Genomic DNA, 144,179 nt, shown 5'->3' on the forward strand with positions numbered 1-144,179 from the left:
TGACCGTTAGATAGTGTGAAACAGCTTCCCACCTTTTACCTTGTGAACTTCCCCAGGGGAGTAATTGAACAAGACGGGACACCTGTCCATGGGCCACTCGCAGGTTGCATCATGAATTCTCATTGCCCCCCATAAAAAGGGAATAAAATGTTACTGGGGCGGGGGGGCGTCTGTGGGGAGGGTGGGGTGGTCTCTGTGACCGGGGGTGGGGGTTGTTCTGTCTGATCCTTTATTTGTGGACTGAAGCCACATGATGGTAATGCTAATGCCACTTGAGGCTTATTTTTTTCTGCTGTAGCCGTCTGTTGTCACCGCGGACACCGTCTGGCGGCCCTCCTTTGCTGCAGTTGCTGTGCTCTAGTCTGCTTTAACCTGACTATGATGCTGCTTTAATGCAGAATAGGAGCAGCTGACCCTTTCAGTGTGTGGGGTGGGCGTGCAGCATGCTGTGCAGTGCAACATGCAAACAGTAACAGCCTCGCCTTTCAAACTAATCAAAAAGCATCTCTGACGGGTGTATTTAAGCATCACAGATTTCCTGGTGAGGTGTTGGGGTGTAAACAGTGTGTCGGGTTGTGTTAGAAACTGGTTACTGTCAGATTGTTTCATTCCTATTGGGAATATCCATCTCGTGCACTGGGGAATATTGTGGGCTGCTGTCTGTGATTGAGGGACAACACACGGCACTGCCAGGATCCACAAACAGCAGGTAATCATCACATCACATAGCGGTCTCTGCAGAGTTTTAGTCTTAAGGACTGCATTCACCCAGTGGAATGTATAGGTAGTTCCTCGTACCATGCGAGCACATTGAGCCTCTTCACTAACTATGTAAACACTGGACATTTGACTCCCAACGGAATTAGCAAGCATGAGGCATGCATTGGTAATTAGTTGGGAGGTTGGAGACAAAGTAGAGATAAAGGGAACGTACTCTGATTGGCGGGATATGGCAAGCGGTGTCCCCCAGGGATCTGTACTGGGGCCTCAGCTTTTCGCTGTATTTATCAATAACTTAGATGAAGGAACAGAGAGCTGTATATCGAAGAAGGATGGGAGTAAGAAGGTACAAAGGGACATTGATAGATAAAGTGACTGGGCAAAACTGCAGCAAATGGAGTTCAATGTGAAGTGTGAGGTCATCCACTTGGATCCAAGAAAGACAAATTAGATTTTTTCTCAATGGTGAGAAAATAGGAACTCTGGAGAAGCAGAGAGATTTAAGTGTCCGAGTGCACAAATCATTAAAAGCTCGTGGACAAGTACAAAAAGTAATCAAAAAGGCTAATGGATGTTGACCTTCATCTCAAGGGGGCTGGAATACAAAGAGGAGAAAGTGATGCCTGAGATGTACAAAGCTCTGGTCCGACCCCACCTGGCGCCCTGGGTTCAGTTCTGGGCGCGGCTGCACTTTTACAGGATGCCACCTCCATGAATTCTGCCGCACCAATATTTGGGGCATGTATTTTAACCGGGATAGAATATAGAATTATAGAATTGAAAAGCAGGGAAGTTATGTTAAACTTGTATAGAACCTTGGTTTCTATAGGTATGTAAATAGGAAGCGATCAGTGAAAGTAAACGTGGGCCCATTAGAGGCAGAGACAGGAGAAATTATAATGGGCAATAAGGAAATGGCAGAGACATTAAACAAATACTTCCTATCTGTCTTTACAGTAGAGGACACAAAAAACATTCCGGAAATAATGGGGAACCAAGGGTCTAGAGAGAATGAGGAACTTAAAGAAATCAGTATAAGTAAAGACATAGTGCTGGAGAAATTAATGGGACTAAGTGGCGACAAATCCCCTGGACCTGACGACCTGCATTCCAGGGTTTTAAAAGAGGTAGCTGCAGAGATAATGGATGCACTGGTATTAATCTTCCAGAATTCCCTAGATTCTAGAACATTCCCCAAGGATTGCAAGGTAGCAAACATAACCTCGCTATTTAAGAAAGGAGGAAGAGAAAAAACGGGGAACTATAGGCCAGTTAGCCTGACATCAGTAGTAGGCAAAATGCTAGAATCTATTATTAGGGACGTGGTAACAGGGCACTTAGAAAATCGTAATATGATTAAGCAAAGTCGACATGGTTTTATGAAAGGGAAATCGTGTTTGACAAATCTGTTAGAATTTTTTGAAGTTGTAACTAGTAGGATGGATATGGGGGAACCAGTGGATGTAGTGTATGGATTTTCAAAAAGCATTCGATAAGGTGCCACACAAGAGGTTATTACACAAATTTAGGACTCATGGTATTGGGGGTAATATAGTAGCATGGATTGAGGATTGGTTAATGGACAGAAAACAGAGAGTAGGAATAAACGGGACTTTTTCGGGTTGGCAGGCTATAACTAGTGGGGTACCGCAAGGATCAGTGCTTGGGCCTCAGCTATTTGTAATCTATATTAATGACTTGGATGAAGGGACTGAGTGTAATGTATCCAAGTTTGCTGATGATCCCATGTTACGTGGGAAAGTAAGCTGTGAGGAGGATGCAAAGAGGCTGCAGCGAGATATAGACAGGTTGACTGGGCAAGAACATGGCAAATGGAATACAATGTGGGGAAGTGTGAAGTTATCCACTTTGGCAGGAAAAACAAAGAATATTTTTTGAATACTGAGTGACTGGGAAATGTTTGCACTGACAGGGACCGGGGTGTCCTTGTACATGAATCACAGAAAGTTAACATGCAGGTAACAGCAAGCAATTAGGAAAGCAAATGGTATGTTAGCTTTTGTTACAAAGTGATTAGAGTATAAGAGTAAAGAAGTCTTGCTACAATTATACAGGGCATTGGTGAGGCCACACCTGGAGTACTGTGTACAGTTCTGGTCTCCTTACCTAAGGAAAGACATACTTGCCTTAGAGGGAGTGCAGCAAAGGTTCACCAGACTGGTTCCTGGGATGAGGGGATTAACCTATGAGGAGAGATTGAGTAGACTAGGCCTATATTCCCTAGAGTTTAGAAGAATGAGAGGTGATCTAATCGAAACATAAAATTCTTAAAGGGCTTGCCGGGGATAATGCTGTGAAAATGTTTCCCCTGGCTGGGGAATCTAGAACACGGGGTCACAGTCTCAGAATAAGGGGTCGGCCATTTAGGATTGCGATGAAGATAAATTTCTTCACTCAAAGGGTTGTGAATCTTTGGAATTCTCTACCCCCAGAGAGCTGTGGATGCTCAGTCGTTGAGTATATTCAAGACAGAGATCGATAGATTTTTGGGAATTAAGGGATATGGGGATAGTGCGGGAAGGTGGAGTTCAGGTAGAAGATCAGCCATGATCTTTTGAATTGCGGAGCAGGCTCGAAGGGCCAAATGGCCTACTCCTGCTCCTATTATGTTAGACCACACTTTGAGTACTGTGAGCAGTTCGGGTCTCCATATTATAAAAATATAGAGGCACTGGAGAATTTGCAAAAAATATTTACTGGAATGACACCAGAACTGAGAGGATATACCTATCTGGAAAGATTGAACCGGCTTGGGGCTATTTACTCTAGAAAAGACAAGACTGAGGGGTGGCCTGATAGAGGCCTTTAAGATTATGAAGGGTTTGATAGGGTAGGCGTAGAAAAGATGTTTCCACTTGTGGGCGAGAACAGAATTAAGGGCCATCAATATAAGATAGTCACTAATAAATCCAAAAGGGAATTCAGGGGAAACCCAGAGAGTGGTGAGAATGTGGAACTCGCTACCACAGGGAGTGGTTGAGGCGAACAGTATAGATGCATTTAGGGGACGCTAGATAAACACATGAGGGAGAAAGGAATAGAAGGATATGATGATGGGGTGAGATGAAGTAGGCTCGTGTGGACCTGTTGGGCCGAATGGCCTGTTTCTGTGCCGTACATTCTGTAATTCTGTGTAAGTGCAGGTTGTTGTGTTTCTGGTTGCATCGGAAGAGGTCTGGCATTTCATGGGAGGGATGAGGAGGTTTAATTATAGACATCCTTTGCCTAGTCTCTTCAGAAAATCTGTGATATTTAAGCCATTCTATTTATTTATTCCAAGTGTATATAAAATAGCTAACTACAAACAGCCTTTGACATCAGAACCACTGGGAATGGTCTGGACATGAAGCAGCAACTTCCTTTGCTGAATGCTTTAGCTTCATGGTTTTGCTTCTTAACCTGTATGAAGGAACTGAAGTCAATGCGTCCGTTCATTGCTGTTGCTTTGATGGTTGGTGCTCCATTGTCTTGTTTGCTGGTTGGAGCTTGCAGCTTGCAAAACAAATGCTGACTTTTGGTTTTCCCATTCTCTCTCTGCCTGCCTGTGCCTCTCTCTCCTCCCCCCACCCTCCAACCCCCAATCATTCTCCTTTCCCTTTACTGGTTCTCCTTCCCGCTACACCTCTCCCGATTATTTCCTCCCATCTCCCAGGCGGAGTCAGTTCTCGGAGTCATTCCTTTGCAGATCCGGCCAGTAACCTAGGCCTTGAGGATATTATCAGGAAAGCCTTAATGGGGAAATATGACGACAAAGGAGAAGATCACCAAGTGGTTCTACCCCATCCTGTGAGTGCAACGCAGAGCAACATGAGCACCACCATCCCCGTATCTGGTGATGCTCGGAGTGAGGAGGCCAATCCGTCACCTCCATCAGGTTAGTATGATTGGGTGAGGGAGCACCATGTAATGTGAGAAAAATAGGTCCTTGGTTGGACCTTTTCAGTCTTATTCAGTAATAGAGCTGGGAGCGTCTGCCCGGCGTTGGGGTGCTGAGTGGGATAAGCTCCTCTTGGATGTCTCACCACTGCCTTTGGGGGAGGTGGAAGGGTAGATATCAAGGTTGTCTGCAGATCGCCCTGTTAAAGGCTGAATTTGACCTTTTTTTCTGCACTGTTCATTTTTTGTTCCACGTTCCCTGGCCATTGGGTTTCTGATTAATCAACTGGGTGTCACTGTTCCGTTCTTCTCCATTGCCCAGCTCTATGGCACTGCTCTTGCCTGGTTCCTTCCTTACCTGTTCAGCTCATCTCCAGCAATAGTGCCTCCTCCTCTCCCTTACCTATATACTGCCATTTAGAAACAGGATCTGCTTCCACATGTGTGCTGATGACACCCAGCCATATTTCTCCTCCACGTATCTCAACCCTAGAGTTACAGTAAAGACCTAAAGCATATAACTAAATTTAATAAATTAAACAAGGTTATTACCTCGATTAAAAACTATTAATAGACGATTGAGTATTTCAAAACTTGAAAACCTAATTAGTTAAATAAAATACAATAGAGATGGCAGGGCAGCTGTAGCATGTGGGAGCTGGAGGACCCCAGTGTGATCCACATCAAACTTGGAGTGGATGGGGAAAGATCCAGTTGTTGTGGTCCACATAGGTACCAACGACATAGGTAGGATTAAGGAAGAGGTTCTGCTGAGGGAGTATGAGCAGCTCGGGGCTAAATTAAAAAGCAGAACCACATAGGTAATAAACTCTGGATTACTACCTGAGCCACGATCAAATTGGCATACAGTCAATAAGATCAGAGAGTTGAATGCATGGCTCAAGTATTGGTGTGGGAGAAATGGATTTCAATTCATGGGGCACTCCACCAGTACTGGGGAAGAAGAGAGCTGTTCCGTTGGGACGGGCTTCACTTGAACCGTGCTGGGACCAGTGTCCTGGCGAATCGAATAACTAGGGCTGTATATAGGGCTTTAAACTAAATAGTGGGGGGGAGGGTTCATGTGAGGGGAAACTTAGAAAGTTAGAGAAAGGACAAGGCAATAGTGCAGGGTAGCGATAGGGGTAATGATAACCAGAGTGTGACAGGAAGGGACAGAGCGTACAAGCATAAGAGTGCACCAGCAAATAGAGTTAGAGTAGAGAAAAATGGTAAAAAGACAAAATGAAAGGCTCTTTATCTGAATGCACACAGCATTCGTAACAAGATAGATGAATTGATGGCACAAATAGAAACAAATGGGTATGATCTGATAACCGTTACAGAGACGTGGCTGCAAGGTGACCAAAGCTGGGAACTGAATATTCAGGGATATTTGACATTTTGGAGGGATAGGCAGAAAGGAAAAGGAGGTGGTGTAGCTCTGTTAATAAAGGATGAGATCAGTACAGTAGTGAGAAATAATCTTGGCTCGGAAGATCAAGATGTAGAATCAGTTTGGGTGGAGTTAAGAAATAATAAGGGAAAGAAGTCACTGGTGGGACTAGTCTAAAGGCCCCTTAACAGTAGCTACACTGTGGGACAGAGTATAAATCAAGAAATAATGCGGGCTTGTAAGAAAGATACTGCAATAATCGTGGGCGATTTTAATCTTCATATAGATTGGACAAATCAAATTGACAACGGTAGCCTTGAGGACGAGCTCATAGAGTGTATTCAGGACAGTTTTTTAGAACAATACGTTATGGAACCAACCAGGGAATAGGCTATTTTAGATCTGGTAATGTGTAATGAGACAGGATTAATTAATGATCTTATAGTAAAGGATCCTCTAGGGAAGAATGATCATAACATGATAGAATTTCACATTCAGTTTGAGGGTGAGAAACTTGGGTCTGAAACTAGTGTCTTAAACTTAAATAAAGGCAATTACAAGAGTATGAAGACAGAGTTGGCTAAAGTGGACTGGGAACATAGATTAAAAGGTAAGACAGTAGCTAACCAGTGGCAGACCTTTAAGGAGATATTTCAGAACGCTCAACAAAGATATATTCCAATGAGAAAGAAAGACTCTACGAGAAGGATGAACCATCCGTGGCTAACTAAGGAAGTTAAGGAGGGTATCAAATTGAAAGAAAAGGCATATAACATTGCGAAGATTAGTGGTAGGCCAGAAGATTGGGAAATTTTTCGAAACTTGCAAGGGATAAAAAAAATAATAGAGGGAGAAAATAGATTGAAAGTAAACCAGCAAGAAATATAAAAACAGATAGCAAGAGCTACTACAAGTATATAAAAAGGAAGAGAGTAGCTAAAGTAAACGTTGGTCTCTTAGCGGATGAGACTGGGAAATTAATAATGGGAAACAAGGAAATGGCAGAGACTTTAAACAATATTTTCATAGCAGAAGACACTAAAAGCATCCCAATAATAGTGGAAAATCAAGGGGCAAAAGGGAGGGAGGAACTTAAAACAATCGCTATCACTAAAGAAAAAGTACTAGGCAAACGAATGGGACTAAAGGCTGACAAGTCCCCTGGACCTGATGGCCTGCATCCTAGGGTCTTAAAAGAAGTGGCTGCAGAGATTGTGGATACATTGGTTGTAATCTTCCAAAATTCCCTAGACTCTGGAAAGGTCCCAGTGGATTGGCAAACTGCAAATGTAACGCCTATATTCAAGAAAGGGGGGGAGACAGGAAGCAGGAAACTATAGGCCAGTTAGCCTAACATCTGTCATTGGGAAAATGCTGGAATCCATTATTAAGGAAGTAGTAGCAGGAAATTTAGAAAATCATAATACAATCAAGCAGACTCAACATGGTTTTATGAAAGGGAAATCGTGTTTGACAAATTTATTCGAGTTCTTTGAGGATGTATCGAGCAGGGTGGATAAAGGGGAACCAGTAGATGTAATGTATTTGGATTTCCAAAAGGCATTCAATAAGGTGCCACATAAAAGATTACTGCACAAGATAAGAGCTCATGGTGTTGGGGGTAATATATTAGCATGGATAGAGGATTGGCTAACTAACAGAAAACAAGAGATTGGGATAAATGGGTCATTTTTAGGTTAGCAAACTGTAACTAGTGGGGTGCCACAGGGATCAGTGCTGGGGCCTCAACTATTTACAATCTATATTAATGACTTGGATGAAGGGACCGAGTGTACTGTAGCCAAATTGCTGACAATACAAAGATAGGTGGGAAAGCAAGTTGTGAGGAGGGCACAAAGTGTCTGCAAAGGGATATAGATAGGTTAAGTGAGTGGGCAAAAAATTGGCAGATGGAGTATAATGTGGGAAAATGTGAGGTTATCCACTTTGGTAGGAAGAATAGAAAAACAAAATATTATTTAAATGGAGAGAGACTACAGAATGCTGTGGTACAAAGGGATCTGGGTGTCCATGTACATGCAACACAAAAGGTTGGCATGCAGGTACAGCAAGTAATTAGGAAGGCAAATGTTGGCCTTTATTGCAAGGGGGATGGAGTATAAAAGTAGGGAAGTCTTGCTACAACTGTACAGGGCGTTGGTGAGACCACACCTGGAGTACTGTGTACAGTTTTGGTCTCCTTATTTAAGGAGGGATACACTTGCATTGGAGGCAGTTCAGAGAAGGTTCACGAGGTTGATTCCTGGGATGAAGGGATTGTCTTATGAAGAAAGGTTGAGCAGGTTGGGCCTATACTCATTGGAGTTTAGAAGAATGAGAGGTGATCTTATTGAAACATAAGATTCTGAAGGGGCTTAACAGGGTAGATGCTGAGAGGAAGTTTCTCCTTGTGGGGGAATCTAGAACTAGAGGGCATAGTTTCAGAATAAGGGGTCAACCATTTAAGACAGAGATGAAAAGGAATTTCTTCTCTGAGGGTCGTGAATCTTTGGAATTCCCTACCCCAGAGAGCTCTGGAGGCGGAGTCACAATTCAAGGCTGAGATGAACAGATTTTTGAACTACAGGGGATTCGAGGGTTATGGGGAACAGGCAGAAAAGTGGAGTTGAGGCCAAGATCAGATCAGCCATGATCTTATTGAATGGCGGAGCAGACTCGAGGGGCCGAATGGCCGACTCCTGCTCCTATTTCTTATGTTGTTACTTTCGGGCCGGTCTGATATCAAGTCTTGTTTGAGTCACAGCTTCCTCCCGCTGGACGCTGGGTGACTGAAGCCATCGTTTTCAGTGCCCATCATAAACTCTACTTGTTTACCACTGATTCCAACCCCTTCCTTCAGGCTGAACAAAACCACGTGCACTCTCGCCCTGAGCGGAGCTTCGTACCCCAGGCCTGTCTGGCTCAGTGTGCATTCCTCTTGTTATTTCTCTGTGAATCACTTTGGGACATCTAGTACATTGAAGATGCTTTATAGGAGCAAGTAGTTGTTATTGTGTGGTGTACTCACCTTCTGTTGTCAGGTTATGAACAGCGCCACTTTAAAAATATCTTAGAAAGTAAAGAACGTGGATTAACTGCCTCATGTCTTGTTGCACAGGTTCGACTGCGTTCCCTTATAACCCGCTGACGATGCGCATGATGAGCGTAGCGCCAACATCCATCGCCTGTGCACCACCAACCATGGGCCAAGCCAGCTCACATCCACCAGCCAGGACGTGGGAGCGCGAGCCAGCTCCCTTACTCTCCTCCCAGTACGAGACACTATCGGACAGCGATGACTGAATGCAGTGCCCTGGCTGGGATTTTAGTAGTTGTATCAGGCCTGCAGACCACAGACAAGAGACTCTCCTCGAGAGCCCGGGTCACCGAATGATGAAGTAAAAGAGGGTTTGTTCACACAGGCAAATGCAAAGCAGTGTCCAGTCCGCGGATGAGCAGATACCGGTTGGAGAAGCAATGGCGATCACAGAGGCTTGTGTAGCGTTCACAATGAAAGACATTTTCTGCTCTCCATTTGTTTGTTTAAAAAAACAAAAAACTGTGTTTAAATCATTCTCGTGTAATATAGAGTACTTTCCCATTGTATCATGCTACCAATCTTACATTTTAAAAGATGCTGAAACGGTGAATTGACTGCTGCAAATGCAGGATTTCCTACCAGAGGTGAGCCCAAGGGACTGATGTTCCATATTCGTTGTAAATTAAGTTGCATTTTGTCTTTAATTACTTAGCAGCACTGCTAAGATATTAATGCATGGATGTATTATGATTCATTGTAAAACAAAAGAATTGAAGGGAGTGTGTAACCTGGTGTCTGGAGGCTCAGGAAGGGCCTGGCCCTGTTACTGTGCACAATACTCGCCCAAATGTAACATCTTTTACCTCCAGCTCGCGCTGTTTCCCTCAATTATTTCAACCACCTCAACCCCCAAACAAAATACTGTTTTAAAGTCTGAGAAATGTAAGCCGGTCTTAATGATGCTTCTGGAAGTTAACCATTTGTTTCTCTAGCGGGAAGAGGGAGAAGGGCTGTCAAATTCCTGAGGCGGTTTAATGGTTGGAATGAAGGTGGATATTCAATGTAAGTGGAAAATGACAGAGTTTTCAGTCACTGGTGTGCTGCTGTCATGCACAGTCTATGGGAGTCTCTGGACACTGGCGGTCTACGGGAGTCGCTGGACACTGGCGGTCTACGGGAGTCGCTGGACACTGGTGGTCTAATGGAGTCTCTGGACACTGATGGTCTAATGGAGTCTCTGGACACTGACTGTCTACGGGGCTCTCTGGACACTGACGGTCTAATGGAGTCTCTGGACACTGACAGTCTGATGGAGTCTCTGGACACTAGCGGCCTAATGGAGTCTCTGGACACTGACGGTCTAATGGAGTCTCTGGTCTGTGGGTTCCTGTTGCTGATGCTCACAGCTCTAGTGGAGTTTCCCGTTGGTGGGCGTGCAGCCTGCTTCTCCTGTAATCTCAGAACATTGCGGGATTTTTTTAACACACGATTGTTGATTCCCTCATTTTGGGAATGTGTTCCACAAAGCTGCAGAACTCCACGGGAATGTCACCACAGATGATCCAGTAAAATCTGAATTGAGGAGTTGTAAAGGATCCTAGACTTGCATAACCAGTTCCAGACATTACTGAGATCGCTGCCCTGCCCTGGCTGCAGACTCTGGTCCCAGTGGAGTAAACGCTCTAACTTCAGCTTTAACCCTTTGCGTGCCGGATGTGTTTTGCAGCTTTTGAAATGCATGTTTTTTTTCTCTCCCAGAAGATATCCTGTAAGTACTTTTAATGCTGAATGTTACACAGTAGAAGTTGAGGCAGCTCCACAAATGATTTCTTGGACTGGAATCACATTGTCACATTATTTTCCTGTGTTCAAGACGACAGCACTCAAAGCACGACACCTGACTTGGGTAGAATTCTTATTTTAAGGTTGCACTGTGTCTGTTGTAACTGCAGTCTCCCTTCCTGCCCATTAGCCACTCCAGGCTAACCTCTACCTTTTAAAATAGCTCGCCATTCCAGAACTAGACCACATTCATGTAAATGTTTATTGACCTAAAATAAAGATGGCATCTGATTTCAGTCTTTTAAATGGATTCCTTTTACTGTGTTCATTTCAGAATGAGTTTCCTGTATTTTGTAAATATATTACATTCATCTGCAAACAGGCAGCACAGAAACTAATAGTCACAGAGAGTAACCCAGCACCAATCACAGAGTGACCTGCACCCAGTCAACAGTTTCCTTTTGTGGAACCTTATCAAATGCCTTCCAGAAGTCCATATAAATAACATCCATAGATACTCTCTTATCTACCATGTTAGTTAACTTCTCAAAAAATTCAACTATGTTCATTAGATACGACTTACCCTTCACAAATCCACACTGGCTCTCTGATCAACTCACATTTATCCAAGTGCTCAGTCACTTTGTCCCTAATAACAGATTCTAGTAACTTCCCCACAACTGACATTAGACTAATAGGCCTATAATTTCCTAGATTATCTCTCCTACCATTTTTAAATAATGGACTGACATTGGCAATTTTCCAATCCAAGGGGACAAATATTGAATCAAGAGATAACAACAGAAAACGCTGGAAAAACTCAGCAGGCCAGGCAACATCCGTGGAGAGAAAAACAGAGTCAACGTTTCAGGTCGAAACCCTTCTTCAGAACTGAGAAAAAAAGGCAGGAAATGAAACAGATTAAAAGGCAGTTTGGGGGCTGGGAAATGGGGGAGGGGATGAAAGAAGAGACATTAAGAGATATTCAAGGTGAGACAAGATAGTAATAGGACAGGTAAAGAAACAGACAATGGCTCTAGATGAAGTGTGAAATGCGCTGGCAGAGTGAAAGACAGCTGTCATGTGGGAGAGAGAAAAAAAGGAAAAGGCACAAACCAAAAGTGTGGATAAAAAATATAATCAGGGCCGAGGTTATGGTCTGAAATTGTTGAACTCGATATTGAGTCCGGAAGGCTGTAAAGTGCCTAATCGGAAGATGAGGTGCTGTTCCTCAAGTTTACGCTGAGCTTCCGTGGAACAATGCAAGAGCCCGAGGACGGTGAGGTCTGAGTGGGAATGGGGCGGTGAATTGAAATGACAGGCGACCGGAAGCTCGGGGTCACCTTTACGAACTGAACGGAGGTGTTCCACAAAGCGGTCACCCAATCTGCGTTTGGTCTCCGCAATGTAGAGGAGACCGCATCGTGAGCAGCGAATACAGTATATTAGATTGCAAGAAGTACAAGTAAATCACTCTTTCACCTGGAAGGGGTGTTTGGGGCCCTGGACAGTGGGAAGGGGGGAGGTATATGGGCAGGTGTTGCATCTCCTGCGCTTGCACGGGAAGGTGCCAGGGGAAGGGGTGTTGGGGGTGATAGAGATTGAATCAAGAGAGTTTTGGAAGATCATGACAATATCATCTATAATTTCCTCACCTACTTTTACTACCCTCGAGTGGAAACCATCAGATACTGGAGATTTATCTATCTTTAGTCTCATAATTTTCTCCATTTTGTTACTTGTATTAATTCTAGTAAGTTCCTCCCCTTGTATCTCTGGTATTTTATCCTCATTCTCTGCTGTGATGACCAGTACAAAGTAAATATTTAGCAAATCTGCCATTTCCTGATTTTCAAATACAATATCACCTGCGTCTATCTTTAAGGGGCCCACATTACCCTTAGCCACTCTCTTTCTCTTAATATACTTGAAAAACCTTTAGTGTTGTCTTTGATATCCCGCGCAAGCTTTTTCTCGTATTCCTTTTTTGTAGCTCTCATTACTTTCTTTGTATCCCTTTGCTGTTCTTTATATCTCTCCCAGTCCGCGGGATCTCTACTGTTCTTTGCATTTGTATAAGCCCTTTCTTTTCGTTTTGTTACTCTCTCACCCTTGCCATTTCCCTGGTACAGCCCTCATCTTCCCTCCCTTAAGGCCAAGGGACACAGATTTGAATGGATATTCAATTTGAATGGACAACTGGTTTAGCCGTTCACCGCCAGATCTGGCTGGACCACATAAAGCATTATCGGGTCCTGCTCTCGTCTGCCAAAACTGCTCACTATTCCAGAATCATCCTGGAATGCAAAGATAACCCCCGGCTTCTTTTCTCTACTACTAGCCATCTTCTTAAACCGCTCTACCCTGTGTCCTCCACCCTCACCTCCGACAAGAAGTGTGAGGAGCTCATGAACTACTTTGTCTCTAAGATTGAGACCATCCGTTCAACTGCCTCTGCCACTTACCTTCCTTCCCCTAGCCTACCCGGCCAAACTTCCACTCAGGTTCACCCCTGCTCTAGCCCTGAACTCGCATCTTTCTCCAGTTTTTCTCCGATCTCCCCTCATGACCTCTCCGAGCTCATCTTGTCCATGAGACCCACTTCCTGCTCCCTCGACCCTATTCCCACCAGATTGCTGACCACCCACTTCCCTTCCTGGCTCCCATGTTAGCTGACATTGTTAACAGTTCTCTCTCCTCAGGTACTGTCCCCATCTCCATCAAATCTGCCGTCATCACCCCTCTCAAAAAACCAACCCTTGACCCCCTCCGTCCTTGCGAACTACCGCCCCATCTCTAACTTCCCTTTCCTCTCCAAAGTCCTTGAACGTGTTGTCGCCTCCCAAATCCGTGCCCATCTTTCCCACAACTCCATGTTTGAATCCCTCCAATCAGGTTTCCGCCCCTGCCACAGTACCGAAACGGCTCTCATCAAAGTCCCAAATTTCATCCTCTGTGACTGACGAAGGTAAACTATCCCTCCTCGTCCTTCTCGATTTGTCTGATCACGCCATCCCCCTCCAACACCTCTCCACCGTCATCCAGCTGGGTGGGACTGCACTCGCCTGTTTCATTCTAATCTATCTAATCTTAGCCAGAGAATCACCTGCAACGGTTTCTCTTCCTGCTCCCGCATCGTTATCTCTGGTGTTCCCCAAGGATCTATCCTTGTCCCCTCCTATTTCTCATCTACATGTTGCCTCTTGGCTACATCATCCGAAAACGCGATGTCAGTTTCCACATGTACACTGACGATACCCAGCTCCACCTCACCACCACTTCTCTCGACCCCTCCATGGTCTCTAAATTGTCAGACTGCTTGACCGACATCCAGTTCTGGAATAACAGGAATTTTCTCCAATTAAATATTGGGAAGACCGAAGCCATTGTTTTCGGTCCCCACTACAAACTCCGTTCCCTAGCCACTGACTCCATCCCTCTCCCTAACATCTGTCCGAGGTTGAACCTCACTGTTTGCAATCTTGGTGTCATACTTGACTATGAGATGAGCTTCCGACCACATAGCTGCGCCATAACTAAGACCGCCTCGGCCCCTGCCTCGGCTCATCTGCTGAAACCCTCATCCATGCCTTTGTTACCTCTAGACTTGACTATTCCAACGCACTCCTGGCTGGCCTCCTACATTGTACCCTCCGTAAACTTGAGGTCATCCAAAACTCTGCTGCCCGTGTCCAAACTCGCACCAAGTCCCGTTCACCCATCACCCCTGTGCTCGCTGACCTACATTGGCTCCTGGTTAAGCAATGCCTCAACTTTAAAATTCTCATCCTTGTTTTCAAATCTCTCCATGGCCTTGCCCCTCCCTATTTCTGTAATCTCCTTCAGCCCCACAACCCCCCCCCAACCCCACACCGAGATATCTGCGCTCCTCTCATTCTGGCCTCTTTACCATCCTTAATCTTAATCACTCAACCATTCGTGGCCGTGTCTTCAGCTGCCGAGGCCCTAATCTCCCTAAACCTCTCTACTTCGCCTTACTCCTTTAAGATGCTCCTTAAAACCAATTCTTTCAACAAGCTTTTGGTCTTCTGCCCTAATTTCTCCTTATGTGGCTCGGTGTCAAATTTTGTTTTATAACACGCCTTGGGACATTTTACTATGTTAAAGGTGCTATATAAATACAAGTTGCTATACTATCTCTCATTTTCCTTGTTGACCAGGGTTGTTTAATTACACAAGTAGAGCTCTTGCCCTATAGGGGTATGTACAGGTCTTGTACTCTACCAAATACTTCTTTGAACACCTCCCACTGCTCATCTGTAGTTTTTTCCATTCACAGTTCTGCCCAGTTCATTGTGGTCAATTTCAGCCTCATCCCTCCAAAGCCAGCCTTACCTAAATTTAAAATTTAAGTTTGTGACTCACCCTTCTTGTTCTCAACCTAATATCAAATTGAGTCATGTTATGGTCTCTGTTATCTCGGTGTTCCCATACCGTTAGATTATTGACTAATTCTGGCTCGTTTCTCATCACTACATCTAAGATGGCCTATGCTCTTGTTGGTTCAAGAACATATTGTTCCAGAAAACTGTCTCGAATACACTCAAGAAATTCGCTGCCTGTCTGTATGAAAATTAAAGTCTCCCATTATAACCACTGTTTTTGCTACAAGCTTCTCTCATCTCTGTGTTTATGCATCCCGCTACTTCATCATTGCTATCAGGAGGTCTGTAGACAACGCCCACCAAATTTGTGCATCCGTTTCTACTGCCTGCTCACCCTTACTGAAAACCCCTCTTTCTAATAGTTTCCCTGGTCAATATTGCTGCTCCTCCTTGACCAAGCTCCCTGTCTTTCCTAAAGACCTTATAACCTGGAATATATATCTCCCAGTCATGCTCAGCTTATAGCCGGGTCCCAATGATGGCCACAACATCAGACTCTTTAAGCTGAATTTGTGCCTTGAATTTACTTTGTTTTATTCCTGATGCTACTTGTGATATGATCGAAATGTTTAAAATGACCGAAGGATGGACAGAGTAGACAGAAGCCAATAGTTTCCGTAGTCAGGGGGACAGAGATAGAAGATTAAATGTAAGAGATTTAGGACAGCAGGCAGGAAAAACCTCTTCACACAGACAGTTGTGAGGTGGTGGGATTCACCCCCAGGGTCCGTGGTTGAGGCAGGGGAACAGAGCTGGGAGTGGCGAGTTTGGGGGGTGCAGGATTGGGGTGGCAATGGGGAGCGTGGAGTTTGGGGGTTCGTGCTCGGAGCAGGGTATCGGGGCAAAGCTGGAGGGGGGGGATATTCGCCGGGGGTGCTGTTTAGGGGCGGGGCCTGTTTATTTTATTCGTTCATGGGATGTGGGCGTCGCTGGCAAGGCCAGCATTTATTGCCCATCCCTAATTGCTCTCGAGAAGGTGGTGATGAGCCGCCACCTTGAACTGCTGCAGTCCGCGTGGTGAAGGTGCTCCCACAATGCTGTTTGGGAGGGAGTTCCAGGATTTTGACCCAGCGTCGATGAAGGAACGGCGATATACTTCCAAGTCAGGATGGTGTGTGACTTGGAGGTGGTGGCGTTCCCATGCGCCTGCTGCCCTTGTCCTAGGTGGTAGCGGTCACGGGTTTGGGAGGTACTGCCGAAGAAGCCTTGGCGAGTTGCTGCAGTGCATCTTGTAGATGGTACAGACTGCAGCCACAGTAAGCCGGTGGTGGAGGGAGTGAATGTTTAAGATGGTGGATGGGGTGCCAATCAAGCAAACTGCTTTGTCTTGGATGGTGTCGCGCTTCTTGAGTGTTGTTGCAGCTGCACTCATCCAGGCAAGTGGAGAGTATTCCATCACACTCCTTACTTGTGCCTTGTAGATGGTAGAAAGGCTTTGGGAAGTCAGGATGTGAGACACTCACTGCAGAATACCTAGCCTCTGACCTGATCTTGTTGCCACAGTATTTGTGTGGCTGGTCCAGTTAAGTTTCTGGTCAATGGTGACCCCCAGGATATTGATGGTGGGGGATTCGGCAATGGTAATGCTGTTGGAATGTCAAGGGGCGGTGGTTAGACGCTCGCTTGTTGGAGATAGTCATTGCCTGACACTTGTGTGGCGCGAATGTTACCTGTCACTTACCAGCCCAAGCCTGAGTGTCGTCCAGGTCTTGCTGCATGCGAGCATGGACTGCTTCATTATCTGAGGAGTTGTGAATGGAACTGAACACTGCAGTCATCAGCGAACATTCCCACTTCTGACCTTATGGTGGAGGGAAGGTCATTGATGAAGCAGCTGAAGATGGTTGGGCCTAGGACACTGCCTTGAGGAACTCCTGCAGCGACGTCCTGGGACTGTGATGATTGACCTCCAACCACCACAACCATCTTCCTTTGTGCTAGGTATGACTTCAGTCAGTGGAGAGTTTCCACCCGCGGCCCCCCCCCCCCTCCCGATTCCCATTGACTTCAGTTTTACCAGGGCTCCTTGATGCCACACTCAGTCACATGCTGCCTTGATGTCAAGGGCAGTCACTTTCACCTCACCTCTGGAATTCAGCTGTTTCGTCCATGTTGGACCAAGGCTGTAATGAGGTCGGGAGCCAAGTGTTCCTAGTGGAACCCAAACTGAGCATCAGTGAGCAGGTTATTGGTGAGTAAGTGCTGCTTGATGGCACTGTATACGACACCTTCTGTTATGTATTGTGTGTTTTCCTCCCACCTGTGGTGGCGCTGTCACAGGAGATAAATGGTTGGGTATTCTCTCGGTTAAGTTTAGCTCTCTTTGTTCGGAACTTGCCAGAACTTCCTTTCCTTCCAATAAAGCACTTCATGTTTGAAGTTCTGAGTCCTAAATTGTGTCTAGGTAGAAAGGTACCGACACAAGTGGCAACGAGGAGCGGATGAATCTGCGTACGTTACGGGTGCAGTGAGTAAACAGAAAATTTAATTTGAAACGTGAGATGGCTACTATATTAGGAAACATCGGTGATTTTGATGAAAATGTGGAGCAATGGAGCGCATATACGGAACGTTTTGACTATTTTGTATTGGCGAATGCGGTGGCAAATGAAAAGGTCGTGCCTACCTTTTTGAGTGTAATCGGGCCGAAGACTTTCAATTTACTTCGCAGCCTCGTGCAGCCAGATAAGCCAGGAACTAAAACATATAAGCAACGAGTGGAAATTCTTGGAGCACATTTTTCACCAAAACCTCTGGTTATTGCTGAGAGATTTAGATTTCACAAACGGAATCAGGAGGAGGGGGAATCAGTGACGATGTTTATTGCTGCTTTAAAAAGGTTGTCGGAACACTGCCAGTTCAAGGAGGTGCTGAATGACACCATTAGAGACAGACTTGTGTGTGATCTGCAAAATGCAGCCACACTGAAGCGCCTTCTTACTGAGGACAACCTTACTCTTGAAAAGGCCATTGAAGTTAGTGTCTCCATGGAGATGGCGGAAAAGGAGGCTCACCAGTTGAGTTCAACAGGGAGAGTTCACAAGGTGTCGTCTGAGCCTAAAGGTGCGCGGAACGGCACGTTACTGTTGTGGGAAAACGGGCCATCACGTTAATGACTGCTGGTGTATGGAGCTGGAATGCCGAAATTGTGGCAAAAAGGGTCACATTGAACGTGCCTGTAGAGGTAAAAAAAGAACAGACAGCTGGGAAGCATGGAAGCAAAATGTCTGTATTTGGACAAGAGAGGAAAAAGAGTGTTCATTCAGTGCAGTATGATGGAACAAGCAAAACAGAGGGGAGCGACACCTCTGAGGAGGAAGAGATGCATATACTGACGGTTGCAGGTGGTTCAAATGGCTACTGGGTGTCACCACTGGTGGAGGGACAATCAGTGCGGATGGAGGTGGACACAGGCGCGGCTGTGTCCCTTGTTTCAGACACTGTCTACAACAAAATGCTAAAGCATCTTGCCCTTCAGCCAACAAACATTGTGCTAAAGACGTATACCGGCGAACCTGTGGCCATGAGAGGCGTCATTGAGGTGACAGTTAAATTGAACGGACAGACTGCAAAACTGCCACTATATGTGGTAAAGGGAAATTACCCATCGCTACTGGGACGTGCGTGGCTAGAGAAAATCACGCTGGACTGGCCTGCAGTCCGCATGATGTCAAAAGGGGAGTCAGGTCTGACTGCAGTGTTAAACAAACATGCAGAACTCTTCAATGGGGAACTTGGGAGCATGAAAAAGATCAGCGTGAGACTGGACATTAAACCTGACAGCAAGCCGAAGTTTCACAAAGCCCGACCTGTACCCTATGCAATTAGGCCAAAAGTTGAGGCTAACTTGGAGGCCTTAGTCGAGAATGGAGTCCTGGAGCCTGTGAGCGTGAGCAAATGGGCCACACCCATTGTTCCTGTCCTTAAAAAGGATGGATCTGTTCGAATCTGCGGGGATTTTAAAGTGACTATTAACCCAGTGCTGTCTGTGGAACAGTACCCTCTTCCCCTCATTGATCTTTTTACAGGCCTGGCCGGAGGGCAAAAGTTCAGCAAAATAGACTTATGCCAGGCTTATCTACAAATGCATGTCGATGACAAATCAAAGGAGCTGCTGACAATTGTGACACACAAGAGGCTATACAGGTACTGCCGCCTTCCGTTTGGAATTACGTCGGCCCCTGCTCTATTCCAAAGGGCAATGGATCAGATTTTGAGTGGACTGCCAGGAGTCCAGTGCTACCTGGACGACATCCTTGTCACTGGGACAAATGAGGAGGATCATCTTCTGAACTTGGATGCGACACTACAATGACTGAAAGAGTACGGACTCAGAGTTCGTAAAGACAAATGTGAATTCTTTCAGTCTTCAGTTGAGTACCTGGGGCATGTGATTGACGCTACTGGCCTGCAAAAGGCGCCGCCAAAGGTCAAGGCGATCGTGGAGGCCCCAGAATGTGAGCCAGTTACGTTCATTTCTGGGGCTACTTAACTACTATGGGAAGTTTATTCCAGACTTAGCAACATTGCTGAAACCGTTACACCAGTTGCTATGTCAAGGCAAAACATGGAAATGGACTGAACTGTGCAACGAAGCTTTCGCCCAAGCAAAAGAAAGCATTGCTGAATTCGGAGGTCCTGACACACTTCGACCCAAAGCTACCCGTGCAGCTAGCATGTGATGCATCACCATATGGTGTGGGAGCAGTCATATCCCACATCATGCCTTCGGGTGAAGAGAAACCTATCGCCTTCGCATCACGCACCTTGAACAAGGCCGAGAGTAACTATGCGCAGATCGAGCACGAGGCCTTGGGAATCGTTTTTGGAATTCGAAAATTTCATCAGTACCTGTTTGGGAGAAGGTTCACACTCCTGACAGACCACCGTCCATTGACTTCAATCTTCGGGCCCCACACCGGAATTCCGTCTCTCGCTGAAAGCAGGATGCAAAGGTGGGCTTTACTGTTGTCAGGGGACACATACGACATCAAATATCGCAAATCAGACTTGCACGGCAACGCAGACGGTCTCTCGAGGCTACCCTTGCCTGTTACTCCCCCAGAGCCTCATCAGATAGACATCTTCTACTTTAGACAAGTGGAGGGAGCACCTGTCACTGCAGTTCAGGTGCGAAGGTACACCCGCAACGATCCAGTCCTGTCTGAGGTAATGGACGATGTCATTCGAGGGAGAGCGATAGGAGATTCTCCTAGTTTGAAACCTTACATTTCAAAAAGAAATGAGCTCTCCGTTCAGGCAGGTTGTCTTCTTTGGGGACTCCGTGTCATCATTCCGCCACCTCTGAGGGAACCTATACTGCAACAACTTCATACAGGCCACAGTGGGATGGTTCGGATGAAGGAAATGGCAAGAAGCTACTTCTGGTGGCCAGGTCTCGATGGGAATATTGAGGAGAAAGTCAAAACATGTTCCCCATGTCAAAGGGTCCGGAATGTTCCACAGCTGGCAACCCTACACCCCTGGGATTGGCCTGCAGAAGTGTGGCAGCGAGTACATGTGGACTTCGCCGGTCCTTTCGAAGGGAAGATGTTTATGGTGGTTGTGGACGCTCATAGCAAGTGGCCGGAGGTCGCTGTGATGAGGTCTACCACGGCAGAGAAAACAATTGAGAAACTTGGTGAGATGTTCAGCCGTTATGGCTCACCGGAACAACTCGTAAGTGACAATGGTCCACAATTTGTATCACAGGAGTTTGCAACCGTCCTGCATGTGAATGGTGTCCAACACATCAGGTCTGCGCCCTATCATCCCTCTATTAACGGCCAGGCAGAAAGGTTCGTGCAAACTTTGAAGCACGCCTTGAAGGCATCGCAAGGTCAGGGCTCAATCCACCAACGTCTGAACAGCTTCCTGTTGTCCTACAGGAACGAGCCGCATGCCACAACCAAAACTTCCCCCGTTTTGCTCATGATGAAGAGGCAGTTGCGGACAAGTTTTGACTTACTCAAACCTCCAAGGGCAGAGCAGGTTGTCCATCGTCAACAACAAGCTCAAGTTGAAAAAAGAGAGAAAAGAGCCAAGGAGAGACGGTTTCATCCGGGAGAGCATGTCCTAGCTCGAAACTACAACACTGGACCGAAATGGGTTCCTGCTACGGTGATCGCGCAGACAGGCCCTTTGTCTTACACGGTTGAGACTGCTGAGGACGTCGTCTGGAGAAGACACACAGATCAACTGTTGCTAGGAGCAGAGACAGCCACAGAGGCTCCAACGGCTGGTTGGCCTGAACTGTTTCCGAATGATACCGCAAACCAGCATCCTTTGCCACAGTGCTCTTCTCCAACACAGGAAGTCAAAGAGACTGTTCCACCTGTGCAAACTCCTGACTTTCAACTGACACAGGCACCTTCCCCATCCAGGCCTGTGTCAATGCCTACTGCTGTGGAAGCCAGCAATGACCACCGGTATCCTGTCAGAGAGCGGCGGCCTCCAAGACGCTTGGATCTGTAGGCTTAGTGACTTACCCACAAGACTGGGGCAGAATAAACCCCAGGGTAAAGACAGGGTTTGAGGCAGTCTACCTCTACCCTAGGTTAGTTGAGTGTATTGAAAGTAACTTACCTATTGAGGAATAATGTGGACCTTCCATTTAAGAGAGGAGGAAATGTTATGTATTGTGTGTTCTCCTCCCACCTGTGGTGGCGCTGTCACAGGAGATAAATGGTTGGGTATTCTCTCGGTTAAGTTTAGCTCTCTTTGTTCGGAACTTGCCAGAACTTCCTTTCCTTCCAATAAAGCACTTCATGTTTGAAGTTCTGAGTCCTAAATTGTGTCGAGGTAGAAAGGTACCGACACAACACCTTCCATCACTTACTGATGATTGAGAGTAGACTGATGGGGCATTAATTGGCCAGATTGGATTTGTCCTGCTTTTTGTGGACAGGAAATACCTGGGCAGTTTTCCACATTGTTGGATAGATGCCAGTGTTGTAGCTGTACTACAACAGCTTGCTAGAGGTGCAGATAGTTCTGGAGCACAAGTCTTCAGCTCGATAGCCAGGATGTTGTTGGGGCCCATAGCCTTTGCTGTATCCAATGCGCTCAGCCGTTTCTTGATATCACGTGGGGTGAATCGAATTGGCTGAAGATTGGCTTTGGTGGTGGTGGGGACCTCAGGAGGAGGCCAATATGGATCATCCACTCTGCACTGCTGCCTGAAGATGGTTGCAAACGCTTCAGCCTTGTCTTTTGCACTCGTGCTGGGATGCACCATCATTGAGGATGGGGATATTCACAGAGCCTCCTCCTCCCGTTAGTTGTTTAATGGTCTACCGCCATTCACGACTGGATATGGCAGGACTGCAGAGCTTTGATCTGATCCGTTGATTGTGGGATCGCTTAGCTCTGTCTATAGCATGCTGCTTCTGCTTTTTAGCATGCATGTAGTCATGTGTTGCAGCTTCCCCAGGTTGTCACCTCATTTTTAGGTACGCCTGGTGCTGCTCCTGGCATGCTCTTCTACACTCCTTATTGAACCAGGGTTGGTCCCCTGGCTTGATGGTAATGGTAGAGTGAGGGATATGCCGGGCCTTGGTTACAGATTGTGGTGGAATACAATTCTGCTGCTGCTAATGGCCCACAGCGCTTCATGGATGCCCAGTTTTGAGCTGCTAGATCTGTTCTGAATCTATCCCATTTAGCATGGTGGTAGTGCCACACAACACGATAGAGGGTGTCCTCAGTGTGAAGACGGGACTTCGTCATCCACAATGACTGTGCGGTGGTCACTGCTACCAGTGGTGTCATGAACAGATGCATCTGCGACAGGTAGATTGGTGAGGATGAGGTCAAGTAGGTTTTTCCCCTCGTGTTAGTTCTCTCACTATCTGTCGCAGGCCCAGACTGGCAGTTATGTCCTTCAGGACTCGGCCAGTAATTGTGCTACCGAGCCACTCTTGGTGATGGACATTGAAGTCCCTCACCCAGAGTACATTCTGTGCCCTTGCTACTCTCAATGCTTCTTCCAAGTGGTGTTCAACATGGAGGAGTACTGATTCAGAAGCTGAGGGAGGGTGGTAGGTGGTAATCAGCAGGAGGTTTCCTTGCCCATGCTTGACCTGAAGCCATGAGACTTCATGGGGTCCGGAGTCAATGTTGAGGACTCCCAGGGCCACTCCTGCCCGACTGTATATCACTGTGCCGCCACCCCTGGTGGGTCTGTCCTGCCGGTGGGGCAGGACATACCCAGGGATGGTGATGGAGGAGTTTGGGACATTGGCTGAAAGCTATGATTCTGAGAGTATGACTATGTCGGTTGTTGCTTGACTAGTCTGTGGGACAGCTCTCCCAATTTTGGCACAAGTCCCTAGATGTTGGTGAGGAGGACTTTGCAGGGTTGACTGGGCTGGGTGTGCCATTGCCGTGTCCGTAGCCGAGGTCGATGCCGGGTGGTCCATCCGGTTTTATTCTTATTGTTTCTCGTAACATTTTTTTACAACTGAGTGGCTTGCTCGGCCATTTCAGAGGGCAGTTAAGAGTCAACCACATTGCTGTGGGTCTGGAGTCACATATAGGCCAGACCGGGTAAGGACAGCAGATTTCCTTCCCTAAAGGACATTAGTGAACTAGATGGGTTTTTACGACAATCCGATAGTTTCATGGTTACCATTACTGATACTAGCTGTTTATTCCAGATTTAGAGTCGTAACATAATGGCACAGAAGAAGGCCATTCGGCCCATCGAGTCTCTGTACAGCAATTCAGTCAGTCCCATTCCCCCGCTCTATCCCCATAGCCCTGCAAGTTTATTCCCCTCATGTGCCTATCCAGTCTCCCCTTGAAAACATTAAGTGTCTCCGCTTCCACCACTTCCGTCGGCAGCAAGTTTCAGGTCCTCACCAGTTGCTGCGTAAAAAAAGTTTTTCCTCACCTCCCCCCTGTATCTCTTGCCCAAAACCTTAAATCTGTGACACCTAGTCCTTGTACCATCAACTAATGGGAACAGCCTTTCCCCGTCTAGCCTATCCAAACCCGTCATAATCTTGTACACCTTCATCAAATCACCCCGCAGCCTCCTTTGCTCTAATGAAAACAAATCCAGCTTCTCCAATCTGTCCTTGTAGCTAAAATCCCCCATCCCCAGAACCATTCTGGTAAATCTCCTCTGCACACTCTCAAGTGCATTCACATCCTTCCTAAAGTGTGACCAGAACTGGATGCAATACTCTAGTTGTGGCCTAACCAGCGCTCTATAAAGATTCAGCATAACTTCTCTACTTTAGTACTCAATACCTCTATTTATGAAGCCCAAGATCCCATATGCTTTTCTAACCACTCTCTCAATATGCCCTGCCACCTTCAGGGACCTATGCACATTAATTCCCAGGTCCCTCTGTCCCTGCACACTCTTTAAAACTGTGCCATTAAGTGTATATTGCCTCTTCCTGTTCCTTCTGCCAAAATGCACCACTTCACACTTCTCTGTATTAAATTCCATCTGCCACTTGTCTGCCCATTCTGCTAGCCTTTCTATGTCCTGTTGCAGTCGATTGGTATCGTCCTCACTGTTTGCCCCACCAAGTTTGGTGTCATCGGCAAATTTAGAAATTCTACTCTGTATTCCAATATCCAGGTCATTCATATATATCACAAGGGTAATAATCTCTATTACCTGAGCCACAAGCGAATTTGGCTAGGACAAATAAAATTAGAGAGTTAAATGCGTGGCTCAAAGACTGGTGTGGGAGAAATGGGTTTTGCTTCCTGGGACACTGGCACCAGTACTGGGGCAGGAGGGAGCTGTTCCGTTGGGACGGGCTTCACTTGGCCAGTGCTGGGACTAGAGTCCTGGCGGATCATATAACTAGGGCTGTAGAGAGGGCTTTAAACTAACTAGTGGGGGGGAGGTTCCTAGAGAGCAAATAATAAAAATGACAACAGAGAAGGTCATAGACTTAGGTAGCAGTGGGGAAATTAAAAACCAGAACGTGTCAGGAAGGGGCAGAAGGTATGGAGTAAAAGGGTAAAGTAATAAAAAGGGCAAAAGCAGGAACTAAGTGTCACAAAACATCTTTGAAAGTTCTCTATCTGAATGCACGTAGCATTCGTAACAAAATAGACGAGTTGATGGCACAAATAACTACATATGGGTATGATCTTGTGGCCATTACAGAAACATGGCTGCAGGGTGACAATGCCTGGGAATTAAACATACCAGGTTATTTAACGATCAGGAAGGACAGGCAGGAAGGAAGGGGAGGTGGGGTGGCTATGTTAATAAAGGAAGGAATCACTAATACAGAAAAATGATATTGGGTCAAAAGATCAGGATAATGAAACAGTTTGGGTGGAGGTAAGGAATAATAAGGGGAAAAAAACACTAGTGGGCGTAGTCTATAGGCCTCCGAACAGTGGCAACTCTGTTGGACGGAGTATCAATCAGGAAATAGTTGAGGCTTGTAATAAGGGAACATCTATAATTATGGGGGATTTTAACTATCATATTAATTGGACAAATCAAATTGGGCAGGGCTGCCTTGAGGATGAGTTCATTGAGTGTATTAGGGATGGGTTTCTTGAGCAGTATGTAACTGAACTGACCAGGGGGCAAGCAACCTTAGATCTGGTCCTGTGTAACGAGACAGGATTAATTAAAAATGTCCTAGTAAAGGATCCCCTTGGAATGAGTGACCATAACATGGTTGAATTCCATATTCAATTAGAGGGTGAGAAGGTCGGATCTCAAACAAGCATGCTAAGCTTGAATAAAGGAGACTATGAAGGTATGAGAGCGGAATTGAGTAGAGTGGATTGGGAAAATAGATTAAAGGGTAAGACGATACATGATCAGTGGTGTACATTTAAGGAGTTATTTTACAACTTCCAAAAAATATATATTCCACTGAGAAGAAAAGGGTGTAAAAGAAAAGACAGCCATCCGTGGCTAAGTAAAGAAATTAAGGATAGTATTCGACTAAAAACAAGGGCATATAAGGTAGCCAAATCTAGTGGGAGGATAGAGGATTGGGAAAACTTTAAAAGACAGCAAAAAATAACAAAAAGATTGATTAAGAAAGGGAAGATAGATTATGAAAGTAAATTAGCAAAAAATATAAAAACAGATAGTAAGAGTTTTTATAGTTATATAAAAAGAAAAAGGGTGGCTAAAGTAAATGTTGGTCCCTTAGAGGACGAGACCGGGAAATTAATGGTGGGAAATATGGAGATGGCAAAAACACTGAATGAATATTTTACATCAGTCTTTACAGTAGAAGACACTAAGAATATCCCAACACTGGACAAACAGGGGGCTAAAGGGGGGGAGGAGCTAAACACGATCAAAATCACTAAGGAAGTGGTACTCGGTAAAATAATGGGACTCGAGGCGGATAAATCACCTGGACCTGATGGCTTACATCCTAGGGTCTTGAGGGAAGTGGCGGTAGGGATTGTGGATGCATTGGTAATAATTTTCCAAAACTCCCTGGACTCGGCAAAGGTCCCGGCAGACTGGAAAACTGCTAATGTAACACCCTTATTTAAAAAGGGCAGTAGACAGAAGGCTGGAAACTATAGACCGGTTAGCCTAACATCTGTGGTAGGTAAAATTTTGGAGTCCATTATTAAGGAGACAGTAACAGGACATTTGGATAATCATAATTTAATAGGACAAAGTCAGCATGGTTTTATGAAGGGGAAGTCATCATGTTTGACAAATTTGCTGGAGTTCTTTGAGGAAGTAACGTATAGGGTGGATAAAGGGCAACCAGTGGACGTAGTGTATTTAGACTTCCAAAAGGCATTTGACAAGGTGCCACACAAAAGATTATTGCTTAAGATAAAAAAATCACAGGATTGGGGGTAATATTCTGGCATGGATAGAGGATTGGCTATCTAACAGAAGGCAGAGAGTTGGGATAAATGGTTCATTCTCAGACTGGCAATCAGTAACTAGTGGTGTTCTGCAGGGGTCAGTGCTGGGTCCCCAACTCTTTACAATCTATATTAACGATTTGGAGGAGGGGACCGAGTGTAACATATCAAAGTTTGCAGATGATACTAAGATGGGAGGGAAAGTAGTGAGTGAGGAGGACATAAAAAACCTGCAAGGGGACATCGACAGACTAAGTAAGTGGGCAGAGATTTGACAGATGGAATACAATACTGGAAAGTGTGAGGTTATGCACTTTGGCAGGAAAAATCGTAGAGCAAGTTATTATCTTAATGGCAAGAAACTGGAAAGTACTGAAGTACAAAGGGATCTGGGGGTCCTGGTGCACGAAACTCAAAAGGTTAGTATGCAGGTGCAGCAAGTGATTAAGAAGGCCAATGGAATGTTGGCTTTCATTGCTAGGGGGATAGAATATAAAAATAGGGAGTTATTGCTTCAGTTGTACAAGGTATTGGTGAGGCCGCACCTGGAATACTGCGTACAGTTTTGGTGTCCATACTTAAGAAAGGACATACTTGCTCTCGAGTCAGTACAAAGAAGGTTCACTCGGTTAATCCCGGGGATGAGGGGATGGACATATGAGGAGAGGTTGAGTAGATTGGGACTCTACTCATTGGAGTTCAGAAGAATGAGAGGCGATCTTATTGAAACATATAAGATTGTGAAGGGGTTGGATTGGGTGGATGCGGGGAAGATGTTCCCGATGATGAGTGAAACTAGAACTAGGGGGCACAGTCTTAGAATAAGGGGCTGCTCTTTCAAAACTGAGATGAGGAGGAACTACTTCACTCAGAGGGTGGTAGGTCCATGGAATATGCTGCCCCAAAAAGCTGTAGAAGCTACATCATTACATAAATTTAAAACAGAAATAGACAGTTTCCTAGAAGTAAAGGGAATTAAGGGTTACGGGGAGCGGGCAGGAATTTGGATATGAGTCTAGGTTTGGATCGGTCATGGCCCTGTGGGTAGCGGAGCGGGCCCAGGGGCCGTGTAGCCTGATCCTGCTCCTATTTCGTGTATCTAATTCTGTTAGATTCAGGAGATGGTTCTGTGATAGTGGATTGGCGGTTAGGATCAGATCAGCCATGATCTTATTGAATGGCGGAGCAGGCTCGAGGGGCCGATTGGCCTACTCCTGCTCCTATTTCTTATGTTCTTATATCAAAAAAGCAGTGGGCCTAGCACTGACCCTTGGGGAACACCACTCCAGTCTATAAAAAACAACCATTGACCACAATCGCTGTTTTCTGTCTTTAAGCCAATTCCTTATCCAAGCTCCCACTGACCCACCTATTCCATGAGCCTCAATTTTGTTAACCGGCCTTCTATGTGGTACTTTGTCAAACGCCTTCTGAAAATCCATTTAGACAACATCCATTGCATTCCCTTCATGAATCCTCCCTGTTACTTCATCAAAAAATTCAATTAGATTAGTCAAACACGATCTGCCTTTTACAAATCTGTGTTGGCTCTCCTTAATTAGCTTAAACTTCTCCAAGTGCCCGTTAAATTTTTCCTTGATTATTGTTTCTAAAACTTTACCCACCACTGACATTAAACTGACCGGCCTGTCGTTACTAGGATTGTCCTTACACCCTTTCTTGAACAATGGTGTCACATTTGCCACTTTCCAATCCTCAGGCAACTCCCCCGCACCTAGGGAAGATTGGAAAATTATGGCAAGCCCTTCTGCTATCTCCTCCCCCAATTCCCTTAGCAACCTGGGATGGAAGCCATCTGGACCAGGTGACTTGTCCACTCTAAGTATACCCAGCCTCTCTCGTACTGTCTATCAATTTTCACCCCTTCCATTGCTTCTAACGATTTTTTGTCAGTATCCACCTCCTTAGTAAACGCCAATACAAAGTACTCATTGAGTATTCTAGCCTTGCCCTGTGCCTCTAAGCATATATCACCTTCTTTGTCCCGAATAGGCCCCACCCTGCCTCCTACTACCCGCTTACTGTTTACATGCCGATGGAAGATTTTTGGGCTCCCTTTTATGTTAACCGCCATTCTACTCTCCTATTCTCTCTTTGCCAATCTTCTTATCATCTTCACTTCCCCTCTCAACTTATTGGGCTAAAAATTAAGCAGCACCCCGTTTGGGGTGCTAACTTTGCCGGGGCGCTACTTTTTGCGCCCCGGAAAAATTAGCGCCCCCATGACGGAAATTGAGTAAAAGCGCCCCAAGAGGGAAGCAGGGCACTACTGGAAGCGGCCCACCTCCCTCCTGGGGCGCAGCGAGGTAATATCGCGGCGTGGGGTATTGCAGGCCTTCCTCCCCCTTCTTAAAGGGGAGGGGCCTTGTGCAGAGCGACCCGGGGCCGAGCTGGGCCCCCGGGGATCGGGAGTGCCGGCAAAAGAGCCCGGCACTCGAGAGGTTCCGGGCTCATGGAGCGCAGCCAGCACTCCGCAGTGGGGCAGGAAAGGAGGCCGGGGACTGGAGCGGAGGCAGGTGCTGACAGGCAGCCAACAACAAAAGTAGCCGCCCCGCACCTTGCCTTTAAATAGCACCTCCCCGGCCGCAGGTAGGCCCCCACTGACCCCGTCGGACATAGCGCCCAGCGGTAAGTTAGCGGGCACTCCTGAAGATCGTGAGCGGGGCGCTGCCGGTTACCACCGCCACTAACCTCCCACTGAATTTCACGGGAGGTGTTGGCAGCACCGCGCCCAGGCGCTAGTTGCTTTGCGCCCCATTAGCGCCCTCTTAGGGTGCTCATGGGAGGCGCAAAACAACCGAATTTTTCCCTCGTTGTATTTGGTCTGGTTCTCCCTTGAAGAATTCACCTGACATGCATCATACACCCTCTTTTTTTGTTTCATCATCTTCTCTATCTCCCTCGTCATCCAAGGAGCCCTTGCTTTGGTTCCCTTACCCTTCCCTCTTGTTGGAATGTACCTAGCCTGTACTTGGAACATCTCCTCCTTAAAGATCACCCATTGTTCCATTACAGTTTTTCCTGTCAGTCTTTGGTTCCATTTTACCCTGGCTAGATCCTTTTGCATCCCATTGAAGTTAGCCCTATTCCAGTTTAGAAGTTCCACTCCAGATTGCTCCTTGCTCCTCTCCATTGCTAATCTAAATCTTATGATACGATGATCACTCGTACCAAAGTGTTCTCCCACAGACACTTGGTCGGCCTGGCCCACCTCATTCCCCAGCACCAGATCTAGCAATGCCTCCTTCCTAGTTGGGCCAAGAACATACTGGTCAAGGAAATTCTCCTGAACACATTTCAGAAATTCCTCCCCCTCCTTTCTCTTTACCCTAGCATTATCCCAATCGATATTTGGGGAATTAAAGTCCCCCAATATCACCACTCTATAGCTCTTGCATATCTCTGTGATTTCCCTGCAGATTTGCTCCTCTACCTCCTTCTCACTATTTGGAGGCCTGTAGAATACCCCCAATAGCGTGATCATACCCTTTTTGCTCTTCAACTCTAACCAAATGGATTCTGTCCTTGTCCCCTCAAGAACATCCTCCCTTTCCAACACTACAATGTCTTCCTTAATCAGCACTGCCACCCCACCTCCCCTTTTTCCTTCTCTATCTTTTCTGAACACCTTGTACCCTTGAATATTAAGCGCCCAGTCCTCACCGTTTTTAGGCCACGTTTCCGTTATTGCCACAACATCATATTGCCACACGGCTAATTGTGCTTGTAGCTCACCAACCTTATTCACTACACTTTGTACGTTTACATACATGCATTCTAAACCCATTTTTGAATTTTTCATAGTTTTTCTTGGTCTGCTCCTGTCTTATGGTACTACTTCCACCTCTAATACTACTTTCTTCTCTAGTACTATCCAACACACTCACTCTTTTATGCACCTTATTCCTCTTTTCTACTCCAAAATGCTGGTGACCCTCCCCAACAGCACTAACAAACCTCCCTGCGAGAATATTGGTCCTGGCTCTGGTGAGGTGTAACCCGTCTGGCTTGTACAGGCCCCACCTTCCTCAGAAATGGTCCCAATGCCTCAGGAATCTAAAGCCCTCCCTCCTGCACCATCTCTCCAGCCACGCATTCATCTGTTCTATCCTCCTATTCCTGTACTGATGCGCCATCAATTACTCAAAAGACTGAGGTTAAGCGAGTAACAACCAGGCTTTTATTAACTAAAGAATGAAGGTCTTGTCTCGAGTGGTCGACCCGTCCAGAATACTAAGGGACTGGGAGGTAGTCACTTATATACCTGGAATAGTGGGAGGAGTCAGCCGAGGCACGTCCAGACCTGTACCTAGTGGAATACACATTACACATACAGACAGGTATACAGTGGTTTACCACATGTACTCGCTAGCACGTGGCACCGGGAGTAATCTGGAGATTACTACCTTTGAGCTCCTGCTTTTTAATCTCTTTCCTAGCTCCCTGTCGTCTGCATGCAGGACCTCATCCCTCTTTCTGCCTATGTTGTTGACATCCTTGACCCTAGCAACAGGGAGGCAACATACCATCCTGGAGTCACGTCCACAGAAACACCTATCTGTTCCCCTAACTAATGAATCCCTATTACTATTGCTCTTCCACTCTTTCTCCCACCATCCCCCACCATCCCCCCACCCCAGTGTAGCTGAGCCTGCCGTGGCCTTGGCTTTGGCTGCTCTCCCCAGAGGAGCCATCACCCCCACCAGTTTCCAAAACTGTGAATCAGTTAGCGAGCAAGATGCACTCTAGGAATTCCTGCCCTATCTGCCTGGTCCTCCTCTCTCTGGCGGTCACCCATTCCCTCCCTGCCTGCACATTCTGAGGCTGCGGGGTGACCACTTCCAGAAACGTGCTTTCCAGGTATTTCTCAGCTTTGCGGATGCACCACAGTGACTCCAGCTGCCGCTCAGGCTCCAGTTACTTCGTTAACTGAATTTAAATTCCCAGCTGCCGTGGTGGGATTTGAACTCACGTCTCCTGATCAGTCCGGGTCTCTGGATTACTCGACCACTGACATTACCGCTGACATCAGGATGCGGTGTGGGGGAGGGGCCTTGTGCTCTGGGGGGTTCTGGGGGCGGGGCTGTGGTGTTGGGGCGGAGCCTGGGGTTCTCGGGGTGTGGCCTATGGTTCTGGGGGCGGGGCTGTGGAGTTGGGGCGGGGCCTGGGTTTTTGGGGGCGGGGCTGTGGACTGCGGGCAGGTCCTGGGGGTGGGGCTGTGGAGTTGGGGCGGGGCCTGGTGTTCTGGGGGCGGGGTCAGGGGGCGTGGCTGTGGAGTTGGGGCGGGGCCTGGGGTTCTGGGAGCGGGGCCTGAAATGATGCCGCGCAAAGCCCGCTGGGAAATGTAGTTCTACCGGAGCCAAACTGCAAGCCCCAGAATGCCTCGGGCCGCGCCTGGGACTGGAGTCACGGACCGGCCGGGCGGTGAGTGGAGCCTCGGCTCAAGGAAGAAATAAATAAATACTGAGGGAAGGTCATAGGGCTGCCCACACTGACCAGCGCACAAAGTGCGACTTTAGACTGGGACAGTGCAGCTTACCCTCAGTCCTGCCCCTGCGACAGCGCGGCGCTCCCTCAGTCCTGCCCCTCCGACAGTGCGGCCCTCCCTCAATCCTGCCCCTCCGACAGCGCGGCGCTCCCTCAGTCCTGCCCCTCCGACAGCGCGGCGCTCCCTCAGTCCTGCCCCTCCGACAGCGCGGCGCTCCCTCACTACTGCCCCTCCGACAGCGCGGCGCTCCCTCACTACTGCCCCTCCGACAGCGCGGCGCTCCCTCACTACTGCCCCTCCGACAGCGCGGCGCTCCCTCACTACTGCCCCTCCGACAGCGCGGCGCTCCCTCACGACTGCCCCTCCGACAGCGCGGCGCTCCCTCACTACTGCCCCTCCGACAGCGCGGCGCTCCCTCAGTACTGCCCCTCCGACAGCGCGGCGCTCCCTCAGTACTGCACTAGGAGTGTCAGCCTGGATTTCTGTGCTCAAGTCCATGGAGTGGGACCCGAACCCACAACCTTCTGATTCAGAAACGAGTAATTCCAAGGCTGACTGTGTCCACGGTTAATTAATCTGATGTTTGCTGAGGTATCGCCAGAGCCAATTTATTTATCGGCTGTGTGACTGTCGAGAGACAGTTTTAAGACGGGTCTTGTGTGATTAGCTAGGTTTAGTGGCAGTGTGTATCCTAGAAAGTTTGCAGACAGCTTTTCGAGGTCCTGTAGAGCACATCAAACACCAATTAATGCATTCCAGCTCGTGGCTTTTGCAGTTTCTGAGCTTGGCATCTGCCACTAAAGTCACCCTGGCAGATGGAGGACTGTTCAAGACAGACCCTTGTGGGATCTTGTTGCGCCTGGCCAGCTGAGTGATGCTGTGCTTCTCTGTCTCCGACATTGAAGCTTTACATTTGGATATTGTTGTCTTTGGCCATTTTGAGACGCTACGGTTTTCTCAGCAACTCTGAAATTGCTGCGGATTTCTAACCCAGATCACTTTCCCGTGTTCCTGCTGGGAGTGGATATCGGTGAGGACAGGAGCAAGCTGCTGAGACCTGAGCCCCGAGCTTGGCTCTCGGTGGTGGGAGGCTGTGTGAGCGGGGCTGAGACCGAGAGGAAACCCTGAGGCCATTCGCAGGGTGCGTCCAGGGGAAATTAGCTCCCGGGCCTGATCTACACCCTGTCAGTCTCCACCCAAACCCGAGGAGGGGTGGGTACGAGGGAGGAGTTGGGCTGGGGTGTGGAGTTGGGGGGGTCCATATCCCGGGGTTCCCGTTTCCCGCCAGGTTGGCCTGATGGGGAAACACGGATGGATTCTCTGCTCGGGCCTCGGGTTAACACCACGGTCAAGTCCCGCTGCCGCCACAGCCTGATCTGCATATATAAGGCAAGACCCATCTGCCTTCAAGCGTGTGGCCCGCTCAAAGGTTACAATTGCGGGAGGATGGGTGGGGTCAGTCGCTGTGGCCATTCTGACTGTCCAGCTGCCCTATTTCTGCTGGGCCGGCCGGGTTAAAATTGGCCTTTAATGTCTAGGAATTTATGGGGCACAAGTGAGGACGGTGTGTATAATAGGAGCTGCGCGCATCCAGTCATGGTTAATGCAATGGTTGTGTGGGGTAAATTCCACTCACTGAGATTAACAGGTGGTTTCTTCATTGCTTCAGAAATAGCCTCTCTCCGTTAGTTGTGTGGGTCCATTTAGCGCAGGCTTCCCTCAAACCAGCTGCCCTGCACTGGAGCCTGGGAGCAGCTGAAATACATCAACTTGTACAAGTTTACTGAAAACTCTTAACGAAAGTAAAAAATTGTTTTCAAACTGTTCTTGACTGAACATATTCACTTGCTTTAATTTATTTTCAAAATATAATTGATGATCAATGTATTTACTGATTTCATCATCAGAGACTGGGGGATTGGGATGACGCCGGCATTGTACACCTTGCCCGAGGTGGCGGAAGAGCTTCTGAAGAAAGTGAAGCAGGTTTACCAGGAATTGTCACAATGTGAGTGAGTGGAGCATGGCCGTTCATGAGACACTATGTGGGAAAGCAGAAAGCTAAGGGGTTTTGGTCACTATATTTCCTGTTGTTCAGGTCAGCATAGCCACTTGATAGATGTCCCCACCTGGGTATTGTAAGTGTAACGTGCCTGTTTCCACATTGTGTGATTTACATTTGTGTTGAGGTGGCTCCAGTTACAGGGTTTCCACATTGTGACCCTCCCTCAACGTGCTGGAAACCAATAGATACCAGAGGTAGGAGTGTCATATCGGCACATTTAAAATGCCCCTGGGTTCTAGTTTACAGTGTACATTTGGGACAGGAATCAGTAAAAACATATTCTCAACAACAATTTATATTTGTAGAGCACCTTTCACATTGTAAACATCCCGAGACTCATAACAGGAGGTGGGAGCAGTCGATGTACAGGATGACGCTGAGTGAGGGTGGAAGCACAGAGATTTGAGCAAAGGCTGTGAGGAAAATAGGAAGGAGATCTCGTAACTCAATAATGATTATCTTTGCTTTGTGTTTGTGTGTAACTCCTGTACAGAAAGGAGCAGACTGTGTCCAGATGTTCAGGGATTGATGGTAAATCTCCAGAAATAACAATGATGTTGATGGATTTGGTAGCAGACACTATACAATACAATACAATACAAATCGCTTTATTGACATGATAAGGTACATCTTATGTTGCCAAAGCATCAAAATACATTTATGGTTGAACACATAAACGCGGTTCCATTCATACAGTGTATAAACAGGTATATCCCTGAGTTTATAAATATACATTCGCCTTGTTTATATATACTCTTGTCTTAGTTTACTGGTTGTCCCTCTGTTCATGGCAAGCTGTAACATAGTGTGCCGCCAGTGTTACACAGCTTCTCTCCTCCCCCAGTAGGAATGGGAGTTTTTGGTTGTCAGTCAGATTTCTGAATTCAGGGCATATTTGTGAGAATTTTTGGTAGAAATTCTCTCTGATGCCCTGATATTTTCCACAGGCTGTGAGGAAGTGCATCTCTGTCTCAACTACTCCCTGACTGCAGTGAGAGCATATCCTGTCTTCTCTTGGCAGCCTGGTCTGCCTGTGTCTGCCTTTTTCGATCGCTAGGCTATGTTCGCTAAGTCTGTACCTTGTCAAGGTTCTTCTCAGTTTGTTATCCTTTACCATGGTCAGGTAATCAGCTATGTTGTATTGTCTGTTTAGGGCCAAGTAGCAATTGAGTTTGCTTTGGGTTTTTGTTGTTTCTGCCCAATATGACAGATATTTTTCCTTTTGCTTAGCGACGATTGTGTTGGGTCGAATTCTTTGTGTTACCCTATCACTGTCCTGGGACTGGTTATTGTTAGTATTGTTATTAGTTACTTTATTGAGTCCCAGGACTAGTTGACTGAGGGTATTCTTCTTTATGGTCAGCTCTTGGCATTTCAGGGCGTCGTAGTGATAGCATTGGGGGTTGCTCATTTGTAGGTGATTCCAAAATTTGGTGGCTCTTTTTTGGATAGTGATTATTAATGGGTATTGGCCTAGTTCCGCCCTGCATGCGTCGTTTACTGTTTTCCTTTGAGTCCGGAGGATACTTTTACAGAATTCCGCATGTAGGATCTCAATTGGGTGTTTGTCCCATTTTGCAAAATCTTGTTGTGTTAGTGGTCCCCAGACCTCACTGCCATAGAGTGCAATTGGTTCAATTACTGATTTGAAAATTTTGAGCCAAATGCTAATTGGGATTTCTATTTGGATTGATTTTTGATGGCATAGAAAGCCCTTCTTGCTTTCTCTTTCAGTTCATTCACAGCCAGTTTGAAGTTTCCCGTAGAACTGATTTTTAAGCCCAAGTATGTGTAGTGAGTGGTTTGTTCAATTTTGGTTGTTCCTACTGTGAAATTTATTGTGGGTCCATGTTGTTTGGATCTTTGCTGGAACACAAGGACTTTGGTTTTTTGGGGATTTATTGTCAGGGCCCAAGTCTGGCAGTACGACTCCAGCAGGTCCAGGTTCTGCTGTAGACCCTCCTTAGTTGGTGACAGCAGAACCAGGTCGTCGGCATAGAGGAGGAATTTAACCTTGGATTCATATAGGGTGAGGCCGGGTGCTGTAGATTGTTCAAGTAGTTTTGCCAATCCATTAATGTAAATATTAAAGAGTGTCGGTGAGATTGGCGAGTCCTGCGTCACCCCCCGCCCCTGTGGGAAGTATTTTGTTTGTTTGTCTCCAATTTTAACTGCACATTTATTGTTTGTATACATTGATTTAATTACATCATATGTTTTCCCTCCTACCCCGCTTTCGATAAGTTTCAGGAATAAACCGTCATGCCAGATGGAGTCGAAAGCCTTCTGGAAATCTACAAAGCATGCGTAGATTTTGCTTTTGTTATGGTGAACGTGTTTGTCAATTAGGGTCTGTAGGGTGAAGATATGATCGGATGTTCTATAGTTTGGCAGGAATCCAATTTGGCTTTTACTCAAGACATTGTGCTCTTCAAGGAAGTTTATAAGTCTTTTGTTTATGATGCTACAGAATACCTTCCCCAGGTTACTGTTTACACAGATGCCTCGATAGTTGTTTGGGTCGATTTTGTCCCCACTTTTGTATATGGGTGTTATGAGTCCTTTGTTCCAGATGTCAGGGAAATAACCGACACTCAGAACCAAGTTGAAGAGTTTTAGGATAGCCAGTTTCAGTTTGTCGTCTGCATGTTTAATCATCTCGTTTAGTATGCCGTCTGTCCCGCAAGCTTTTCCTGGTCGCAGGTCCTTGAGTTTTTCAAGAAGTTCTTTTTCTGTTATTATGGCGTCTAGCGGGTTTTGGTTATCTTTTATGGCCATTTCAAGCTTTTCCAGTTTTTTGCGTATTTGGTGTTGTTCTGGTCCTAGTGTGTTTTTCTGGTATAATTTTTCAAAGTGGTTTACCCATGTGTCCCTATTTTGAATGGACAAATCGTCGTGTTGTTTTTTGTGTAGTGTTTTCAAGTTGTCCCAGAAACAATTCGACTCAATGGATTCCTCCATGGAGCTGAGTGTATTCTTAATAAATTGCTCTTTTTTGGTCCTGAGTGTGTTTCTGTATTGTGTTAGCGTCTGACAATAAGTAAGGCGTAATTCCTCGTTTTCTGGATGTCTGTGTTTTTGGTTTGATAGTTTTCTAAGTTTTTTCCTCATGTTATGGCAATCATGGTCAAACCATTTTTCATAGTTTTTTGTTTTGGGTTTGTTCTTGCGAGCTTTCAAGTTTGCATTTGTTGCCAAATTATCAAAAATATTGTTTAGTTTACTAACTGCCCGGTTTACGCCTTCTTTTTTGTGAGTGTATATGTTATCCAGAAAGGTGTCTAAGAGAGCTTGAGTTGATGCATTGCTAATTGTTTTCTGGTATTTTTCCGTGTCATTTTTGGCCCATCTGTACGATTTTTTGGTGTTGTACAGTTTACTGGGTTGTGTTTCTATGTTGTTTGTTTCTGTCTTTTTGAGAAACATAGTAATTTGGCTGTGATCTGACAGTGTTGTTTGTGGTTTGACTGTGAATGCTCTGAAAGAGGATGGGTCCAAGTCTGTAATCATATAGTCTACTGTGCTGCAGCCAAGAGGTGAGCAGTAGGTCGATCTTCCTAGGAGGTCTCCTATGAACCTACCATTGACAATGTACAGACCCAGGTTTCGACAGAGCTGTAGTAGCTGTTTACCGTTGGTATTTGACTGCTTGTCGCAGTTATGCCTGTATGGAAGGGAAGGGATGTCAAAGTGGTTATTCCCAAATACGTAATTGTTTCCCTGATTATTGGTGAAGTCTGGTTCTTCGCCCGTTCTTGAATTGAGGTCCCCACAGATCAACACGTTCCCCTGGGCCTGGTATTGGATAATTTCCCCCTCCATGTTGGAGAAGGTGTCCTCTTTGAAGTACGGGGAATCGATTGGAGGGATATAAAGTGCGCAAATGTAAACATCTTGGGTGTTTGAGATAATCTCCCTCTCAAGTTTGAGCCACATATGGTTTTCGCCCTTTTTTATAAATTTGATGTAATTCTTAAGTTCTGTTTTAAACCAGATCAGTATGCCTCCGGAGTCTCTGCCTTGGGTTACACTTGGTAATTTATTGGAGGGGACCACTAGCTCAGTGTACCCTTGGGGACAGCCGGTGTGTCCTTTTCCTTTATACCAAGTTTCCTGTAAAATGATAATATCTAGATCTTTAGTTTCCTCTATGAACTCTGGGGTCCTACTCTTCACTTCTCGCAGTGAAGAGCGTAGACCTTGGATATTCCAGGTCGAAATATATAAGGATTTCATGTTAAGTTTTATCTTTTTCTATGATAGGTTAAAGAGTGGTACGTGTTTGTCGTGTCTAAGTGTGGGGAAAAAAAAGATCACCCCAGTTGTCTACAAAAGTTAATACAATTTGGTTACAGTTCTTTCTATTAATTAGTCCTTGATCCATAAGGCGGAAGTAGATGCTGCTGCACATCTGCTTATTGTCTCTTAATGGATTGTTTCTGTCTGAGGTATTGCGTACGTCCTGTGCATCTCTCCCTCTGTCTGGCTGGCAGCGGTCCTATTCCCCTGTGGGACAGGAGTGGTGCAGGTCTGATAATGTTGTTTTGCATGGGGATCCTCTCCGGTCTCGGTTGGTGTGGTGGTGGTCTTTGTAGTGTTCCTGATATGTACCCCGCTGATCTCTGGTGGTCGGGGGGGGGGGTCCTCTTGGAGTCTGGGTATGGACCCGGTTAAAAGCGACGTCCTTCAGGGCTTTAGCAAAGATCGATATTTTTTGCCTTTGGATGTGGATGTGGTCGTAAAGACATTCTTCATCGAGGGTGGGGTGTTGGGCCAGGTGTACGTTGTGGTTTGATTCGCATTCTCTTGCTATGCTGGCATTTATCTCATGAATTGTGTTGTTGTTGAAGTCTGTTCTCGGCAATATTGTGGAAACAGTGATTCTAGTGTTTGGAAATGTACTGCTTGCCTTCCTAATCATTGCTCTGAGCGATGTTGCTACCTCTTTCTGTTTGGCCTTTAGGTCATTTGTGCCCGTGTGTATTATTATGTGTTGGGGGGAGCCTAATCTGGCTTTGGTCAGCCATCCCATGGCTCTGTCTGTTGTTGGGCACCAAATCTTTTCTACTTTACTTCTAGGGAAGAGCTTTTTCTCCCATAGAAATTTCCCATTTGAGTCTGAGTATTACGACGTCAGCCTTGTTTGTGTTTACTGTCTGGTGGCTTTCGCCTGGACTCATAGTGTGTGTGCTGGGCTGGGGTGTCTGGTGTGTGCGTACCTCTTGTGAGCGGCTCGCTTGTGGTTCCATGGTGGTGGGGGAAGATTGCGAGTCAGTATGCTGGTCGGCCTGTGTGGCACCCCTTGTATTGTGTGTCTGTTGCTTTTGTTCCGTGTGGGAGTGCAGCCGTTCCGTCCGGCTCTGTCTTGTCTTATCTCTAGTCTCTGGTTGCTGGTCTAATGGTGTTTTCTCTCCTCTATGGCTCTCTTCTTTTTCCTGCAGCTCTTTCACCTGATTCTTAAGTAGATTCACCTGGTTATCAAGTCTATTCAGCTCTCTCTTGTGTCTCTCCCTCTCCTGCTTTTGTTCGTCATTCAATTTGAGGACCTCCTCTCTAAGTTTAACCATCTCTATCTCTAATTGATTAAATTTATCTTTTGGTTGTATCTGGCTGTGTGATCCCGGGGTATGTGTCTGGTCAGCCCTGGAAGGCTCACTCACTTCCTGGCTAAGCTGGTCGGCCCTGGAAGGCTCACTCACTTCCTGGCTATGCTGCTCTTCTCTTGGTGGGCTGGGAATAGTAGGGGGACTATGTGTGGCTTCCTCCGTGGTAGTTATGCTGGGGTTTGTCAGTTGTATCGTGTGGCTGTGGTTCCCCGGGGTTAGTGTCTGGTTTGAACTGTGTGGCTCGTTCATCCCTTGACCATGCAGGTTTTCTCCTGGTAAGTTGTCAATGTTGGGGGGAGTGCGGGCCACTCTGGGGCTGTTCATTCCCCTCGTAGTTGATCTTTTCAGTGTCCTGAAGGCCGTTGCAAATTTGTCGAGGTTGCCTTGCACTAATATTGTTCCGGTATTGTACGCGTTGACAGTCGTGATTGAACTGTCTCCTGGTGTGTTAATTTTCATTATGGACCCATTTGCGGTATTTTCTAGCTTAACACTGGTATAGTGTGATTTTATTGCTCTGATCCAAGCCGCTGGCTGATCTGAGTAGAATATGACCCCCCCCCCACACACTGACCCCCCCCCCCCCCCCACACACTGACCCCCCCCCCCACACACTGAACCCCCCCCCACACACTGAACCCCCCCACACACACTGACCCCCCCCACACACTGACCCCCCCCCACACACACTTCCCCCCACACGCACTGACCCCCCACACGCACTGACCCCCCCCCCTCCACCCCACACACTGTCTCCCCCCCCCCCTAAAGCACGGCAGTGAGGGCGAGACGGTGGTGGCGGTGCCACCAGACAGATTTCCCTGTGTGGCTAAACTGCTGTTCTCCTGAGACAGGAAGTACTATGTATGAATAAACGGTGCGTAAAATATGTATTTATAAATAAACGGCGTATGAAATGTGTGTATAATGTGTGTGCAGAGCATTAAGATGCAAGGGGTGCTCGATTGAGAATGTTGTTTTAAAAGCAGCCTTGGCTCGGGTGCCACGCTGATTGTGTTTATCTGAACCTTGTACTGGGGCGATTTTATCCCTGTGGTAATAACAACAGAAAACGCTGGAAAAACTCAGCAGACCAGGCAACATCTGTGGAGAGAGAAACAGAGTCCACGTTCGGGTCGAAACCCTTCTACAGAACTGAGAAAAAAAGGGCAGGAAATGAAAAGATTAAAAGGCAGTTTGGGGACTGGGAAATGGGGGAGGCGGTGAAAGAAGAGACATTAAGAGATATTCAAGGTGAGACGAGATAGTAATAGGACAGGTAAAGAAGCAAACAATGGCTCTAGATGAAGTGTGAAATGCGCTGGCAGTGTGAAAGACAGCTGTCATGTGGGAGAGAGTTTAAAAAAAAGGAAAAGGCACAAACCAAAAGTGTGGATTAAAAATATAATCAGGGCCGAGGTTATGGTCTGAAATTGTTGAACTCGATATTGAGTCCGGAAGGCTGTAAAGTGCCTAATCGGAAGATGAGGTGCTGTTCCTCGAGTTTACGCTGAGCTTCCGTGGAACAATGCAAGAGGCCGCGGACGGTGAGGTCCGAGTGGGAATGGAATGGTGAATTAAAGTGACAGGCGACTGGAAGCTCGGGGTCACCCTTTCAGACTGAACGGAGGTGTTCCACAAAGCGGTCACCCAATCTGTGTTTGGTCTCCCCAATGTACAGGAGACCACATCGTGAGCAGTGAATACAGTATATTAGATTGCAAGAAGTACAAGTAAATCGCTGTTTCACCTGGGAGGGGCGTTTGGGGCCCTGGACAGTGGGAAGGGGGGAGGTATAAGGGCAGGTGTTGCATCTCCTGCGCTTGCACGGGAAGGTGTCAGGCGAAGGGGAAGGGGTGCTGGGGTTGATAGAGGAGTGGACTAGGGTGTCTCGGAGGGAGCGGTCCCTACGGAGTGCCAAAATGTGAAGGGAAGATGCGTTTGGTGGTGGGATCACGTTGGAGGTGGCGGAAATGGCGGTGGAGGATCCGTTGAATGTGGAGGCTGGTGGGGTGAAAGGTGAGGACAAGGGGAACCCTATCGTGGTTCCGGGAGGGAGGGGCAGGGGTGAGGGCAGAGGTGCAGGAGATAGAATGGACCCGGTCGAGGGCCGTGTCAACCACGGTAGAGGGGAATCCTCGGTTGAGGAAAAAGGAAGACATGTCGGAAGCACTGGTGTGGAAGGTGGCATCGTCGGAGCAGATGCAGCGGAGACGGAGAAACTGGGAGAATGGAATAGAGTCCTTACAGGAAGTGGGGTGGGAGGAAGTGTAGTCCAGGTAGCTGTGGGAGTTAGTGGGCTTGTAGTGAATGTTGGTCAATAACCTACCCCCAGAGATAGGTGTGAGGTTTATCCCTGTGGTGTCGGGTGAGGTTGGCGTTTACAGATGGAATTCTTTCCAGTGGTATTGGTGATCCTTTATTTGATTTTCAGGTGGCATAACTTTATTCACTCTTTTCCCTCCAATTTTCTCCTTCACCTCTCCTACAGGATGACTCTTGCTGGGATACTGTCCCATGGCTGACCTCTGACTCCAGCTGGCCTATTTTCATACAATAACAAAATACTGCAGATGCTGGAAATCTGAAATAACACCCATCTGAAAAATGGGGGCAGGGGTTATAGTCTGAAAGATAAGGTGCTGTTCCTCGAGCTTACGTTGAGCATCTTTCGATTAGGCACTTTACAGCCTTCTGGACTCAACATTGAGTTCAACAATTTCAGACTATAACCCCTGCCCTCGTTTTTCAGGCAGCTGTTGATGATTCTGCCATCCCCATTTGCAACATTTAATCTCTCCTGCCTCCTACCCTAGCACAGATTGTCCATTCTGTTCCTTCCTCCCCTCCCCTCCCCCTTTCACGGCCTCTGCACCTGCTTAAAACCTGTTACATCTCAAACCTTTTCCAGTTCTGATGAAGGGTCACAGACCTGAAACCTTAACTCTGCTTCTCTCTCCACGGATGCTGCCTGGCCTGCTGAGTGCTTCCAGCATTTTCTTTGGCCTATTTTCATGCTTGACTCAGATCGTGAGTGTTGGCTATTCAGCCCCTCACCCAATATCCACACACACACTTCCCGGTACGAGCTACTGAATATTGATCGGGGGCAAGAACGGATTGTTTCTTCCCTGTAGTGTGGAGGGACCGAGCTCACTGTCGCACCTCTCATGTCGCCGGGCTAGCAACCAGCACAGCCTGGACTGTTACTTTCAAAGTTGCATTTGTGACCAGTTTCCTGCCTGTGATAATCTATATTTACTAAAACAATCCCAATGGTACTGAGAGACTGGAGGGTGTGTGGTTATTGAGTTCTGGGAAATGAAGTGGGGCAAATCAATTCAATTTTATTTGCCATATGTACTAGTACAATGGAATGCTTACTCCCCGTAGGGACACATCAGCTATTTTTACAGCGCCGTGTTCAGAAAGTCAATTCTTTGGCATCCAGTGGCAGTGGGAGCACGATGTCCCTCAGCCGCTCCATCCTCCTCATCACCGCGGCCTCCTCCTCACTGTTGCCGGCTCGGCTCCACGTGTGGTGGCCTGCTTCTCCCGCTCACCCTCTGGCCACCATTCCCAGCTCTCCTCCTCCCAGTCGGACTGCGAGTCGTCGTGGCTGCTGCTCGATGCGCTGCCTCCGCCCGACTCGCCGAACACATCCTCCGGTTGCCGCGGCCTCCACCTCACCGTCGCCGGCTCCACGGTCCGACGGCCCGGGGCCTGCTTCTCCCGCTTCCGGTCCAGCCTCTGGCTGCCATGCTCGACTCCCCTCCTCCCAGTCGGAATGCTTCCCCGCTATAAGTGATGTGTGAATAGAACTATTGGGAAATAGCAACCACAACAATATAAGAAAAGGACAATGAGGAAACAAAGAGAAGTGTTTTGGATTGGAAAAGGGTGAAGTTCATTGAGATACGAAGGGATCTGGGACAAATTAACTGGGCAGAAAGTACATCAAACAGATCAGCAGTGAGAAATAGATAGGGGGAGATAATTAGGTGGATCGATAGCGTCCTCTGCTGCCAAGAACGAGAATCCAGAAGGGTGTGTTGCCTACCCGGTACCAGGGTAAGGGATATCTCATGGCGGCTGGAGAGGAACTTAGAAAGGGAGGGGGTAAATCCAGTTGTCGTGGTCCATGTTGGAACAAACGACATAGGTAGGAACAGGGTGGAGGTCCTGCTGAAAGAATATCAGGAGTTAGGATCTAAATTAAAAAGCAGGACCTCGAGGATAATAATCTCTGAATTATTGCCTGAGCTACGTGCAAATTGGCATAGAAGCAGACAGATCAGGAGAATTGACACGTGGCTAAAGGGCTGGTGTAGGAAAGAGGGGTTCCTTTTCATGGGACACTGGCACCAGTTCTGGGACAGGAAGGAGCTGTACCGATGGGACGGGCTCCACCTGAACCGGGATAGGATCCGTGTCCTAGTGGAAAGGGTAAATAGGGAAGTGGCAAAGGCTTTAAACTAGTAAGATGGGAGGGCGGGGGAGGGATCTACAAGAAACGTAACCAGCCTAAATATAAACAAAACAGGAAAAGAGAGCACAGGAAAGAATAAAGTAAGGGAGGACATTCATGGCTAGGGAATAAATAGAGTTATAGAACAGAAATCTAAAAAGATGGTTAAACATAAAGTGAGGGGAAATCCTATTAAAAATGAGTTAAACTGTCTGTACAGCAATGCACACCGTGTCCGTAATAAAACAGGGGAGCGGGAGGCAATCATACGTTGGGAGGAACCAGACATAGTAGGGATTACTGAGACATGGCTACAGAAAAATCAGGACTGGGAATTAAACATTGCAGGGTAAAACATATTTAGAAAAGATAGGGAGGGAAAAAGGGGGGGTGGAGTAGTTGTACTTATTAGGGATAACATAATGGCAGTAGAAAAAAGTGACGCAGATATCAGCAAGACAAAAATAGAATCCATATGGATAGAGATAAAAGATAATAAAGGATCAATCACACTAATAGACGTAGTCTACAGACCACCTAATAGTGGAAGGGAGGTGGAGGAAGAAATATGTAGACAAATTAGGGAAATGAGTTAAAAACATAGAATAGTAATCATGGGGGATTTCAACTACCCCAATATTAATTGGACAGAAGAGGTGGGTAAAGGGGATAAGGGAATGGAGTTCTTACAATGTGTACAGGACTCTTTTCTAACCCAATATGTAAAAAGCCCAACAAGGGAGGATTCAATATTGGATCTAGTAATGGGGAATGAACCAGAGCAGATAAGAGAAGTTTAAGTAGGGGAACATATAGGCAATAGTGACCATAATATAATACGCTTTAAGATGATAATTGCGAAGGACATAAGTATGACAAAAGCCAGGTTAATAGATTGGAGAAAAGCTTGGAGAATGTGGTTGTACTAGAGAGGGTGCGGGACTCAGTGGACAAGTCGCTGGACCCTGGTGGCAACCCCCTCGGTTGTTGGAGAGGAGACAGCAGTTGGCTACAATTGAAGATAAAGTCAGTAAGTATTTAGAATTGCACGAGTTACTTAAGGACAAGCAGCACAGAATTGTTGGGATCACCAGGATGATGCCAGGAATGGGGAACTATAGTTATGAGAACTGTCATGAGATGCTGGAACTAATTTCATCAAGCAAGGCTGACAGCTGAAATTTTATGGCGCTTCCCACGGCCCACAAAATAACAAACTCTCAAATGAGCCTCATTTTCTCTGGTGCCAGATTTATTGAATTAAATTTCACAAACTCTGGGTTACTAGTCCTGAAAAAATAACCACTGGCTTACCATACCCATCTATTATCTACAGCCATGTGTGACCTGAATTGCATCGCTGCCTTGCACGTTATCTAAGCAGTGGGAACAGTGCTGCTTTTGTATTTTAATATTTCTCCCCATTCTTCCCCTCTCTTGGACACACTGAATCATGCTGGGGTGGAGTTCAACAGGAGTTAGCATGCCCCCTCCTCCCAGTTAACCAGGGCGGCCATTTGTCATATATGAACACTTGCGTGATTTCTAACCATGGGAAGCATCACAGTCCCGCCTGATCCTGTCTTCACCCAATATTCATGCACATCAGGGACTACTTCACATAAAGCTAGGTTGACACTCCAGTGCAGTGCTGAGGGAGTGCTGCACTGTCGGAGCTGCCATCTTTCGGATGAGACGTTAAACCGAGGCCCCGTCTGCTCTCTCAGGTGGGTGTAAAAGATCCCATGGCACTATTTTGAAGAAGAGCAGGGGAGTTATCCCCGGTGTCCTGGCCAATATTTATCCCTCAATCCACATAACAAAAACAGATTATCTGGTCATTATCACAATGCTGTTTGTGGGATCTTGCTGTGCGCAAATTGGCTGCTGCGTTTCCTACATTACAACAGTGACTACACTTCAAAAAGTACTTCATTGGCTGTAAAGAGCTTTGAGATGTCCGGTGGTCGTGAAAGGCGCTATATAAATGCAAGTCTTTTTCCGCTTCCCACCAGCAGTCACTGGGCACCGAGCGGGTGTGGGAACTCTGGCTGATTCCCCCTCAGCCCAGGGCTGCTGAGACCAGTAGCATCACCCAGCTACCATTCTAACCCCCACCAGTCACTGAGCACAGGCAGGGGGTGTTACCTTCTTAATGGAATTTGCTGAACAGGATGAGTTGGGAACTCAGCAAGAGTTGGAACCTTCAGGACAGGAGATAATTGGGCATTTTAATTGTTTAAAACTAATTAGGCTTGGAAGCTAAGCAGAGCCAGGCCTGGTTAGTACTTGGAGGGGTGACCATCAGGGAAGACCAGGTGCAGAAAGTCACGGAAGGAGCTCCGAGGAGGGGCGGTTGGTGAGAAGGTCACGGAAGGAGCCCCGGGAGGGGCGGCTGGTGAGCAGGCCCGGGCGTTGGGCTGAAGATTGTCGGACAGGAGGAATGGTGGAAATGGAATGGCGGCGCGCACAGACGCAGCGGCTTTGCTTCTCCCAGGACGGTGCTATTTACGTTTAATGTTAATGTTATTTGTACTGGACTCATGGGAGCTTGCAAGATCACATTTCGTTGTTCATGTACTTGTGCATTGTACAATGACAGTTGAATTATTATTATTATTATTATTCTGTGTACGATTCGTGCTTTCTGATTGTGGGCACTAACGCGCTTCCTTGTTTCTTGTGTTTTCCAGTGACAGATGAACTGCTTCTGGCGTGAGTACGATTGGGAGAGTTTCGCCATCTGTCTTCTGCCTCTTTAGTTCAGAAGCCATTTAATAAACATCTTGTTTGATTCTGGGATCAGCTTTTGTTACATTACTGTGATTGCTGACAATGATGAATACTTTTAAAATTCATGTTTTATTGATTATTTATCCAAGTTTCTAGGTTTCCCAGTGGCTGTTTTATGTAAGGTGTGCCTGGGAGCTGTGCTTCAAGCCCCCATTTATTTTTGCTATGGCCATTAATCGCCGATTATGAGTTGTTTAATCCATAGTCTACAATTCTTGATCTGTATAATGTAGAAGTTGTTGGAATGTTTCTGTGACTCACCAGGAGTTGTGATAGGGCTGTCAGCTGCTGCATTGTACCGTTAAGTGCTGTATCACATGGTCTCTCTGCTGAATAACGCAATCCTTATTCTGCACCAGTATTTAGGAACATTATTACAGGAGTATTTGGTATAATAACCTCTTCAGAGAGGTTTGCTGCAGCTCATGGTGCTCACAGACCCATGTCATTTTCTGCACTTGCTCCACAGTCAGGGGAACAGGAGGAGGCCATTCAGTCCCTCAAGCCTGTTCCATTAAATCAGATCATGGTTGATCTGTACCTTTGATCCCTATCCCTCGGTACCCTTACCTAACAAAAACCTATCAGTCTCGGTCTTGATCATTTCAATTGACCCCCAGCATCCACAACTTTTTGGGGGAGAGAGTTCCAGATTTCCATTACCCCTTGTGTGAAGAAGTGCTTCCTGACATCACCCCTAAACGGCCTGGCTCTAATTTTTAGGTTATGCCCCCTTGTTCTGGACTCTCCTACCAGAGGAAATAGTTTCTCTCTCTCTCTCTATCCTATTGAATCCTTTATCATTTTAAATACTTCGATTAGATCACCCCCAACCTTCTAAACTCAATCATGTTCCTTTCCAAAAATGATGGATACACTAGGAGACCCATTGGCTATTAAATTCGATGCATTTAAGGGGAGGCTTGATAAACACATGAAGGAGAAAGGAATAGACGGATATGCTGATGGGGTGAGATGAAGAGTGGTAGGAAGAGGCTCAAGTGAAGCATGAACAGCAGCATAGACCAGTTGGGCTGAATGGCCTGTTTCTGTGCTGTAAATTCGATGTAGTTCGATATAATATATTTACCCAAGAGGCAGATCCAGTCGCTAACATGAGCAATGATGAGTTAATATTAGTGAAGACAAGCATGGGTGATGGAGGATTGTGTCAGCTCAGTATTCTCTAAAGGAGTGATACTAATAATCTTGAGGCATCGAGGGAAGAGGTGGTGGCGTCACCATTCTGGAGAAAGCTGGGACTTGCTGAGTTGTGGGGTGCTCACTGCCGCAATTGAGGACGTTTGTAGCTGCACGTCGTGAATCACTGCTCAGGACTGACGCGCTCCTGGATGTAATGAACTCAGTCGGGAGTAGGACCTCTCAGAAATGAACTTCAATGAGACTTTTATAAAGAAAGACTTGCATTTCTATAGCGCCTTTCACAACCTCGGAACGTCCCAAAGCGCATCACAGCCAATGACGTACTTTTGAATTGTAGTCACTGCTGTAATGTAGGCTGTAGATGTATAATTAACGATATACGCCATTCTGTGCCTAGCTTCCTCTGGCCCTTTGTTCCATTGTTTCTAACTCCGTCACTGCTGCTGATATCATTCACAGCACACTGTGGAGCATTCCATTACACTACAACCCCTGACATTGTACACGTTGTTTCACTGTTTCCTCTCTGATACAAACCACATGAACCTCCCCCTCCCATACACTCAGTAACTTTCTGTGTGTGGGAGGACCTGTCTTTGAATACAGTGCGTCCTGAGTAACGGCTGTGCTGCTTCGCAGGAGGCTTAGATTTGAGCAGCCGGTGGGGATTCTGCTGCCTCCTGTTTGCTGTCTCCTGTCTCTCCAGTTCGAGCTAAAGACGAGCAGTGTAAAAGTGCAAAGTGATGCATTTTGGTCGGAAGAACGAGGAGAGGCAATATAAACTAAAGGGTACAACCCTAAAGAGGGTGCACGAACAGAGACCTGGGGGTATATGTGCACAAATCATTGAAGGTGGCAGGACAGGTTCATAAAGCGGTTAAAAAAGCTTATGGGATCCTGGGCTTCATAAATAGAGGCATAGAGTACAAAAGCAAGGAAGTTCTGATGAACCTTTATAAAACACTGGTCCGACCTCAACTGGAGTATTGCGTCCAACTCTGGGCACCGCACTTTAGGAAGGATGTGAAGGCCTTAGGGTGCAGAAAAGATTTACGAAAATTATTCCAGGGATGAGGGACTTCAGTTATGTGGATAGACTGGAGAAGCTGGGGTTGTTCTCCTTGGAGCAGAGAAGATTGAGATTTGATAGAGGTGTTCAGAATCATGAGGAGTCTGGACAGAGTAGATAGAGAGAAACTGTTCCCATTGGCGGAAGGGTCGAGAACCAGAGGACACAGATTTAAGGTGATTGGCAAAAACCAAAGGCGACATGAGGAAAAACATTTTTCCGCAGCGCGTGGTTAGGATCTGGAATTCACTGCCTGAGAGGGTGGTGGAGGCAGATTCAATCGTGGCTTTCAAAAGGGCGTTGGATAAGTACCTGAAGGAAAAAAATTAGCAGGGCTACGGGGAAAGGGCGGGGGTGTGGAGTTAGCTGAAGTGCTCTTGCAGAGAGCTGGCACGGGCTCGACGGGCTCGTAACCATTCACTGATTCTAAGAAATTCATACTTTTTCACAGGGAGGCAAATTCCTGCGGCATTATTTACATGAAGGCCATTTCTCTCGTGTTATCACCTAGATTTCCTAACAGGATTCCATGAATTTTCAGGTTAATAGGCTGTAATAAACAGAGAGGTTGTTTAAAGGGATGGTATTGTGCTGCAGAAATTAAATTCTATTAAGCCCTTTTAGGACTGTTAAACACAGCAGCTGTCCTGGAGGGACCTGTTATATTGGACCAACCACCCCACGCTAAAAGATACCACGCACAGGCGTCCTTCAGAGGGATCTACATTTACCTCTACAACACGCCAGCATAAAATCCTGTGGCGATCAGTAAGTGGTGATGGGGGCAGGATTGTGAGGTCTGGAAGCTCCTAATCACAAGCTGGCACACTCGGCGGTGGGTGTCTGATTCAGTCGTCGGGCTCCTGGATCGAGGCAGGGGAGCCCCCCGGCAGCTACATCCACGACTGAGCAGCCCTATTTAGGATCCGCTCTGCTCACCCTGAACAGGGAGGGGGCTAGAAAAGGTGCCCCAAAAATAGCCTGCCACAATAACACCCTGTCTGGAATACCGCATCCAGTGGGGTCACTAAAATGCGGTCCTAAAGACAGAAAATTGAACTTCGGGGCATGGAATGTGCGGACACTAGTAGACAGTGCAACAAGTGATCGACCGGAGAGAAGGATGGCCATCGTATGCAGAGAGCTGAAACGATGCAACATTGATATAGCGGCCCTATCTGAAATTCGACTAGCAGAAGAAGGTCAATTGAAGGAGGAGAAGGGGGGTTACACATTCTACTGGAAAGGGAAGCCAACGGAAAACCCCCGGACCCATGGAGTTGGATTTGCCATCAAAAATTAACTTGTTAGCCAACTCTCCAAATTTCCTGTGGGAATCAATGAACGCCTCATGAAAATGCGTCCAACCCTATCCAACAATCAGATGGCAACAGTTGTGAGTGCTTATGCTCCCACCCTGGATTCGCTAGATGAAGTAAAGGAGATCTTCTATGCTGACCTGGATAAAACCTTGTCTGGTATCCCAAAAGACGATAAAGTCATTCTTCTTGGGGACTTCAATGCCAGGGTCGGTTGGGATTACCAACTATGGAAAGGCATCATAGGAAAAGAGGGCATTGGAAAGTCCAACTCAAACGGACTACTACTTCTCACTAAATGTGCTGAGCACGACCTCATAATCACAAATACTTTCTTCCGACAAAAAAACAAGTACAAAACCTCCTGGAGGTACCCCCGCTCAAAATTGTGGCATCTCATTGACTATGTCATTGTACGGGCAAGGGATCGTCGTGATGTTCTGGTCACTAGGGCCATGTTCAGCACTGATGTCTGCTGGACAGATCATCGCCTTATCCGAGCAACTATGTCCCTCAAACTAAAGCCCAAGATACGTGCTCAGAAGAAGCAGTTCCGGCCAAAATTAAACATTGAATGTCTTGAGGACACTGCCATACAGCAGTGCTTTCAGGATTCCATCAAGCAAAGTCTTCCAAAGGAGTACCCACATGATACTGGAGAACATTGGGAACTGCTGAAAGCCACTATCCTCAACACCTCCCAGAACATACTCGGTTTCAAGTCCAGAAAACATCAGGACTGGTTTGATGAGAACGACTCAGAAATTGAGCAGCTCATAGAAAGGAAAAGGAAAGCTTTCTGCGCCTGGCAAAACAACATCAGCAGCAAGGCCAAAAGAGAGGCTCATGCTAGAGTTAAGGCAGATGTCCAGCAGAGAATAAGGGAGATGAAGAACAACTGGTGGTCTCAAAAGTCCCTAGAAATACAACGTATGGCTGATACTGGGGACTCCAGAGGCTTCTTCAGTGCCACCAAGGCAGTTTTCGGACCAAGCTACCGTGGCTTAAACCCCTTACGCTCTAAGGACGGTTTAACTCTGCTCAAGGACAAGGAGGCAATTGACACAAGATGGAGGGAGCATTTTCAAGAACTGCTCAACCGACACAGTAGCGCAGATCTGGAGTCCATCAATCAATTACCGCAGAGACCAGAAAGGGAGGAAATGGGGGCACCCCCAAGCATTGTAGAAGTACAGAATCACAGAAATCACAGAAACCCCACAGTGCAGATAGAGGCCATTTCGGCCCATCGAGCCTGCCCGATCCCCATAACCCCTACACCAACACATATCCCACCCTATCCCTGTAATCAGGTCCATGAAAAACAACAAAGCTGCCGGCTCAGATGGGATTCCAGCAGAAATCCTTAAAAAAAAAAAAAGGTGGCCCTGAGCTCCTGACACACATACATGCCTTCCTCCTAAAAATATGGCAGCAGGAAGAAATTCCACAAGATCTCAGAGACGCTTTGATTGTTACTATCTTTAAAAAGGGGGGAAAGTCGGTGTGTGGTAACTACCGAGGTATCTCCCTTCTTCCACAGGAAAAGTACTTGCCCGTGTCCTTGCTAACAGACTTTTGCCGTTATCTGAGGAGGTGCCTCCGGAGTCGCAGTGTGGTTTCCGACCATCCAGAGGAACAGCTGATATGATCTTCACAGCACGTCAATTACAGGAGAAATGCCGTGAACAAAAGCAACCACTGTTCATAGCTTTCATAGACTTAACTAAAGCTTTTGACGCCGTCCACCACCAGACTTTATGGCATATCTTGTCTAAGCTTGGTTGCCCCGATAAATTCATCTTAGTTCTGAGGCTGCTACATGACAACATGTCCGCAGCAGTTCTCAGCAGCAGCGGTTCTATTTCAGAGCCCTTTATAGTTGAGACAGGAGTAAAACAGGGCTGCATCATTGCTCCAACCCTTTTTGCAGTGTTCATCTCAGTTATCCTCCATCTCATCGGCAATGATCTGCCCACCAGAATTCAAATCCTTTACCGTACTGATGGCCGACTTTTCAATCTCAACAGGCTTAAGGCCAAGAGCAAAGTCTCCATCACTACCATTATGGAGTTACAGTATGCAGATGATAACGCCATCAGAGCTCTTTCCGAGCATGATCTACAAAACACCTTGAATGCTTTTTCCAGAGCCTACAAACTTGTGGGCCTCACCATGAATATAAAGAAAACCCAGGTGCTCCACCAGCCATCACCTAATCAGCTTGCAACTCCTCCCTCTATAAAGATTGATAATAACACCCTTGAAAATGTCAACACCTTTCCATATCTTGGTAGCCATTTATCCTCCAAAGCTGACATTGACTCTGAAATCCATCACCGCCTGAGTTGTGCAAGTGCAACCTTTTCTAAACTGAGGGGGAGAGTCTTTGAAAATCATGACCTCCAAGTCCAAACTAAAATTCCTGTATACAAAGCCATCATCCTTCCCACCCTTTTCTATGGAGCTGAAACCTGGACTACGTACAGTAGACATCTCAAAGCCTTAGAGCAATACCATCAACGCTCTCTACACAAAATCTTGAGGGTCAGCTGGGAGGACAAGCGTACCAACTGGAGTATACTTGAAGAGGCCAATATCTACAGCATCACTACGCTCATCATGCAGCATCAACTCCGATGGATTGGACATGTCATTCGCATGTCAGACTCACGTCTCCCAAAACAGGTTCTGTACTCCCAGTTGAAGGAAGGGCAGAGGTCTCCTGGTGGTCAAAAGAAGCGTTACAAAGATAACATCAAAGTAATCCTTTAAAAAGTTCCATATCGATATTAATAACTGGGAGGAAATTGCACGGGACAGAGACAATTGGAGAAAATGCATCCACAACGGTGCCGCACTACATGAAAAGAATCTCCAGCGTGCCGCTGAGGATAAACGCCAGTGCCGTAAGGAGAGACAACAACTTAAGAAGACCCATACTCCAGTCACTACCAATAGTCTTACATGCTCACACTGTAGTAGAGTCTGTGGATCTCGGATTGGCCTCCACAGCCACCTGAAGACCCACAAGTAGATGACTGATGAAGGACATACCATACTCGAATTCGAGTGGTCGCCGATGATGATGATATTGGAACAGTTATAGAGGCATGAAGCAGGTCATTTAAAATTAGGGCAGATTCATGCTGTAAATCAGCCATATGTAATCTCTGATTTGTAAGAGGAAGCCGAGTCTTTATCAATGGAACTTGGTGAGATTGCTGCTGAAACAGACCAAGCATGACTAAACTGACCAGACTGACACTATCCGTCCGTTTGCCTAATGTAACTCTCCTTGTAGAGCACAGTATTAGTCATCACTCAAGCTACCGCTCTACCTCCTTTTAATATGCCAATATATTTACACCCTATTACCCCTGTATCTCTGTAATATTTATACATTGCTGTGTAGTACCCATATCAGATACACAAGCTATCTAACTGTACATTATTCCTGTCGGATATGCCGCCACAGTACGGTATCCCTGTCGGATATGCCGGCACTGTACGGTATCCCTGTCGGATATGCCGGCACTGTACGGTATTCCTGTCGGATATGCCGGTACTGTACAATATTCCTGTCGGATATGCCGGTACTGTACGGTATCCCTGTCGGATATGCCGGCTCTGTACGGTATCCCTGTCGGATATGCCGGCTCTGTACGGTATTCCTGTCGGATATGCCGGCACTGTACAGTATTCCTGTCGGATATGCCGGCACTGTACAGTATTCCTGTCGGATAGACCAGCACTGTACAGTATTCCTGTCTGATATGCCGGCACTGTACGGTATTCCTGTCGGATATGCCGGCACTGTACGGTATTCCTGTCGGATATGCCGGCACGGTACAATATTCCTGTTGGATATGCCGGCACTGTACGGTATTCCTGTCGGATATATGTCTCAGTTTCACCATGAGCTGATACTTTTACCCGGTTTGATGTGTTTTACACGTTTACGTTTCACAACCACAGGAAGCTGCCAATTACTTGTTCTGTCAATTTTTTAAATCTACAATAATTTTTAATGTTCTTACTGATGAACAAATCCCATCTGTCACATGATTCTGATTAGTTCAGTAGCACAGGTACACTGTGCAGCATTATACCTGCATACCTTAAAGTATCACCATGGCTCTGTTGATAACACACTCGCCTCTGAGTCAGAAGGTTGTGGGTTCCACTCCAGAGACTTAAGCACATAATCCAGGCTGGCACTCCAGTGCAGTACTGAGGGAGCGCTGCACTGTTGGAGGGGCAGTACTGAGGGAGCGCTGCACTGTCAGAGGGGCAGTACTGAGGGAGCGCTGCACTGTCGGAGGGGCAGTACTGAGGGAGTGCTGCACTGTCGGAGAGGCAGGACTAAGGGTGTGCTGCCTGTCGGAGGGGCAGTATTGAGGGAGCGCTGCACTGTCGGAGGGGCAGTACTGAGGGAGCGCTGCACTGTCGGAGGTGCTACCTTTCGGATGAGATGTTAAATCGAGGCCCCGTCTGCTCTCTCAGGTGAATGTAAAAGATTCCACGGCACTATTTCAAAGAAGAGTAGGAAAGTTCTCCCCGCTGTCCTGGCCAATATTTATCCCTCAATCAACATCACTAAAAACAGATTATCTGGTCGTTATCACATTGCTGTTTGTGGGAGCTTGCTGTGCGCAAATTGGCTGCTGCGTTCCTTACATTACAACAGTGACTCCACTTCAAAAGTACATCATTGGCTGTAAATGCTTTGGGACGTCCTGGGGTTGTGAAAGGCGCTTTGGAGATGCAAGCCTTTCTTTGACACAGGTACAATGTACAGGATTACACCTGCAGTTCAGGTGACGTTGTGCAGTACCTGTTAGTGAGGTGCATTATGCACCTTTTTAACACAATTGTTTTAAGAACATGCTTCTTTAAAAGTGAGTGGCACTTTTCCTAATGAAGTGAAGTGTTGAATTTTTCAACTGAGAGGGAGAGATCTTAGAGTCTGAATACTTTTGGATCGAGAGCAGCTGCTGTATTGTCATCGGCCTGCTGTTAATATAAACAGCTCCGTCTTTACTGAAATGTTGTTTCCTCTCCAGTCTAAAGTTTGTCTTTGGGCCGGCTGCCCTACATGCCTTGGAGCTGGTGGATGAACACTCAGTAACACTCGTCCACTCCCCCAGTGGAAGATCGCTGTACCAGGTATACTTGCTGTTTTTAAATTCTTATCATTTACAATTGTTTAACTTTTGTAAGAATGACCATTCTGGCTTCCTTATGGCCCAGTAACGCAACAGACAATGTGATTCCCCATTCCGTAAAGTGCAGGAAGATCCCCGGTTTGTGCCACACTAGTCCAGCGGGGGCAGCAGTGACTCCCGGCTGGAAAGTGCCTGTGGACGACGAGTGACGTCAGGATTGGGCTCATCTGTGATGCTCCACACAGTTGAATAGCCTATTAACACCCTCTAGGAGGAAAGAAAAAAATCTGTGCCAGCCAATGGGACATTTTCTGTGACTGTGTCTGCTAATATATATAAAAAATCTTACATCTGCACTTACTGTCAACATTTCCCATTATAAGATCCTGTGTCAACATTTGTAATAGAAACTGCGTGTGAACTTGTCACACTGTAATTACACCTTCCTGCCAGTGGCGCGCTGCAAGCTCTTGATGCATTGTGAGATGCCACAAGAAAATTACTAGTTTCTTCTAAAAATGCTGAATGAAGTTTGAATGAGTACGATTTTCTTCTCTGTACAATGCGGGAGTGCGTTAAATAAAAAGCATGGTCCTTTAAGCATTTCCAGGTGAGGAACAGCATGGGTTATATGCAAATAGAAGCTTCACCTACGCTACTCCGAGACTCCTGACTCACAAGACCAGCCCTATTCCATCCGTGTGACAGTTCGGTTCTCGTACCAGGCGCTGTGTGACCAGGAGATCATCCAGTTTATGTTGGTGTTTGAAATGGGTTCTTCATCCTGTGGACTCGGACAGCTGGGAGTTGGCATAAAACTAAAGATCTCCCTGGCCCCCTGGCTGGATCTGAACCCTGGCTTCAGGCTTTTATAATTTTAATTAAAATTTCTCAATTGGCACAACATGTCAAATGATGTTAAGTGACTGAGTTTAAATTATAATTAATGTTGGTTATATCTTGCTGAAGCGCCTTGGGGCATTTTACTACGTTAAAGGTGCTAAAAAAATACAAGTTGTTGTTGCATCACCCTTCCCTGAGGTGGGGAGATTTCCCCGTATGAGAGAATCAGAAACCAGTTTATAAAGGGCAAATTTAAAATGTTATTGTAATTAGTGTATAGAGAAACCAACCCCTGTGGAGACTGACTGGACTCTGTGCCCACACCCTCACACCAACATCGCTCTGAATGGAAGTGACTCTCGTCTTCGTTTCCCCACTTTGTATTTGTGATGAGGTGTCTGGTGGGTTAGGGACAGGCCCCTGTCTCCCCGCCCTGTAGCACTGCACTGTCTAATTAGACAGTATTTAAGTAACATGACTCACTGCACAGTGCCAGGGAACTGAAAATAGGCAGGTTGATTGAAGGATGACCCCAGAGGCCAAGGTCTAAGCCTGCCTGCCAGTCTTATTTCCCCAGGACGGGACAGCAGGGTCTGTTTACTATTCAATCTCGCCTCTTCAGCATGACAGCGAGGTGACAGTCAGTCCCTTGTTAATCTTTTGCCCATGTCCGTATCAACCTAGGACACTCATGCAAACTGCAACAACCATTGGGCTGGGATTGATGGGCAGAATTATCTTTAATGTGCCCTTCTTATTGCGCTGTGCTCCCATTAGGAACTGTGCTGTTTGCTTTTGTGCATTTGGTGACTTGCACGATCTCTGATTCTACAACACTCTGTTAATGTCCTTCGCCTTTTAGCAACACTCTGTTGTTCCTTTCCCCCCAACATACCGTTAGAGCAGAGAAGGATAAGGGAAGATTTAATAAAGGTGCTCAAAATCATGAAGGGTTTTGATTGAGTAAATAAGGAGAAACTGTTTCCAGTGGCAGGAGGGTCGGTAACCAGCGGACACAGATTTAAGATAATTGGCAAAGGAACTAGAGGGGAGATGAGGAGAATTTTTTTTACACTGCGAGTTGTTGTGATCTGGAATGCGCTGCCTGAAAGGGCGATGGAAGCAGATTCAATAGTAACATTCAAAGGGGAATTGGATAAATACTTGAAGGGGGGAAATTTGCAGGACTATGGGGAAAGAGCAGGAGAGTGGGATTAATTGGAGAGCTCTTTCAAAGAGCCGGCACAGGCACGATGGACCGAATGGCCTCATCAGCAGTATCATTCTATGATTCTAATTTTCCCTATGAGTAGCATTGTGAGTAATCCACTGCCAGAGTTAATTGAATTGATTCAATCTGTAATTTCCCAGTTAGTTCTAAAATGCCCTTGAACTTGAAAACTTCAAACATTTGACACTTGACTCATCTAATGAATTGGCTTCAGGTCTGGTTTTGAAGTTATAACACTTTGCACTTTTACAAACCGAAAGAGCACTCACAGTCTTTTCCGGCTATTACACACTGAATCTGTGGAGTGAATGTTCTTTCTGTTCTATTTAAACTTGACACAGGTCATGTTACATTTTGATAAAATACATTAATTGCAATTAATGTTAATTTATGTATATGAACACTGTGTTAGTGAACTAAAGTCAGTTATTGGTATTTTTATATGTGGTGTCTGTGAAATCCTGTGAGTGTCTGGTGCAAAGCTCTGTCAGATGTTCCCAGCCCATGGGTCCCTGACTAGTTACTCAGTATGTTTACGGAAACGGCACAAGTCAAGCATCACTGCAACCTTTCACTGAAATGAGGCAAAATTAATGGTTTATTTATTTCTGTTGCCATTCATAGTATTCACCCTCCAAGCTGAGCAATTCCAAATACTGCCCACTAGTCATTGAGGTTATTGCAAACCCCTCTGTGAGCCTCACCCTCCTCCATCACTCTGTACACCATGTGCACAGTGTACATCAGTCTGTTGTGACTCAGGATTATGTGACTGACCATGGTAAACTCCCCATCTCATGCTTGTTGACCTGTCGGCAGCCTTTGACACGGTTGACCACACTGTCCTCCAACGCCTCTCCTCCGTCGTCCAGCTGGGTGGGACTGCACTCGCCTGGTTCTAATCTTATCGATCCAGTCGTAACCAGAGAATCACCTGCAACGGCTTCTCTTCCCGCTCCCGCACCATTACCTCTGGTGTCCCCCAAGGATCTATGCTTGGCCCCCTCCTATTTCTCATCTACATGCTGCCCCTCGGCGATATCATCCGAAAACACAGCGTCAGTTTCCACGTGTCGCTGATGACACCCAGCTCTACTTCACCACCACCTCTCTTGACCCCTCCACTGCCTCTGATTTGTCACGCTGCTTGTCCGACGTCCAGTACTGGATGAATAGAAATTTTCTCCAACTAAATATTGGGAAGACCGAAGTCATTATCTTCAGTCTCCACCACAAACTCCGTTCCCTAGACACCGATTCCATCCCTCTCCCTGGCAACTGTCTGAGGCTGAACCAGACTGTTCGCAACCTTGGTGTCGTATTTGACCCTGAGCAGAGCCTTCCGACCACATATCCTCTCCGTCACCAAGACCGCCTACTTCCACCTCCATAACATCGTTGACTCCGCCCTTGCCTCAGCTCATCTGCTGCTGAAACCCTCACCCATGCCTTTGTTACCTCCAGACTCGACCATTCCAACACTGTCCTGGCCGGCCTCCCATCTTCCACCCTCCATAAACTTCAGCTCATCCAAAACTCTGCTGCCCGTCTCCTAACTCACACCAAGTCCCGTTCACCCATCACCCCTGTGCTCACTGACCTACATTGGCTCATAGGAACAATGGGCCGAATAGCCTAATATTACTAAACTATCTATAATTCTGAGAATTGCAATAAGCATGTTTTATTTTACGTAGAAAAGCCATTCAGTAAATACATTCCCACCAGTCATAGCCGTAGGAAGTTTGTGTTGGGTTGTGGAGAATATTCCAAGCTACACTGCACTGGTGCTGCTTCCGCTCTGTAGTCCTCGTTCCTTACAGCTACACAGGGTGTGACTGGGCTTTTGGAGTTGGGGACTTGTGCACAAGTGTGGTGTTTCCTGTGGAAAAACCTTTCAGTTAAATGGACTAAAAAATACAAGTTGGGTTATTTTTAGCATCAAAGTGAACTGGTAATAAAAGAGAATTTTCCGGAATATAAGAGGAACAGTTTTGTTTCTTCTCCTTCCCGTCTGTATTAGTGCATTTGATATTTACATGGATTTAGCGAGTGCCACTTGGCACATACAATGCTGAGGTTTTCTCTCTATACTGCTGGAAATAATTACCTGTAAGATGCCCCATCTACTTTCCAGCCAAAAATAGTGCTGGATAAAGTAGAGCAACAGACTGGCATCGTCTGCAGACACGGGCTTCCACACACATGCTGACAACACCCAACGCGACCCCTCCGCCCAGCGCGACCCCTCCGCCCAGTGCGACTTCTCCACTACCTCTGTTATCAGACTGCTTGTCCGACATCCAGTCTGATGAAAGATCATTGACCTGAACCGTTAACTCTGTTTCTCTCTGCCTGACCTGCTGAGTATTTCCAACATTTTCTGGATAAGTGTTGTTTCAGCGTTCCTGGCGCAGAGCCTGGCATGCTGGGAGAGTGCACTGCGCACACAGCCTATCATTCTCCACCCATTCAAATGGGGATTGTGTATTTGCAATTTCCCAATATATATATACCGATACACAAACCTCCCGCCAACAGCGCTCAATTGGAAAAGTTATCCTGTAGTAATCCAGCTATCTGTTCCAAACGGTTGGACACCTCTGCTTTATACTGTCCCATGAAACACTCCCAGAGCAGGTACAGCACGGGTTAGATACAGAGTAAAGCTCCCTCTACACTGTCCCATCAAACACTCCCAGGGCAGGTACAGCACGGGTTAGATACAGAGTAAAGCTCCCTCTACACTGTCCCATCAAACACTCCCAGGGCAGGTACAGCACGGGTTAGATACAGAGTAAAGCTCCCTCTACACTGTCCCATCAAACACTCCCAGGGAAGGGACAGCACGGGTTAGATAGAGAGTAAAGCTCCCTCTACAGTGTCCCATCAAACACTCCCAGGGAAGGGACAGCACGGGTTAGATAGAGAGTAAAGCTCCCTCTACACTGTCCCTGCGATACTGCTTAAGCTCAGTGTGAGAAGAGTGGCCTCTAACAACCTGTATGTGTTGAAACATTTAAATGTGAATGCTGACTGGAATACAAGCCTGGCGGCAGCAGTATTGCAAACAGGCTCACTGGGAATTGTGTAATGTGGCTGACTGGAAATACTATAAAATGGTTTATATTTGTGGAAGGAAAAATTCACAGGGACGGAAGCACGAATATTGCAAAACCAGTTTTATTGGAAATACAAGTGGTTTTACAGGAGTGTTCAGTGTAATCAGTGTCCCCATTAATGCCTAAAGGTCTCCGGCTGTTGGAATTACTCAGACTTTGCAAAGTATAATATCATATACAATGAGTTACTATAGTGTATATTGGGCAATTTCCTTATTTTTTTAGCATCAGTTTACTGTACAGCCTGTGTGCCCCCATACTGGATGTGTGAATTATTGCACAGTCTGTATGTCGATACTGGCCACCAACACCCATTGGAATTCTCTCTGGATTATCGCTATTCTAACTTCCATTATCCTTTTTCTTTTTCTGCTGAGTTTCTCCAGCATTTTCTGTTTTTATTTCAGATTTCCAGCATCTGCAGTATTTTCTTTTTGTATCCTTTTTCTTTTTGCCCATTACTGGTTTCCAAGTTTCACGTTTCGAAGTTTATATGTGAGGCAGTGCCCTGTTATCACCATTGCTGCTTTACTCAGCCTGGATATGCTCCTGAATGAGGATGTATAATTGCCTGTGACTGATTAGTAATGTAGTACTACGTTGGAGTGGTGGGGGGTGTGTGTGACCAGTTACGTGGGGTGGGGTATGAGGGGTGTGTATCGATTACACTGCTGGGGGGGAGGGAGATGTGCTGCGTGCATGACCAACAGAAGGTTTTGAATCGTGCTTGACTAATCTGCTGGAATTTTTTGAGGATGTAACTGGTAGAATAGATGAGGGAGAACCAATGGATGTGGTGTATTTGGACTTTCAGAAGGCTTTCGATAAGGTCCCACATAAGAGATTAGCGTGTAAAGTTAAAGCACATGGGATTGGGGGTAAGGTACTGACTTGGATAGAGAACTGGTTGGCAGACAGGAAGCAAAGAGTTGGAATAAACGGGTCTTTTTCCGAGTGGCAGGCAGTGACTAGTGGGGTACCGCAGGGATCGGTTCTAGGACCCCAGCTATTCACAATATATATTAATGATCTAGACGAGGGAACTAGATGTAATATCTCCAAGTTTGCAGACGACACAAAGCTGGGTGGGCGTGTGTGCTGTGAGGAGGATGCAGAGAAACTCCAGTATGATTTGGACAGGTTGGGTGATTAGGCAGATGCATGGCAGATGCATTATAATGTGGATAAATGCGAGGTTATCCACTTTGGTGGGAAAAACAGGAAGGCAGATTATTATCTGAACGGCAATAGTTTGGGAGAAGGGGAAGTGCAACGAGACCTGGGTGGCCTTGTGCACCAGTCGCTGAAGGTAAGCATGCAGGTGCAGCAGGCGGTTAAGAAGGCAAATGGTATGTTGGCCTTCATAGCAAGAGGATTCGAGTACAGGAGCGAGGATGTCTTGCTGCAGTTGTACAGGGCCTTGGTGAGACCACAACTTGAGTATTGTGTGCAGTTTTGGTCGCCTTATCTGAGGAAGGATGTTCTTGCCATGGAGGGAGTGCAGCGAAGATTCATCAGACTGATACCTGGGATGGCAGGAATGACGTATGAGGAGAGATTGGGTCGATTGGGCTTATATTTGCTGGAGTTTAGAAGAATGAGAGGGGATCTCATTGAAACTTATAAAATTCTAACAGGACTAGACAGACTAGATGCAGGAAGGATGTTCCTGATGGTGGGGGAGTCCAGAACCAGGGGTCACAGTCTAAAGATAAGGGGTAAGCCATTTAGGACTGAGATGAGGAGGAATTTCTTCACCCAGAGAGTGGTGAACCTGTGGAATTCTCTACCACAAAAGGCAGTTGAGGCCAATTCATTAAATATATTCAAGAAGGAGTTGTATATATTTCTTAAGGCTAAAGGGATCAAGGGATATGGGGAGAAAGCAGGGACAGGGTACTGAAACTGGATAATCAGCCATGATCTCATTAAATGGCGGGGCAGGCTCGAGGGGCTGAATGGCCTACTCCTGCTCCTATCTTCTATGTTTCTATCACGCCCATGGCTGGAATGGCGGATCCCGCTGTTTCGGATTACCCTGTCCTTGACCGTCTAAAATCAGGATTAACCTCCTTCCTCCCTCCTCCCTCCTCCCCAAACAGTTCCAGTTTGAGACTTGGATGTTGCATTTGATGTGCTCTGTCGTGCTTTATTTTGTTCTAATTTGAATGAATAATTTCTGTTTTGTTCTGTAGGTTGTAGGAAGCTCTGGTCGAGTGTATCGTTGCCTGAGCTCCTGCCTCTACTGCTCATGCCCAGCCTTCATGTACTCTGTCTTACGAAGGAATGACAATATATTGGTAAGGACTTAAAATCAACTAGCAGAACAGGCACTTTACCTTCCAGTTTTGTTCATAGAGTCATAGTGTCAAAACGGCCCAGAAGGAGGCCATTCGGCCCATTGAGTCCATGCCAGCTCTCTGCAGAGCAATCCAGTCAGTCGCCTTCCCCCGCTCTATCCCCGTAGCCCTGCAAGTTTATTTCCCTCAAGTGCCTATCCAGTCTCCCCTTGAAAACATTGAGTGTCTCCGTTTCCACCACTTCCGTTGGGTTGGCAGTGAGTTCCAGGTCCTCACCACTCGCTGCGTAAAAAAGTTTTTCCTCCATCCCCCCCCTGTATCTCTTGCCCAGAACCTTAAATCTGTGTCCCCAAGTCCTTGTACCATCAACTAGTGGGAACAGCCTTTCCCTGTCTAGAGTATCCAAACTCGTCATAATCTTGTACACCTCTATCAAATCACCCCTCAGCCTCCTTTGCTCTAATGAAAACAAATCCAGCTTCTCCAACCTGTCCTTGTAGCTAAGATCTCCCATCTCCGGAACCATTCTGGTAAATCTCCTCTGCACCCTTTCAAGGGCCTTCACATCCTTCCTAAAGTGTGGTGACCAGAACGGAACGCAATACTCCAGTTGTGGCCTAACCAGCGCTTTATAAAGGTTCAGCATAACTTCTCTACTTTTGTACTCAATACCTCTATTTATGAAACCCAAGATCCCATATGCTTTGCTAACCACTCTCTCAATATGTCCCGCCACCTTCAGGGACCTATGCACATTAACTCCCAGGTCCCCTCTCTCCCTGCACACTCTTTAAAACTGTGCCATTAAGTGTATATTGCCTCTCCCTGTTCCTGCTGCCAAAATGCATCACCTCACACTTCTCTGTATTAAATTCCATCTGCCACTTGTCTGCCCATTCTGCTAGCCTTTCTATGTCCTGCTGCAGTCGATTGGGATCATCCTCACTGTTTGCCACACCCCCTAAGTTTGGTGTCATCGGCAAATTTAGAAATTCTACTCTCTATTCCAATATCCAGGTCATTTATATATATCAAAAAAGCAGTAGCCCCAGCACTGACCCTTGGGGAACACCACTGTCTACCATCCTCCAATCTGAAAAACCATTTACCACAACTAGCTGTTTTCTATCCTTAAGCCAATTCCTTATCCAAGCTATCACTGACCCACCTATTCCATGAGCCTCAATTTTGTTAACCAGCCTTCTATGTGGTACTTTGTCAAACACCTTCTGAAAATCCATGTAGACAACATCCATTGCATTCCCTTCATCGACCCTCCCTGTTACTTTATCAAAAAATTCAGTTAGATTAGTCAAACACGATCTGCCTTTTACAAATCCGCGTTGGCTCTCCTTAATTAGCGTAAAGCTCTCCAAGTGCCTGTTAATTTTTTCTTTGATTATTATTTCTAAAACTTTACCCACCACTGATGTTAAACTGACTAGTCTGTAGTTACTAGGATTGTCCTTACACTCTTGAAATATTGGGGTTGATTTTCAGTGTGCCGTGAGGCGGGCTTTTAGGCGTGCGGGGGGCTAAAATGCCGAATTTGGGATCCCGACACCATCCCGCCCAAAACCCGCCTCCATGTAAGTTTCAAAGGAGGCGGGTACCCGCCCCGCACTGGGACCTGCCGACCCGAGGCGGGAAGGGATTAGTGCCAATTAACTGCCTGTTAACAGGTAGTTAACAGGCAGTTTTTAGCCTAATCCATATTTTGAAGGTTGTCGTGTGGGATTCCCGACGGCTCCAAACCACGCCAAGTTAGAGGAGTCGGGCCGTTGGGTTGAAGGACTTGGAGGGGTCGAGATGTCGGTGTTCAGGTGAGTGATGGGTGCATGAGTGCAAAGGTAAGTGTGTTTGGTGCGTCTAAAGTGTGTAAAGAAGTTTAACTTACCTGTACTTACCTTTACAGCCTTTCTTCCTCTAGGTTTCGGGAGTCCATCATTCAGCCGGCACAGAAAGCAGAATGGCCACGAGCTGTCAAAAGTGACAGCCTGCAGCTTTCAGTGCCGGCGAGATTTCTAACTGAGTCTGCATAGAAGGACTCAGTTTAGAAGTAAGACTGTCAGTGTTTGACAGCTTCAAACAGCTGTGAAACACTGATATTTCATCTGTCAACACGTCTTGACAGATGAAATTTTAGTCTGTGACGTCACCTGTTGCCAGGTGGCCCTTAATTGGCCTGCTGAGCCCGCTGGGCGGGCTTAACAAGGTCAATCAAGTGAAAATCGCGTGGATTGGCCGCATCTCGATGGAGGCAGGACTACAACCCGAAAGTTGTAGTCCCACCTCCTTCCCGACTTCTGGAGGAAAATCCAGCCCATTGTGTCACATTTGCCACTTTGCAATCCTCAGGCACCTCCCCCGCATCTAGGGAAGATTAGAAAATTATGGCAAGCCCTTCCGCTATCTCCTCCCCCAATTCCCTTAGCAACCTGGGATGCAAGCCATCTGGACCAGGCGACTTGTCCACTCTAAGCATACCCAGCCTTTCTAGTAGAACCTGTCTTATCAATTTTCACCCCTTCCATTGCTTCTACCTTTTCCACTTCTACTGATATTTTATCAGCATCCACCTCCTTAGTAAACACCGATACAAAGTACTCATTGAGTATTCTAGCCTTGCCCTGCGCCTCTAAGCATATAACACCTTCTTTGTCCCTAATAGGCTCCACCCTGCCTCCTACTACCCGCTTACTGTTTACATGCAGGTAGAAGATTATTTTCATCTTCACATCCCCTCTCAACTTATTGTATTTGGTCTGGTTCTCCCTTGAAGAATTCACCTGACATGCATCATACACCCTCTTTTTTTTGTTTCATCATCTTCTCTATTTCCCTCGCCATCCAAGGAGCCCTTGCTTTGGTTCCCTTACCCTTCCCTCTTGTTGGAATGTACCTAGCCTGTACTTGGAACATCTCCTCCTTAAAGATCACCCATTGTTCCATTCCAGTTTTTCCTGTCAGTCTTTGGTTCCATTTTAACCTGGTTAGATCCTTTCGCATCCCATTGAAGTTAGCCCTATTCCAGTTTAGAAGTTCCACTCTAGATTGTTCCTTGCTCCTCTCCATTGCTAATCTAAATCTTATGATACAATGATCACTCGTACCCAAGTGTTCTCCCACAGACACTTGGTCGGCCTGGCCCACCTCATTCCCCAGCACCAGATCCAGCAATGCCTCCTTCCTAGTTGGGCCAAGAACATACTGGTTCAGGAAATTCTCCTGAACACATTTCAAAAATTCCTCCCCCTCCTTTCCCTTTACCCTAGCATTATCCCAATTGATATTTGGGTAATTAAAGTCCCCCAATATCACCACTCTATAGCTCTTGCATATCTCTGCGATTTCCCTGCAGATTTGCTCCTCTGCCTCCCTCTCACTATTTGGAGGCCTGTAGAATACCCCCAATAGCGTGATCATACCCTTTTTGCTCCTCAACTCTAACCAAATGGATTCTGTCCTTGTCCCCTCAAGAACATCCTCCCTTTCCAACACTACAATGTCTTCCTTAATCAGCACTGCCACCCCACCTCTCTTTTTTCCTTCCCTATCTTTTCTGAACACCTTGTACCCTTGACCCCTCCTGCCCTCCAGGCAGCTTCATGCCTGCAGTGTAGTTCCAGGTGCAGTAGTGTCTCCAGTACGGCACCCCAGATAACAATTTTCAAATCCCAGTCAGGGTGTGAGACCCTGTATTGTGACCCTCTGCTGCATCAGATGGGCAGCCAACCGATACCCTCGTATTGAACTGCTTCCTCAGAGAATTCCTGCTGATTCATTAAGTGTAACTGAAACTTTGCCAACTACACCATATTGCCTCTATCCTCTTTACATGGACATTCAGTAAAACGCACTGGAGTATTCCTCTATTCCCAGTGTTAGGCTAACTGCTCTGTAATTCCCTGATCTGTGACTTGCTTCTTTGTTTAAACATCAGTATTCCAGGTTAATTGATTTTACTGCTGGTGACACAGTCATTGCTCAGTTTAACACTGAACGCTATGCTTTTGAGAAAATAAAGCAAACAAAAGTTCTGAACGATCGGCCAGTGCGAGGGGGGTGCCAATTACAGTTTCCCTTGAAGTCTTTCCCTCTGCTTCTGGTTTTGCTGTTCTGTGTTTTGCAGTGTAAGCATATTCTTGCTGTGTACCTGTGTCAAGCCATGGGAGTGTACCACCAGCTGGCAGTCTCGGACAAGCAACTCACCAACCTGCTGCTGGCAAAGGACAAGGAACCTGGAGCCGCAGCACATTAAATAACAGCCTTTAGTTTCGGGGAAAGGAAAACTGCTGAAGACATTAAAAAACGTTTTTTTTACATGATATACGAGCTCACGGACTGACCCTTGGTGCCCCGTCTTGTCCAGTTAATGAAGCTTGGGTCCGCAGCCCGGAGGCAACTAACCAAGCAATGAGACCCAGGCAGCTGTTCTGTTCAAAAGATAAAACTTAGATCCTTACTGTTGCTCAGTGTCAGATAGAAGGAGGCAGAACTGCAATGGAAATGGCCATATCATATCCAAACAATTTGCCTTCTGTGTAACCCAGAGCTCCCAGGCTCAAGTGTTACTGAAGCAAACATGCTGTCCACAGTTTTTAGTGCGTTATTATACAGTACATAATCTCGGCTGACCCTTCAGTGCAGCACTGAGGGAGTGCTGCATTGATGGAGATATCGAAACATTAAACCGAGGCCAGTAAACGATCCCGTTGCACTATTCGAAGAGGAGCCGGGGAGTCCTCCTGACCATCATTGTTCATTCAGCAAACACCACCAAAAACAGATTCTTTGCTCATTCATTCATTCATTTGCCATTTGTGGGACCTTGCTTGCAAACATTGGCTGCCACATTTACCTCCGGTTCAAAGGTAATTAATAGGCTGCAGAGCGATTTGGGACGTCCTGAGGATGTGATAAGCTGCTACAAGATACAGCTGCTTTATTTCACTGGATTATTTTGTGTGTATTTTGGCAAGTTTCTTTTATAATTATTACACACCTGTAATAACATTTAGTTTTTGATGTTTCTATTGCACACTCAGCCATCAAACCACAGTACATGTCAGGTCATGCAGCAGATACCCAGGCAGCTGCCTGCTTATTGGGTGTGACCCTCCCCTAACCCTCCCAACCCTGCAGCATGGAACATAAGAACATAAGAAGTAAGAGCAGGAGTAGGCCATACGGCCCCTCGGGCCTGCTCCGCCATTCAATAGGATCATGGCTGATCCGAATCTCGACTCACGTCCACTTCCCTGCCCTCTCCCCGTAACCCCTAATTCCCTTATCTGCTAGGAAACTGTCTATCTCCATTTTAAATTTATTTAATGTTGCAGCTTCCGCAGCTCTCTGGGGTAGCAAATTCCATAGATTTACTATCCTCTGAGTGAAGAAGTTCCTCCTCATCTCAGTTTTGAAAGGGCAGCCCCTTATTCTTAGATTATGCCCCCTCGTTCTAGTCTCACCCATCAGTGGAAACATCCTCACCGCATCCACCCGATCAAACCCCCTCACAATCTTACATGTTTCGATAAGATAGCCTCTCATTCTTCTGAACTCCAATGAGTAGAGTCCCAACCTACTCAACCTTTCCTCATACGTCAACCCCCTCATCTCTGGAATCAACCGAGTGAACCTTCTCTGAACCGCCTCGAGAGCAAGTATATCTTTTCTTAAAAATGGAAACCAAAACTGCACGCAGTATTCCAGGTGTGGCCTCACCAATACCCTGTATAACTGCAATGTGATTGAGTCAATCAAATGTGAGCAGAGAATATCCTGTTGTGGTTAGATTTTAAAAAGGTTCCTGCTTGTGATACTGGCTCTTCCAGGCTACCATGAGTCAGACAGTTAAATACTTGTTATTGATATTGCCTCCTAATTAAATGAAACAGTTTTAACAATAACATGGAGAGATTGGCTTATGGGCAGCACATAATACAAAGGCCCCGTCACTCATTGTGACATTGAATAAGTGAAATAGTCAGCCTGGCACCTGGCCGGTCCTCAGTGCGGCCTCCCCAGGGCACGTTGTGTAGAGTAGCGTCCAGGTGTCAGTGGAGAGCAGGAACCCTGAATCCCAGACTGTGGAATAGGTTATATCACTGCTCCCTGATTCCCGGACTGTGGAACCCTGATTCCCGGAGTGTGGAATAGGTTATATCACTGCTCCCTGATTCCCGGAGTGTGGAATAGGTTATATCACTGCTCCCTGAATCCCAGACTGTGGAATAGGTTATATCACTGCTCCCTGATTCCCGGAGTGTGGAATAGGTTATATCACTGCTCCCTGATTCCCGGACTGTGGAACCCTGATTCCCGGAGTGTGGAATAGGTTATATCACTGCTCCCTGATTCCCGGACTGTGGAACCCTGATTCCCGGAGTGTGGAGTTATTTTGAATTATTTGATCAATAAATAACTGTCTTTATTAAGAAGCATTCATTTGTGCGAGCTATCTTGATGGATTGTGCAGTCTCTTGGAAGGCTTGTAAAGTGCGGAGCGGAGCAGAGTCTTTCCGGCTCTAAGTGGAGGTCAGTTGCTGGTCATCCTCTGGTCTCCCTCTGAAGCCAGTACGGGTCAGTGATCTGTCCTCTCCACTAACCACCCATAGCCATTCCTCATGGACACTGAGCGTTGACAGGCTATTGACTGGTGGGGCATCACAACTCAGTCTCGTCCTGTCCTTACCCAGGGTCTGTGCACTTCCCACAGAGGTACAGGGACTCTGGCAGATGCTGCTTTTCCCGTCCAGCTCCCCGACGCTAATTGTAGTCTACCAACTAACAACACAGACCAGGATTTGAATCTGGGACCTCCCTGCTCTGTGTGTCACTGTGACTTCATGGAGAATACTTGTTGCACCATCATGGACACAGAATGTCTAAAGCTCTCGGTAACTGAAATTAAATGTCCTGTAAGTAAGATTACTCTGAGTGGAATCCAGACTCTCAATAGAAACAGCCCTGCTGGACAGGAATGTTGGAGGATTTCAAAATGCTTGGATTAAGAGCTTATTTGGTGATAAATGCATTCTTTATCAGACAGTGACCGCTTTAATTAAAAGCAAAACACTGCCGATACTACAAATCTGAAATGAAAATCTGACAGTTTTAATGTTCTGGCCGAAGTTGGGATGAGCTTAAGTCTAGCAGGGATGCAAAATAAAACTGCAGAGGTGTGGGGGGAGTAAAAAGAAATGTTGTAGTGATAGGGGACAGTATAGTTAGGGGGATAGATACTGTTCTCTGCAGCTGAGGGCGTGAGTCCCGAAGGCTATGTTGCCTGCCCACCGCGGTGCCAGGGTTAAGGACATCTCCCCTGGGCTGGAGAGAAACTTGAAGTAGGAGGGGGAAGATCCAGTTGTCATGGTCCACGTAGGTACCAATGACATAGGTAGGACAAAGAAAGGTTCTGCTGAGAGAGTATGAGCAGCTAGGGGCTAAATTAAAAAGCAGAACCACAAAGGTAATAATCTCTGGATTACTACCTGAGCCACGAGTGAATTTGCATAGGGTAAATAAGATCAGAAAAATGAATGAGTAGCTCAAAGACTGGTGTGGGAGAAATGGGTTTCGATTTGTGGGGCACTGGCACCAGTACTGGGATAAGAGGGAGCTGTTCCGTTTGGACGGGCTTCACTTGAACCATGCTGGGGCTAGAGTCCTGGCAAATCGAATAACTAGGGCTGTAGAGAGGGCTTTAAACTAAATAGTAGGGGGGAGGATCCAGGTGAACGTGAATTTAAAAAGTCAATGAGAAATGAGAAAGCAATAGAGGATAGAGATGGGGGAAATAATAACCAGAGTGTGACTGGAAGGGACAGAATGTTTAAAAATAAGAGTGCAACAGAAAAAGGGGCCAAAACAAGGAGAAATGGTAAAAAGACAAAGTTAAAAGCTCTATATCTGAATGCACGCAGCATTCGTAACAAGATAGATGAGTTGACGACACAAATAGATACAAATGGGTGTGATCTGATCGCCATTACAGAGATGTGTTTGCAAGGTGACCAGGGGTGGGAACTCAATATTCCAGGGTATTTGACAATTCAGAAGGATAGACAGAAAGGAAAGGGGTGGGGTGGCTTTGTTGGTAAAGGATGGGATCAGTGCAGTGGTGAGAAGTGATATTGGCTCAGAAGATCAAGATGTAGAATCGGTTTGGGTGGAGATAAAAAATAATAAAGGGAAAAGTCTCTGGTGGGCGTAGTCTACGGGCCCCCGAACAGTAGCAATGCTGTTGGACAGAGTATAAATCAACAAATAATGGAGGCCTGTAAAAAAGGTACGGTAATAATCATGGGTGATTTTAATCTCCATATTGATTGGACAAATCAAATTGGCCATGGTAGCCTTGAGGAGGAGTTCATAGAGTGCATCCGGGATGGTTTCCTCGAACAGTATGTAATGGAACCAACCAGGGAGCAGGCTATCTTGGATCTGGTACTGTGTAATGAGACAGAATTAATAAATGATCTCATAATAAAGGATCCTCTAGGAAAGAGTGATCATAGCATAGTTGAATTTCAAATTCAGTTGGAGGGTGAGAAAGTTGTATCTCAAACCAGTGTCCTGATCTTAAACAAAGGCAATTACAATGGCATGAGGGCAAAACTGGCTAAAGTGGACTGGAAAAATAAAGGGTAAGACAGTTGAAATGCAGTGACGGACATTTAAGGAGATATTTCAGAACTCTCAACAAAAATATATTCCAGTGAGAAAGAAAGATTTTAAGAGAAGGGAGCACCATCCGTGGCTAACTAAGGAAGTAAAGGATGGTATCAAATTGAAAACGAAGGCATACAATGTTGCCAAGATTGGTGGGAGACCAGAGGATTGGGAAATTTTTAAAAACCAGCAAAGGATGACTAAAAAAAAATAAAGAGAGAAGATGAATTATGAGAGTAAACTGCCAAGAAATATTAAAACAGATAGTAAGAGCTCTACAGGTATATAAAAAGGAAGAGAGTAGCAAAAGTAAACGTTGGTCCCTTAGAGGATGAGACTGGGGAATTAATAATGGGGAACGGGGAAATGGCAGACTCTGAACAAATATTTTGTATCTGTCTTCATGGTAGAAGACACCAACAACATCCCAATAATGGATAATCAAGGGGCTACAGGGAGGGGGGAACTAAAGACAATCACTATCACTAAGGAAATAGTACTTGGTAAAATAATGGGTCTAAAAGACGACAAGTCCCCTGGACCAGATGGCCTGCATCCCAGGGTCTTAAAAGAAGTGGCTGCAGAGATAGTGGATGCATTGGTTGCAATATATCAAAATTCCCTGAACTCTCGAGAGGTCCCAGCGGATTGGAAAACCGCAAATGTAATACCCCTATTTATGAAAGGAGGGAGACAGAAAGCAGGAAACTATAGACCAGTTAGCCTAACATCTGTCGTTGGGAAAATGCTGGAGTCCTTCATTAAGGAAGCAGTAGCAGGGCATTTGGAAAATCATAATGCAGTCAAGCAGAGTCAGCATGGTTTTATGAAAGGGAAATTATGTTTAACAAATTTGCTGGAGTTCTTTGAGGATGTAATGAGCAGGGTGGACAAAGATGAGCCAGTGGATGTGGTATATTTGGATTTCCAGAAGGCATTCGATAAGGTGCCACATAAAAGGTTACTGCATAAGATAAGAGCTCACAGAATTGGGGGTAAGCATGGATAGAGAATTGGCAAACTAACAGAAAGCAGAGAGTCAGGATAAATAGGTCATTTTCCGGTTGGCAAATGGTAACTAGTGGGGTGCCACAGGGATCGGTGCTGGGGCCTCAACTATTTACAATCTACATTAATGACTTGGATGAAGGGACCAAGTGTAATGTAGCCAAGTTTGCGGATGATACAAAGATGGGTGGGAATGCAAGTTGTGCAGAGGACTCAAAGAATCTGTAACGGGATATCGACAGGCTGAGTGGGCAAACATTTGGCAGATGGAGTATAATGTGGGAAAGTGCGAGGTTAGCCACTTTGGCAGGAAAAATAAAAATGCAAACTATTATTTAAGTGGAGACAGATTACAAAATGCTACAGTTCAGAGGGACCTGGGGGTCCTTGTGCATGAAACACAAAAAGTTAGCATGCAGGTACAGCAAGTAATCAAAAAGGTAAATGGAATGTTGGCCTTTATTGCAAGGGAGTTGGAGTATAAAAGCAGGGAAGCCCTGCTACAACTGTACAGGGTATTGGTGAGACCACACCTTGAGTACTGCGCACAGTTTTGGTCTCCTTATATAAGGAAGGACATACTTGCATTGGAGGCAGTTCAGAGATGATTCACACGGTTGATTCCTGAGATGAGGGGGTTGACTTATGAAGAAAGGTTGATCAGGTTAGGGCCTATACTCATTGGAATTTAGAAGAAAGAGAGGTGATCTTATTGAAACATATAAGATATTGAGGGGGCTCGACAAGGTAGATGCAGAGAGGATGTTTCCCCTCGTGGGGATATCTAGAACTCGGGGGCATAGTTTCAGAATAAAGGGTCGCCCTTTTAGAACTGAGATGAGGAGGAATTTCTTCTCTCAGAGGGTCGTAAATCTGTGGAATTCTCTGCCCCAGAGAGCCGTGGAGGCTGGGTCATTAAATACATTTACGGTGGAGATAGATTTTTACAAGATAAGGGAGTGAAGGGTTATGGGGAGCGGGCAGGGAAGTGGCTTTGAGCCCAAGATCGGCCATGATCTTATTGAATGGCAGAGCAGGCTTGAGGGGCCAAGTGGCCTATTCCTGCTACTATTTCTTATGTTCTTATGTAGACAGGCCCGGAGCTGCATTCACTGCAGAGAGACAGGCCCGGAGCTGCATTCACTGCAGAGATGCCATCATTGGGATTCGTGCAGTGATTGCAAAGATGATAGCTCAGGGAGCAAGGTTACTACAGTGATTATGCTATTGGGGAGCACCCTATTCCTCTGTCTTTCTCCCTTTCCATCTCACTCCTTGTCTCTCCCTTTTCTCTGTCTCTCCCCTTCTCTCTTCTATCTTCTCTTTCTATGTCTCTCTCTCCCACTCTGATCAATATTACTCTTCCTGCATTATATTATTGTGAAGCCTGTTCAATGAAAAACGTATGGTTATCAAACTAAACCACTCTGTAAAAGAGGCGACTTTATATCGCTGTCAGTCAGCCTCACTGTGCCAGAAGCAGGCTGGAAATAAGAGCACGACCTCGAAGCTTTGTGTGTGTATGTTGGAATCTTCCTATTCCTTTGTTTGAAAGTTTATTTTTGATTAAACTACAACAATGCTGGGTGGGGATTTAAATTCTTGCGTAAATCTCTTGTAATGTGCTGCCTGACTGGCTTTGAAGTTGTATATTACAGCAAGGATCAGATATCAGCATGGATTATGTAATTTGTTCTGTGAAACAACCTTGAGACAAAGTGAAGAACAATTACATAAGAACATAAGAAACAGGAGCAGGAGTCGGCCATTCAACCCCTCGAGCCTGCTCGGCCATTCAACCCCTCGAGCCTGCTCGGCCATTCAACCCCTCGAGCCTGCTCGGCCATTCAACCCCTCGAGCCTGCTCGGCCATTCAACCCCTCGAGCCTGCTCGGCCATTCAACCCCTCGAGCCTGCTCCGCCATTCAACCCCTCGAGCCTGCTCCGCCATTCAACCCCTCGAGCCTGCTCGGCCATTCAACCCCTCGAGCCTGCTCGGCCATTCAACCCCTCGAGCCTGCTCCGCCATTCAACCCCTCGAGCCTGCTCCGCCATTCAACCCCTCGAGCCTGCTCGGCCATTCAACCCCTCGAGCCTGCTCGGCCATTCAACCCCTCGAGCCTGCTCGGCCATTCAACCCCTCGAGCCTGCTCGGCCATTCAACCCCTCGAGCCTGCTCCGCCATTCAACCCCTCGAGCCTGCTCGACAATTCAACCCCTCGAGCCTGCTCGACAATTCAACCCCTCGAGCCTGCTCCGCCATTCAACCCCTCGAGCCTGCTCGGCCATTCAACCCCTCGAGCCTGCTCGGCCATTCAACAAGATCATGGCTGATCTTCTACCTCATCTCCACCTTTCCACACTATCCCCATATCCCTTAATTCCCAAAAATGTCTTGATCTCTGTCTTGAATATACTCAACGACTGGGCCGCCACAGCCATTTGAGTGAAGAAATTTCTCCTCATCTCCATCCTAAATGGCCGACCCCGTATTCTGTGACTGTGACCCCGTGTTCTAGATTCCCCAGCCAGGGGAAACATTTTCCCATCATTAACCCTGTCAAGCCCCTTAAGAATTTTATATGTTTCAATTAGATCACCTCTCATTCTTCTAAACTCTAAGGAATACAGGCCAAGTCTACTCAATCTCTCCTCAATACAAGATTATGACAGGTTTGGATAGGCTAGACGGGGAAAAGCTGTTCCCACTAGTTGATGGTACAAGGACTAGGGGACACAGATTTAAGATTTTGGCCAAGAGATATAGGGGAGATATGAAGAAAAACTTTTTTATGCAGTGGTGAGGACCTGGAACTCGCTGCCGATTGAAGTGGTGGAAGTGGAGACACTCAATGTTTTCAAGGGGAGACTGGATAGGCACTTGGGGGAAGTAAACTTGCAGGGCTACGGGGATAGAGCAGGGGAATGGGACTGACTGGATTGGTCTACAGCGAGCCAGCACGGACTCAATGGGACAAATGGCCTCCTTCTGTGCCGTTATGACTCATAGGGCAATCCCCTCATTCCAGGAACCAGTCTGGTGAACCTTTGCTGCACTCCCTCTAAGGCATGTCTTTCCTTAGGGTAAGGAGACCAGAACTGTACACAGTACTCCAGGTGTGGCCTCACCAATGCCTTGTATAATTGTAGGAAGACTTCTTTGCTCTTATACTCTAATTGCTTTGTAACAAAAGCTAACATACCATTTGATTTCCTAATTGCTGTTACCTGCATGTTAACTTTCTGTGATTCATGTACAAGGACACCCCGGTCCCTCCGAGTGCAAACATTTCCCAGTCACTCACCATTCAAAAAATATTCTGCTTTTTTGTTTTTCCAACCAAAGTGGATAACTTCACACTTCCCCACACTGTATTCCATTTGCCATGTTCTTGCCCACTCAGTCAACCTGTCTATATCTCTCTGCAGCCTCTTTGCGTCCACCTCACAGCTTACTTTCCCACCTAACATTGTATCATCAGCAAACTTGGATACGTTACACTCAGTCCCTTCATCTAAGTCATTAATATAGATTGTAAATAGCTTAGGCACATGCACTGATCCTTGCGGTACCCTGCTAGTTACAGCCTGCCAACCTGAAAAAGTCCTGTTTATTCCTACTCTCTGTTTTCTGTCCATTAACCAGTCCTCAATCCATGCTACGATATTACCCCTAATACCATGAGTCCTAATTTTGTGTAATAACCTTGTGTGGCACCTTATTTGAATGTTTTTTGAAAATCCTAATGCACTACATCCACTGGCTCCCCCTTATCTAACAGATCTTTCAAACACGATTTCCCTTTCATAAAACCATGTTGACGCTGCCTAATTATATTACGATTTTCTAAGTGTCCTGTTACCACGTCCCTAATAATAGATTCTAGCATTTTGCCTACTACTGATGTCAGGCTACCTGGCCTACAGTTCCCCATTTTTTCTCTTCCTCCTTTCTTAAATAGCGGGGTTATGTTTGCTACCTTCCAATCCTTGGGGACTGTTCTAAAATCTAGGGAATTCTGGAAGATTAATACCAGTGCATCCATTATCTCTGCAGCTACCTCTTTTAAAACCCTAGGATACAGGTTGTCAGGTCCAGGGGATTTGTCGCCACTTAGTCCCATTAATTTCTCCAGTACTACGTCTTTACTTATACTGATTTCTTTAAGTTCCTCATTCTCTCTAGACCCTTGGTTCCCCATTATTTCCGGAATGTGTTTTGTATCTTCTACAGTGAAGACAGATACAAAGTATTTGTTTAATGCCTCTGCCATTTCCTTATTGCCCATTATAATTTCTCCTGTCTCTGCCTCTAATGGGCCTACGTTTACTTTCACTAATCTCTTCCTATTTACAAACCTATAGAAACATGTACAATCTGTTTTTATGTCTCTTGCTAATTTACTCTCATTTTTTCGGTATCGGTGTACTAGCAAAACAGGTGAGCAACATGGAGAGGCATCCACCAATCCCAGACATCACGTTCCAATCACGGGCATCGAGGCCAGTGGGAAGTCAGAATACAACAAAACATGCTGATCGTGGTTATGAACTGAGGTTTGGGTATTTCGGCACTATGGTACCAGAGTGGGGAGGGAGGTGGGCGTGCGGGGGAGGGTGATGCGGGTGCAGGATTTCGGGAATGTGCACTTTCACAACTAAAGTAAGTTGGAAAATAAATAGATTGAGGAAGTTAGCCCTACTTCAAGGGAGGTCACAGTTGAATAATATTTTGCCTCATCCAGCATACTCAGTTACATTTTCTCATCCTAGAATCCCTCCCAGTATTCATACCATTTTTGTGATAAGATATCAATAATTAGTTTATTCTGTGCCATAATGTCGCTTTTACATTTCTACATATGTAGAATATTAGCACTATAGACTTTACAATCTGCAATACACATTCATCCATTACCGGGCGGTGCGAGGGTGTTGCCCCATAGTCAATGCAGCACATCCCCTAGGCACCCAATATTCCCAGCTCAGAACCTTTACAGTAACAAAACCGACATGTAAAAATATACATGCAAGAGTCGGTATACAGGCAAGCAGGTATATGATTGGGAGAGAGAGAGAGCTCCCAACTGCAACCAATAAGGTAAGATTCAATGTGATGCTAACGTTATTGTGGGAGGAGATGAGCCAGGTTAGTACAGGCAGCTGATACTGTTGCTTCAGTGAATCATGGGCCCCAGAATTTTACTCGGGTTTTTCCAGTCTCCCGCTATAACTTCAGAAACAAACCAGCAGAACATTCAAAGGAACGGGAGACCTGGCCACATCTAGTCTCTGCCATTCCTGCAAGTTGAAAGGGGCAGAACCTATTTCCATCACATACAAGGCGAATGCTGGGACGGAAGGTTCCCTAAGGCTGGAGTTCCTGGTCCTGGTGTATCAGTGCTGACTGGTGCAACGAATGAGATGAGGCTCACTGGCCTAGCTAATGATGCATGTGTGCCTCAGTCATGGAGTCCAGGGCAGTATAGGGGGTCCGAGAGAGTTCCCTGGGCAACCCACCCTCCCTGACAAGGGGGCAGGGCAGTGGAATTTCTGCTGGCATGGAGTAGCCTGGTACCGAAGTGCCCCGTGGGTTACTTCTACCTGCTGGCCTCATACAAATCAGGTGCCCTCCCACTGGCCCCACAGACTCTGGTGGGAATCAGTGTTGGAGAGCACAAATGGACATAATCCCAGCATAGCCACTGGGATTGTTGCCCATGGAATTCCAGGGCCGTGATATTTTTGTGATGTTTTGAATTGGGTGCAACTAACTGGAGGGAGTGGAGCAGCGGGGGAAAGGGATGAAGGAATTGTGTGCTCCCATCCCGGTTTTGTCTTTGGCATCAGTTATATCCCCGTTTCCTCCCTACTCGAAAACCTAGAATTGCCCCATGTTCTCCCACAATTCTTGGTTGCAGCTTTGTGTTAACACGTTTCAGAACAAAATGCGTCACTTTGACTGTTTGGCAAATGGCGTTTGCTTTAGAATAAAGGTGGTGCTGCTTTGAAAACACTTCTGGGCCTTGGAGTCGACAAGACAATATTTGCTTTGACAACTTCAAGACGCATATTAATGTGGAGGCCTGACAGGACAACTGGTCGCTGTATGGCAGGAGTCCGGATTAATCCCCAGACCTCACTGAGGCTGGCAGTCACATCCTTGAAAATGGGTCTCAGTGAGCACTAAATACTCTAGTTTGTGATTCATACTCCCACCCGATGTATTGGGCCGTCAGACTTTCCGTGCCCACGAGTTTACTCTTGGCTTGTTAGAGACATTTATTGCTATTTAGAAGTCCCGCCTTTGAGAAGAATTACTTGCAGGGTTAGAATCAGATTTGAGTTGATGCGAAGGCTTCTCAGTTTGCATTTCACATGTTGGCACCTTCCTTTGATTGCAAATGTATCCTTTTCTTACCCAAAGGGTTACCCTTGCAATTAATGTTCAAAGGCAGATGTTAAGAGTGAATCTGTAAACAGTTTGTATAAATATTAAGACCCCGGATATTCATGTCGAAATCCCCGTGCTTTTTATGTATGTGCTTCGCCGAAGAGTGCTGGTGTCCAACTTGAAGTCATTTTTGTCTGTCCTGCACAGAATGTGTTTGAAAATAATTTTATGAAAGGTATCGCGGAATTCCTGAATCTTGTAGGCGTAGATGATGGGATTCCCAACAGAGTTGGCGTGAGAGAGAATGATGGCGGCGTTCATGATGCGTGGGTCCATGGTTTGGAAATACTGTGGGTGAAAATAATTGATGCAGTTGATGATGTGAAGTGGAAGCCAGCAGAAGGCAAAGAAGCCGACAATGATGGACAGCGACTTTGCGACTCTTACTTGATTCTGTAAGTACGTCCTGGAGGTGTCAGAATTTACAGAGTTCAGCTCGATCTTTCTCAGCTGCTTTCTGGCAACAGTGAAGATTTTTACATAAATGCCCAGCATGATGAGCAGTGGAGTCAGAACGCAGCCCAGGAAATTAAAGTAAATCATGTATTTCATATTGACCACGTTCAGAAAGAGACATTTCACTAAGCAGTAGTGGATGCCGGAGTCGTTCCCCGGACGGGGTGCCCAGCCTGTGATGTTTCGGCACTCCGCCTCCTGCCTCCTGTTCCAGCCGAGAAACGGAGTCAGACCGATCACCAAGGACAGGATCCAGAAGACTGCTATAATCAGCCTGGCACGCCTCCCAGTTATCAGCCCCTTGTATCTGTGAGAGAGAAGAAACACAAAGTCAGGAAACAAATAGTAACGGCCATTGTCTTCAAGCAGTTCCTGCCATTTGCCATTGGGAAATGCAACATGTTTTCCCAAGATTGCTTTCTCTTTATTTAAGCTTCCCATAAATGGAAATCAGTGGAGAGGAGAAGTGGGTGAACCGCCCCCTCCCAAGGAGCACAAACTGCTAATAAATGTTTCAATCGTTGTAAAAATCCAAACCATTTGAAATACAGGAATGCACAGGACCAGAACTGACCAATCAGCCCATTTCACCAGTTCAAAACTAGAATCAAGTTCACTACATATCCCTCAATTGGTTTTCAAGCCAAATAAGAACATAAGAAGTAGGAGCAGGCCATACGGCCCCTCGGGCCTGCTCCGCCATTCAATAGGATCATGGCTGATCCGAACCTAGACTCACGTCCACTTCCCTGCCTGCTCCCCGTAACCCCTAATTCCCTTATCAGCTAGGAAACCGTCTATCTCTGTTTTAAATCTACTTAATGTCGCAGCCTCCACAGCTCGCTGAGGCAGAAAATTCCATAGATTCACCACCCTCTGAGTGAAGAAGTTTCTCCTCATCTCAGTTTTGAAAGGGCAGCCCCTTATTCTAAGATTATGCCCCCTAGTTCTAGTCTCACCCATCAGTGGAAACATCCTCCCCGCATCCACCCGATCAAGCCCCCTCACAATCTTATATGTTTCGATAAGATTGTCTCTCATTCTTCTGAATTCCAATGAGTAGAGGCCCAACCTACTCAACCTTTCCTCATAAGTCAACCCCCTCATCTCCGGAATCAACCGAGTGAACCTTCTCTGAACTGCCTCGAGAGCAAGTATATCTTTTCTTAAATATGGAAACCAAAACTGTACGCAGTATTCCAGGTGTGGCCTCACCAGTACCCTGTATAACTGAAGCAAGACTTCCCTGCTTTTATACTCCATCCCCCTTGCAATAAAAGCCAAGATTCCATTGGCCTTCCTGATCACCTGCTGTACCTGCATACTAACCTTCTGTGTTTCATGCACCAGGACCCCCAGATCCCTTTGTACTGTAGCACTTTGCAGTTTCTCTCCATTTAGATAATAACTTGCTCTTTGATTTTTTCTGCCAAAGTGCATAACCTCACACTTTCCAACATTATATTCCATCTGCCAAATTTTTGCCCACTCACTTAGCCTGTCTATGTCCTTTTGCAGGTTTTTTTATGTCCTCCTCACTCACTGCTTTCCCTCCCATCTTTGTATCGTCGGCAAACTTGGATATGTTGCACTTGGTCCCCTCCTCCAAATCATTAATATAGATTGTAAAGAGCTGGGGTCCCAGCACTGACCCCTGCGGAACACCACTAGTTACTGTTTGCCAACCCGAGAATGAACCATTTATCCCAACTCTGTTTTCTGTTAGATAGCCAATCTTCCACCCATGCCAGTATATTACCCCCAATCCTGTGATTTTTTATCTTGTGCAGTAATCTTTTGTGTGGCACCTTGTCAAATGCCTTTTGGAAGTCCAAATACACCACATCAGTCAAAGTGTTGTCAGCTTTGATCATATCCCTGGGTTGTCCATTCCAAACCCTAATCAGGTTCACTAGATTGTGAAGTAGGACGGAGAAATGGCCAATTAAATTAATTGTCAACATCTGGAAAGCGATGAAACTCGGGAGGGAGAATAAACACCAGAACTATAAACTGGATGCCATTAATCTATTGAAACTCCCTCCTTCTGGACCTGATCAGGCCACTCCACTGATTGTACACATTTCCCCTCCCCTTTCTCAACTCCCAAATCATTGTTGTACAATATAAGAACATAAGAAATAAGAGCAGGAGTAGACCATTCAGCCCCTCGAGCCTGCTCCGCCATTCAATAAGACCATGGCTGATCATCGACCTCAACTCCACTTGCCCGCCTAATCTCCATATCCCTTAATTCCTCTGGAGTCCAAAAATGTATCAACCTCAGCCTTGTAGATACTCAACAACTGAGCCTCTACAGCCCTCTGGGGTAGAGAATTCCAAAGATTCACAACCCTCTGAGTGAAGAAAATTCCTCCTCATCTCAGTCTTAAATGGCCTACCTGTTATCCTGAGACTATGCCCCCAGTTCTAGACTCTCCAGCCAGGGGAAACAACCTCTCAGCATCTACCCTGTCAATCCCCCTCAGAATTTTATATGTTTCAATGAGATCACCTCTCATTCTTCTAAACGCTAGAGAATATAGGCCCAATGTACTCAATCTCTCCTCATAGGACAACCTTCTCATCCCAGGGATCAATCTAGTGAACCTTCATTGCACCGCCTCTAAGGCAAGTATATCCTTCCTTAAATAAGGAGACCAAAACTGTGCACAGTACTCCAGGTGTGGTCTCACCAGAACTCTGTACAATTGTAGCAAGACTTCCTTACTCTTGTACTCCAGCCCTCTTGCAATAAAGGCCAACATGCCAGTTGCCTTCCTGTACCTGCATGCTAACTCTTTGTGTTTCTTGCACTAGGACACCCAAATCTCACTGAACACCAACATTTAATAGTTTCTTACCATTTAAAAAATATTCTTCCTATCAAAGTGAATAACCTCACACTTCCCCACATTATACTCCATCTGCCACCTTATTGCCCACTCACTTAGCTTGTCTATATCCCCTTGAAGGCTCTTTGTGTCCTCCTCACATCTTACTTTTCTACCTAGCTTTGTATCATCAACAAACTTGGATACATTGCACTCGGTCCCTTCATCTAAGTCGTTAATACAGATTGTAAATAGCTGAGGTCCAAGTATTAGCTGCGGCACCCCACTAGTTACAGCTTGCCAATCTGAAAATGACCCGTTTATCCCTACTCTCTGTTTTCTGTCTGTTAACCAATCCTTTATCCGTGTTAATACCTTACCCACAACCCCATGTGTCCTTATCTTGCTTAACAACCTTTTATGTGGCACCTTATCGAATGTCTTTTGGAAATCCAAATATACTACATCCACTGGTTCCCCTTTATCTATCCTGCTAGTTACATCCTCAAAAAACTCTAATAAATTTGTCAAACACGATTTACCTTTCATAAAACCATGTTAACTCTGCCTAATCATATTATGATTTTCTAAGTACCCTGATACCACTTCCTTAATAATGGATTCCAGCATTTTCACAATGACTAATGTCAGGCTCACTGGCCTGTAGTTGCTGGTTTTTTCTCTCCCTCCTTTCTTGAATAGCAGGGTTACATTTGCTACCTTCCAATCTGCTGGGACCTTTCCTGAATCTAGCGAATTTTGAAAAATCACAACCAATACATCCACTGTCTCTGCAGCCACCTCTTTTAGAACCTTAGGATGTAGGCCATCAGGTCCAGGGGATTTGTCGTCTTTTGTCCCATTAGTTTCTCAAGTACTTTTTCTCTACTAATATTAATTACTTTAAGTTCCTGACTCTCATTAGACCCTTGGTTCCCCACTGCTTTTGTTATACTTTTTGTGTCTTCTACTGTGAAGACAGATACAAAATATTTGTTTAAAGCCTCTGCCATTTCCTTGTTCCCCAATATAATTTCTCCTGTTCCAGTCTCTAAGGGACCAGTGCTTACTTTTGCTACTCTCTTCCTTTTTACATACTTGTAGAAGCTCTTACAATCTGTTTTATATTACTTGCTAATTTACTCTCATTCTATTTTCTCCCTTTTTACCAATTTTTGGTCATCCTTTGCTGGTTTCTAAAGCTCCCCCAATCCTCAGGCTTACTATTATTCTTTGCAACATTATAGGCCTCTTCTTTTAATGTAACACTATCCTTAACTTCTTTAGTTAGCCATGGATGGATCACTTTTCCCGTGGAGTTTTTATTTCTCAATGGAATGTATATTCATTGAGAATTTTGGAATATTTCTTTAAATAATTGCCACTGCTGTCATACCTTTGAATCTAATTTCCCCATCTACCTTAGCCAACTCGCCCCTCATACCTACGAAATTGGCTTTGTTTAAGTTTAAGACTCTAGTTTCAGACTTAAGAATGTCACTTTCAAACTCAATGTGAAATTCTATCATATTATGATCACTCTTTCCTAGAGGATCCTTTACTATAAGATTACTAATTAACCCTGTCTCATTACACAAAATAAGATTTAAAATAGCCTGTTCCCTGGTTGGTTCCATGACATATTGTTCTAGGAAACTGTCTTGAATACATTCCATGAACTCATCCTCCAGACTACCCTTGCCAATTTGATTTGACCAATCTATATGCAAAGATCCCTGTGCTGATCTTTGGGGTCCCCATTAGTCACTTCCTGCCTCTCCACCAAAGCCCGCATGTACAGCCACCTTCTGCTCCCTCACTGCTGCTGGCTCCCAATCCTCAAGAACTGCACCCTTGTGCTTTTCTACCTTATGTACCAGCCTCCTCTGCAGCACGGTATCAAAGCCTGGCTGAAGTTGAGGAACTGCCTCTTCCACAAGCTCTGATATCCTGAAAGAATCCCAACAGGTTTGTCCAGCATGAGCCTGCCCCCCTGGGCCCCCCTCACCACCCTAATAGCCTCCAATATTTTACCCATCACAGGTGTCAGGATCAGCAGCCAAGACAGTCCTTTGCCTATTGTTTTTAAAAAGAATGATATTATTGTCCTTTCTCCTTAATTCGTTGGTACAACTCCTGATTCTAATGATTCTCTAAAGATCCTGCCAAAATGTGACCAATTACATAATCTAATTTCCTTAAGCACCACAGTGTGTGGTCCCGGGACCATGTCCACTTTACTGCCTTCATTTCCAACCCTTCTTTATCAGTAATTACTATTCTCCTTAAAATTTCCATGAAACTCATCTCTCACGTCAGGGAGAGTTGGCAACTTGTTCAGTGATTACCAACACACAGAAATCCTTCAGATTTTCCAACATTTCTAGACAGGGGAGCTAGTCATTGACTCACTAAGTGCTTTGGGACTTCCTGAGGTTATGAAAGGTGCTATATAAATGGAAGTCTTTCTTATTTTCTTTCTATTCATGGAATTTGATAATTCAGCTGGCAGAGGACATGATTCAAGCATGGAATCACAAGATAATTACACATAAGGGAGGCCATTCGGCCCATCATAATTCATCCATCCAGAAAGATCCTATATCCCCTCATTGTTGCATCTAATTGTTTCTCAAACAATTCCAGGGTTTTCACCGCCACTACTTTGTAGAAGTCCATCCCACTCTTTGTACAAAGAATAATTCACCAATATCAGTCTTCAGTTTATCTTTTACTAGTTTGCACATACCTGTCCTACTATCACAACTTAATTTACTATCATTATAATAATTTCTATAATATTTTCTAATGTTCACCCCTCAGGTGCTGCCATTCCAGGTTGAAAAGCCCAAGTTTCTGCAGCCTTTCCTCGTGTCACACACCAACACTAGGCACCAGCCTTGTGGGTCTTCTCTCCATTGCCTCTGGGGCTTGAATGTCTCCCTTGTTTCTGGACACATTACTCAAGGTGCAGTCTGTGCTCTGTACAGTTTGATCATGACTTCCTCTTACTCACATTCTGCTGCTTGCTACATAGTTCAATGCTCTTGGCGTTGTTGCTATTCTGCATTGTTTGAACAGGTTGAACATTGAGTCTAAGATTCCTCAGTCTGTTTCAACTTTGCCCGGAGATATTTAGCACCAGTCATGCTGTTTGTGGCTCAACCATGTTTCCTCCCTGTGCAGCATTAAGTTTCATCTCTCATTGTTCTGCTCCCACACATATTTTGTCCAACTCATGCTATAATTTCTAAGCTGCTTCCTTCGATTCTGCTGCCCAACTATTTGGTGTCATTTGACTAATTTGTATTGAGTTTCTGAGTTCAAGTTGTTGATGTAAAGTAGAAACTGTAGTGGTCCCAAAATTGAATTCTGGGCCACCCCACTCAGTGTTTTCCCTGCCCAACATAACTCCTCTAACAGGTACCCATTGGTTTCTATCCTTCAGACAATTTCTAATCCACTTCCACGATTTTACATAGAATTACATCAAAATGACAATACGGAAACAGCCCAACTGGTCCGTGTTGGAGTTTATGTTCCACATGAGCAGTGTCCTGATCCCATGTGTGTGCTCTGTTCCCATATCCATGTTCCCCTTTCCTTCACCTATCTAACCTTAAATGTTGACGTGGGCCCTGAATTTTCTCTGACATTTTGGCGCCGTGCTGTGCGACTTTGCCTGACGTGTGTTAATAAGATTGTCAGCACATTCCCAGTAAAGTTCTGGCGTGGAGTGACAGATAACCCAAGGAAATTCAGGGAAATAGTTTCTGCTTCAATCACTAATTGATGAATTTGATGAACTCTCAGGGGAGGTGCAACATGGGTTAGATACAGAGTAAAGCTCCCTCTACACTGTCCCATCAAACACTCCCAGGGCAGGTACAGCACGGGTTAGATACAGAGTAAAGCTCCCTTTACACTGTCCCATCAAACTCTCCCAGGGCAGGAACAGCACGGGTTAGATACAGAGTAAAGCTCCCTCTACACTGTCCCATCAAACACTCCCAGGGCAGGTACAGCACGGGTTAGATACAGAGTAAAGCTCCCTCTACACTGTCCCATCAAACTCACCCAGGGCAGGAACAGCACCGGTTAGATACAGAGTAAAGCTCCCTCTACATTGTCCCATCAAACATTCCCAGGGCAGGTACAGCACGGGTTAGATACAGAGTAAAGCTCCCTCTACACTGTCCCATCAAACACTCCCAGGGCAGGTACAGCACGAGTTAGATAGCTACCTGTACAGGATCCAGTAGGATTATTGGCACAGGAAAATTTCTAGTAAGCCGACACAAACAGAATTGGTGCTAGAGAGGGTTGTCACTAAGCTGGGCAGGTGGTGCGCCAGTGGAAAAGTGAGTTTTCTGTGGGGCAGGGAGATGAGTTGGGGGCGGTGAATACACCCAAGAATCTCTTTTTGAGGTTTACATGAGTCGGTAGAAGATAAGTGAGTTAAAATCGCTTTGTGCGATATTGGAAAGAACTTGTTAGCGCTTAAAATAAATGGCTGATACTTTTGTTGAAATAGTATTCATCCGTTCAGTATTAATATCGCATCGCGTGAATTTAACCCAAAAGTGCGGTAAATTGCAGTGGACTAGTCCATGAATGGGAAAGAGCGAGTAGTGCATCAACTGGTTGTAATTATCTGAACTTGTACTGACTCGCCCTCAAACTTCCCTAATTTATTGCGCTTCACAGGTTAGCAGGAGATCGGCTGAATTTAAAAGACGGTTTTGTGACATCAGGAACTAGGAAATCTCTAGTCTTTGCAAACAGGAAAAGCTGTGAACTATATTTTTATAAAACAGGAAGAAATCCAAACCAGGGCTTTTCCCCTGAAATGCTTGAAATTGTTTAATCGCGAGTTAAGTGACTGCTATGTGGAAAGAAAGCCTTTATTGTACAGCACTGAGCGCAGATTACTCACCGACATCGTTCCAATTCTCAACATCCTTCTCTGAATTACCAAGATTAACTTTCAGAATCTGTTCCTGACTAGTTTTTAGTGCAGTCTGTGAGTTTGCTGCCACAGCGGTTTTTGATGATCTGTATTGGCACTCAGCCAAGATCTTTTTTTTACAATCAGTATATTTGATGATCCCGCTCTCCTGATTGTGTTAATCTTGCTCGGGTGCAGATCACAGGGAACAGGAGCCGCTCACTATTTCACTCTTCGTCCGATCCTGTCCCCATCCACCCCCACACGGGGCATTACTGGACAGTGATCACAATCAGGGGCCCTGACTCGCCGCTGGCCTGGCTATAATCAGCTCATTGAGCACAGACCTGGGACTGTAATCACCTGCAGGGCTCGACCACTTCCCATCGAATATACAGCACAAAAACAGGCCATTCGGCCCAACCAGTCTGTGCTGGTGTTTATACTCCAGCTCCAGGTAAAACCTGTGACTTGTTCTGATTTCATGATGGGCTTTTGGCCAAAAGCCCAAAGAGGGCCAAATGCCCGAAGGCCAATTTCAGTGGGATGAGAACAGATCTGGCCCGGGTAAACTGGAATTAAAGATTGTCAGGCAAAACTGTAATTGCACAATGGGTTGCATTTAGAGGAGATGGTTCGGGTACAGTCAAGGTACATTCCCACAAGGGGGAAAGGTAGGGCAACCAAAGTCAGAGCTCCCTGGATGACGAAAGAGAGAGAGTAAGATGAAGCAGAAAAAGGGGTGTATGACAGATGTCAGGTTGAGAATACAAGTGAGAACCAGGCTCAATATAGAAAGTTCAGAGGGGAAGTGAAAAATGAAATGAGGGGCAAAGAGATAGTATGAGAATAGACTGGCAGCTAACATAAAAAGGTAATCCAAAAGTCTTCTATAGGTTTATAAATAGTAAACGGGTAGTAAGTGGAAGGTTGGGGCTGATTAGGGACCAAAATGGACACCTACGCATGGAGGCAGAGGGTATGGCTGAGGTACTGAATGAGTACTTGCATCTGTCTTCAGCAAGAAAGAAGATGCTGCCATAGACATAGTGAAGGAGGTGGTCATTGAGATTCTGGATGGGATAAAAATTGATAAAGAGGAGGTACTAGAAAGGCTGGCTGTACTTAAAGTAGTTAAGTCACTAGGACCGGATGGGATGCACTGGCCATAATTGTCCAATCCTCCTTAGATACGGGGCTGGTGCCAGAGGACTGAATCACTTAGATGGTAAAGAGACCTACATCAGAATGCTGTTCATAGACTACAGCTCAGCATTCAACACTATCGTCCCCAACAAGCTGGCCTCCAAACTCCACACTCTTGGCCTGAACACTTCCCTCTGCAACTGGACCCTGGACTTCCTAACAAACAGACCCCAGTCTGTCAAATTAGGTAACCACACCTCCCCCCACCCCCCCCCCCCCTGACCCTGAACACGGGGGCCCCACAAGGATGTGTGCTGAGCCCCCTCCTCTACTCCCTCTTCACCCACGACTGTGTGGCTGTTCATGGTTCCAACACCATCATCAAGTTTGCGGATGATACCACGGTAGTAGGCCAGATCACCAACAACGATGAGTCAGCCTACAGGGAGGAGGTCCAGCATCTCGTGAAGTGGTGCGCCGATAACAACCTGGCCCTTAACATCAAGAAAACCAAAGAAATCATTGTGGACTTCAGGAAGTCTAAAGGCGGAAGTCACACCCCCATCCACATCAATGGGCCTGTGGTGGAAAGGGTGGACAGCTTTAAGTTCCTCGGAGTCCACATCACAGAAGACCTCTCCTGGTCCCTCAATACCTCCTCTCTGGTGAAGAAGGCCCAGCAGCGCCTATATTTCCTAAGGAGGCTGAAGGGATGTAACCTGTCACCCCTGATCCTCTCTAACTTTTACCGCTGCACAATAGAGAGCATCCTGACGAACTGTATCACAGTATGGTATGGCAGCTGTAGCTACTATGACCGGAAAGCCCTGCAGCGGGTAGTCAAAACTGCCCAACGCATTACCGGCACCCGGCTACCGACCATAGAGCACATATACCAGAAACGCTGTTTACGGAGGTCATGGACCATCATCAAAGACCCTACCCACCCCAGCCACAGTCTGTTCGCCCTCCTGCCATCTGGGAGACGCTACAGATGCATTCGCACCCGTACGACCAGATTTAGGAACAGCTTCTTTCCCAGGGCTGTCATCCTACTGAACTCCACAAATAAACTCTAAAGCCTGCACATCTGCCAATGCACTTTAATATGGTTATGTTTATGTTAATGTATTACAAGCCAAATGTATGTTGAATGTTTAAATGTCTTAATCTAAATGTACACTCTCGGGAGCTGCAAGCCTACATTTCGTTGTACTGCACTAACGATGACAATAAAGTTGATTATGATTATGATTATGAAATTACAAATGTTACACCATTGTTCAAAAAAGGGTGTAAGGATAAACCCAGCAACTACAGGCCAGTCAGTTTAACCTCGGTAGTGGGGAAGCTTTTAGAAACAATAATCCAGGACAAAATTAACAATCACTTGGACAAGTATGAATTAATTAAGGAAAGCCAGCATGGATTTATTAAAAGCAAATCATGTTTAACTAACTTGATCGAGTTTTTTGATGAGGTAACAGAGAAGGTTGATGAGGGCAATGCGGTTGGCGTGGTGTACATGAATTTCCAAAAGGCGTTTGATAAAGTGCCATATAATAGGCTTGCCAGCAAAGTTGAAGCCCATGGAATAAAAGGGTCAGTGGCAGCATGGATATGAAATTGGCTAAGTGACAGGAAACAGAGAGTAGTGGTGAACGGTTGTTTTTTGGACTGGAGGAAGGTATACAGTGGTGTTCCCCAGGGGTCGGCTCTAGGACCACTGCTTTTCTTGATATATATTAATGGCTTGGATGTGGGTGTACAGGGCACAATTTCAAAATGTGCAGATGACACAAAACTTGGAAGTATAGTGAACAGTGAGGAGGAGAGTGATAGACTTCAAGAGGACATAGACAGGCTGGTGGAATGGGCGGACACATGGCAGATCAAATTTAACGCAGAAAAGTGCGAAGTGATACATTTTGGTAGGAAGAATGAGGAGAGGCAATATAAAGTAAAGGGTACAATCCTGGAGCTGGTGCATGAACAGAGAAACCTGGGGGTATACCTCTGCAATCTCCTCCCTCAATTCTTTCAGCATCCTAGGATGCATCCCATCTGCTCCTGGTCATTTATCTATTTTAAGTACTGCCAGCCTTTCTAATACCTTCTCTTTATCCATTTTTATCCTATCAAGTATCTCCACTGTCTCCTCCTTTACTATGTCTTTGGCAGCATCCTCTTCCTTGGTGAAGACAGATGCAAAGTGCTCGTTTAGTACCTCAGCCATACCCTCTGCCTCCGTGCATAGTCTCCTTTTTGGTCCCTAATTGGCCCTTCCCCTCCTCTTACTACCCTTTTACTATTTATATGCCTATAGAAGACTTTTGGGTTACCTTTTATGTTGGCTGCCATTCTATTCTCATACCCTCTCTTTGCCCCTCTTATTTTCTTTTCCACTTCTCCTCTGACCTTTCTATATATAGCCTGATTCTCAGATGTATTTGCAGCCTGGCATCTGTCATATGGGCTCTTTTTCTGCTTCATCATACTCTCTATCTCTTTCGTCATCCAGGGAGCCCTGACTTTAGTTGCTCTGCCTTTCACTCTAGTGGGAATGTACCTCAACTGTACCTGAACTATTTTCTCTTTAAAGGCAGCCCATTGTTCCATTACAGTTTTGCCTGCCAATCTTCGATTCCAGTTTACCCAGGCCAGATCCGTTCTCATTCCACTGAAATTGGCCTTCCCCCAGTTAAACATTTTTATGCTAGTTTGCTCCCTGTCCTTTTCCATAGCTAATCTAAACCTTATGATATTATGATCACTGTTCCCTAAATGTTCACCTACTGACACTTGCTCCACTTGACCCACCTCATTCCCCAGAACCAGATCCAGCAATGCCTCCTCCCTCGTCGGGCCAGAAACATACTGATCAAGAAAGTTCTCCTGAACACACTTCAGAAATCCTTCCCCTTCTCTGCCCTTTACACTATTATGATCCCCATCTATATTAGGATAGTTGAAGTCCCCCATTATTACTACTCTATAGTTCTTGCACCTCTCTGTAATTTCTCTGCAAATTTGCTCCTCCATATCTTTCCCACTATTTGGTGGTCTATAGAATACACCTAGTAGTGTAATGGCACCTCTATTATTTCTTCACTCTAGCCACATAGATTCTGTCCTTGACCCCTCCAGGACATCCTCCCTCTCCAGCACTGTAACATTCTCCTTGACCAATACTGCCACACCACCTCCGATCTTTCCTTCCCTATCTTTCCTGAACACTTTATATCCAGGAATATTTAATACTCAATCATGCCCTTTTCTGAGCCAGGTCTCAGTTATTGCCACGACATCATATTCCCATGTGGCTATTTGTGCCTGCAGCTCACTTACCTTGTTTACTACGCTTCGTGCGTTCACATACATACACTGTAAACCTATCTTAGACCATCCTGTGTTTTCTCTTAGTTTGACCCTCCCAATACCTTACTATTTCTTACTTTAGTGCTCTCTGCCTCTCCCAATCCTTTGAGCACTTTATTTCTCCTTTCTAATGTTACATCCTGGTGCCCATTCCCCTGCCAAATTAGTTTAAATCCTTCCCAACTGCACTAGCAAACCTCCCTGTGAGGATATTGGTTCCAGCCCTGTTGAGGTGCAAACCATCCGGCCTGTACAGGTCCCACCTCCCCCAGAACCAGTCCCAATACCCCAGGAATCTAAAGCCCTCCCTCCTGCACCATTTTCCAAAAATGCATTAATCTGCACTATCCTCCTACTTCTATACTCACTAGCGCATGGCACCGGGAGTAATCCGGAGATTACTACCTTCGAGGTCCTGCTTTTTAATCTCTTTCCTAGCTCCCTGAAATCTGCCTGAAGGACCTCATTCCTCTTTCTACCTATGTCATTGGTACCGATATGGACCATGTCCTCTGGCTGTTCACCCTCCTGCCTCAGAATGTTCTGCAGCCGCTCGGTGACATCCTTGACCCTGGCATCAGGGAGGAAACATACCATCCTGGAGTCATATCTGCGGCCACAGAAACGCCTTTCTGCTCCCCTACCTATCAAATCCCCTACCACTATTGCTTTCCCACTCTTCTTCCTACCCCCCATCCCCTGTACAGCTGAGCCAACCGTGGTGCCGTGGACTTGGCTCTAGCTATACTCCCCAGAGGAACTACTGACCTCACCAGTATTCATACTGGTTGGCGAGCGCGATGCACTTGGGTCTCCTGCATTACCTGCCTGGTCCTCCTCTTCTGACTGGTGGTCACCCATTCCCTCTGCCTGCACGCTCTTTATCTGCAGGGTGACCACCTCCTGAAACGTGCTATCCACGAAGCTCTCAGCCTCACGGATGCACCGCAGTGACGCCAACTGCTGTTCAAACTCCGAAACCGGGAGCTCAAGCTCCTCCTGCTGATGACACTTCCTGCACATGTGGTTGTCCAGGACACGGGAAGCATCCTGGAGCTCCCACATGGCACAGGAGGTGCATTCCATGGGACTGAGCTGCCCTGCCACTAGTGCTTCCCAGAGCTCTCATCTCAGAAGGATATCAGGATTTGCCCCAATATATAATCGCCCCAGAGTAGCTCAAGAATTCTAACCATCATTCAGTGAGACCATCAGTAGATTTCCACTCACTGACAATCACCACATTCACCATTCCCATCAAGTTATTGTCTCAGATCGGAGCAGCTATTTAGCTGAATTCCTGGTGACATAAAACCACAGTCCTTTCCACTTAATCCTCTTTCAACTACTGCACCGAATTCCTGATCAGACCTCAGGGATGAGACAGTGTCTAAATTCTGCTTCCTGGCAGGATCTTCTTTCAAAGACTGATTTCCATTGGAATGAGTTGCAATGCATCTTATTCTCACAATAAACATTGACGCTTCTAGTGAACCAGAGCTCATCGATCCTGCACAGGGGCTCCTCGCTCAGCCTACAGTAACCAACAGAATTTTTCGACAGCACCTCCCAAACCCGTGGCCTCTACTACCTAGAAGGACAAGGGCAGCAGGCGCACGGGAACACCACCACCTCCAAGTTCCCCTCCAAGTCACATACCATCCTGACTTGGAAATATATTGGCCATTCCTTCATTGTCGCTGGGTCAAAATCCTGGAACTCCCTCCCTAACAGCATCATGGGAGCACCTTCACCACACGGGCTGCAGCGGTTCAAGGCGGCGGCTCACCACCACCTTCTCAAGGACATTTAGGGATGGGCAATAAATGCTGGCCTTGTCAACGACGCCCACATTCTGAGAATGAGTATCGGGGGTTCTGTATCCCAGTATCAGGGGGTCTGTACCCAAGTATCGGGTCTCTGTACCCCAGTGTCGGGTCTCTGTACCCCAGTATCGGGGCTCTGTACCCCAGTATCGAGGCTCTGTACCCCAGTATCGGGGGTTCTGTATCCCAGTATTGGGGCTCTGTACCCCAGTATCGGGGCTCTGTACCCCAGTATTGGGGGTTCTGTATCCCAGTATCGGGGCTCTCTACCCCAGTATCGGGGCTCTGTACCCCAGTATCGGGGATTCTGTATCCCAGTATCGGGGGTTCTGTACCCCAGTATCGGGGGTTCTGTACCCCAGTATCGGGGCTCTGTATCCCAGTATCGGGGCTCTGTACCCCAGTATCGGGGCTCTCTACCCCAGTATCGGGGCTCTCTACCCCAGTATCGGGGCTCTGTACCCCAGTATCGGGGGTTCTGTATCCCAGTATCGGGGGTTCTGTATCCCAGTATCGGGGGTTCTGTATCCCAGTATCGGGGGTTCTGTATCCCAGTATCGGGGGTTCTGTATCCCAGTATCGGGGGTTCTGTATCCCAGTATCGGGGGTTCTGTATCCCAGTATCGGGGGTTCTGTATCCCAGTATCGGGGCTCTGTATCCCAGTATCGGGGCTCTCTACCCCAGTATCGGGGCTCTGTACCCCAGTATCGGGGCTCTGTACCCCAGTATCGGGGGTTCTGTATCCCAGTATCGGGGGTTCTGTACCCCAGTATCGGGGGTTCTGTACCCCAGTATCGGGGCTCTGTATCCCAGTATCGGGGCTCTGTACCCCAGTATCGGGGCTCTCTACCCCAGTATCGGGGGTTCTGTATCCCAGTATCGGGGGTTCTGTATCCCAGTATCGGGGGTTCTGTATCCCAGTATCGGGGGTTCTGTATCCCAGTATCGGGGCTCTGTATCCCAGTATCGGGGCTCTGTACCCCAGTATCGGGGGTTCTGTATCCCAGTATCGGGTGTCTGTACCCCAGTATTGGGGGTTCTGTATCCCAGTATCGGGAGGTGGGGTAGCATTACTGGTTAAAGAAGGGATTAATACAATTGTAATGAAGGATATTAGCTCTGATGATGTGGAATCTGTATGGGTAGAATTGAGAAATACTAAGGGGAAAAAAACATTAGTGGGAGTGGTATATAGACCTCCAAACAGTAAGACGGAGGTTGGGGATGGCATTAAAAGGGAAATTAAAGAAGCGTGCAATAAGGGCACAGCAGTCATCATGGGTGACTTTAATCTACATATAGATTGGGCCAACCAAATTAGTAACAATACTGTGGAGGAGGAATTCCTGGAGTGTTTACAGGATGGTTTCCTGGACCAATATGTTGAGGAACCAACCAGAGATCAGGCCATCTTAGACTGGGTATTATGTAACGAGAAAGGATTAATTAGCAATCTTGTTGTACGAGGCCCCTTGGGTCGGAGCGATCATAATATGATCGAATTCTTCATTAAGATGGAGAATGAAGTAGTTGACTCAGAGACAAGGGTCCTCAATTTAAATAAAGGAAACTACGATGGTCTGAGGAGCGAGTTGGGTAGGATTGATTGGGGAATGGCACTCAAAGGGTTGACAGTGGATAGGCAATGGCAAACATTCAAAGACCGAATGGATGAACTACAGAATTTGTTCATCCCAGTTTGGCATAAAAATAAAACAAACAAGGTGACCCAACCATGGCTAACAAGGGAAATTAGGGATAGCATAAGGTCCAAGGAGAGGGCATATAAATTGGCCAGAAAAAGCAATAATCCTGAGGATTGGGAGCAGTTTAGGATTCAACAAAGGAGGACAAAGGGATTAATTAAGAAAGGGAAAGTAGAATATGAGAGTAAGCTTGCAGGGAACATAAAAACTGACTGTAAAAGCTTTTATAGATATGTGAAGAGAAAAAGATTGGTGAAGTCAAGCGTAGGTCCCTTGCAGTCAGAATCAGGGGAATTTATAATGGGGAACAAAGAAATGGCAGACCAACTAAATACATATTTTGGTTCTGTCTTCACAAAGGAGGACACAAATAACCTCCCAGAGATGCCAGGGAACATAGGGTCTGATGAAAGGGTGGAACTGAAAGAAATCAGTATTTGTAGAGAAATGATGTTAGGAAAATTGATGGGACTGAAGGCCAATAAATCCCCAGGGCCTGATAATCTACATCCCAGGGTACTTAAGAAAGTGGCCCTAGAAATAGTAGATGCATTGCTGGTCATCTTCCAGAACTCGATAGACTCTGGAACGGTACCCATGGATTGGCGGGTAGCTAATGTTACCCCACTATTCAAAAAAGGTGGTAGAGAAAAGGCAGGGAATTATAGACCGGTAAGCTTGACATCGGTAGTGGGGAAAATGCTAGAGTCTATTATAAAAGATGTAATAGCAGAGCACTTGGAAAGCAGTGACTGGATCGGACAAAGTCAACATGGATTTACAAAAGCTAAATCATGCTTGACTAATCTACTGGAATTTTTTGAGGATGTAACTGGTAAAATAGATAAGGGAGAACCAGTGGATGTGGTGTATTTGGACTTTCAGAAGGCTTTCGATAAGGTCCCGCATAAGAGATTAGCGTGCAAAATTAAGGCACATGGGATTGGGGGCAAGGTATTGACTTGGATGGAGAACTGGTTGGCAGACAGAAAGCAAAGAGTCGGAATAAACGGGTCATTTTCCGAGTAGCAGGCAGTGACTAGTGGGGTACCGCAAGGATCGGTCCTAGGACCCCAGCTGTTCACAATATATATTAATGATCTGGACGAGGGAATTGGATGTAATATCTCCAAATTTGCAGACGACACAAAGCTGGGGGGGAGGGTATGCTGTGAGGAGGATGTCGTGAAACTCCAGTACGATTTGGACAGGTTGGGTGATTGGGCAGAAACATGGCAAATGCACTATAATGTGGATAAATGTGAGGTTATCCACTTTGGTGGCAAAAACAGGAAGGCAGATTATTATTTGAATGGCAATAGATTGGGAGAAGGGGAAGTGCAAAGAGACCTGGGTGTTCTTGTGCACCAGTCGCTGAAGGTAAGCATGCAGGTGCAGCAGGCGGTTAAGAAGGCAAATGGTGTGTTGGCCTTCGTAGCAAGAGGGTTCGAGTACAAGAACAAGGATGTCTTGCTGCAGTTGTACAGGGCCTTGGTGAGACCACACCTTGAGTATTGTGTGCAGTTTTGGTCGCCTTACCTGAGGAAGGACGTTCTTGCCATGGAAGGAGTGCAGCGAAGATTCACCAGGCTGATACCTGGGATGGCAGGAATGACGTATGAGGAGAGATTGTGTCGATTGGGCTTATACTCACTGGAGTTTAAAAGATTGAGAGGGGATCTCATCGAAACCTATAAAATTCTGTCAGGCCTGGACAGACTAGATGCAGGAAGGATGTTTCTGATAGCCGGGGAGTCCAGAACCAGGGGTCATAGTCTAAGGATAAGGGGTAAGCCATTTAGGACTGAAATGAGGAGGAATTTCTTCACCCAGAGAGTGGTGAACCTGTGGAATTCTCTGCCACAGAGGGTGGTGGAGGCCAGTTCATTAAGTATATTCAAGAAAGAGTTGGATATATTTCTTAAGGTTAAAGGGATCAAGGGATATGGGGAGAAGGCAGGGACAGGGTAGTGAATTTGAATGATCAGCCATGATCTCATTGAATGGCGGAGCAGGCTCTAAGGGCCGAATGGCCTACTCCTGCTCCTATCTTCTATGTTTCTATGTCTGTATCCCAGTATTGGGGCCCTGTACCCGAGTATCGGGGGTCTGTATCCCAGTATTGGGGGTTCTGTATCCCAGTATCGGGGGTTCTGTATCTCAGTATCGGGGGTCTGTATCCCAGTATTGGGGGTTCTGTATCCCAGTATCGGGGGTTCTGTATCCCAGTATCGGGGGTTCTGTATCCCAGTATCGGGGGTCTGTATCCCAGTATCGGGGGTTCTGTATCCCAGTATCGGGGGTCTGTATCCCAGTATTGGGGGTTCTGTATCCCAGTATCGGGGGTTCTGTATCCCAGTATCGGGGGTCTGTACCCCAGTATCGGGGGTTCTGTATCCCAGTATCGGGGGTTCTGTATCCCAGTATCGGGGGTCTGTATCCCAGTATCGGGGCCCTGTACCCGAGTATCGGGGGTCTGTATCCCAGTATCGGGGGTTCTGTATCCCAGTATCGGGGGTCTGTATCCCAGTATTGGGGGTTCTGTATCCCAGTATCGGGGGTTCTGTATCCCAGTATCGGGGGTCTGTACCCCAGTATCGGGGGTCTGTATCCCAGTATCGGGGCCCTGTACCCGAGTATCGGGGGTCTGTATCCCAGTATCGGGGGTTCTGTATCCCAGTATCGGGGGTCTGTATCCCAGTATTGGGGGTTCTGTATCCCAGTATCGGGGGTTCTGTATCCCAGTATCGGGGGTCTGTACCCCAGTATCGGGGGTTCTGTATCCCAGTATCGGGGGTTCTGTATCCCAGTATCGGGGGTTCTGTATCCCAGTATCGGGGGTCTGTATCCCAGTATCGGGGCCCTGTACCCGAGTATCGGGGGTCTGTATCCCAGTATCGGGGGTTCTGTATCCCAGTATCCCAGTATCGGGGGTTCTGTATCCCAGTATCGGGGGATCCGATATATTTGAGTGAGGATAGAATCTTGGGGTTTGGGGAAATGTTCACGTCTCCAGGAACTATCTTTACTACAAACTAACTGCGATTCACTCGGTTCCTGTGCAGGTGACTTAATGCAGTCAAGCTCCACTTCACCGAACCTTCCTCTGGACATTTGCTGTTCCTAGAATTTATTTTCCATAGTCAAATTTGCTACTGGGTAAATGAAGTAGAGCTGGAAACTGCAAACTTGCCAGGCGATTCTACATCATGTAACTCTTCCCCATCCCCCAAAGGCCTCACAGTTACAGAAACGCGAGGGAATCACATTGCCAGGTGCTGGAATCCGTCACTGTTCGCTGAGCTTCTCTGCGCCTTGAAGCTAATTACCAGTAAAGAGAATCATTTCTCTCTTATGCTACCAAGAAAGATGTAAAAAAAATCACCGGAAGTTCGCTTCTAAAGTAACACTGCATCAAAATAATCTCAATAGAAACCACCGCATATCAGCGATGAACATCAGTCTGTGATTGTTTTTCAGTCAGATGAAGATATCTGACGAGTGCACAATGCAATTACCAACATAAAAGTCTCTAAACCAAAAAAACTGCACAAGTACAGGTTGTCCAACATGGATTGCAAACACTTTCCTGGTAAGGTCGCGCCCCAAATCCTCAAGTCTACCGGCTTCCAATGGCCACGGTTTAGCAGGTTAAAGTCATGGTTAAATCAGCAACTGATTAGACAAACGTCCTGATAATCTTCCTGGTGCTTGCCCAGTTAGGACTGCCCTGCCATCAGGGCACTGAGTGACCTGGGGTAAAGTGTGGAGGGGACCAGGCCCCAGTGACAGCTGACCGTCAATGAGCCAGTGCCCAATCTCCAACACTGCGGGCTACCTGGATTACTGAGTATAATGCGAGGGTTCTACTTGGTTCCAACCTCCCATTGCTGGGCCTGTTATCTCGGAGCCAGAGACTCCACGTACCTTCCTCCAAGGAGGATAGTGACTATTTGGTCATCAGATAAGCAGAGCCCTTGCTAAAGCAGATACCAAGAATAAATTCGGACCGACACACTGAGCAATACAATGTATGTCTGCACAGCCACTGTCCTGCCCACAGCATGAATCCAACGTAACCCCATTGAATAATAGTTTCAGCAGTCGGAGGTGAACAGTTTGAGCAACAACTGCTTGATATAAGATTGTGCATTTGTGAATTCAACCTTCGGGTATTGCCTCCAAACGGCTCTCAGCTATATGACAGCCAATTGCTAACTTGTGATGCGCCTGTCTTGGTGTTCTAGGTACACTGGGATTGGGTTGCCAGATCCACAGATCTTCCAATAACATTTCAGCAGGTGAATGGGAGAACGCTGCAATAACGCAGCCCATAGTTCCTGGAAGTGATTTAACTTCAGTTCTTCGAGCCACCTGGCTTTGTGCCGAAGTCAGTGTGCCTCTGCTCCACAATCCAAATCAGAGTTAACGCTCTCTGTCTCTCGGGCTAGTGTGATGATCTTCAATCACCAGGAGGACAGACACAGATTCCACCATCACCGCTTGTTCAGGGGCGATTCTGTTCCGCGGTCTGTGCGAATTCTATGGTTGCCAAACCTCCCGGACTCTCCCGGAATGAGGTATGAATCCCCCAGGCACTGCTGCCCAAAGCCCTTTAAACTCGAGCCACAGCAGCGACCCCCCTTCCCCGCTTTCGGCTCGGTGACGCCACCCCAGGGAGCCGGGGGCGGCTGGTGGGCAAACAGCAGGAGTCTGGGGGAGAGACAAAGCGGGAAGAGGTCGGGGCGGGGGCTGGGAGAGGGTGAACAAGAACTCCAGAGGAGAAGGTTGGAGCTGGGGCGGAATCGAGGGTCACTGTGGATGGGGGGTTTGGGACTCTGGGTGGGGGAGAGGGGGGTGGAGACAGACTGGGGAATGCAGTGGGCGTGGGGACCAGCATTTCCCACAGAGCCGGGAGCAGCGGCAGCAAGGTGGTGAGTGGGAGAGTCCCCGAGAGAGGAGCAGTCAGTAAAGGGGCGAGTGAAATCTGGGGACTTTACTGTGGGTAAATGGTGAAAGATTGTTTGCACTGCTGGGCTAATCGGGACAGAAACCGAGGAAGAACCGAGGGGGAGGGGAGAAGAAAGGTGTTTAAACTGTGGGCTATTAGACCATGAGATGCTTCACCACAAATGGCTACTGAGGCAGAGACTAGAACATAATTTAAAAGAGAATTGGAGTCCTGCCCACCTCTGGCTTCCTGTGTGACTACCTCGCCCACCCTCGGTTTCACCTCTTCATCTCACACGTGGGCCCCTGATTCTCGGAACTTCTTGCACAACAACTGCTGATGTGAAACCACCGGCAAAAATACTCGAGCACCAACAAGGAACAAGTTTTACATTTACATATATAGAATTTACAGTAAGAAACAGGCTATTCGCCTAACTGGGCCATTCGATGTTTCTGCTCCACACCATCCTCCCCCTCCCCCCCTTCATCTCCCCCTCCCCCCCCCCCCTTCATCTCACCCCCTCCCCGCTTCATCTCACCCCATCCTCCCCCTCCCCTCTTCATCTCACCCCATCCTCCCCCTCCCCCCTTATCTCACCCCATCCTCCCCCTCCATCTCACCCCATCCTCCTTCATCTCACCCCATCCTCCCCCTCCCCCTTCATCTCACCCCATCCTCCCCCACCCCCTTATCTCACCCCATCCTCCCCCACCCCCCCTTCATCTCACCCCATCCTCCCCCACCCCCCCTTCAACTCACCCCATCCTCCCCCTCCCCCCCTTCATCTCACCCCATCCTCCCCCTCCCCCCTTTCATCTCAACCCATCCTCCCCCTCCACCCCTTCATCTCACCCCATCCTCCCCACCCTCCCTTCATCTCACCCCATCCTCCCCCTCCGCCCCTTCATCTCACCCCATCCTCCCCCCCTTCATCTCACCCCATCCTCCCCCTCCCTCCCTTCATCTCACCCCATCCTCCTCCTCCCCCCTTCATCTCATCCCATCCTCCCCCCCTTCATCTCACCCCATCCTCCCCCTCCCCCTTCATCTCACCCCATCCTCCCCACCCTCCCTTCATCTCACCCCATCCTCCCCCTCCGCCCCTTCATCTCACCCCATCCTCCCCCCCTTCATCTCACCCCATCCTCCCCCTCCCTCCCTTCATCTCACCCCATCCTCCTCCTCCCCCCTTCATCTCATCCCATCCTCCCCCCCTTCATCTCACCCCATCCTCCCCCTCCCCCCTTCATCTCACCCCATCCTCCCCACCCTCCCTTCATCTCACCCCATCCTCCCCCTCCCCCCTTCATCTCACCCCATCCTCCCCCTCCCCCCTTCATCTCACCCCATCCTCCCCACCCCACCTTCATCTCATCCCATCCTCCCCCCTTCATCTCACCCCATCCTCCCCCTCCCCCTTCATCTCACCCCATCCTCCCCCTCCCCCTTCATCTCACCCCATCCTCCCCCTCCCCCTTCATCTCACCCCATCCTCCCTCTCACCCCATCCTCCCCACCCCACCTTCATCTCACCCCATCCTCCCCCCCTTCATCTCACCTCATCCTCCCCCTCCCCCCTTCATCTCACCCCATCCTCCCCACCCCCTTCATCTCACCCCATCCTCCCCCACCCCCCCTTCATCTCACCCCATCCTCCCCCTTCATCTCCCCTCATCCTCCCCCCTTCATCTCACCCCATCCTCCCCCACCCCCCCTTCAACTCACCCTCCCCCCTTCGTCTCACCCCATCCTCCCCCTTCATCTCACCCCATCCTCCCCCTCCCCTTCATCTCACCCCATCCTCCCCACCCTCCCTTCATCTCACCCCATCCTCCCCCTCCGCCCCTTCATCTCACCCCATCCTCCCCCCTTCATCTCACCCCATCCTCCCCCTCCCCTTCATCTCACCCCATCCTCCCCCCCTTCATCTCACCCCATCCTCCCCCTCCCTCCCTTCATCTCACCCCATCCTCCTCCTCCCCCCTTCATCTCATCCCATCCTCCCCCCCTTCATCTCACCCCATCCTCCCCCTCCCCCCTTCATCTCACCCCATCCTCCCCACCCTCCCTTCATCTCACCCCATCCTCCCCCTTCCCCTTCATCTCACCCCATCCTCCCCACCCCACCTTCATCTCATCCCATCCTCCCCCCTTCATCTCACCCCATCCTCCCCCTCCCCCCTTCATCTCACCCCATCCTCCCCCTCCCCCCTTCATCTCACCCCATCCTCCCCACCCCACCTTCATCTCACCCCATCCTCCCCCCCTTCATCTCACCTCATCCTCCCCTCCCCCCTTCATCTCACCCCATCCTCCCCCACCCCCCTTATCTCACCCCATCCTCCCCCACCCCCCCTTCATCTCACCCCATCCTCCCCCACCTTCATCTCACCCCATCCTCCCCCACCCCCACCCTTCATCTCACCCCATCAGCATTCCTTTCTCCCTCGCATTTATCGAGCTTCCCCTTAAATACACTGTGCTATTGGCCTCAACCACTCCCGGTGGTAGTGAGTTGCTGCTCTAATCTGCTTTTATATTCTAAGTGTAACTACCAATATATTAAACAAGTCATTTTAGAACCTACCCATCAATTTGACTTAGGAGACTTTGTTGCCAATTATTTACATAGAAACATAGAAGATAGGAGCAGGAGTAGGCCATCGGCCCCTCGAGCCTGCTCCGCCATTCAATGAGATCATGGCTGATCATCCAAATTCAGTACCCTGTCTCTGCCTTCTCCCCATATCCCTTGATCCCTTTAGCCTTAATAAATATATCTAACTCCTTCTTGAATATATTTAATGAATTGGCCTCAACTGCCTTTTGTGGTAGAGAATTCCACAAGTTCATCAGTCTCTGGGTGAAGAAATTCCTCCTCATCTCTGTCCTAAATGGCTTACCCCTTATCTGGTGAACAGCCAGTTGTCATGGTGCATATAGGTACCAATGATATCGGTAAAAAATGGGATGAAGTCCTAAAAGCTGAATATAGGGAGTTAGGAGGTAAATTAAAAAATAGGACCTCAAAGGTAATAATCTCAGGATTGCTACCAGAGCCACGTGCTAGTCAGAGTAGAAATAGAAGGATATTTCAGATGAATATGTGGCTAGAAGAATGGTGCAAGGGGGAGGGATTCAAATTCCTGGGACATTGGAACTGGTTCTGGGGGAGGTGGGACCAGTACAAACTGGACGGTTTGCACCTGGGTGGGACCGGGACCGATGTCCTAGGGGGAGTGTTTGCTAGTGCTGTTGGGGAGGGTTTAAACTAAAATGGCAGGGGGTTGGGAACCTGTGCAGGGAGACGGAGGAAAGGGAAGCAAGGATAGAAGCAAAAGACAGGAAGGAGAAAAGCAAAAGTGGAAGTCAGAGAAATCAAGGGTGTAAATCAAACATGGCCGCAGTAAACAATAATTCTAAAGGGTCTAAGAGTGTTAAAACAAACAAGCCTGAAGGCTTTGTGTCTTAATGCGAGGAGCATTCATAATAAGGTGGATGAATTAGCTGCGCAAATTGATGTAAACAGATATGATATAATTGGGATTACAGAGACATGGCTCCAGGGTGACCAAGGCTGGGAATTCAACATCCAGGGGTATTCAATCTGCAACTCTGAATCTCACGATCACTGGGACACAGCCAGGAAAAAAGCACTGGAGTGAGAACGAACTGAGTTTACTGAAGTATTCGCGTGACAGGGCGCCTTTGATAGCCCAGTAAATCACCTCCTAGTTTGAACCGGACCGTAAGCTAACCTGTGAATTCTATATTCAGGAATATGTGGTTTCCTCTCCAACTGCTGTGCTGTAATTGATCTTTCACCCAAACAAGGTTCACCAGGGTTTCATTTTCTCGTCCTAGGTTCATCCTTCACACTAGTGAGTGATTTATGTACTGTACATTACAGCAATGGCTACACTTCAAAACTGGGCTTTGGCACGTCCTGAGGGCGTGAAAGGTGCTACAGAAATGTAAGACTTTTTTCCTTCTTTCTTTGTCCTCAGTAAACACAACCCCCTGCCCTCTCATGGTGCAGGGGCTCAATCCCTACATCTTTAGTTTATCCGGGCCCTTTGATGGACGTTTTATTTAATGATTCTAGACGCAGTTTCTATGTGTTGGAGACTGGGTGCCGTTTCGGCTCCGCGCTATAGGCAGGATGTTGAGGCAACAGAGAGGGAACAGTCCCGATTCACCAGGATGCTGCCTGGTGTGAGGAAACACGATTCTAAAGAAAGGCTTGAAAAGTTGAGGCTGTTTTCATTATAACCGAGGAGATTATAGAATGAATTGATCGAGGTGTTTAAAATGATGAAGGAATGGGACGGAATTGATGGAAACAGACTGATTCCAGTGTTTAAGGGATTTCGAATGAAGGGACGTTGATGTAAGATTAAATGTGAGAGATTTAAGGCAGCGAGCAGGAAACCTTTTTACACAGTCGGTCGTGAGGCTGTGGAATTCACGACTGGAGTCGGTGCTTGAAGCAGAGCCCAGGGCAACATTTAGGAATAGGTTAGAGAGGTGGCTGAAGGAAAGGGGATAAAGTGATATGGGAACAGAGCAGGCACAGGGATTAGAACACTGCTAGTGAGGAGGATAAACACCATCAGGGACTGGATTAAGTTGGACAGTCTGTTTCTGGGTTGTCATTTCTAGCGCGGCTAACAGTCACCACCACTTACCTTTGATGGTTCCACCCCTCGACCTCAAATGGAACTCCACATCTTCTCTATCGCTAAACCTGCCTGCAATAAACTTGCCCTCTCAACATTCTCTTCAATGTTTATGAATCCCAAGTCAATTTAAGACTTCAATACTGCTCCTATATCTGGGGAGGCGCCTCTTGCACTCCTGGACAGGACATAAGAGAAAGCTCATCATATACAGATTGAAATGAGGCAGAAAAAGGAGGCTTATGACAATTGTAAGGTTCATAATACAGTAGAGAACCAAGCTGAAAATAGGAAGTACAGAGAAGATCTAAAAAGGGAATAAGTGGGGCAAAGAGCGAGTATAAGAATAGATTAGCAGATAACATAAAAGGGAACCCAAAAGTCTTTTATAAACATAATAAATAGTAAAATGGTGTATATGACTATCAAAAGGCGTTTAACAAAGTACCACATAATAGGTTTGTAAGCAAAATTAAAGTCCATGGAGTTAAAGGGTCAGCCCCAGCATAGATACAAAATTACCTAAGGGACAGAAAGCAGAGAGTAGTGAACGGTTGTTATTCAGACTGGAGAGAAGTTACAGTGCTGTCCCCTGGACTTGAATTTACAGGGCATCATTTCAAACATTGGAGATAACAAAAAACTCAGAAATGTAGGAAACAATGAGCAGGATAATAACAGACTTCAGAAGGATAGACAGACTGGTGAAATGGGCAGACACATGGCAGATGAAATTTAATGCAGAGAAGTGTGAAGTGATACATTTTGGCAGGAAAAATGAGGAGAGACAATATGAACGAAATGGTACAATTTTAAAGGGGGTGCAGGAACAGAGAGACCTGAGGGTGTACGTACACAAATCTTTGAAGGTGGCAGGACAAGTTGAGAAGGCTGTTAAAAAAGCAAACGGGATCTTGGGCTTTATTAACAGAGGCATAGAGTACAAAAGCAAGGAGGTTATGGTAAACCCTTTATAAAACACTGGTTAGGCCTCAGCTGGAGTATTGTGTCCAATTCTGGGCACCGCACTTTAGGAAGGATGTCAAGGCCTTAGAGAGGGTGCAGAGGAGATTTACTAGAATGGTTCCAGGGATGAGGGACTTCAGTTACGTGGAGAGACTGGAGAAGCTGGGATTGTTCTCCTTAGAGCAGAGAAGGTTGAGAGATTTAATAGAGGTGTTCAAAATCATGACAGAGTAAATAAGGAGAAACTGTTTCCAGTGGCAGGAGGACACAGATTTAAGGTAATTGGCAAAAGAACCAGAGGGGAGATGGGGAAACATTTTTTTACACAGCGAGTTGTTGTGATCTGGAATGCGCTGCCTAAAAGGGCAGTGGAAGCAGATTCAATAGTAACTTTCTAAAGAGAATTGGATAAAAACTTGAAAGGAAAAAATTAACAGGGCTATGGGGAAAGAGCGGGGGAGCGGGACTAACTGGAGAGCTCTACCAAAGAGCCGCACAGGCCCGATGGGCCAAATGGCCTCCTTCTGTGCTGTATCATTCTACGATTCTATCAGATAGTTGGTCATTCCCTGATTTTTAGCTTCCAATGTCCTAAAATTAGTCTCTCCATAGCAACCTCTCTTGTCTCTGTTTTATTGCTACCACTGTGGCCAATACTCCTTTTAACTTTCTTCCCCACTTTCCAGCTCTTGGTCCGTAGCCCTGTAGGTTACGATACTTCAAGTGCATATCCAAGTACTTTTTAAATGTGATGAGGGATTCTGCCTCTACCACCCTTTCAGGCAGTGAGTTCCAGACCCCCACCACCCTCTGGGTGAAAAAAGTTCTCCTCAACTCCCCTCTAAACCTCCTACCAGTTACTTTAAATCTATGCCACCTGGTTATTGTCTCTCTGCTAAGGGAAATAGCTGCTTCCTATCCATTCTATCTAGGCCCCTCATAATTTCATACACCTCAATTAAATCTCCCAGCAGCAGCGGCGCCGGCAGTGCGGACCTGGGAGGAGCAGCAAGGCGGCAGCGATACCAACTCAGCACCGGCAGAATTTTCATAGAGTGACGTCAGAAGTCAAAAGTGATATCAGCACAAGGGGAGGGAGCTGATTGGTGAATATCTGGTAATTGTTTTTACTTGGCTTTCTTAAAGTTTTTAAGTTTATTCTAGCTAGGTTAGTAAATCAGAGGTTAATTAGAGGTCTGGCAGGGCAGCTCACACCCGTGGAATGCACATCCTGTGTCATGTGGGAAGTCCTGGACACCTCCCGTAGTCTGGACGACCACATGTGCGGGAAGTGTCACCAGCTACAGCAACTCGAGCACCGGGTTACGGAGCTTGAGTGGCAGCTGCAGTCACTGCTGTGCATCCGCGAGGCTGAGAGTTACGTGGATAGCACATTTTGGGAGGTGGTCACCCTGCAGCTTAAGAGTGTGCAGGCAGAGAGGGAATGGGTGACCACCAGACAGAAGAGCAGGACCAGGCAGGTAGTGCAGGGGTCCCCTGAGCCCATCTTGCTCACCAACCAGTATTCGGTGCTAAGAGGGCGATGGTTCCTCTGGGGAGTGCAGCCAGAGCCAAGTCCACAGCACCATGGAAGGTTCAGCTGCACAGGCGGGGGGGAACAGGAGAGGGAGAGCGATAGTGGTAGGGGATTCAATAGTTAGGAGAGCAGACAGGCATTTCTGCGGCCGCAGACGTGACTCCAGGATGGTATGTTGCCTGCCTGGTTCCAGGGTCAAGGATGTCACTGAACAGCTGCAGGGCATTCTGAGGGGGGAGGGTGAACCCCAGAGGTCGTGGTCCATATTGGTACCAATGACATGGGTAGGAAGAGTGATGAGGTCCTGCAAGCAGATTTTGGAAAAGGGAGCTAGGAAAGAGGTTAAAAAGCAATACCTCAAAGGTAGTAATCTCCGGATTACTACCAGTGCCACATGGTAGTGAGTTCAGAAATAGGAAGATAGAGCAGATGAATGCATGGCTGGAGAGATGGTGTAGGAGGGAGGGCTTTAGAATCCTGAGAAATTGGAACCGTTTCTGGGGGAGGTGGGACCTCTACAAGCCAGACGGGTTGCACCTCAATGGGAACGGGACCAATATCCTCGTGGGAGGGTTTGCTAGTGCTGTTGGGAAGGGTTTAAACTAGCTTGGCAGGGGGATGGAAACCTAAGTATAGAGTCAATAGGGAGGGAAGAAAAACTGGAATTGGAAAACAAAAATGTAGAAAGTAAATTGGAAGGACAGAGGAATCAAGGGCTAGATAGTAGTCAACAAGAAGGTTTGCCTGTACTAAATGGTATACACTTCAGTGCAAGGAGTATAGCAAACAAGGCAATTGAGCTGAGGACACAGGTAGATACTTGGGACTATGATATTATAGCTATTACAGAGACGTGGCTGAAAGAGGGGCAGGTATGGCAGCTCAACATTCCTGGTTACAGGATTTTCAGACGGGATAGAGAGGGAGGTAAAAAGGGAGGGGGGGTCGCGGTATTGATTAAATAAACGATTACACTGTGAGGAGGGATGATATGTTGGAGGGATCATCAAACGAGGCCATATGGGGGTCGAATTGAAAAACAAAAAAGAGGCGATCACACTGCTGGGAGTGTACTACAGACCCCCAAACAGTGAGAGGGAGATAGAAGAACAAATATGTAGACAAATTTCTGAGAAGTGCAAAAACTATAGGGCAGTAATAGTAGGGGATTTCAACTACCCCAATATTAACTGGGATAAAATTAGTGTGAAGGGTATAGAGGGTGCAGAATTCCTAAAATGCATCCAGGAGAACTTTTAGCCAGTATGTAGCAACCCCACCAAGGGAGGGGGTGGTTCTGGACTTAGTTTTAGAGAATGAAGCTGGGCAGGTAGAAAGCATATCAGTGGGGGAGCATTTTAGTGCTAGTGGCCATAATTCTGTTAGATTTAAGGTAGTTATGGAAAAGGACAAGGATAGACCAGGAATAAAAATTCTAAATTGGGGAAAAGCAAATTTTGCTAAGCTCAGAGGGGATTTAGCCATAGTGGACTGGAAACAGCTACTTGAAGGTAAATCAGTGTCAGAGCAGTGGGGGGCATTCAAGGAGGAGATCTGGAGGGTTCAGACCAAATAATAATAATAATAAAGAAAAAAGGTGGGACTAACAAATCTAGAGCCCCCTGGCTGTCTAGAGACATACAGGGTAGGATAAAGAAAAAAAGGGAGGCGTATGACAGATACCAAGGTCTAAATACTCCAGAATCTTTAGAGGAGTACAGAAAGTGCAGGGGTGCAATTAAAAATGATATTAGGAAAGCAAAGAGAGAGCATGAAAAATTCTTGGCAAGTAAAATCAAGGAAAACCCAAAGATGTTTTATAAATATATTAAGAGTAAGAGGATAACTAAAGAAAGGGTAGGGCCTATTAGAGATCACGAGGGTAATGAGTGTGTGGAGCCGGGAGACGTCGGTAGGATTCTTAATGAATACCTTGCGTCTGTTTTCACAAAGAAGAGGGGCGAAGCAGACATTGCTATCAGGGGGGAGGAGTGTGAAATATTAGATTAAATAAACATAGTGAGAGAGGAAGTATTAAGGGGTTTAGCAACTTTAAAAGTGGATAAAACACCAGGCCCAGATGAAATATATCCCAGGCTGTTAAGCAAAGCAAAAGAGGCCCTGACCATCATTTTCCAATCCTCTCTGGCTTCGGTTGTTATGCTGGAGGACTGGAGGACTGCTAATGTGGTACACTTGTTTAAAAAGGGAGAAAAGGATAGACCGAGTAATTACAGGCCAGTCAGCCTAACCTCGGTGGTGGGAAAATTATTGGAAAGAATTCTGAAGGACAGGATAAATCTTCATTTAGAAAGACACGGATTAATCAAGAGTAGTCAGCACGGATTTGTTAAGGGAAGGTCGTGTCTGACAAACTTGATTGAATTTTTTGAGGAGGTAACAAGGAGGGTAGATGAGGGTAGTGCGTTTGATGTAGTGTATATGGACTTTAGCAAGGCTTTTGATAAGGTTCCACATGGCAGACTGGTCATGAAGTTAACAGCCCATGGGATCCAGAGCAAAGTGTCAAGTTGGATTCAAAACTGGCTCGGAGACAGGAAGCAGAGGGTAATGGTTGCTGGGTGTTTTTGTGACTGGAAGGCTGTTTCCAGTGGGGTTCCGCAGGGCTCAGTACTAGGTCCCTTGCTTTTTGTGGTATATATCAATGATCTTGACTTGAATATAGGGGGTATGATTAAGCAGTTTACAGATGATCCTAAAATCAGCTGTGTGGTTGATACTGAAGAAGGAAGCTGTAGACTGCAGGAAGATATCAATAAATTGGTCAGGTGGGCAGAACAGTGGCAAATGGAACTCAATCCAGAGAAGTGTGAGGTAATGCATTTGGGGAGGGCTAACAAGGAAAGGGAATACACATTAAATGGTAGGACACTGAGTAGTGTAGAGGAACAAAGGGACCTTGGAGTGCATATCCACAGATATCTGAAGGCAGCAGGCCAAGTAGATAAGGTGGTTAAGAAGGCATACGGAATGCTTGCCTTTATTAGCCGTGGCATAGAATATAAGAGCAGGGGGGTTATGCTTCAACTGTATAAAACACTAGTTAGGCCTCAGCTAGAGTACTGCGTGCAGTTCTGGTCACCACATTACAGGAAAGATGTGATTGTACTAGAGAGGGTACAGAGGAGATTTACAAGGATGTTGCCGGGAGTAGAGAATCTTAGCTATGAGGAAAGACTGGATAGGCTGAGTATGTTTTCCTTGGAACAGAGGAGGCTGAGGGGAGACCTTATTGAGGTGTATAAAATTGAGGGGCATAGATAAAGTGGATAGAAATTACCTATTTCCCTTAGCAGAAGGGTCAAAAACCAGGGGGCACAGATTTAAAGTAATTGGTGGAAGGTTTAGAGAGGATTTGAGGGGAAATTTCTTCACCCAGAGGGTTGTGGGGGTCTGGAACTCACTGCCTGAAAGGGTGGTAGAGGCAGGAACCCTAACCACATTTAAATAGTACTTGGATGTGCACTTGGGATGCTCCAAACTGCAGGGCTACGGACCAAGAGCTGGGAAGTGGGATTAGGTTGGATAGCTCTTTGTTGGCCGGCGCGGACACGATGGGCTGTAATGGCCTCCTTCCGTGCTGTAACTTTCTATGATTCTATGATTCTCCCATCAGCCTCCTCTGTACCAAAGATAATAAGCCCAGTTTATTCAATCTTACTCAAAATTCTCCAGTCCTGGCAACATCGTCGTGAATCTCCTCTGCACCCTCTCTAGTGCAATCACATCCTTCCTGCAATGTGGTTACCAGAACTGTATGCAGTACTCTAGCTGCGGCCTAACTAGTGTTCCATACAGTTCCAGCATAACCTCCCTGCTCTTAGATTCTATGCTTTGGCTAATAAAGGAAAGTATCCCGTATGCCTTCTTAACCACCTTATCTACCTGTCCTGCTACCTTCAGGGATCTGTGGACATGCACTCCAAGGTCCCACTGTTCCTCTACACTTCTCAGTGTCCTACCATTTATAGTGTATTCCCTTGTCTTGTTAGCCCTCCCCAATTGCATTACCTCACACTTCTCCAGATTGAATTCCATTTGCCACTGTTCTGCTTACCTGACCAGTCCATTGATATACATACGAACTTATGAACATATGAATTAGGAGCAGCAGTAGGCCACTCGGCCCCTCGAGCCTGCTCCGCCATTCAATAAGATCATGGCTGATCTGATTACTCCACATTCCCGCCTATTCCCGATAACCTTTCACCCCCTTGCCTATCAAGAATCTATCTACCTCTGCCTTAAAATATTCAAAGAATCTGCTTCCACCACCCTCTGAGGAAGGGAGTTCCAAAGACTCACGACCCTCTGTGAGAAAAAATTTCTCCTCATCTCTGTCTTAAATGGGCGACCCCTTATTTTTAAACAGTGACCCCTAATTCTAGATTCTCCCACAAGAGGAAACATCCTCTCCACATCCACCCTGTCCAGACCCCTCAGGATCTTATATGTTTCAATCAAGTCACCTCTTACTCTTCTAAACTCCAGTGGATACAAGCCTAGCCCGTCCAACCTTTCCTCATAAGACAACCTGCCCATTCCAGGTATTAGTCTAGTAAACCTTCTTCGAACTGCTTCCAACGCATTTACATCCTTCCTTAAATAAGGAGACCAATACTGTACACAGTACTCCAGATGTGGTCTCACCAATGTTGATATATACCACAAAAAGCAAAGGACCCCAGTACTGAGCCCTGCAGAACCCCACTGGAAACAGCCTTCCAGTCACAGAAACACCCATTGCTTCCTGCCACTGAGCCAATTTTAGATTCAACTTGCCACTTTCCTTTGCTCACCAGTCTGCCATGTGGGACCTTGTCAAAAGCCTTGCTAAAAGCCATGTAGACTGCATTCAAACGCACTGCCCTCAACACATGCCCCAAGTGCGGTCTGTGCCGGTCCCCCCGCTCCTACCTGAGGTGGACGCTGACGCTCAGGTAGCGGTCGATGGCCACCGCCAGCAGGCTGAAGATAGAGCTCTGTGTCAGCACCAGGACGAAGCAGGCGAGGAAGAGGCAGCCGTGGAAGCGGGTGTCCAGGCCGATGCTGATGGTGATGGCGAACGGGATGGCGAACGCTCCGACCGCGATGTCGGCGGCGGCCAGAGACACCAGGAAATAGTTGGTGGCAGTCCTCAGGTTGCTGTTGCTGGACACGGCGCAGCAAACCAGCACATTGCCCAGGATGGCCAGCACCGCCATCAGCAGCTCCAGCGCGATGTACGGCCGGTTCAGCTCCATGGCCAGCCCGGTCAGCTCTGCCCAGCCCCGGGCACACACCCGGACCCCCGGCCGCCCATCGGCCCGACCCCCTGCCCAGAGAGCAGCTCCACACCGGGACCTGCCCGGCTCCCCTCTCCCTCTCTCACTGTCTCCTTCCCTCACTCTCTCTCCCTCCTCTCCTCACTCCCCCTTTCACTCTTTCTCCCTCTCACTCACTCTCACCCTGACTCTGACTATCTCTGTCTCTTCCTCTTCCTCTCATTCTCACTCTCGCTCTCTTTTCTGTATCGCTCTATTTCTCCCGTTAGTCTATATTTCTCTCTTATCTTCCTGTCTCTCTGTTTCTCAATACCCTTCCCCTTCTCTCTCTCTGTCTCTCTCTCTCTGTCTGACAGTCTCACTTTATCTTTCCTTTCTATTCCGTTTCCGATCCCACCGCTCGGGCAAGTCTCATTGTCAGGGCCAAGGGGGCGTCTACAAACCACACTAGGGAGTGTCTCCAAATCTCAAAGAATACCGTCCGCTTTCCATTAGGGAGTGTCTTCAAATTGCAGAAAAAATCGTAGCCTTGTCATTCGGAAACATGACCAAATTACACAGAAATCCGCCGTTTCACATTGAGCAGCACAGATACACATAGAAGTCACAAAACAGAAACAGGCTATTCACCCCAACCAGTCCGTGTTGGCGTTTAGCCTCCTTTCACCCACCAACACAATCTAATGTCCAACTCCTGGGCAATCAGCCCTTCCCAGTAGGGACTGTCTCGAAATATGAGTGAATAAACAATACTGTACCTAATTAGCGTGTGACTTCAAACGGATGGAAGGAAATATCTGGGTTTGTGCTGTGTCTCCCTACACAGGGAGTCCATGAACTGTAGTCAAGGTACATGAGAGATAAAGGGCTTCTACAGCAGCAGGGAGGAACCGAGAAAGATGATTAATCTGATCCCACCTCACAGTTAGTCACACTGCACTGTGCAGTCACATCACACGGTACAGGATCACACCACACAGTACAGAGTCAGTCACATCGCACTGTACAGAGTCACATCACACGGTACAGAGTCAGTCCACACTGTACAGAGTCACACCGCACTGTACAGAGTCAGTCCGCACTGTACAGAGTCACATCGCACTCTACAGTGTCACACCACATTGTACAGGGTCACACCGCATTGTACAGGGTCACACCGCACAGTACAAAGTCAGTCTGTCCTGTACAGGGTCACACCACACTCTAAGTGTCAGTCTGCACTCTACAGAGTAATTCCACACTGTACAGAGTCAGTCACACTGTACAGAGTCACACCACACTGTACAGAGTCACACCGCACTGTACAGAGTCAGTCCGCACTGTACAGAGTCACACCACACTGTACAGAGTCACACCGCACTGTACAGAGTCAGTCCGCACTGTACAGAGTCAGCCACACCGCACTCTACAGAGTCAGTCCGCACTGTACAGAGTCAGCCACACCGCACTGTACAGTCAGTCCGCACTGTACAGAGTCAGCCACACCGCACTGTACAGTCAGTCCGCACTGTACAGAGTCAGCCACACCGCACTCTACAGAGTCAGTCCGCACTGTACAGAGTCAGCCACACCGCACTGTACAGTCAGTCCGCACTGTACAGAGTCAGCCACACCGCACTCTACAGAGTCAGTCCGCACTGTACAGAGTCAGCCACACCGCACTCTACAGAGTCAGTCCGCACTGTACAGAGTCAGCCACACCGCACTGTACAGAGTCAGTCCGCACTGTACAGAGTCAGCCACACCGCACTGTACAGTCAGTCCGCACTGTACAGAGTCAGTCACACCGCACTGTACAGTCAGTCCGCACTGTACAGAGTCAGCCACACCGCACTGTACAGAGTCAGTCCGCACTGTACAGAGTCAGCCACACCGCACTGTACAGTCAGTCCGCACTGTACAGAGTCAGTCACACCGCACTGTACAGTCAGTCCGCACTGTACAGAGTCAGCCACACCGCACTGTACAGAGTCAGTCCGCACTGTACAGAGTCAGTCACACCGCACTGTACAGAGTCAGTCCGCACTGTACAGAGTCAGTCACACCGCACTGTACAGTTAGTCCGCACTGTACAGAGTCAGCCACACCGCACTGTACAGAGTCAGTCCGCACTGTACAGAGTCAGTCCGCACTGTACAGAGTCAGTCACACCGCATTGTACAGAGTCACACTGCACTGTACAGGGTCACACTGCACTGTACAGAGACATATATGGGAACAGCTCACAGACTCCCTCAGACCCGATAAATGATTGCAATGAATGGTGCTTTGTCTGACACAGACACTGCCTGGGCTCCATGTGATGTCTCAGCTTCGGATTGGGCCCCAAATTAATCCTGAGCGTTGCTCACACATGTAGCTGGGGCTGGGGAGGGAGTTGGGGGTGAGCAGTGTTTGGACCAGGTAGTCTGATGGCTGATTGGCTGCTGGATTCATACTCATGAAAGTGGAATGTCTCTGGATTAAAGATCAGGACCTTTCTGCTCCGTGTGCAGTTGCAAAAGGCCGTTGCAGAAGGAACCTTCAATATCTTTCTACAGTTTCCAGTACTTCACCCCTTTTAAACAGTTGATTTACTCTCAACGTGCCCCAGGTGTGAGTGACTCTAAATCAATCAGCATTACAGTGAAACTGCGGCTGTGAGACGTTCCCTAACACAAAGCTGCTCTTTCCACGCCCCATTAACGCTTCTGCTCTGACCACAGAAACTCTCCGACCAGCTGAGTGATGCCAGCACTTTCTGTTCCTCTTGCTCTGATCTCAGTATCTCAGTCCAGGGCAGCCTGCTTATTCCTCCGGGACACAGCTGCTCATATATCAGAAACTAGAATACACATAGCAAGCACATCTGGCACTGATGGTGGTGTCTCCTGTCGAATAGATGGATCCCCGATGGCTTTTTCTAGTACTCGTGATTTAAAGCTACAGCCCCGCTCCGCTGATTCAGTTGGACGAGGACAGGATCGGTCTTGGCTGCGGTGGCGCTCGGGGTTGAATATTCTGTCAACACTCACTCTCTGGGCTGACACATGGAGTGTGGCCATTTAGCGGAGGTACTGGAGGTGACACCGGAACCTGCTAAAGTCAGCGCCTCAGGAGACCAGGGAGAACACTTGATGGATCTTCCATGACAAGCTTTGCTGTTAAAACTGCCGACCCACCACCTCAGGACGCTTCAACGGAAGATTTTGTCCACAATTGCCCATTATTCGAGCGCCTGATCTCAGTCAGGCTGTCGGGGTGAAAGGTCAAATTCAGGGGGGGGGGGAGAGAGAGCGCAAGTTGGGGAGATTCGCCCCAGCACCTTGTTCCTCTTTCACACAAGCCCCTGGTCAGTTACTGGCGGAGACCTGTGAACAGCTCACTCAGTGTCCTCCCAGTTACGGGCGCAGCACTGGGGTTGGGGAGGGAGAAGAGGAGAAAATAAATAAGGGGAATAAAAATTCAAATTTCACAAAATAATCGGGGTCCCTAAAATTGCTGATTGTTCAGTTCAAACAAACTAAAGTTCCAGTGTTTGTGAAAACACCCTCCTCCGCCTGGCTGAACTTGTTCTCACATTGAACAACTTCTCTTTTGACTCCATTCATTTCCTCCAAATTAAAGGTGTTGCTATGGGAACCCGCATGGGTCCTAGCTATGCCTGCCTTTTCGTGGGATATGTGGAACATTCTTTGTTCCAGTCCTACTCGGGTCCCCTCCCTCACCTCTTTTTCCGGTACATTGATGACTGTATCGGTGCTGTTTCCTGCTCTCGCCCTGAACTAGACAATTTCATTCACTTTGCCTCCAATTTCCACCCTTCCCTCACCTTCACATGGTCCATCTCCGACTCTTCCGTTCCCTTCCTCGACTTCTCCGTCTCCATCTCTGGGGATAGGTTATTGACCAACATTCACTACAAGCCCACTGACTCCCACAGCTACCTGGACTACACTTCCTCCCACCCCGCCTCCTATAAGGACTCTATTCCATTCTCCCAGTTTCTCCATCTCCGCCGCATCTGCTCCGACGATGCCACCTTCCAACACCAGTGCTTCCGACATGTCTTCCTTTTTCCTCAACCGAGGATTCCCCTCTACCATGGTTGACAAGGCCCTCGACCGTGCCCGTTCTATCTCCCACACTTCTGCCCTCACCCCTGCCCCTCCCTCCCGGAACCACGATAGGGTTCCCCTTGTCCTCACCTTTCACCCCACAGCCTCCACATTCAACGGATCATCCTCCGCCATTTCCGCCACCTCCAACATGATCCCACCACCAAACGCATCTTCCCCTCCCCTCCCCTTTTAGCATTCTGTAGGGACTGCTCCCTCCGAGACACCCTAGTCCGCTCCTCTATCACCCACAGCACCCCTTCCCCTTTGCCCAGCACCTTCCCGTGCAAGCGCAGGAGATGCAACACCTGCCCTTATACCTGCCCCCTTCCCACTGTCCAGGGCCCCAAACACCCCTTCCAGGTGAAACAGCGATTTACTTGTACTTCTTGCAATCTAGTATACTGTATTCGCTGCTCATGATGTGGTCTCCTCTACATTGGGGAGACCAAACGCAGATTGGGTGACCGCTTTGCGGAACACCTCCGTTCAGTCCGTAGGGGTGACCTCGAGCTTCCGGTCGCCTGTCATTTTAATTCACTGCCCCATTCCCACTCAGACCTCACCGTACTCGGGCTCTTGCATTGTTCCACAGAAACCCAGTGTAAGCTCGAGAAACAGCACCTCATCTTCCGATTAGGCACTTTGCAGCCTTCTGGACTCAATATCGAGTTCAACAATTTCAGATCATAACCTCGGCCCCTATTACATTTTTACATATATTTTTTATCCACACCTTTGTTTTGGCCCTTCCCCCTTTTTTTTCTCTCCCACATGGCAGCTGTCTCGCTTTCTGCCAATGCATTTCACACCTAATCTAGAGCCGTCTTTTGTCTCTCCACTAGTCCTATCACCATCTTGTCTCGTTTTGAATACCTCTTAATGTCTCTTCACTTCTCTTTTGTTCTCTCCCAGCCTGGCCTCTTAATCTATTTCATTTCCTGTGTTTTTTCAGTCCCGACGAAGGTTTTCGACCTGAAACATTGACTCTATTTCTCTCTCCACGGATGTTGCCTGGCCTGCTGAGTTTTTCCAGCATTTTCTGTTGTTGTTTGTGAAAACAAAGACTGACTGTCCAGTCCCAGTAGGATGGCCATTGATGGGCATAGTCCAGTCCCAGTGGGCTGGTCATTGATGGGCATAGTCCAGTCCCAGTGGGCTGGTCATTGATGGGCATAGTCCAGTCCCAGTGGGCTGGTCATTGATGGGCATTGTCCAGTCCCAGTGGGCTGGTCATTGATGGGCATAGTCCAGTCCTGGTGGGCTGGTCATTGATGGGCATTGTCCAGTCCCAGTGGGTTGGCCATTGATGGGCATTGTCCAGTCCCAGTGGGCTGGTCATTGATGGGCATTGTCCAGTCCCAGTGGGCTGGTCATTGATGGGCATTGTCCAGTCCCAGTGGGTTGGCCATTGATGGACATTGTCCAGTCCCAGTGGGTTGGCCATTGATGGGCATTGTCCAGTCCCAGTGGGCTGGTCATTGATGGGCATTGTCCAGTCCCAGTGGGCTGGTCATTGATGGGCATTGTCCAGTCCCAGTGGGTTGGTCATTGATGGACATTGTCCAGTCCCAGTGGGCTGGTCATTGATGGACATTGTCCAGTCCCAGTGGGCTGGTCATTGATGGGCATTGTCCAGTCCCAGTGGGTTGGCCATTGATGGGCATTGTCCAGTCCCAGTGGGCTGGTCATTGATGGACATTGTCCAGTCCTGGTGGACTGGTCATTGATGGGCATTGTCCAGTCCTGGTGGGCTGGTCATTGGTGGGCATTGTCCAGTCCCAGTGGGTTGGCCATTGATGGACATTATCCAGTCCCAGTGGGTTGGCCATTGATGGGCATTGTCCAGTCCTGGTGGGCTGGTCATTGATGGGCATTGTCCAGTCCCAGTGGGTTGGCCATTGATGGGCATTGTCCAGTCCCAGTGGGCTGGTCATTGATGGGCATTGTCCAGTCCCAGTCACTATCACTGAAATGAATGTCTGTACAGGGATGGTGTCGGCTTCAGAAGGCTTTGCAAAATAGACGTGCCCTTTACCCTTCACCTCATTTCACAGTCCCTGTGTGTCGTGTGAATAGTTTTTAAAAAAAAAACAAACTTGTATTTATTTAGCGCATTATCACATCCTCAAGACATCCCAAAATGCTTCACAACCAATGAATTACTTTTGCTGAAGTGAAGTTGTCGCCTCTCCCAACAAAAACAATCCCAATTTACCCATTGCTCATAACTCAGACTCCTGACACCCGGAACTATCTCCACATCCTTTCCTAGATCATGAGCAGTGCACATGGTGCTCGCTACTGGGTCTGACCAATGTCTCATACACGCCCCTTAGTGCATCTTTCCAGCCTCTTCACTTTGTCCTCCTGCTAATGCAGCACACCAACTCATTTACCTCCTTATTGCAGCCAAGCACTATGCTGACAGGGTCATAGATTTATCTGCTGTAACCCTTCGATCTTGTTCCTGATCAGCACACTGTGACACTGTTCCCTCTGAACGCACTCCCTCTTTTGTCTCTTGGCTGGATGAGATTCTGGGTAAATATGAATTATTTATGCGTATCCACATTAAACTGCATCTGCCACCTGTTGGCCCAGCTGCCTAAAATAGCTAAATGTTTCCGGATACTGGTTGCATTGGTCTTGATTCATTGCTCTGTCTTCTATTTTGATTCATCAAACTTGGAGATTTTCTTAAGATATCTTCAATCAAATTATTAATACATGTTAAAAGTAGCAAAGATTTCAAGATTGATCTCTGGGGGTCTGCTGCTCACAGCCACCGTCTCATGTGTGGCTTCAATTAGTTTCTTGTTTTTAGAGGCAGTTTTCTAGCCAGTGTTCTAATTTACCTTCTATGTCATGATTTCTGACCTGGAACTGTTTGTTTTGTCTTTCAATTTGAATTTCCATTATACTTTTCTCACTCTCCAAAACACAATCCCCTCTCAAGCTGAATCAACCTAGGCTGCCAACTCCTCCACATCTCCTCATGCCACACTGACCTGGTTATTGGACATATCTGCCGATAATGGGCTCCCTCTCTCAGCTCAAACATCCTCTCCAGCAAGAAGCTCCATACAGCATCCTCCAAGTATTCTGTGCAAAGCACCAAGCGAACACATGGAGCAGCAAATAAAGCTCACTGGGGCTTGCCCTGTCCACTATATGGTGCAGCCTCATTCCTGCCCTCCTCAAACCACCCCTTGTTCCAACTCTGGCGGAAGGAAAAAGACATGTGGCCAATTTCAGGGCCTCCCTCCCGGCCTCCCTAAGGCAACCGGGGTTTACCATCATGAAGAAAGAAAACTTGTGTTCATATCAGATCATGAGACAATTAGGGATGGAGAAAGCCTTTCTTCCATCTTAGTTCATCCATCCATCTGGCGCAGACTTGAAGGGCCGAATGGTCTCCTCCTGCACTATTCTATGATTCTATCCTGAAGTCCTCCCATCGCAACATCCCGTTGGATTTCCTGGGTTTTCACCTTCCCATTCTCTGTGTGAAGGATTTCCTGGTAACAGTCCTAAATTGACCTTTTACTATTACTGTGTCACCTTGCTGCACTCTCACCATTTAATTTTCAGTTATTTTTCAGATTTACCGATTCCAAACCATTTTCAATATTGAGATGCCAGCCGTGGCTCATTGGGCAGCTCTCTCACCTCTGAGTCAGAAAGTTATAGGTTCAAGTCCCACTCCAGAGACTTGAGCACAATATGTAGGCTGACACTCCAGTGCAGTCCATTTTTTAAATTCATTTATGGGATGTGGGTGTTGCTGGCGAGGCCAGCATTTATTGCCCATCCCTAGTTGCCCTCGAGAAGGTGGTGGTGAACCGCTGCAGTCCGTGTGGTGAAGGTGCTCCCACAGTGCTGTTAGGGAGGGAGTTCCAGGATTTTGACCCAGCGCCGATGAAGGAACGGCGATATACATGCAAGTCAGGATGGTGTGTGACTTGGAGGGGAACTTGGAGGTGGTGGTGTTCCCATGTGCCTGCTGCCCTTGTCCTTCTAGGTGGAAGAGGTCGCGGGTTTGGGAGGTGCTGCCGAAGAAGCCTTGGCGAGTTGCTGCAGTGCATCTTGTAGATGGTACACACTGCAGCCACGGTACGCCGGTGGTGGAGGGAGTTAATGTTTAAGGTGGTGGATGGGGTGCCAATCAAGCGGGCTGCTTTGTCCTGGATGGTGTTGAGCTTCTTGAGTGTTGTTGGAGCTGCACTCGTCCAGGCAAGTGGAGAGTATTCCATCATACTCCTGAATTAAGAACATAAGAAATAGGAACCGGAGTAGACCATTTGGCCTTTTGAACCTGCTTTGCCATTCAACAAGATCATGGCTGATCTTAGCGTCATGGGGGAAAAATTCGGTATCGCCCATTTTGGGGCGCTAATATCGGCTGGGTGCAAAGTTTAGCACACGGCTAATTATCGGCTCCGACTGCAAAATTCGCCTCTATCGCTCCTGGAGGTGATATGAGCACTAAATCAGGCACTACACACCTCTCTTAAGGCGCTACCATTGAGGAGCGAGGCGCTACCTCAGAACGCTACCGAAGCTCAGGTGATGTCAGTTAGCAATGGAACCCAGACAGACTGGCGCCAGCCAGTTCCTAAAGGGGAAGGTCCATCTTGCTCGCCAGGCACACCCTTCTCATTGTAGCATTGACTCTGGTGCTGGAAAGGCCTACCACCATTGTGCTGAGAGGAGTGATGGATAGGCCCAGGGAGAGAGCTCGGCGCTTTAGCAACCAGGCCTTGGTGGCTCTGGTTGGTGCTGTCAAGCGGCGACGGGCAGTGCTGTACCCAGAGAGTGACAGGGGGCCATTGCCCCGGGAGTGCTGAAGAGTGTGGAGGGAGGTGCCTCAGCACGTCTCCTCAAGGAGTCTGGTGCCGAGGAGTCACACTCAGTGTAGGAAGAAATTCAACGGCCTCACTCATGTCATCAGGATAAGTGGATGCTTTTCAATACCTCTACAACTCTCCACCTCAACTTCACTCTGTGGCCAGAGGGTTTAAAATCCCACATGCACAGCACTCATCCAAGACCTATGGCCATCTCATAAAAGACATATGCACATTCCACACCTTGTATACATTAAGGGCTATTCAACTATGGAAGGCACATCAGGCAAGCACATGGCGTCACACTCACTCAGACACCGTCCTTTTTCTTGCAGGCCAAGCTCTCTCATAACAGGCGAGAGCAGCAATGCATGGGAGGAGGACCGGCTGACCTACACCCCCTGACAGATTTGGAGGCGAGAGTGCACAGGATCGTTGCCAGCCAGGTCATAGGTGCCGTGGCCACTGGAGAGGTTGACCTCCTTGGGAACAGCAATGGTATGGTCATCAGCTTTCTCTCCTCTCTCATACCACTTGCCCCTCACAACACCAGCCTTTTACACTTTCAATCCAACTTACTGTCTCCAGTCCTTGCTCCCTTCCTGCCTCCCTGTCCTCACGCTAAAGCCACTCTTGTATCTCCCTGCTTTCAGATAGTGAACCACCAGCTGACCAGCTTGTCCCTCAAACTACCAGTGGGAGCGACGCCCAGACAAGGAGGAAGAGGAAGCCGGAGCCTCACCGCCTGCGTCTCCCAAGGGAGCCAATTCCGACACTGGGGCCACATCTTCCCTGAGGGGAGCAGGTGGGTAGGGTCTGATGAGGGTGAAGCTCCTGGACCCAGTGGGCTGCAGCAACGCCATGGGGGTAGAGAAGCTCAGGGGCCAGCTCCCCATAGGGTGAGTAGGCAAGTGAGTCCTGCTGCACAGGACCACGCCATCGCGGCCATGAATAGCCAGGCCTTGAGCATGCACACTGAGCTCATGGGTGCAATGGCAAGGGTGACCGAAAGCATGGATGGACTGGCTAGGAGTGTGGACGCAACGCAACGGCTTAGTGCTGCAATTCAGTTAATGACTGGTGCCATCCAGTCTCAGACTGCTCTCATGCAGTCTCAGATTGATGTCACGCAAGCACTGACTGCTGCCATCCTCGCTGGGTCGCCCACAGTCCCTCGGGGATCTCACAGTACTGCAGCAAGCCAGCAATCTGTGCTTGAGCAGATTGCTCCGGATGCTGAGGTGCTGCCCCGTGGGAGTGCCAGTGTGTCGGTCGAGCAGGAAGGTGCTGTCCTCTCTCAGGATGACAGCATTCCTGCTTCCACCACTGGCACTTCCCCATTGCACTTGCCATGGCCTGCAACACAGCCAGCCCAGACTGCTGCCGTCCATGCAGAATTGGTGCAGGCTGCAGCCGGGCCCTCCAGGCCCAGAGCTGGTCGAGGGTGTCCTTCAAGGACATCTGCAGTCTCTGGATCTGACCACCTGTGTGGTCCAGACAGCGGAACCGTTGCTTCAGCACGCCGATTGTCTGCTCAATACTGTTCCTGGTGGTGAGATGGCTCTCATTGTACCGCAGCTCAGCAGGGGTTTTGGGGTTACGGAGCGGTGTCATCAGCCAGGTGCAGAGTGGATAACCCTTGTCCCTGAGAAGCCATCCACTTGGGTGAGGCGGTGCCTGGAAAATGTCTGGCACACCAGTCTGGCGCAGGATGAAAGCATCGTGGCCGCTGCCAGGATAGCGGGCATTGACGGCAAGTATGAGTTGAGTGTGGTCCAACTGCACATTTAAGGAGTGGTAGCCCTTGCGGTTTCGGAAAACCTCTGCATTCTCCTGCGGTGCCCGCAATGCCACATGCATGCAGTCAATGGCGCCCTGCACCATGGGGAAGCTCGCTATCCTAGCAAAGCCACATGCGCGTTTGTGCTGCTTGTCCCGGGTCATGGGGAAAGAGATGTATTCGCGTCTCCTTTTATACAGGGCATTTGTTACCTCCCCGATACAACAATGGACAGCGAACTGGGAGATATTCGCAATGTCCCCAGTAGAAACTTGAAAGGAGCTGCTGGCATAAAAATTCAGAGCCACTGTGATCTTCACTGCCACCGACAGAGACGTCCTGGTCCTCAGTAGAGGCTGCAGATCTGGTTGCAGCAGGTGGCAGAGCTCAGTGACCACCTCCTTGGTGAAGCGCAGCCTGCGCAAACGCTGCTCCTCAGACAAATGAAGGCATGAGAACTGCTCCCTGAATATCCTCGGAGGGCAAGGTCTCCTGTGCAGAGGCCTGTTGACTCTCCTCCCTCTGGCCATGTTTGCCACTCTCTGCAACCTCCGATCTGCAGGTGCAGGATGACGCCCCGAGTCAGTGCAGCCCCCATAGTTTCTTCTAAATCGCTAGAATGAAGATGAAATAAAAATGAACCTGCAAAGTGCTGCTCAGTACCCAAAACTCCTTCACACAGTGTTGAATCTCTCCAGAATCTCTCTCCCTCTCAGCATGCATGGTGCAAAAATTTTGCCGACAAGAAAAGGCAGGAAGCGGCCGCCTTTAAATAGCACTCCTCCAGCCCCTTCCCGACAGCAAAACCTTCCCTTCTGTCGTTCCTAATGGCAGGCAGAAAGGCAGGGGGTGCGTCTCACTATCCGGCCCGGGGCGCTACCAGGGCATTGCATGCTCGACTGACGTCACGATCTGCGGGCGCAGGAGATCATGGCGGTAGTGTTTAGTGCTGCCGCAAAATGTCTGGTTATTTTGCGAGCGGTGCTAAACTCGCCACGCTTGGGCGCTACGTTCCTAGCGCCCCATTACAACCACCAGCCCCCCGCCGGATGCGCTAACGGGAGGCAATAACCAATAGAATTTTTGCTCCATAGTCATATAGAGTCATACGGCACAGAAGGAGGCCATTCGGCCCATCGCGTCCATGCCGGCTCTCTGTAGAACAATCCAGTCAGTCCCATTCCCCCACTCCATCTCTGTAGCCCTACAAGTTTACTTCCCTCAAGTGCCTATCCAGTCTCCCCTTTAAAACATTGAGTGTCTCCGCTTCCACCACTTCCGTCAGGTGCTGGGCTCCACCATCATTGAGATCTGTCGGAGGGGCAGTACTGAGGGAGCGCCACACTGTTGTAGGGGCAGTACTGAGGGAGCGCCGCACTGTCGGAGGGTCAGTACTGAGGGAGCGCTGCCCTGTCGGAGGGTCAGTACTGAGGGAGCACTGCACTGTTGGAGGGGCAGTACTGAGGGAGAAGTGCACTGTCAGAGGGTCAGTACTGAGGGAGCACTGCACTGTCGAAGTGGCGGTATTGAGGGAGCGCTGCACTGTTGGAGGGGCAGTACTGAGGTAGTGCTGCCTGTTGGAGGGGCAGTACGGAGGGAGCGCTACACTGTCGGAGGGGCAGTACTGAGGGAATGCTGCACTGTCGGAAGGGCAGTACTGAGGGAGCGCCGCACTGTCGAAGTGGCAGTACTGAGGGAGTGCTGCACTATCGAAGTGGCAGTACTGAGGGAGCGCTGCACTGTCAAAGTGGCAGTACTGAGGGAGCGCTGCACTGTCGGAGGGGCAGTACTGAGGGAGCGCTGCACTGTTGAAGTGGCGGTACTGAGGGAGCACTGCACTGTTGGAGGGGCAGTACTGAGGGAGCGCTGCACTGTCGAAGTGGTGGTACTGAGGGAGCGCCGCACTGTCGGAGGGGCAGTACTGAGGGAGCGCTGCACTGTCAGAGGAGCAGTACTGAGGGAGAGCTGCACTGTCAGAGGAGCAGTACTGAGGGAGCGCCGCACTGTCGAAGTGGCGGTACTGAGGGAGCGCGGCAATGTCCCTCAACGAACACTAAAACGGATTGGCCTAGGAATTGCTGTCGGGCGATATCGGATGGGCCGCCCATTAACTCAGTGCCTGATATTCAGTTCCATTGACTGCAATCTGTTACCGCCCAAGACAAATTTCTTGCTCAAGATCCGGTCATTTATCACATTGCTGTTTGTGGGCTCTTGCTGTGTGCAAATTGGCTGCCACGTTTCCCACTTTACAACAGTGACTACACTTCAAAAGTACTTCATTGGCTGTAAAGCGCTTTGGGACGTCTTGAGGGCGTGAAGGTTGCTATATAAATGCAAGTTTTTCTTTCTTATATATCTTTGCAATGTTTTTAATGTCTCCAGTATTAGGCACAGTACTCAGATCTGCTTGGAGGATTTGACCATAAACTTCCACTGACTTGTAATACACTGTTTTAACTGGAGTTCAACATCCTGTTGGTTTTACAAAAGCAAAATGCCGCGACTGCTGGCAATCTGAAATCTATGGAGAGAGAGTTAACGTTTCAGGTTGATGAAGCATTAACACTGCTTCTCGCCACAGATGCTGCCTGACCTGCTGAGTATTTCCAGAATGCTATCAGATGTGTTGGTGGCTGGTCTATACTGGTTGTTGCTGAGTGTTAGCTGCTCCACACTGGCTGCACAATTCCTGCTCTATGTGCAGTACTGGCCTGTAATAAATGTCAGCGGCCATTGTTCTGTCCACTTATAGATCTTGTCCAAGTTATTGCACGACACTATTTATATTAGTGCACAAGATTTAACATTTTAGTTTTGTTGCCACAAGCATGTTTGTAACACAGTGTTCAGCCTGTCAGAATGCTGCATGTTGTCAGGAAAGATGGAACCAGTAGTTTGATGTGCGATGGTGCGGTTCCACCAATCCCGCCGGTACAGATGGGGACCGGGAACAGCTCCCAGTATTGGCCGTGCAGTGTGAAAAGGACCATAATCAGCTCGAAAGCTTTTGTAACAAGCAGAACCAATACGGCGTGAAATATTCGATGTGTTTAAGGCTGTTGTTCCCATTTGTTGTTTAAACAGATTCCGGCACAGGAAGTTCCTACTCAGTGATTCAATCTTACCTTTTAATGTTTTATTCCACCAATTGCCAGCAAGGAACAGACTGCTCTACCAGTTGCTCCACGTCCGGCTGCTCCCATCACTCACTCTCTGCTGGGGATGGGGCTGGCTAAGGCCAGGCCATTAAACAAGACACTTTAAACTGTGTAAAACCCTCAGGGAGGTGCTTTATTATGCCATCATAAGGCGGTGGTTATCACACCAAAACTAATTCTGTGACATCATAGTTATTGAAGATGTCTCTATCTCTGTAATCTCCTCCAGCCCTACAACCCCCTGAGATCTCTGCACTCCTCCAATTCTGGCCTCTTGTCCATCCCTGATTTTAATCGCCCCACCATTGGTGGCCGTGCCTTCAGCGGCCTGGATGGACCCTAAGCTCTGGAATTCCCTCCCTAAACCTCTCCACCTTTCCTCCTTTAAGATGCTCCTTAAACCTACCTCTTTGACCAAGCTTTTGGTCACCTGCCCTAATATCCCTGTCTGAGGCTCGGTGTTAATTTTTGTTTGATAATCGCTCCTGTGACACGCCTTGTGGCATTTTACTGGGTTAAAGGCACAGTGTAAATGCAAGTTGTGGTTGTCACTGAACCAGAAAAACAGGTACGGTAGCACAGTGGTTATGTCACTGGGCTAGTAATTCCGAGGCCTGGACTAATGATCTTGAGAGATGTGAGTTCAAATCCCACCACGGCAGCTGGGAATTTAAATTAATAAATAAATCTGAAATAAAAAGCTAGTATCAGTAATGGTGACCATGAAACTACCGGATTGTTGTAAAAACCCATCTGGTTCACGAATGTCCTTTACTTGTCACTTACACTGTGTGACTCACTGCCTGTGGTGATATCGGTTGGTCAGTGTTGGTGTTCCACAGCTCAGTGGATGGATGAAACATTAAAGAGATGAGGAGAGCTCAACTATGAACACAGCACTGAGACTGAGTGAGCAACGGCCTAATAAATGAGGCCATCCACTTCCTTGTTATCAGTGAGAGTGGGTTTCTCAGTAGAGGACTGATAACCCCATTGGCGATGGCTGGAGATTCCCCTCTCCCGCCATGATAGAACCACTTTCAATGGTTCTCAAGCGGTGTCCTGATCCAATGACGACCCCTGGCCAGACACAGGCACTCACACAAGGCACCCTTCCCACTGAACCGGCTAATCAATAAATGCAAGACCGTAGGCGATATTGATGAATGAATATGACAGCCCTTCGCTATTTTAACAGGTGTTAAAGGTCCATATTTATCCCTCAACATAACAAAAACAGATTATCTGGTCATTATCACACTGCTGTTTGTGGGAGCTTGCTGTGCGCAAATTGGCTGCTGCTTTTCCCACATTACAACAGTGACTACACTTCATTGGCTGTAAAGTGCTTTGAGATGTCCGGTGGTCGTGAAAGGTGTTATAGAAATGCAAGTCTTTCTTTCTTTCATATGCAAATATTCCAAGCAGTAATTTCTAGGCTAATATATTAATATAATTATAATACTGTAAATCAGTTACTTTTCTCTGATATTCTATGCATTATTTTTAAATAAAACCTTCACTAGAAGTCTTTGTATAAATAAATGCCGATAGCCATTAGTGTTTCTGTTTGCAGATGTATCATTAAACGTTGGATGATTTTACAGTTTCTTCACGAATGCTCCACTTGCTGCTGAAAGTGACAAAGTGCGTCTACTCCTCGCGAACGCTCAGCTCCCGTCAGCTCTCGAAGTACCTGTAGATTTGTGCTACATATTGCATCAGGGACTGCCAATCAGGGCGGTCAGTGCCCATCATTTCATTCAGGTCCTGGGAGAGAGGCAACAATGAAAAAAGTTGGAGAAATTGAGCAGGGAGGAAGCAGGTGAGGAAAGTGTCAGAACATTGAGGTTTCATCACCCTAACCACGAGCTGAATCTTACCCCGAGGGTAATGAACGCTCCCTCTATACGGGCCAGAATTGGCTCCAACTATGGCTCAGCTCTGGCAGGTGCGACATGGTGCTGGCAGACACCCAGGGCTGGTTAACATCCTTGCCTGATGGGCAGGCTGCCTGTTTGAGCAGCTAGAATATATTTTTACTTTAGTCTCCATTCTGGATAGCTAACAGCAAAAATGCAAACCAGTATTTAGGCGTAAACCACGGCTCAGCAATAACCAGAAGGCGCAGTATACATGCAAATTGGGGTCGTCATTGAACTGGGATGGAGTTGCCTGGAAATGGGGTAAAGGCACCAAGTGGAAATGTGTGACTGCTCACCTGTGACACTATTTACACTCTGTGTAAGGGGGTCGTGGGTTCAAGCCGCACTGCACTGTTGGAGGGGCGGTACTGAGGGAGTGCCGCACTGTCGGAGGGGCCGTTCTGAGGGAGTGCCGCACTGTCGGAGGGGCCGTACTGAGGGAGCGCCGCACTGTCGGAGGGTCAGTACTGAGGGAGCGCCGCACTGTCGGAGGGTCAGTACTGAGGGAGCGCCGCACTGTCGGAGGGTCAGTACTGAGGGAGCGCCGCACTGTCGGAGGGTCAGTACTGAGGGAGCGCCGCACTGTCAGAGAGGCAGTACTGAGGGAGTGCCGCACTGTCGGAGGGTCAGTACTGAGGGAGTGCCGCACTGTCGGAGGGGCAGTACTGAGGGAGTGCTGCACTGTCAGCGGGGCAGTACTGAGGGAACGCGCACTGTCGGAGGGGCAGTACTGAGGGAGTACCAAACTGTCGGAGGGATGAAGGGCCAGTGTCTGGTAATAGCTGTCATTTTCCTTGCTGCATCAGATTGCCCAGATGTGAGAGGCCCTAGAGTCAGACTCTGTGTTTCTGTTGGCTGTCGTTGCTGCTTTCTTTGCCGTGGTTCAAGAGGTTTGTGGTTTCTCCATTACCCTCATGTGAAACATTGAGAAATAGGCCGCACAAAGCGCGAGAGATTGCAGCTCACAACTGGGCTCAGCCACTTGCATCTCCAACTCTCTCAGGCGCCTCCATTCCATCTATTTTTAGTGCACTGGTTAATAAACTTGTAATAAATTTCTGCCTGCTCTATTTAATGCAACTGTTAACCCATGTATTTTACACTGCAGACAGGAAATGGTGTGAAAACCATTAAACATTAAATATAGAAGGGAGGAAATTCAATTTTTGTGGAGCCATTATCAGTAAATACTATAAAAAAAACTGGTGGATAGTCTGTGTGCAACACGAGTATCTACACACACACACACACACTCAGACACACGCGCGCACACTCAGGCACACGCGCATGCTTAGACACACGCACGCACACTCAGGCACACACATTCAGGCACACGCGCGCACACTCTGGCACACGCGCGCACACTCTGGCGCGCACACTGAGGCACACGCGTGCATGCTCAGGCACACGCACGCACGCTCAGACACGCGCGCACGCTCAGACACACGCATGCAGACACACGCACACACACTCAGGCACCATGACCGCTGCCCTACATACAGTAGAAGCTGTGCCCACGATATCGAGCTGCCTTACCAGGGTAGACTTGATGCCAACACTCTCTGCCGCCTGAAATGCCAGGGTCAGGTTTCTCTTCTGTTGAATAATAAGGACGGTGTCAGACCATCTCATAAATATGAGGCAGGAACAAGTTGCCTGCACACAGCAACCTCTCTCCTAACCAGGGGATCTGCCAAAGCTGCTCCAGGCTCCAGCAATGGCACTGAGCTGCGGCCGGAGATACAAGGAACAGGCCAAAGTCTTCTTGGCTACCTCTGACCCCACCTCAGAATCGCCAATGGAGACTAGACTCTGGTGCATTGAAAACTGAGTCCCTGGAACAGCGAGAATAAAACTTTCACTACAGCCTCCCTCCATGCAGTGTTACACTAACACACCCTCCATGCAGTGTTATACTAACAGACCCTCCATGCAGTGTTACACTAAGAGATGCTTCTTGCAGCAGGGAGTTTATGTCTGTGCTCAGACTCAGATAGATTTGCACACTTACACACAAATAACACAGAAACAGACAAATAGGCCAGCCTGGCCCTTCTCTTAGGCAGTCCCTCGGAACCGAGGATGACTTGCTTCCACATTAAAAATGAGTTCTCAGGTGACTGATGAGTCCAATGCGGGACCTACAGTCTCTGTCACAGGTGGGGCAGACGGTGGTTGAAGGGGCAGGTGGGTGGGGTGTTTGGGTTGACGTGCGCTCCTTGCGCTTGCTCCCGGCGAAGAGACTCGAGGTGTTCGGCGCCTTCCCAGATGCTTCTCCTCCACTTGTGCGGTCTTGGGCCAGGGATTCCCAGGTGTTGGTGGGTATGTTACACTTTTTCAAGGAGGCTTTGAGGATGTCCTTGAAGCGTTTCCTCTGCCCACCTGGGGCTCTCTTGCTGTGCCGGAACTCCGAGTAGAGCGCTTGTTTTGGGAGTCTCGTATCAGGTATGTGGACGATATGGCCCGTCCATCGGGGCTGATCGAGCGTGGTCAAAGCTTCGATGCTGGGGATGTTGGCCTGAGCAAGAACACGGACGTTGGTGCGCCTATCCTGCCAATGGATTTGCAGGATCTTGCAGAGGCAGCGTTGGTGGTACCTCTCCAGTGCTTTGAGGTGCCTGCTGTACATGGTCCATATCTCTGAGGCATACAGCAGGGCGGGTATCACTGCTGCTCTGTAGACCATGAGCTTAGTGCCGGGTTTGAGGTCCTGGTCTTGAAACACTCTCTTCCTCAGGCGACCGAAGGCTGCACTGGCACACTGAAGGCGGTGTTGGACTTCGTCGTCGAAACACAGAAACAGAGACAAATAGGCCAGCCTGGACCTTACACCTTAAGTAATGGCTGTGCTAGCTCACCTTATCCTGGTTGCAGAGCTGCTGATAAGGGATGTGTGCAGGGAGGTAGGTGTGCACCAGGGCACAGAGTGCCAGCCCATCACTCCAGCTGCTGCTGAAGTTGGTGATGTCGATATTCTGAAAGAAAGAAAATTGCAGAGAGTGAACAAGACATCACCAGATACACAGGAACATTCTGTACTGGATTGTACGGCTGCACATCTCAGACTGTTATGCATTTAACAGAAGGCCTACATTTGTCCGTCTTTAAGATAAGACGTTAAACCGAGGCCCTATCTGCTCTCTCAGATGGACATAAAAGATCCCATGGCACTATGCAAAGTGATTTGGACTTGGGGGTACAGGGTACAATTTTGAAATTTGCATTGCACGAGGAAGATAGTAATAAACTTCAAGAGGACACAGACAGGCTGGTGGACTGGGCGGACACGTGGCAGATGAAGGGTGTGAGGTGATACATTTTGGTAGGATGAATGAGGAGAGACAATACAAGCCAAATGGTACAATTTTAAAGGGGGTGTGAGAACAGAGCGACCTGGGGATGGTTGTGCACAAATCTTTGAAAGTGGAAGGACAGGTTAACAAAGCAATTTATAAAGCACTAGCTGGAGTGCCCAGCGGTGCCGAGGCTTTTTCGAGGGTATGTTGTTGTTGGAAGAGAGAGAGAGAGAGAGCGACTGGGGGGAAGAGAGAGAGCGACTGGGGAGAAGAGAGAGAGTGACTGGGGAGAAGAGAGAGAGCGACTGGGGGAGGGAGGGGAGGGAGGGATGGGGGGAGGGGGCGAGGAGGGGGGGAGTGGGGGGAAGGGAGGAGGGGGGGAGAGGGCGGGGGAGAGGGAGGGGGGAGGGGAGAGAAGGGGGGAGCGGGGGAGAGAAGGGGGCGGGGGGAGAGAAGGGGGGGAGAGAAGGGGGGAGAGAAGGGGGGAGGGAAGGGGGGAGGGAAGGGGGGAGAGAAGTGGGGGAGGGGGGGGAAGGAGAGAGAGACAGAGGGAAGGAGAGAGAGAGGGCGAGTGGCCCGTGGCCGCAAATGGAGCCAAGCCCCGGGAACAGGCGTGAGCCGCCTGACGTGCCTCAATAACTTCAAGACTCGAAGTTAGCAGAATAAAACAAAGGCTTTCATTAGCAAAGAAAAGATGCCGGTGGCTGCACCTAGCTTCACCTGGCGTGCTGCTGTTCTACTGCAGGACAAGCCTGGACTTGTCTTAAGTAGGGCCAGGTATGGGCGGAGCCGACACACAAAGGGGGTGGTGCCCTATACACAATACAAGGTACAAACACCGGAGCAGGCAATACAATATATACAGTTAACTACAGAGTCTGATGAATGACATATTTCATCACATTCACCCCTTCTACAGATTTAGTCTGTCCGGGGGTGTGATAGTCCTCTGTGACCGACGTAACGGTTGCGGTGCCGCGGGTGCCGGCTGGGTGTCCCGGGTGGTCTCCTGGGTCTCTGCCGGGGGCGCCACCGGGGTTGTTGACGGAGTAGGTGGTGGGTGTACCGTTGGCTGGTGTTCTTCCGGGGGTGATGAAAAATTAGTGGGTGGAGTGGGTGGGTAATAGTTGTTGTGGTTGTTGTTGTTGTAGTCGTTGTCGTTGTTGCTGTTGTTACCGGCTGGGGCGAGGTCTTTTATGGACACAGTGTCCTCCCGTCCGTCGGCGTGCCGGACATACGCATATTGTGGGTTGGCGTGGAGCAGGTGCACTGGCTCCACGAGGGGGTCCGTCTTGTGGCCCCTCACATGCTTCCGCAGAAGTACCGGACCTGGGGTGGAGAGCCATGACGGTATGGATACGCCTGAGGTGGATTTCCGGGGAAACACAAACATTAGCTCATGAGGCGTGGCATTAGTGGCGGTACACAATAGTGACCGTATTGAGTGGAGCACATCTGGGAGGACTTCCTGCCAGCGGGAGATAGGGAGGCCCTTGGTCCTTAGAGTTAGGGTGACTGCCCTCCATACTGTCCCGTTCTCTCGCTCCACCTGACCGTTACCCCGGGGGTTGTAGCTGGTGGTACGGCTCGTGGCAATCCCCTTGGACAGCATGTACTGGCGTAGCTCTTCACTCATGAAGGCCACCCCCCTATCCGTGTGGCTATAGCTTGGCATACCGAACAGGCAGAACAGGCTGTTGAGGCATTTAATGACCGTGGCGCTGGTCATATCTGGGCAGGGGAAGGCGAATGGGAAACGGGAGTATTCGTCCACAATGTTCAGGAAGTAAACATTGCGGTTGACGGACAGGAGGGGGCCCTTGAAATCTAAGCTAAGCCGCTCAAAGGGCCGTGTAGCTTTGATTAGGTGGGCTCTATCAGGGCGGTAGAACCGAGGCTTGCACTCAGCGCAGGTGCGGCAGTTCCTGGTCAGAGACCGAACTTCCTCAATCGAGTAGGGTAAGTTGCGGGACTTTATGAAGTGGAACAGCCGTGTGACCCCTGGGTGGCAAAGGTCGTTGTGGAGGGTCTGTAGCCGATCCCCGGTGGCGTTGGCACACATCCCTCGTGAGAGGGCGTCGGGGGATTCGTTAAGGGCCCCCGGCCGGTATATGATGTCGTACTCGAAGGTGGAGAGCTCGATCCGCCACCTAAGAATCTTATCATTTTTAATCTTCCCCCTCTGTTTATTATTGAACATAAACGCTACCGACCGCTGGTCGGTAAGTAGGGTGAAGCGTTTGCCGGCTAGGTAGTGCCGCCAGTGGCGCACTGCCTCCACGATGGCTTGGGCCTCCTTTTCCACGGAGGAGTGTCTGATCTCGGGCCCCTGGAGGGTCCTCGAGAAGAAAGCTACGGGCCGCCCTGCCTGGTTGAGGGTGGCCGCCAAGGCAAAGTCAGACGCATCACTTTCCACTTGAAAGGGAGTGTTCTCGTCCACTGCCTGTAGCGTGGCCCGCTCAATATCCTGCTTAATGCTTTTGAAGGCAGCATGGGCCTCAGCAGAGAGCGGGAAAGAGGATGCTTTCAAGAGGGGACGGGCTTTATCGGAGTAGTTAGGGACCCGTTGGGCATAATACGAGAATAACCCCAGGCACCTTTTCAGGGCTTTGGGAGTGTTGGGCAGGGGCAGCTCCCGTAGGGGGCGCAATCGGTCGGGGTCTGGTCCGATTTCCCCATTCTCCACCACGCTGCCTAGTATGCAAAGGCGCGTGGTGTTGAAAACGCACTTGTCCTCGTTGTAGGTGCGGTTGAGTTTTTGTGCGGTTTTCAGAAACCTCGCGAGGTTTGAGTCGTGGTCCTGTTGGTTGTGGCCACAGATGGTGACGTTGTCGAGATAGGGGAAGGTTGCCTGCAAGTGGTGGTCATCGACCATGCGGTCCATCTCCCTCTGAAAGACCGAGACCCCATTCGTCACCCCAAAGGGGACTCTGAGGAACTGGTAGAGGCGTCCGTTTGCCTCGAAGGCGGTGTACGAATGGTCCTCTGGTCTGATAGGGAGCTGGTGGTACGCTGACTTGAGGTCGATGGTGGAGAACACCCGGTATTGGGCGATTTGGTTCACCATCTCGGATATGCGGGGTAGCGGGTAGGCGTCTAGTTGGGTATAGATGTTGACTGTTTGACTATAGTCAATCACCATCCGCTTCTTCTCGCTACCCCTCACCACCACCACTTGGGCGCGCCACGGGCTGTTGCTGCGTTCAATAATGCGCTCCTTCAGGAGCCTGTCTACCTTGGTCGCGATAAACCGCCTGTCCTCCCAGCTGTACCTCCTGCTTTTGGTCGCTATTGGCCGGCAGTTAGGGGTAAGGTTCGCGAATAGCGAAGGTGGCTTTACCTTCAGGGTAGCCAGGCCGCACACTGTGAGGGGCGGCTGGGTCCCACCGAAATTGAGCGTGATGCTTTGGTGGTGGCACTGAAAATCCAGGCCCAAGATCACGCTCACACATAAATCTTTCATAATTAACAGTTTAAAATGATTATATACAGTGTCTTTAACGGACAATCGTACCGCGCAGTAACCCGCAATAGTCGATATCTGGGTTTTGTCGGCCATAGAGATCCTGCCCTGAGTAGGGACTATAGTTAGAGAGAGTCGTTGTACCAGATCAGGGTGAATGAAGCTCTCTGTGCTCCCGCTGTCAATTAAACATTTAACCTTGCACCCGTTTACCTCAATGTCCACCATCGATTTGGATAGTGGGTGCGGTCTGGACTGGTCCACTGTGATCGACGCCACTGTAGGGCCCTGATCGGGACAAGATGGTGGGCCACACGAGGCCGGGTAAGATGGCGTCCACGCTGTCTGCTCGCGAGATGGCGGACCCCATGAGGTCGGACAAGATGGTGTCCAAGATGGCCGCTCCCACGGCGCGCACGCGGCGGTGGCGGTTTTGCCTGCGGGGTTCCCTCTGCACACCTTCCTAAAGTGCCCCTTCTTACCGCACTTAAAGCAGGTGGTGCCTTTCGCCGGGCACAGGTTCCTGGTGTGCTTTGGCTGCCCGCAGAAGTAGCATTTGGGGCCCCGATGCGTCGCGGCGGTCGTAGGGCTTCTGGGGGGAGAGCAGGGCCCCGACGGTGTTGGGCTACCGGGCTGGGAAACAGAGGCGGCGTGGGCCGCGCGGCCTGCCGAGTAGGAGTCAGAGTTCTTCTGAGCCACATCCAACGATCGCGCTGTGTCCACAGCCTATGTCAGATCTAGGCCCGTTTTCTCTAGCAGTCTCTGCCGGATATAATTAGAGCTAATCAGCTCGTCTGTGTATACCGTGGCTTTCACGTCTTTGCATTTGCAGTCTTTGCCAAGCACTTTTAGGGTGACTAGAAAGTCCTCTAGCGACTCTCCGGGTCGCTGTGTGCAGGTAGCAAGCAGGTGCCTGGCGTACACTTCGTTGGTAGGCCGCTGATAGTGGGCCTTTAGGATGTTGCAGGCATCCAGGTAGCTGGCGGCGTCTTGTACGAGTGGAAAAACCCGGTGGCTTACCCGATTCTGTAGGATCCCGAGTTTCACATCTCCGGTGGCTGTAGAGGCTGTGACGGCTTCGGAGTTGGCCATAAAGAATTCCAAGCACTGGAACCAGTGTCCAAACCGTGCCGATGCATCCGAAGCATGCGGGTCCAAGTCCAAGCGTTCCGGTTTCAAAAGTTGATCCATCGTTAAAAGTTTGCTAATAAAATTGACGTGCCTCAATAACTTCAAGACTCGAAGTTAGCAGAATAAAACAAAGGCTTTCATTAGCAAAGAAAAGATGCCGGTGGCTGCACCTAGCTTCACCTGGCGTGCTGCTGTTCTACTGCAGGACAAGCCTGGACTTGTCTTAAGTAGGGCCAGGTATGGGCGGAGCCGACACACAAAGGGGGCGGTGCCCTATACACAATACAAGGTACAAACACCAGAGCAGGCAATACAATATATACAGTTAACTACAGAGTCTGATGAATGACATATTTCATCACACCGCCTTGAGGCTGTGAGAGACCGCCACGCCCGGTTGCCGGGGTAACCCTTCCCCCCCTTCTGAGCCCCCGTCCTCCCAAGCACCGGCCGCCCCGCCCCGCACTGCCGAGAGCCCCGCTCTCCAAGCCCCGGCCGCCCCGCCCTGCCGAGAGCCCCTCTCTCCGAGCCCTGGCCGCCCCGCCCCGCACTCCCGAGAGCCCCGCTCTCCGAGCCCCACCCCCCCGCCCGAGCCGGCTTCAAGATCGCCGAGCGGGGAAGAGAGAGCGAGACGGGCGCAACCGCCCAGGAGGCCCCGTGCTCCCGCCTGAGTCAGTGGACGCGGGAGCGACGAGACGGGGGGGACCGAGGAGAGGGGAGGGGAGGGGACGGAGGAGACCGAAGGGGGGGGTGGGGGGTGAGGGGTGGGAGGAGCTTGCCACAAAACAATTGCCTAGGGTCCAGCATGGCTGGCAACAGACGCCCAGGCTTCGAGGCCTACCTGCAAAAACGGGGAAAGGTAGGAAAATTAATGAGATTAGATAAAAAATTTAGAAAGTAATTAACTTTTTTGAAAAACAATATGGCCTAGAAATTCAGTATAGCCACGTTCGGGGCGCTAAAGTCGGTCGGCCGCTAAAGTTTGCGCCCAGCGCAAGTTCGCGCTACCTTCGCCGATATTCAGTCGCATCGCCCCAAGAGGTTGCTGCTGCGCTAAAACAGGCGATGCACGACTATCATTAGGCGCTAAGCCGGCGGTCCGGGGCGATACCCCCGAGGACGGGCGCAGCGCAGGTGCGGCGAGTTGCTGATTGACGCCAGACACTCTGGCACCGGTCAGCTCTTAAAGGGGGAGGGTGGATTTGTTTGCCTGCCACGCCCTGCACACTGCAGCCCTCAAGCTAGGCCTGACCACTTCTGCTTCATCTGTGCAACGCCCAGGGCTATGGAGAAGGCCAGGGAGAGAGCGCAGCGCTTCAGCGAGGGCGACCTGAGGGTGCTGGTTGGCGGAGTGTAGCGCAGGCGCCATGTTCTGTTCCCTGAAGGTGGCAGGAGGCCGCTGCCCAGCGCCTACCGGAAAGCCTGGAGGGAGGTCTCAAACAGGGTGACTTCCAACAGCGTGGTTGCCAGGACTCCTGTGCAATGCTGGAAAAAGTTCAACGACCTCACTCGGATTGTCAGGGTGAGTACCCTTTCCAGTGTCCTCCTCATCCCTACATGTGCACCTCACTTTATGGGCAAAGGGACCTGAAAGCCCTAATGGCCAGCCCTCATCCAGCAGCTATGGGACTGTCATGAAAATCGCTTGCGCATTCAGCACTTTACACACTGTACAAGCTATTCGACCATGGGAGGCAGTACAGCCAAGATCAGGGCTTCACACTGTCAGGGCCAGTCCACCATGGGAGGCAGTGCAGACAAGATCAGGGCTTCACACTGTCAGGGCCAGTCCACCATGGGAGGCAGTGCAGACAAGATCAGGGCTTCACACTGTACTTAGAGGCCGTCCTTACTCTTGCAGGCCAAGGTGGCGTACAACCGTAGGAAACAACGTGAGACCGGGGGAGGCCGTCCTGACGTCAAAGAGCTCTCCGACCTCGACCAGCGTGTGGAGCGCATTATGGCAGGACGGCTGATTGGCCCCGTCGCCAGTGGAGATGCCGACCCTGTTCTGGGCACCAATGGTAAGGGCATCACCTTTTTGACCTCTCTCTTTCCACTTGCGCCTCAGATCAGCATCCTTTGCCACTGTCCGACCAATGCAGTGCATGGCAGCACTCATGCCTCCCTCGCTGCCGCCCTGTCCTCACTCTAAAGCAACTCTTGTGCCTCCCTGCTTTCAGATGGTGAATCGCCAGGTGAGGAGGCGGGCCCTCAAGCTGCCACTGTCAGCGATTCCGAATTCGAGGAGGATGAAGAGGAAGCCGGCCCATCAGTGCCACCCTCAGCCGCGCCAGCCCATGGCGATGAAGGGGACACGTCTTCCCTGGAGGGGAGCCGGGGGGAAGGGTCGGAGGAGAGTGAAGCTCCGGGGCCCAGCGGCCTGCAGCAACGCGGGAGGGGTGGGGAAGCTCGGCGGACTTCTCCCCAGAGGGTGAGTGCGGCCTCCAGTCCTGCGACGGTCAGCGCAGAGGAGGTGCGGCTCCTGGAGGAAATGGCCGTCCAGGCTGAGCGCAGGCACACTGAGCTCATGGCTGCAGTGGCAAGGATGCCTGACTCCATTGAGTCTCTGTCAAGGAGTGTGCAGGAATTCGGAGCAGCACAGGCCAGGAGTCTGCAACAATTCAGTGCAGCACAGGCCAGGAGTCTGGAACAATTCAGTGCAGCACAGGCCAGGAGTCTGCAGGACTTCGCGGCAGCACAGGCGGCTTCTAGCCAAGTGCTCAGTCGTGCCGTTCGTTCACTGGCTGGTGTCATGCGGACACAGACCAGGGCCACACAGGCACTAACTGCTGCCACCCTCGCTGGATCGGCCAGGCATCGCCAGGCAACTCGCCGCGCAGCAGCAGCCCAGCAGTCTGTTCTTCAGCTGTTTGCTGCGCATGCTGCAGTGCTGGCCTGTGCGAGTGCCAATGTCTCAGGCGACCAGGGAGTACCTGCGATCTGTCAGGTTGGCACCATTCCTGCAGCTGACACTGCCACTCCGCCATTGCAGCTGCCACGAGCCGCTGGACAGACTGCTGCCGCCCAAGCAGAGTTGGAGCAGTCAGCAGCCGGCCCCTCCAGGGCCAGAGCTGGTGCAGGCCGACCCCCAAGGGCATCTGCCGTCTCGCCATCTAACCCTCAGCAGCCTTCCCGCAGCCTTGCTGCAGCCACTGGGGTCCCATTGAGGAGGAGCTGCAAGGGCGGGCAGGGGCCAGTCACGGATGCGAAAGGCATCGCCCTCGCAGGGCAAAAAGTAGAAGGTCTGGCCAAATGCTTTGTGTTTATTGAAAGGCCGAGACTGGTGTAGTTGTGTTTTTGTAAGGCCAAGACTGGTGTCTTTCTTTGTTTTGTAAGGCCGAGACTGGTGTCTTTCTTTGTTTTGTAAGGCCGAGACTGTTCGTTTTGTGTTTTTGGAGGGGGCTTCTCTCCATTAGTTTGTAATGTGGGAAGGGCAGAGGTTTCCAAGTAATAAATGTTCTGAAATCGCACTGCCCATGCTTTATTTTGCAAGTCCTGGTTGCCCTGCTCGGCTGAGGGCTTGTGGAGCGGCTACATTCATCTGGTGACATTGGCACAAGCCATTCCCTGAGAGGGGGCCTAGAACCGACGTTCAATAAGCCGCCGACGGGCGGCCCTTGCACTTTCTGCCTCCCTCCTGTGCTCGTCCTCCTCCTCCTCCTCCTCCTCCTCCTCAGGTGGTCCTCCAATCTCTGGTGGCAGTGGCTGAGTCCTGCGGATAGCCAGGTTGTGCAGCATGCAGCACACGACCACGAAATGGGAGACTCGCTCCGGCGAATATTGTAGGGCTCCACCGGAACGATCCAGACAGCGGAACCGTTGCTTCAGGACGCCGATGGTTTGCTCAATGATGTTCCTGGTTGTTTGATGGCTCTCATTGTATCCCTCTTCAGCAGGGGTGCTGGGCGCACGGAGCGGGGTCATCAGCCAGGTACACAAAGGATAGCCTTTGTCCCCGAGAAGCCATCCTCGTGGGTGAGGCTGGGCCTGGAACATGTCTGCCACAGAAGTCTGGCGCAGGATGAAGGCATCGTGGCTGCTGCCTGGAAAGCGGGCATTGACAGCTAGGATGAGCTGCCTGTGGTCACACACCAGCTGAACGTTGAGCGAATGGTAGCCCTTCCGGTTGCGGTAATCCTCGGCATTCTCCAGAGGTGCCCGCAAAGCCACATGCGTGCAGTCAATGGCGCCCTGCACCATGGGGAAGCCCGCGAATGCTGCAAAGCCCATTGCATGCTGTTGCTGCTTGACAAGGGCCATGGAGAAGGAGATGAACTGACGTCTCCTTCTGAAAAGGGCATTGGTCACCTGGCGGATGCAGCAATGCACGGCGAACTGGGAAATGTTGGAAATGTCCCCAGTAGCGGATTGGAAGGAGCCGGTGGCATAGATGTTGAGAGCCACCGTCACCTTCACTGCCACCGACAGAGACGTCCTGCTCCTCAGCTGTGGCTGCAGATCACCGCCAAGCAGGTGGCAGATCTCAGTGACCACCACCCTTCGGAATCGCAGCCTCCGAACACACTGCTCGTCAGACATGTTCAGATAGGAGAACTGCTGGCGGTATACCCTGGGTGGGTAAGGCCTCCTTTGCCAACGCCTGTTGCCCCCTCTCCGTCTGGCCAGGACTGCCACTCTCTCACGGCGTCTGTGAGCCCTTTGAATGCAATGGAGTAGGCCAGCGTTTGCACCCATTGCAGCCCCCATTATATGTTTGCAAACAATGATATGACACTGAAGGCAAAGACAAGTGGAAAGCTGTGGCCTGAAGCCACAAGTACCTGTGCGAGTGTTGAGCCAAAGCAGAAAGCTCTCCACCTTTGTCTCTCTGCAAAGATCTGTCTCTCAAAAAGGAGTGCTGCAAAATGGCAGCCTTTTCTACTGCAGGAGGAGTGCCCTTTAATTTGCGCCCCCCGCGCCCCGCATCGACTGAGAACCGTTCCCCTCTACTAGTCGCTAGGGGCGCCAGGCGCACAATAGGGCGTCGCCACTGAATTTCCGGTTTGGGGCGCACAAAGGGCGTTGCACGAGGAAATGACGTCAGGATCTGCGCGCGCAGCTGAGCGCGCGCAAAGACTTTGCGCCGTCGCTAAATCTTGAGTGAAGTTGGGGAGAGGCGCAGATCGCACTGCGCCCGGCCGCTAGCCGCCTAGCGCCCAACATCTCCTCCTCCTAAGGCGCTACCGGCTGGCGCAAGCAACTGAATTTCTAGGCCTATGTGTTTTAAAAGCAACTTTTTTTTTTAAAGACGCAGAAAGCGGGAAAAAGAAATGAAAAGTTTGGAATCAAGATGGCGGCGACTCACCTCGGTTCAGAACGATAAGGCCCGCCCACACACGCACCGATTGGTCGACCGTCAGGTCACCGAAGCGTAGGATTGGTCAATCGTCCCGTCACTCGACTCTAGGAGGGCCTGCCCGCACGCGCCAGGAACCCGCCCCCGCCACGCAGCGATTGGTCGACCGTCGGGTCGCTCGACCGTACGATTGGTCGACCTCGACGTCACTCAATGCTAATGAGCAGATAATGAGCAGAATTTTGAACGTTTTTTGGATACCGCGGGCACAATTTTTGTCTCACCGAAACGTAAATACGCTTACGACCGTTCTGGAATCGTAAGCTTTCTTTTGATGTAACACATGTGTAGGTACGCTCTATAACTTGAGAGTGTATAGCCGGACAGACAGACAGACGGAATGACAGACAGAAGAACCGCTTTATATAATATAATATATATATATATATATATATATTATATTATTATATTTTATAAGATAAGATAAGATAAATAGATAGATAGATATGGGATCCCGGGCTTTATAAATAGAGGCATAGAATACAAAAGCTAGGAAGTTATGCTAAACCAATATAAAACACTAGTTCGGCCCTAGCTGGAGTATTATGTCCAATTCTGGGCACCGCACTTTAAGCAGGATGTGGAGGCTTTGGAGAGGGTACAGAAGAGATTTACTAGAATGGTTCCAGGGATGAGGATTACAGTTATGTAGATAGACTGGAGAAGCTGGGGTTAAGGCGATTGGCAAAAGAACCAGAGGTGACACGAGGTAAAACTTTTTTACGCAATGAGTGGTTAGGATTTGGAATTCACTGCCTGATAGGGCGGTGGATACAGATTCAATAGTAGCTTGCAAAATGGAATTGGATAAATACTCAAAGGAGAAACAAATTGCAGGGATATGGGGAAAGAGCGGGGGAGTGGGATTAACTGGATTGCTCTTCGAAAGAGCTGGCGCAGACTCGGTGGGCCGAATGGACTCCTCCTGTGTTGTACTATTCTATTTTATGATTCTAAGAGCAGGGGAGTTCTCCCCAGTGTCCTGGGGCCAATATTTATCCCTCAACCAACATCACTAAAAACATATTATCTGATTTCGGATGATGTCGCTGAGGGGAAGGATGTAGATGTGAAATAGGAGGGGGACAAGGATAGATACTTGGGGGACACCAGAGTAAACGGTGCGGAGCGGGAAGAGAAGCCATTGCAGGAGATTCTAGCTACGACTGGATAGATAAGAATGGAACCTATCTGCTACTTAGTTACTTCTTCAAAAAATTCAATTAGGTTCGTTAGACATGACCTAGCCTTTCCAAATCCATGTTGGCTCTCTCTAATCAGCTTGAATTTCTTTAAATGCTCAGTCACTTTGTCCTTAATTATAGATTCTAGTTACTTCCCCACAACAGATGTTAGACTAACAGGTCTATAATTTCAAATAATCTCTTCTTTAGCTCAATGTCCATTTCTTTTTTTCTTGCACCTCTGAAGCTCCTTGGAACCGTTTTATTTCTATATTAATGGCACTCCCGGTTTGTTGCTGCTGTCTCACTCTCTCTCTCCGTCCATCTCTCTGTGTCTCTCTCTCTT

The 144,179-nt window shown here is 47.9% G+C and overlaps 4 protein-coding genes across 30 annotated transcripts in view; 2 read left to right on the forward strand and 2 right to left on the reverse strand.

Annotated features, from left to right (window-relative positions):
• ncor1 (nuclear receptor corepressor 1) overlaps nt 1-11,145 on the forward strand; it is a 372,353-nt gene extending 361,208 nt beyond the window's left edge. For 9 of the 11 annotated variants that reach the window (XM_085964552.1, XM_085964550.1, XM_085964556.1 and 6 more), the window contains 2 exons: nt 4,394-4,615; nt 9,132-11,145. In XM_085964552.1, the coding sequence (XP_085820678.1) occupies nt 4,394-4,615; nt 9,132-9,316 (407 nt within the window). In that variant the 3' untranslated portion in view covers nt 9,317-11,145. The remainder of the gene's footprint in view (nt 1-4,393; nt 4,616-9,131) is intronic. The other 2 variants (XM_085964555.1, XM_085964557.1) reach the window with 1 other exon arrangement.
• A 21,283-nt stretch (nt 11,146-32,428) lies between these two features.
• Nucleotides 32,429-90,509, forward strand: zswim7 (zinc finger, SWIM-type containing 7). 7 transcript variants are annotated; one of them, XM_085964569.1, is made up of 6 exons: nt 32,429-32,521; nt 34,493-34,597; nt 47,418-47,439; nt 56,136-56,238; nt 63,629-63,733; nt 85,985-90,509. In XM_085964569.1, coding segments are annotated over exons 2-6 (501 nt in total). In that variant the 5' UTR covers nt 32,429-32,521; nt 34,493-34,596; the 3' UTR covers nt 86,255-90,509. The 7 variants fall into 7 exon arrangements, with proteins under 7 accessions (XP_085820695.1, XP_085820692.1, XP_085820690.1 ...); XM_085964566.1 differs by having other exon boundaries at nt 34,493-34,593; XM_085964564.1 differs by lacking the exon at nt 32,429-32,521 and adding an exon at nt 32,939-33,176 and having other exon boundaries at nt 34,493-34,593.
• adora2b (adenosine A2b receptor) lies at nt 78,223-114,712 on the reverse strand. Its single transcript, XM_085964563.1, has 2 exons — nt 113,241-114,712; nt 78,223-80,634 (listed from the first exon to the last, which is right to left on the reverse strand). Exons 1-2 carry the CDS (start codon nt 113,564-113,566, stop codon nt 79,929-79,931), a joined length of 1,032 nt encoding a protein of 343 aa, XP_085820689.1. The 5' UTR covers nt 113,567-114,712; the 3' UTR covers nt 78,223-79,928.
• Nucleotides 114,713-127,576: 12,864 nt separating this feature from the next.
• specc1 (sperm antigen with calponin homology and coiled-coil domains 1) overlaps nt 127,577-144,179 on the reverse strand; it is a 109,543-nt gene continuing 92,940 nt past the window's right edge. For 9 of the 11 annotated variants that reach the window (XM_085964578.1, XM_085964581.1, XM_085964577.1 and 6 more), the window contains 3 exons: nt 132,259-132,375; nt 130,937-130,996; nt 127,577-129,245 (listed from right to left, as the gene is read on the reverse strand). In XM_085964578.1, the coding sequence (XP_085820704.1) occupies nt 129,156-129,245; nt 130,937-130,996; nt 132,259-132,375 (267 nt within the window). In that variant the 3' untranslated portion in view covers nt 127,577-129,155. Of the gene's footprint in view, nt 129,246-130,936; nt 130,997-132,258; nt 132,376-144,179 lie in introns of those variants that run through there. The other 2 variants (XM_085964580.1, XM_085964584.1) reach the window with 2 other exon arrangements.

Source organism: Somniosus microcephalus, chromosome 22, assembly GCF_052327205.1.
Source record: "Somniosus microcephalus isolate GS21.2 chromosome 22, FLI_Smic_1.0, whole genome shotgun sequence".
NCBI classification, from domain to species: Eukaryota; Metazoa; Chordata; class Chondrichthyes; order Squaliformes; family Somniosidae; genus Somniosus; species Somniosus microcephalus.

Excerpts from the sequence above, each read along its gene's own strand:
- zswim7 (XM_085964566.1), top strand. The coding sequence starts at position 34,509 with ATGACGCCGGCATTGTACACCTTGCCCGAGGTGGCGGAAGAGCTTCTG. Across the intron at positions 56,239-63,628 it reads GTGGAAGATCGCTGTACCAG|GTTGTAGGAAGCTCTGGTCG; the intron begins GTATACTTGCTG and ends TTTGTTCTGTAG. Across the intron at positions 63,734-85,984 it reads GAAGGAATGACAATATATTG|GTGCTGCCATTCCAGGTTGA; the intron begins GTAAGGACTTAA and ends TTCACCCCTCAG.
- adora2b (XM_085964563.1), bottom strand. The coding sequence starts at position 113,566 with ATGGAGCTGAACCGGCCGTACATCGCGCTGGAGCTGCTGATGGCGGTG. Across the intron at positions 80,635-113,240 it reads AGCGTCAGCGTCCACCTCAG|ATACAAGGGGCTGATAACTG; the intron begins GTAGGAGCGGGG and ends TCTCTCTCACAG.